The 141180-nt window shown below is 49.4% G+C and overlaps 4 protein-coding genes and 2 long non-coding RNA genes across 19 annotated transcripts in view; 1 reads left to right on the forward strand and 5 right to left on the reverse strand.

Moving 5' to 3' along the window:
• MRPS23 (mitochondrial ribosomal protein S23) overlaps positions 1 to 4804 on the reverse strand; it is a 6664-nt gene extending 1860 nt beyond the window's left edge. Inside the window, exons 1-2 of the mRNA XM_001500440.6 lie at positions 4272 to 4804; positions 3584 to 3754 (exon numbers count right to left, since the gene is read on the reverse strand). Coding sequence (XP_001500490.3) covers positions 3584 to 3754; positions 4272 to 4315 — 215 coding nt within the window. The 5' untranslated portion in view covers positions 4316 to 4804. The remainder of the gene's footprint in view (positions 1 to 3583; positions 3755 to 4271) is intronic.
• On the forward strand, positions 4522 to 13198 carry LOC102148690 (uncharacterized). Of its 4 annotated transcripts, XR_011423022.1 has the most exons (6): positions 4523 to 4650; positions 5652 to 5773; positions 6612 to 6709; positions 8080 to 8138; positions 12172 to 12317; positions 12797 to 13198. It is a non-coding gene; the product is annotated as an uncharacterized lncRNA (long non-coding RNA). The 4 variants fall into 4 exon arrangements; XR_011423023.1 differs by lacking the exons at positions 12172 to 12317; positions 12797 to 13198 and having other exon boundaries at positions 8080 to 9918; XR_011423021.1 differs by lacking the exons at positions 8080 to 8138; positions 12172 to 12317; positions 12797 to 13198 and having other exon boundaries at positions 4522 to 4650; positions 6612 to 7503.
• Positions 13199 to 14471: 1273 nt separating this feature from the next.
• On the reverse strand, positions 14472 to 88872 carry CUEDC1 (CUE domain containing 1). 2 transcript variants are annotated; one of them, XM_070226378.1, is made up of 11 exons: positions 88735 to 88872; positions 32926 to 33567; positions 28674 to 28801; positions 23468 to 23594; positions 22588 to 22780; positions 21636 to 21719; positions 19737 to 19808; positions 18808 to 18901; positions 18007 to 18065; positions 17093 to 17163; positions 14472 to 14859 (listed from the first exon to the last, which is right to left on the reverse strand). In XM_070226378.1, the coding sequence occupies exons 2-10, from the start codon at positions 33250 to 33252 to the stop codon at positions 17096 to 17098; spliced, it is 1152 nt and encodes a 383-aa protein (XP_070082479.1). In that variant the 5' UTR covers positions 33253 to 33567; positions 88735 to 88872; the 3' UTR covers positions 14472 to 14859; positions 17093 to 17095. The 2 variants fall into 2 exon arrangements, with proteins under 2 accessions (XP_070082479.1, XP_023508628.1); XM_023652860.2 differs by lacking the exon at positions 88735 to 88872 and having other exon boundaries at positions 22576 to 22780; positions 32926 to 33401.
• A 13108-nt stretch (positions 88873 to 101980) lies between these two features.
• VEZF1 (vascular endothelial zinc finger 1) lies at positions 101981 to 117614 on the reverse strand. Of its 6 annotated transcripts, XM_070226380.1 has the most exons (8): positions 117264 to 117421; positions 115212 to 115336; positions 114446 to 114666; positions 111857 to 112551; positions 111020 to 111083; positions 109755 to 109938; positions 108349 to 108498; positions 101981 to 105341 (listed from the first exon to the last, which is right to left on the reverse strand). In XM_070226380.1, the coding sequence occupies exons 3-8, from the start codon at positions 114449 to 114451 to the stop codon at positions 104914 to 104916; spliced, it is 1527 nt and encodes a 508-aa protein (XP_070082481.1). In that variant the 5' UTR covers positions 114452 to 114666; positions 115212 to 115336; positions 117264 to 117421; the 3' UTR covers positions 101981 to 104913. The 6 variants fall into 6 exon arrangements, with proteins under 6 accessions (XP_070082481.1, XP_070082480.1, XP_070082482.1 ...); XM_070226379.1 differs by having other exon boundaries at positions 114446 to 115336; positions 117264 to 117416; XM_070226381.1 differs by lacking the exons at positions 115212 to 115336; positions 117264 to 117421 and adding an exon at positions 117096 to 117165.
• A 611-nt stretch (positions 117615 to 118225) lies between these two features.
• LOC102148818 (uncharacterized) lies at positions 118226 to 125771 on the reverse strand. Of its 2 annotated transcripts, XR_011423028.1 has the most exons (5): positions 123511 to 125771; positions 122660 to 122757; positions 122035 to 122169; positions 118835 to 118978; positions 118226 to 118446 (listed from the first exon to the last, which is right to left on the reverse strand). It is a non-coding gene; the product is annotated as an uncharacterized lncRNA (long non-coding RNA). The 2 variants fall into 2 exon arrangements; XR_011423027.1 differs by lacking the exon at positions 123511 to 125771 and having other exon boundaries at positions 122660 to 122799.
• Positions 125772 to 132805: 7034 nt separating this feature from the next.
• SRSF1 (serine and arginine rich splicing factor 1) lies at positions 132806 to 137398 on the reverse strand. 4 transcript variants are annotated; one of them, XR_011422708.1, is made up of 5 exons: positions 136703 to 137398; positions 136107 to 136291; positions 135576 to 135748; positions 134696 to 135375; positions 133259 to 133778 (listed from the first exon to the last, which is right to left on the reverse strand). XR_011422708.1 is itself a non-coding variant. In NM_001195548.1 (4 exon segments), coding segments are annotated over 4 exon segments (747 nt in total). In that variant the 5' UTR covers positions 136897 to 137102; the 3' UTR covers positions 132806 to 135180.
• Between the last annotated feature and the right edge of the window lie 3782 nt (positions 137399 to 141180).

Raw genomic sequence — 141180 nt, forward strand, 5'->3', positions numbered from 1 at the left:
AAAAAAGAGGAAAAGAAATTTCTCCTTGTGGTAAGAACTCTTAGGATTCACTCTAACAACTTTCCTACTCTATGATACAGCAGTGTTAGCTACAGTCACTGCGTTGTACCTTACGTCCCTAGCACTTATAACTGGAAGCTTATACCTTTTGACCTCTTCCTCCAATTCTCCCTGCCCATTCCCTGTCTCTCGTAACCACAAATCTGATCTCTTTTTCTGAGTTTGTTTTTGTTTCAGATTCCACATGTGACATTGTACAGTATTTGTCTTTTTCTGTCAGACTCATCTCACTTAGCATAATGCCCTCAAGGTCCATCCATGTTGTTGCAAATGATAGGATTTTCTCAATTTATTATGGTTGAATAATATTCATTATATATATGGCAGTCTTTTTCTTACTGACTTACAAGCATACTTTATAGTAAAGTATAAATAGGAAATTAGCCTTTTGTCATAAATGTTGAAAAATTTTTTCCCAGTATATCAGTCGACTTTTGATTTTGCTTATGGTACTTTTTTTGTGCAGAAAATTTTGTTTGTTTGGAATTTTTAATGCTTTTTTGGTGAGGAAGATTGGCCCTAAGCTAACATCTGTTGCCAATCTTCCCCCTTTTTTTTCTCTCTCTTCCCAAAGCCCCAGTACATAGTTGTATATCCTAGTTGTAGGTCATTCTAGCTCTTCTATGCGGGATGCCGCCACAGTATGGCCTGATGAGCAGTGCTAGGTCCGTGCCCAGGATCCAAAGCAGTGAATCCTGGGACACCAAAGCGGAACATATGAACTTAACCACTCAGCCACAGGGTACAGAAAATGTTAATAATTTCACTTTGACTTCCAGGTTTTATGTCATGCTTAGAAAGGCCTTTATCACGCAGATTATTTTTTAAATTCTCCCATGTTTTCTTCTAGAACTTTTATAATTTCACTTTTTACATTTACGTTTTGATACATCTGGAATTTATTTTGTTATAAGTTCTTAAAAATATCAAAAACACCAAAAAACAAAAGCCACAAAGATAAAGATTCAAAACCTATTTAAACATAGGGTGTTATTACTTTGGCATTAACAGTACTAGAAGAGGGAGCAGTAAAATACTCCACATTCTCCAACAACCCACCACACAGTTCCACTGCTCTCCACACGGGAGAAGCACAAATGATTTTAATGCATAGATGAACCTCAAAAGCATCCTGACCAAGGTGCCTGCCATGGAGCTGAGTGGAAAGGTGCTGAAAAAGTATTTAGCCCAAAGATCTCGTGTCCCATCCTAAAATTTCCAAGTACAGCTAGAACATACTTGTTCTCCTACCTCAAAGGCGTGTTGTGGAAAAAAAAAAAAAAGATTCCTCAGATGAAAGCTGCCTGGACCTCAGTAGAGAATATAATGACTTTATCAACTGTTTTCTTACATCCAGGACTAGCAGTAGCAATAACGCATATGTATGAACTTCAATTAGGCACAATCTCTGATCTTAACATTTAAGAGAAAAGGAGCCGTACAAATGCTAGGTACTAAAAATGAACGGCATCAATATTTGAGAGAACGGGCTTTGCCAGTGAATTCCCAGGAAAAGACTTACCACTTATTAGAGCCCAAATACGTGCACAGCGAGATTAACGGTGGCCAGAGTGCTTTCTAACTCACTGTTCCAGAAGCTGTTTCAGGGAACTAATAAAACTGATGGCTGTTCTCCAAATAGCCCGAATCCGGGCCCTCCATTCCTCCTCACCAAAGAATTTTCTCTTATGCCTCCCTCTGCTAGCATAGTGATTCATTTATTCAGTAATTAATTCATTAATTTCTTCTTTCACAAGACAAATAATGAGCAACTTGCATGCCACGCCCTGGCCTGGGCACTGAGGTTAGAAGGATGAATATGACAGCGCCTGGCCCATGGAAGCGCTCAATAAATGTCTGTTATTGAATGAGAACAGCGTGTTTGGCACACAGAGTTATTAACAACAGGCTAAGGCCATGTCAGGGGCAACATGGACAAAGCACTCAGGGTGTACAAACGGGGAGATGCTAACTCTGGGAGGCATCAGAGAAGTGTCATGAAAAGTATGTGACAGCTGAGCTGTTCCTCTTGTTTTACCATTACAAAACTAAGGATTTGGCCACAAAAAGGTTTATAGGTACTCAAATGAAAAAAATAAAGAGCTGTAAAGACATTTTTAAGAATGTTGCTGGAAAACCATGAGAAGTACCTTTTCCAAGGCTATTTAGGTTTTGGGGAAAAAGGAGAGTGAAGGAGGTAAAAGGACGAATATTTCTACTAGTTTCAACACCTGATTTGCACTTGGAAAGTGACTCAGAAAAAGACAGTTGAGTTTACTCAAAAAAATCCACTCTAAAGAAACAATCAGTGTCACAGAGAAAGATATATATTCAAAAATATTGCTAATTATTACAGTTTATATTATATAAACACCATAAATGTCCAACACTAGGAAGATGGTTAAATACAGAAAATTCACAATAGGTTAACATATTTTTAAAAATGTGTAACATGAAAAAACACAATAATGTTAAGTAGGAAAAAAGGACACAAATTATTTCTATCAAATGTTACTAGCCAAATAAATATACACAAATACACAGAGAAAAGAATGGAAGGAAACAGACCCAAATGTTACTAATAATAACAATAATAGTTACCATTTATTGAAGGCTTACTTTGTGCCAAGCACTGGAGTAGAAGCTTTTTATGTGTTATCTTATCTAACCTTGAGAACTCTATTAAGTACTATTATTGTCATATTTTACTCTGTGGAAACGGAAGCTCGCTCACAGGGTTATTTGCCCTAGGTCACTCAGCTAGAAGTAGCAGGACTTGACTTCAAAACATGATCTCTAGATGGTGGGATGAGGGGTGATTTGTGCTTTCTTTTCTATGCTTTTCCTTTTGTTTCTAAATTTTCTACAATGAACATGTATTACTTCTATACTAAAAGAGAAAATAGATGATAAAGAAAGAAAGAAAGCACCTTTCCTCAAACTCCTAGTGATGATTATTTTTAAATCCCTTGGATCCATAAGTTTCCTTCTTCCTGAAGCAGCTTCAAAGATGCTGACTGGATCCCTAGACCATGTTCCTATCCCCAGTCTTAGAGACGGCAGGCACAAGGACCAAGCACAAGCTTGGCATCACAGATGTGACTCCCAGGTCTGCCAGCCTCCTGTGTAGCCACACAGGAAGTTAGTCAGCTGACCTCCTTGAGCCTCGTGTCCTTATGAATAAAATGGAGACAAGCATACCTCCTTTGCAGGGTTAGAGTAAGGCCTAAAAAAGAGAATGTTAAGGGCTTAGCATAGTGCCTAGCACACAGCACATGCGCAGAAAGGGAAGCTACAATTGCAGCGATCAGTCAACCGCTGGGCTCCCGATTCTGCTTCTCAGACCTTCCGTTTCTCTCCCATGGGGGACGGGCACGCATTCCCTAACTTCGCTAGATATACAAGACAGTCTCCACAGGGCAAGCCCTGACTCAGGTCCTAATTTAAGTCACCAGACTGCCAGCTAAACTTTTCCTTGTGAAGTTCTGGGGCCTCCTGTCCACCGTACGGGCTTCGCACTCACGCTCTAATCCGATCCTCGTGGTAAAAGATGTCCTGGATGGGAGCTTTGGCTTTGCCATATCGCAAGCGGGGCCTTCGAAAGACCGGCTCCCTCAGCGGGGGAAAAGCGTTGTATATGTCAAACCAGAGGGGCTTCTCCTTCAACACTCCAGCCCGAATCAGGTCCCGCGTCCTTCAGGAAGGGAAAAGAACGAAGGTCTTCGGTTACCACAGCCCCTCAAACCTCTGAATCAGTCCAGCCACAGCCTGGGACATCAGAGGGCTCATCGAGTCCGCAACACAGAACGGGAGGAGCTGGGGAGCAAAGGGCCCCCCACCTACAGGTAACATCTTTCATATCCCAAACCAAACTGACAATGCTCAGGGGTCAAGTCCTTCTATCTTCTTACGCGCGCCCCCCAGCCTCACCCCATCATGGAAAATACAAGGACGGTCCAGCCAGACCCATCAGCCTCTCCCTCCCTCCCTCTTCCTGGAGACCTCCACTCGGGGAGGGGGCAGGTGCAATCTTTAACGGGAACCGTAAGAAACGAAGGAGGGACGCCATCAAACACAAGTACTCAGAGGCAGGAGAGAGCACGAGACCTGAGCCGGCGCAGCCCCCTGCCCCGGAGAATGCCCCTCCCTGCTCAGCCCCACCCCAGGAGGAGCGCACCCCGGCTCAGCCCCACCCGGCTCCGAGCACGCACCGCGAGAAAATGCTGCCCACGGTCTCCAACCGGCTGCCCGCCATGGCCGGCGCCTGGGACCCAGCAGGGCCCGTTGCGACCGGAACCGGAAGCGCCGGCGGCAGGCAAAGTGGGCGTAAGCGGCTGGCCGAGCCGAGGATCACGGCGTTGAGACTGCGGCCCTAACGGGAGAGCGGAGCCAGGCAGAAGCAAAGGATGGGCCGAACTGGCGCGCTCCTCGGCGGCTTGCCAGGTTCAGACAAGAACCCTCGATAGCCGAGCTGAAAGGGAGGGAGTGAGCCACAGCCCGGCAGAAGCAATAAATGACCGATCCAGGGGAGGGATTAATTACGGTAGTGACAACGCTTTCTGCCTTGCTGAGCCAACTCCTCTCGAGAAGGTGGGGCCGCGGAGGGAAGGTGATGGGAGGTAGGAGGCAGGCGCAGCCTACGTCCTGGGGAGCCAACCAGCCATGGAATACGTAAAGGCAGAGACTAGAGGTCACCAGCTCTAGGCCTGGGCTGCGCCTGATCTTGGTTGGAGTCACAGACTACGCAGAAGGAGACCGAGGCTGGGGGAAGGGCGGTCACCTGCCCAGCGTCACACTGGAGCCCAAGCCTCTGTCCTCCGTCTTCTGCTGTTTCGCGCTCCCCACTAAACCCTTTGGCCCGGGAGCGCCACCTGCGTCCGCTCTAATAGGGATGCTGCCGGCAGCTAGTGTTTTCTCCGCGGGAGGCGTCGCTGGCCAGCTCCTCCTTGGAGCTTGAAAAGTGAGACTTTGCGGGACCAATTGCGAGAAGGAAGCTCAAAAATCTAAGGAAACTAACCTCTCAGGGTTACCTTTTGGCCCAAAAATCATACTTGGGGTAAAGTACCCCACAGAAATTAAAGCACAATTTCATGAAGATATTTGTGCAAGGATCGTCACTGCAGCATTGTCTGTAATGGCAAATAAATAAAAAGGGAATATATGGTTCATATATTCTATGGAATCCTATGCAGCTGTTAAAATGAACGAGTTAGACCCATATGTGTAGATGAATGCCCATGACTTATAGTTAGATGAAAAAGGAAGTTGCAGAGAAACGCCTTTAGTGGGATCCAAACCTATTAAAAAAGAAAAACCTTTGTATGTGTTTGTGTTTGTATGAGGATGGAGATTGTGTGGAAGGACACACAAGGCTGTGAACATTGGTTTTCTCCCGTGAAATTGCAGGAGGGGAAGGGAGAATTTTTTCTTTACTCCTCAGTTTGACCTGTAAACCGTCTGCATTCATACTTGAACTTTTTCATCCAGTGAAATGTTTTGAATCACATACACACAAAATATCTCGCGGGAGCCCATTATCTTCGTCAGCAAGAAAGAGCATCAAATCATCTCAGTCTCTCCTTGTTTTATAGGAAGCTGTTGAGGAGGAGGAAAGGAATGTTTGATGAGCTGTCACTGCTTGTTTGTGTTATCTCACCGAATCCCCACACCTACCAACAATGTGGCTGTTATTATCCTCATTGCAGATGAGAAGGTGAGGCCACAGGGGGTTAAGTACCTTGTCTGATAGGTAACTGACAGAGCCAGGCTTCCAGCCCAGCCCAGGCCCTTTCCAGAACCCCACAATGCCTCTTTAGCTATGCCTCAAGCTGGAGACTGGTGGACTGAGGAAGTCAGGCCAAACCAGCCCCAGGGGCAGGGGACAGGGTGATTTGAGGCCCCGGGCTCAGCTGAAAGTTGGGTTTCTCTGCTGCCTCAGGGTGCTCTGGAACAGGGAAGAGAGAGCACAGCTCGTGTGGATGCTCCAGTCTCCCAGTCCTTGAAAGGTCTAGAAGACTTTGCTCTATAGAGAGCAAACACGCTCCCAGCTAAATATAGTCTTCCCAGGACTCCTAACAAGTTTCTAATTCCGTCCAAGTCAGAGCTAGCTGCCAGCCCAGACCACAGACACACTTCCCTTCTCCCACTTGAGCCTGCCCCCATAGGCCACTGCAGTTACCGCTGCTAAAGAATTAGAAGGGTTTATTCCAAGTTCAGGGAGGGGAGCCAAAGACCCAAACCCTCAATGGGGGAGGAGTTGCAGGGCAGGAATTTTCTCTCTAGATCTTCCTGGGGGAGTTCTGTCCTCTTCCAAGTCTTTAAAGTTTCCCCTCCAGCATCATATTTAATGCTTCTGTGACTGAGAGAGCAGAATGCTGGTGGGGAGAGTGGGGGGACCATGGAGATGTGGGAGCAAGATGGATTGGGAATCCTCTGAGCCTGCAACGGGAAGTGAGCACTCCAGCAAGCGTTCATTCAGAATATAGGAGGAAGGTGTTGGGCAGCTGGGGGCAGGTGGAATGGCTATTAGAGGCTTTCTGTCTTCTCCCCAGGGCCTCTCGAGGCTGCCAGGGGCTGACACACTCATGCCATGCACTGCACCAAGGAGCCGGATTGTCTCACTCAGTTGTTCAACTACCTGATGCCATAGGTAATGTCCTGACAGTCTTACAGACAAGGAAATAGAGCTTGTAAACTCTCCAGAAGGCCATGTTCCTTCCACTGCGCAGCCCCATTTTGGTCCCACTGCCTCACACTGTAGATGGGCCCACTAATCGTGTCACCCTGGGCAAGTTATGGAACTTTTCAAGCCTCTGTTTCCCCACCTGTTAAAATGTGGATGGCCCTGTCAACGATCTGTGCTGCTTGTTGCAAGAGTACAAGTGATCATTCACGTGAAGCACTAATCGCAGCCCTGGCACACAGGGAGTGCTCTTGAGTAAGAAGTCTGATGGCTGTTACATCATCACTGTGGCTGCTGTGTCCTGTAATCCATTGATTGCCACCTGGACTGCAGCATTTTGATAATATTTCATAGATCGCCTTATTGTTTTATTTTCTTGTTAAATGATCCATTGATCCTACAAATATTAAGCACCCACCTGACCCTGTGCTGAGTCCTGGAGAAGCTTGACTGTCCAGTTGGGGAGACGGAGAGGCAAATTCCTAATTGATAAGTTGTGTGCTGAATAGTTTGTTGACTGTATTAGTCTGCTGGGGCTGCCATAACAAAGTACCTCAGACCGAGGGGCTTAAACAGCAGAGATCTATTTCCTCACTACTCTGGAGGCCAGAAGTCCAAGATCAAGGTGTTGGCAGGGTGGGTTTCTTCTGAGGCTTCTCTCCTTGGCTTATAGACGGCTGTCTTCTCTCTGTGTCTTCATATGGTCTTCCCTCTGTATGTGTCTTGTCCCCTTCTTATAACACCAGTCATGTTGGATTCCAGCTCAACGTAATGACCTTGTTTTAACTTTAATACCGCTTTAAAGATGCTATCTCCAGACACAGTCACATCCTGAGATACTAGGGGTTAGGACTTCAGCATAGGAATTTTGGAGGGACACCATTCAGCCCATAATATTGATTGATAAGTACTTGTGCTGAATAGCTTCCATTTGCCCATCCAGATCCACACCCACTCTGTGCCCTTCCTCACCCGGCTCTGTGCCCCAGGAGGCTAACTTCTATGGACTGTATCCCCCAGCCTCTTGCCCTCTGCTTCCACCTGGGTTCCAGTTGGTTCCATCAATGGGAGGCAGTGGCCGGGGACTGGAAGGAGGGAGGAGAGTGAAGTCAGTCTCCATTCCCCTGGCTCCCTCCATGTACAATCCAGGAACATAAAGTCACAGCTCCTGCAGAGCGGCCTCTTCACACGGAGCTCCCTCACCAGGTTCCAGTCACTGTTCCCTCCTTGCCCCTTCAGGTCTAGACACGGCAAATGGTGTCCCTCTGTTGCTAGCCACAGGGTCTAAGCCTTCCCTTGTGGCTTCCCTTCACTCTTCCCCACATCTTTGTAAACAGGGCTGGGGAGTTTGTCAGCCAGAAAGAGGAAGAGCATCCCCAAGAGCGGAACAGTTTTGGTAAGTGAAAATCCCAGCATATTGATGAAATCATTAATACTGCTACTCACCTTTGGCAGAGAGCCAGGATCAGGAAGCAATAAGCTGTTGCTTTAAAAGAGGAGGAAAACAATAGTATATATTCACCACACAGTACAGGGACCAGGAGGATGAAGGGCAAGGAGGCAGGAGTGCCATCTCCCACCTGCAGCCTGCTCCCTTCTCCTGGCCCAGCGCCCTCCTTTGAGGCCCACACCTCCGCTTCCTTTCTAGAGTCAGGTGGAGAGGCACTTCAGCCCCCAGCACACACTCAGCAGACTGGGTGAGTGTGCCCAGGACCTGCTCCCTCCCTCCCTAAGCTTATCTCCCTCACATGGGTGTTGTAACTCTGTTTACTTGCCTGGGTCTGTCTCACTGGGCCTCTCTGAGGACAGAAACCAGGACTCATCTCTGCCTCCTCACACCCAGCCTGCTGCCTGGCCCAGATCTGGCTCTTAGAGTTTTCTAGTGAACAGTATGGACGAATAAAGTCAAGTTAGGACAAATGAGGATGCAGCAATCTCAGCCCTTCTTCCTGGAGGCCTTCCCAGATACACCAATAGTGAGAAAGCTCTGGTTGAATAGAGGTAACCCTCCACCCCACCATGCACCTCGTCATTTCCAGTTCTGGCTGTCCTCTGTACCTCGCTGACGGTTAGATCCCATTTACAAGCCTCGGGCCCTCAGCTTTGTCATTTGTAAAACAGGCATAATCATAGCAGCCACCATGTTGCCTTCTTGGGAGGAGTCAGTGGGTTAATACTTGCAGAGTGCTTAAAACCGTACGTGGTGTATAGTAACCACTCAATAAATAGAGTGACGATGATAATTTCTGACCATTCCCCAGTTAAAAACAATAAATCACAATTTAGTAAATCACACCTACAGTTAAATCACAGCTAACAATTCACAAGGCACTTTCACACATGGCTGCCCATTCATTTCTTCAGCAAACAGCAGCCTTGCCCCCAGGGAGAATCCAGTTCAGGCAGAGGAGAGACAGACACTTTATGCCTGCACCTGCCCTGGGTATCAGCATCGCTGTGGCTCCCACTGTCGCCAAGGAAGCCGGAGCCAGCGGGGCCTGGAGCAACACTCTGGCCTTTGTTATTAGAATTCAGGGCCAGTTGGAATCACTCTGCTGAGTTTTCCCAGCAGAGGATGGGGCCGTCAAGGCAGACGTTTCAGGGCTGGAGTGGGCCCGTCTCTCCTTGTGGAAGGCAGAGTGCTGCAATCTTTAATGTGGAACCTCCTGGGGCTCTCAAAGAAAATGCAGATTCTGACTCAGTAGGTCTGGGGTGAGAATGAAACTCTGCATTTCTAACAAGCTTCTGGGTTGACGCCAATGCTGCTAGTCTGTCGATAGGGTAGCCAACTTGCCCAGAACTTTCCCAGTTTTAGCATTGAAAATTCCTCATCCGAAGAAACCACTCGGTCCTGGAAAACCAGGACGGTTGGTCACCATCTCCACAGACCACACTCTGCGTCGCGAGGTCCTAACAGGACAGGCCAGTGCTGAGTTTGTACTGAGCTTCACAACCCCTCACTTCAGAGGCCCTGGAATAATCCTCTTGACCTGATACAGAATTGTGACTCTTGACTCTCTAGAAATGACAACAGGGTAAATGCTGGTTTTGTGGGGCCTGAAGCTTATATAATCTTAGTGGTTCTTTTAAGAAAATAAGTAAAAAAAAATCTTTGTTTTGCAAATTTTAGAAAACATATGACGATGGGAACAAAGTAAATTTGGCTTTAGGTCAAACGGGTGCTCGCCTCTTCCTTCTGGGAAAATGGTGGTGGCCTCTCAGTGGCCAGCGGCTGCCACTTCTGAGATGACCACCAGGTGGCAGTAGATTTACACAGCCCCCTTCAACACCAGCTCCCCGCCCCCATGTCCAGAAATTTCCAAATCTTCCTCCAGCTGGCCCAGCCAGCTAATCCAAGAAATTAACCTATGCTGTGATAATGGGCAAAAAGAGTTCATGTGTTTCTCTCTCAATAGCATATTTGCCATTTAATGGAAATACTAAGAGATTATTTTTAAAACCAGATAAAGAATGCTAACAGGTGAATTCCAGGCCCACTGTTGGGTCATGCATCACTACGGAGAGGGTTTTCTAAGCAGGTGCACCTTTCTGTGCTCCACAAATTGCATGTATGCAGGGGTTCTAGGTCTTATCACCTGCCCCCCCCCCACCCCAATATATAGCTTAGAGTTTGGGCACCAGCTCTGGCATTCTGCTGCCTGGGCTCAAATCCAGGTACTCCCACTTACTGAGGGTCCTGTTGAGTAAGGACCTTAACAGCTCTGTGCCTCAGTTTCCTGATCTGTGAAATGACAGTAATAATACTGATTTCATGTAATAGTTGTGGAAATTAGGTAAAATAACGTCTGTAAAGCACCCCAGAAAAGTGACTGGCACACTGTAAGCGGTCATCAGCAGCTATCATCGTCATCACCCCACACTTTGCCTGTCTTCTGCCTTCTGCCCTCCAAGTTCTCCTGCTGTCACTCCTCCTGCCTCCAGTCCCTACCAGGTGCTTCAGGAGAGCAGAGAGAGGGTCGAGACCCCAGCATGGTAATAACAGGCCAGTTCTTCTGGGCACAGAGTGCTCCAGACACAAGATCTCCTCTCAAGTAGGGGCTGAGCCCTGGGGACACCAAAGCATACAAAGGGAGAGGGGCATTGGCTGGACCAGACTCCAGATAGTGCGGCTCAGCATTTTTGCAGGAGATGAATCTGTGAGTATCACCTTGTGGCTACCAGGAGCCCAGCATTTGCAGATGAGCACGGTGTGTGAGGGTGGATGGCTAGGGCGGTCATCTGGCCCAGCCTGACTCCCTCCGGCGTCCTATATACACTATTCAACCGGGAGGGACTCAACATGGAGCAGGGGCTTCATCTTCTGCACTCCTGTTGGGCCCAATCAGCTTTCTCTGCCTTTTCTCCCCACCTCCCACTCTCTGGTTATGGTCACTTTCAGTCTCAGCTACCCTGAGAAGCAAAATGGTGAATGGTTCTCATACTTTGCTGTATGTTAGAATCACCTGAGGAGTTTCACCATCTGATTCCCAGGCTGAATCCTGGGAATAACGGTGGCCTTGTCCTAGGTGACCCAGAGCCCAGAAACAATTAAACCGGAACCTCTGGGAAAGGGCCCCAAGCATAAGAGATGGTTCCAGTGGAAAGCAAGTTTGAGAAGCAGTGTTCTAGACTACCGTTTCTCAAGCCTTACTGTGCATGCTAATCGCCTGAGGAGTTTGTTAAAATGCACGTTCCAGCTCAGTAGGCCTGGGGTAGAGCCTGAAATTCTGTGTTTCTAACAAGCTCCTGTATGATACAGACACTCCTGGTTCACAGACCAAACTGAGTAGCAGAGTTGTAGAAACGTGAGTGTGTTATTAGAATCATCTGGAGGGCTTGGTAAAATACACCCCAGGCTCAGATTGAGGAGATGTGGAGTGGGGCCCGATAGCATGCATCTCTAACAAGCTCATGGGCGGTGCCAATGCTGCTGGTCCACAGAGCACACTTTAAGCTGCAGGGATGTAGAGGGTGGAACACAGGTTTTGGAGGCAGGCAGTCCTGGGCCCTGTTTTCTGGCTTCACACTTTGCTAACTCTGTGATCTTGCATAAGCTACTTAATCTTTCTGAATTGTCATTTCATCATCTGTAAAGTGGCCATTATTGGGCAAGATTAATTGGGCTAATGTGAAACACCTGACAGACTGCTCGGTGTGCTGGTCCTCACACTTGATTGCAAATTTGAATTACCTGAGGAGCTTTCAAAGAAACAACCTACGGTTGTTGATTTAATTGGTCTGGGGTACTGAGCATCAGGATTTTTTTTTAAGCTACTCAGGTAATTCTGTCTGGTCAGTGCTGGGTACTGGGCTGGCACCATGACTCCCAAGCTTCAGTGTACAGCAGAATCACAGACTCCTGGGCTGCACTCCCACAGTTTCTGGCTCAGTCGGTCCGGAGAGCGGCTGAGAATGGGCATTTCTAACAGGGTCCCAGGCGCACGTGCTGTGTTCCAGGGATCACACGAGTACACAGACATCATCGAAGGCTGCACAGAGCCAGGATTAGAGGACAGTCTTGGTTTGCCTTTCTCAGGTCCAAACAGTACATCTGGAGTATTAGCAGCTGTCTCAGGTATGCCAATTTACAAGCTCCCCTCCCTCTAACTTGGGGTGGGGCCAGACCCTGATGGCCAAGGGGTGAGGAGCGGCCCTCTTTGTAGAGAAGGCAGGAGGAAACTGTGCTGTTTGTCCAGAAGGAGAGAGTGGAGCCACTGAGCTCAACCATGGCATCAGGGGGAAGAGCAGTGGCCTTGTGCTGGGTGACCCGGAGCCCAGAAACAAGACGTGAGGGTGGAAGCCACAAGGAGGCCTTTAGGCTCAACAGAAGGAAGAGCGTTTTAACTTTGAGAAATGCCCTGCCTGGAAACGGCACCAGCTTCCTCTTTCAGCACCGAGTTCCCTGGCTGGGAGGTGGCCCAGCTGAGCGGAGGAATAGGGGAAAGCTAGAGACATTTGAACTGGAAGATCTCCGCGGGCCCTTTGAAGTCTGAGATTGCACATCCGTGCAGCCTTCAGCGCAGCCGTTACTCCAGAAGTGGTCTGTTTATTTAGGGAGGTGACCGGCTGGAGCTTTCGCAACAGACTGGCTTTCCCCTCGGTGTTTCCTTTGCCTATCAGCAAGCGGTTTACGTTCCCAGGGCAAACAGGAAGGCGACAGCGCCGAGCAAAGCCAGCAGGTTGGCGAGGTTGCCGTAGGGGCAGCAGGTGTCACCTCGTGAGTGCACCGCGGGGAGGGCTGAGCCCTTGGGGCCTTACAGACGCTGCGGGTTAACGGGGCGGGCGAGGCAGGTGGCCCTCGGGGGCGAGGCGGGGCTCCTGGGGCCAAACCCTACCCAGGCAGGGGAGAGAAGAGGGATATCCAGCCCACGCCGCCGGCCACATGAGAGCACCAAGAGAACACCAAGTCTTTATTACAGGAATTCCTATGAAACAGCTCCAAGAAAAAACCCACACATAGGAAGAAAAAAAAAAAAAACTAACAAAGCAACACACACAGACATGGGGCTGGGGCTTCCCCGCCATGCGCCCGGGCCTGGCGCGGGGAGGGGTCAGGGCCACAGCCCAGAGGCCCCTCGGGGTCAGACCCCTCTGGAGCTCGGGCTGGAGGCCGAGGGCCGTCGGGGGCCACAGCCCGGCCGCGGGGAGCAGCGGAGGGCGGCGGCCTCTCCTCTGCGGGGCTGGCCCAGCCCGCGGCCGCCTCTCCCGAGCCGGGGAAGCTCGGCCGCCCCCGTCGGCCCGGGGCCCTCCTCCGGCCCCCGGAGCGGCGGGCGGGCCGGCGCGATCGCGGTCTGGCCTCCGCCGCTGGCCCTGGGCGGCCGCCGCGCCTTCATTATCTCGGGGTGACTTGCGGCCGCCGGGGCCCCGCCAAGGCTTGGCTCCCGCTCCAACCCCGGGCGGTCGGGCTGGGCTGGTTCCACACTCCGGGGGCCCGAAGCCTCGTGCCTGCCTAGGCTTCCCGGTTTTCCGGAGAGAGAGGTCAGCGTGTTCCCGTCGCGTCGGCGGCCGGAGAGACGGGGACAGCCTCCCTCCCGCTGGCAGTGGTTGGTGTCGGTAAGCTCTGTAGAACCGAGAGTTTTCCTCCTCGGATCTTTCACCTTGTCGCGCTCTCTCGGCAAGGGGCACCCAGCAAGCCCTTCTGCCCCAGGCCTCCCACCCAGGCTGGCAGCCTCTTCACCTTGCTTCTCAGTCCTGCACCTTCCCCAGGGTCACTTCAGAACCCGCTGCTGCCCACCCTTAGTGGCAGAAGAACTTCTAGTCCAGCCAGGGGGGGGTCAGAGCTCCTGTGAGCCCTCACTGTTGTGTGACTTCAAGGTCCCATCCAGAACTGGCTTTTGTCTTCTGCCAAAGACTCCCCCTGCCTAGCCAAAGTCCTCCAGCTCCGGGGTGGCCACCCTCCCCATCCCTGCTGGGGGCCCTAGCCAGCCCCTAACGGAGGCAGCCAGAGGGGCCCAGGCAGGGCAGTCAGCAGATACCTCTCTTCGGGGGCCCATCACTCCTCAGAGGGAGCCCAAGTGACTGCCCAGGGCTCCCCCACCAAGAGCTCTGTGCAGGGGTTGTGCTGAGGGTTAGCGGCCCCAGGAAAGGCTGAGATGCAGGAGGCCGTGGGAATAAAGGGCCCAAGGTGCCCAGAGGGTGCTGGGGTCAGGGGTGGGGACCAGGCGGTGTCCGTGGCTCAGCAGGAGAGATGGGCAAGGGCAGGGGCTCTACCTTCAGGCAAAAGAGCCTCTGGTAGGGTCATCCTGCCCTTTCGGGCACTCCAATTTTTGCCTGTTTTCTGGGACTTTTTTTTTTTTTTTTTTAAGAAGGAGGGTTGGAGGTTGGATCCTGCATTTCCACTCATTGCCCATAGAACAGCCTGGCTACAAAAGGGGCTGTCGATGGCTGCCGCCCCCCAGGTCCTTCATCCAGTCACAGCACACAGCTCCGAAGTTCCAAGTCCCATGGAAAGTGGCAGTGGCAGTGGCTGGGCTGGACTGTGGCCGGAGAATCCCTGGGCCTCGGCACTCAAGCACCATCGGTCCAGCTGCAGCTGGCTCTTCAGCTGGGGGCTGGTTTTGCTCTCCGGCTGCCTCTGCCGGGTCAGATCTTCTCCGGCAAGGAGGAACTGCTGGCATCTGGTAGGGAAAAAGGATGGAAGAAGTCTTTTTCAGTGGAGCCCAGGGGTGTTTCCTCATCACTGGTTCCTGGCAAGAGGGGTTTAGGCAGAAGCTACCAAAGAAAGGAGCCCTCTCTTTCCTCCAAGGACTCTGTGTCAGCCTTGGCACTCTGCCTGGGGTCACCTCCCCCCAGTCCAAGCTCCTAGAAACAGCAGGGACTCTGGCAGCTAGAGATGGAGTGGGGAAGCTGGAATTCCAGGTGGCAGAAGCTGTCTGGGAAGGGCTGAGAGGTGGGGCACTGGCTGGTCCGTTCTGGTACAGTGGCAGCTCAGCTGCGCTAGACCAAGGGCATCTGTAGGGGCAGAAAAGTAAACTGAGTTCAGAACTTGGTGGGCCCTACACCAGGCTGAGGAGTTCATATGCCTTTACTCAGAAGCCCCATTCTGAGAGCAAGGAAGAAATGGAAGTAAAGCATAGGGTGACGGGGTGAGCAGAGGAGGGACGGTGAGGAGCCCAGCCACTGTCAGCCAGCTGATGAGTCTCCCAGGGCAGTGATGGAAGGAATAAGGAAGAGAACTGAAACGGGGAAGTCAGGACGACTGTCTGGCTTTCAGTGAGTTGACATCCAGGGCTCAAAAGACAATCATGGGTGCAGCTGGGGATACAGAGCAGACTTGGAGGACTGACTGAGATGGCAGTTCACATTCTGGAGCCAACTGCACAGAAGTATTGCTGATGCTGTAAAAGAGGGTGGTGGCACCGCTAACGAGAGAGGGCAGTGAGAAGACTTTGGACAGGGTCAAGGGCAGAGCTGCGGGGAGAGCCCGGATTGAGGGAGTGGAGGAGCATCCAGAAAGCACACAGGAATAAACAGCAGAGAGCAAGGAGGCGCAGGATTCCTGGGGCCACAGGAGCCAAAGGAGGGCAGTCTCCAGATGATGGGTATGGTGTGCAGAAGAGAGCACCAGAGGATGCAGAGCAGCAAAAGGCCCTGGCGCTGGTGGGTGCCTTTCTTGAGTCAATCTGGGAGTGAGGGAAGGACTGCCAGCCTGCAATGGGTGAAGGAGGATGCTACCTTTTTGCAAGTTGGATGTTGAAGGAAAATATCGAGGACTCTTGGTTTTTAAGAGGGGGAGGAGGAGGATGTAGATTTGAGGAAAGAGCTGGAAAGGGAAACGCTGGAAGACTCAGGAGTGAAATAAATGATGAGCCAAGTCCTGATATGGGGTGGCTTTGGGCTGGATACATTTTCCCCAGGGACCAGTGGGAAGGAGATGGCAGCAACCCTGAGGGGGAGGGGGAGCCTGTCTCCTGGCTGGCTTTATGTGAGCATTCCAGAGAAGTGAGAAGCGTGGGTGTAGCTCCTCGGGTGAAAAAAGCCTGAGAGAACAGAAGGGATCTGGAAGTGTCTGGTGGAAGATGTGGCAAGGAGTCAACAGAGGTGACGTGATGGCCAGCGCCCAGGCTGAGGAGAGAGGGCACTTGTATCCTCCCTGGCTGTGTCCTCAGTGCCCTGGTTTATCTCACCTCCATTACAAGTATCCTGAGGGTAGCAAATATTTCTCCATAGTCTGAAAGAGGGCTGTACCTGCCACACTGTCAGCTCAAGAAAGCACTGTAGATGCTGACCACTGGGATCAGGACAGCGGCTGGGGGAAGGGCCAGCTGGAAGCTTCCTGATGGGGGGAGGGGCTGGAGAAGGGACAAGTGTGACTGAGTCCTGGAGGAGGTGTTGACATTGCCTGTTTCTCCCCCGGGGATGCACAGGAAGAGGAGGAAAGCAGCCTGGGGGCCCAGGGCTGCAGCCAGAACCAGAGCTGCCTTGAGAGGGGCGATTGCCACCCGACCCAAGCAGGCAATGGGAGAGTTCTGTGTGTGCACACCCGGGTGAAGCCATCTCAGCTTGTCTTAAATTGTCTCCTTAGTGTGCTGTGTGTGTCCTGGACTGTCTTCTCAACTGGGCTGTAAACTATTCAAGGTCAAAGCTGATTTTTTTTTTTTTCCTGTTCCCAGCATCTGGCATAGGCAGGTGTGATTATCTTCTGTCAAATGAATAAATAATCAAGTCAAAGAAACGCAAAGCCTAGTTTGCATGCAGAGAAGCCCGCATCCCCTGCCACAACTATGAAGGAAGAAACCCAGGGCCTGCGCTAACCAGTTGCCTGAGCCCAATGCTGCTAGACCCCGGGAAGCCCCCTGGCGTGTGGGGCCCGGCAGGCCCGGCCCGAGGCCGCTGTGGCTCAGGCCTTACCTCTTACTGTCTTTCCCTTACGGCTTCCTCCACCTTGGGCGCCTCCTGTTGCCTTCCCCGGAAGTCTTCATCTGAAAGGCAGAGAGAAGCTGCCTCATCATCCACCCTGCAGAGCCTCGCGCCAGCATGTCCCCCAAGCTGGGCAAGAAAGCTGACCCAACTCTCTCCATGCCCTCTCTTTGCTGGTGCACATGCTGATCCCAGGGGGTGATACGTGGGTCTGGTGAGAGGCAGCAGGGCACTGTGGGGGTTAGGACAGCTGGGTGCTGGCCTGGCTCCATGACTGAGCTCTGAGATTTTCAACAAGTTCTTCCCTTGGTTTCCTCGTCTATAAAATGGGATGGGGAAGTTGGACTATCCAGATGACCTCCAAGGCCCTTCCAGCCCTTGCTTCTGGATGCCTCCTGACCACCAAAGGGCCCCTCTGCTCTGAGGCATGAGGCTCAGGGTCTGGCTGTGGGCTTGGTAGGGTCCAAGGCAGCCTCTTCTGGCCTGTGTAGCCTTTGGGAGGGGCCGGATGATCGCTGACAGACCTCTGGGCCCAGAGACTGAACCTGCCTAGTGCTTGGCTCTCAAGGTGAGGCCCCTCCATGTGGATAGGGCTGTCTGTCCCCTCACATTCCAGAGAATATTCCCCAGAAACAGCACGTGGTACTTTGCGCTCCAGATAGAGATCTAGTGGAGGTGTGGCTGGGGCCCCCTGTCAGGGGCAGAAGGAAGGGAGAGGCAATATGGACCAAGTGGGAGGACCCATTTCTTTAGGTCACCTGCCCAGCAACCCTTGACATGTCCCCCAGATTAAGTGCTCCCTCCCCAACAAGTTGGGTCCACTTATGCAATATCCAGGCCCTCCTCATGGACAGCCACCCATCACAGGCAACTTAGAGCTCAAGCTTCCCACTCCCCCGCCTCACCACACGTGTGGCCCTCCACGTCGTCCAGGAGATTGGCTGTTGACACTGCAGCCCCCAGCCTGCCCGGCCATTCAGGAAAACTTTCCAGGGATGGGTGGGCACTGCCATAGTCTTCCCACTCCCTGCCCCTAGCCCTCCACCACCCACTCCAAGCTCAGGAGGCTTCTGCCATACCAGCCTTATCCCCCAGCCTCCCAATGCCTCCCCCAGCCTCCTTTTCTTGGGCTCAACTGAGCAGCCAGGTCCTGACTCTCTCACTCCACTCCCATCCTGGGGACAGAGAAGCGACTTTCTCCCTGTTCTTTGGCTGTTCAGCTTCTGATATCCTGGGGCCCTGTTTGACGAGCATGGATGGGAGTCTGAGTAAAAATGTGGAAAACCTTATTTTACTTAAGGAACTGAAAGTCAGGGCAAAAATGCTTGAGATGAGGAGGTGGAAAGATCTGTCGATGAGCTACACTAGAGAAATGAGGGAAAGGTTTGCTGATTCTGATCGGAGAGCAAGTTTTCTCCCAAGATGCAGTTTACTCCAGACAAAAAGTTGAAAAGTTGTAGGACAACTTCTGAGCCTACAGAAGGAAGACAGCAGACGCTGGCCCACTCCCCAGGCCTGGTCGTGGAGGGCGAGATTGGCACTGAGAGAGGGGGCAGCAGATTCGCAGCAGGGCTCACGGAGGAGAGGAGAGGGCCTCAGAGCCTGGTCCGACTCCTGGGGGAGGGTGCAGCCTCAGGGAGCCCAGCCCACTGCCTCGGTGCCCTTAGCGTCCCCCACCCCTCCCAGTGCCAGGCTGGAAAGGATACGACTGATGCTTCGACAAGTGTTTCCTCTTTGACTTCCTCATCTTGGTCTTCTCCGAGAAGGCCCTGGCCAGTTCAAACAGCTTCCTCCGGGTGGCTGGGGGCAGACAGACCTGTGAGCCAGCAGCCTGGGCACTAGGTAGCTGCCCCCCAAGGCTGGGGCAGGCCCCCCAGGGTGGGGGCAGGTGGGCAGGCTGGCTTGGGAACCCAGGGAGCAGGTGACGTGACAGGAATTGGGGACACGGGCCAGGCTCGTGCCCCGGGGCAAGGAGGCTGCCATCCTGGGTCGGCCTGCAGGGGCAGCAGAGGCCATGGAGAGCCAGACCAGGGACCGTGGCTGGCAGCCAGAGATCCGGGTATTCCTATCCAGCTACAACAGACAACGACACATCTTGGCTTTCTTTCCTGCCGCCTTCCCGCTCCCCTTGCCACCTCCTGAGTTGGTTCTGGGATTTCCAAAACTAATCCAAGATTTTCCCTGAAATGGAGCCTGAAAGGATGGCAGGTTCATTCACACATGGTTGTGTGTCAGGCGGGGGGCTAGGGGGCGGGAGTTGGTTTGGGATGGCCCGTTGGGACTTTGTGGGACCGCCCGCAGAAAGTGGGCTTAGTGAAGGCCTCCCCGCTGGATCAGGCCCAGCCAAGCCCCTTCAAGCCATAGAGAACACTAAAAGGGGGGTTGGGGGTGGAGGGCAGCACATTATTCTTCTGCAGACAGCTGGCTCGAGAGGATTTAAAACTTAATTTGTATCCAGACTCAGCTGCAGAGGGAAGTGAGGCAGGAAGGCTGAGGGAGCCAGCCTGCGATTAAAATGTCACTTCGGTTCACCAAGAGTCAGCTGCATTAAAAATTCTGGGTGGCTCCCTCCCTCCCATGAGGCCCCAGGGCCTGTCTTAGAAGAGTTGGGGAGGGGGACATCAGCTTGACTCACATTTTCCCATGTGTTTCAACTTGTCCCTGAATAAGGCATCTTCAGACACAGCGGGGTTGGCGTCGCCGGTTCCTGGAAGGGGGAGACACCTCTGAGGGCCAGGAAGCGAGGAAGGGTGGCGGCCCAAGGCCTCAGGAAGTGGGTCAGGGCTGTCCCCGCAGGACAGGGGTTCAGCCGTACCCTTCCATCTGAGGGAGGAAGCAAAGAGCAGGCTTCTTCCCTGACCAGGAGGGAGCTCAAAGCAAGGATGATGCTCGGAGTTCGAGGAGCATTTCTTTTCCCACCCGAGCCTCGCTTTCCCCCTCTGTAGAAAGAGGGACAGTCCTGTGGTCAGCTGTGTGTGCAGAGAAGCCACTCACATGGGCTCCAGGCTCTGCTTCTCTGACCAACTCCCTGTTCCATGAAGTCGCATTGGTAGCTTGAAATCAGCCGTGATGGGAGTATTTACACCACGGAAGTCACCAGACACGGAGCACTGGGGCTTCCCCTGCACCCCGACCCACTGTTAAACATTCACCAGCACGAGGCTGCCTGGTCTGCATCCCTACATGGTGGGAGAGTTAATGAGGGGGATGGAAGGAAGGTGTGGGGCACAGAGCAGGCCCTCGCCTGCCCCTGGCGATTCCTGTCCCCTTCCTTCCAGGGCCAGCCCCCTCCATTACTGCCCCGAGGCAGAGCTTCTGCCTTGTTAGACAATGAGTGAGAATGAGAATGGGGCTGGTCCCCAAGTCCGAACCCAGTCAGTCACCCAGTGTCCCCGCTCACTCAGCACCCATTCGGGTCTCTCTCTGCTCTTCTAAAGCCCCTGCTCTCCACCCAGCAACTCAGCTAATCCCGAGTCACCTTGCCTGCTAAGTCCCCTGTGAGTCATTCTGATCCATCTCAGCAGCCCTGGTGTCTACAGTTAATTCAGGATCAAGGACAAGAGGCTGTCCTTAAAATCCCCAGATGCACTTCTGGTGGGGCCTAGGCTCCCAGCCCGCTGCTTATGAATCAGTTCCACGGGATTTTCTCTCCTCGAGCCAGGATCAGCTGAGCTCCTCATCCTTCTGTTCCCCCACCCTCACTCCACCGTGCCATGTAAGGTCTGTTTGGGGCTGATTCGTTCTCTGAGGCAGGCAGCCTGTGTGTGTGTGAAGGGCACTGACTGACTAGGGGCCACTATGCACACGTATAGGCAGAGACCAGATGGCGAGTGTGAAACCCGGGCCTTTCTGGACCTCTCGGCCCCACGTTCCCAACTCCAGCTCAACCCTCATCTATGCATCTCAACAGCCTGCTGTCGACCCCTGACCCTGTTTTGATGCAATTCTTGCTTCTCACCATCTTGTACATGAAGCTCAAAATTCTCTTCCTCCAACACTAGGGCAGGGCCTTGCCCACGGCAGATATTCCCCAGATACTGAGCGAATGAATGAGGGAACCCTCCCCAGAGGCATCCTGCCCTTCTCCTCGCCATGTGCTTGCTATCGTCAACGAGTGTGTCCTCAGCTTTGCTGGTCCACTCTACCTATTTCTTGGATGTAGCTCCTGCATTCCCCACAAGACCCTCAGCTCCCCAGGGCAGAGACCAAGCTGTCTAAGTCTCCCAGTCCCTCCCACCCCATGGGACATTATACGGTGTGATGTGTGTCCCCTTCTTGCCCATGCTCCAGTCACCTCTAAGGAGTCAGCCAGCCTCCTGCCAATCCCAGCGGTGGGCTCGAGCGCCAGCTGAGTAGGTAAGAACCCAGGGCTGCTAAGAGGAGGGACCTCTCACTCCGGGGAGAGTGTGGTAGGGGCAGAACCTCCCCTCAAGCTTATTTCCTCCTTTTACCCCCAAACTCCAAATACACAGAGCACAGCCGGGTGTGGGCCCCTACACCCTCCAGGCTTCTCCCCCAGGAAGGGCACAGTTACCTGGGGCAGGAGATGGAAAGCCAAAGTCGTTGCCCACAGCTGTGCTGCTGGATTTGGATTTCTGGGACTCGTATTTCAATCGATCTGGAAAAGGACCACATTCCGGGCAGGGAAATTAGTTCCTGGGCTGAGACACAGGACAGTGTTGGAGGGCAAATCCCCACAGTCGCACACGAGCACACAGAAAATATGTGCACACACAAGCGATGTCATAGAAACTACTGCCCTGACGAGCACCTGGGATGTCAGAATGTCAGAGTTAGAAGGACCCTCAGGGGCCCTATAGCCCAGCCCCTCCTTTAAATGGAAAGGCCCCGAGCCCTGCAGCACCTTTGCTGCAGAGCTAGGGCCAGCCTTCTCCCTGCACACCTTGCTCCCTCGCCCCCCGCTGTCAGTCACACATACGCACACACACACACACACACAAATATACACACACTGTGACCCTCACAAGACAGACCCCCCCACAGCTCTCTCACTGTACCCCACCCCAAACACACTCCCATCCTGAAGGGGAAAGGCAGCCAGGCTGGAGAGCAGGGTTCCAGGCCCAAAGACAACCCAAACCCCCCAAAAACTCAAGAGTCCCAGCTCCAATGTCTGCTTAAACCCCTGGACACAGTCACTCTGTTCCTGGAGCTCCAGACACGTCATGCCAAGGCCAGTACCTGGCACAGAGCAGATGTGCAGGGGGAAGGAGAGAGCCTAAGGGGACATACCCCTGCTTCTCTGAGTCCCAGGGGAAGCAGAAGGGGTGGCTGGTGACTCGGGGCCCCGTTGGCGGCATTCTGGGGTTCCCACAAGGATAACTTGGGGAGAACTGTGTCTCAACAGGACAAAGGCCACCCTTAGTCTCCAGTTCAGTGCCCCTTCTGAGCCCCAAGGCTAAAGCCAACACCAACTGCCTTCTTCAGCCAGAAGAGTGGCCGCGGCGCCCCACCCGGTGCGCCACCTCTCTCCAGGGCGAGGAGGAAGTCGCGGTTGCGCTGCAGCTCCTTCATGAACTCCTCGTTCTGCAGGAAGAGCGCGACCCTCTCGTCCTCCAGGTACTGCTTCCAGCGGCTCTCCTGGTCCCGGGGCCCAGGTCCGGCTGCAGGGGGTAGGCCTCCCTCTCCGCTCACGGGCTTGGAGCCCCCGAGGTTACCCTGAGGAGGGGAGCAAGCATGCTGAATGGCTACCCACAAACATCCATGCACACCTGGGTGTACACACGTCCCTTCCCAGGATCCTCTAGCCTCACCCTGCGGCCTGCACCTCCTAGCGGGAGCTAGTCGTCAGCCAAAATCCAACTGCACAGGCCAGAGCTCTCTCTGCTGGGGAAGCAGCAAGGACTTAAAAGTTGTTTTTCCTGCCCCTTGGACCACCCCATCCCTTCATCTACAACCTGGACAGTCCTGAAAAGTGACCTGCAAATAGCTCAACAGCCAACACATGGATTCCCAAACTCAAAACTCTGCCTGTACTCAGGTTGAGACCCCCGCTCCTGCCAAGGCCCCTTGGGACATACCAGCATCTGGGGAGAAGCCCTCTGGCCCTTTCCCAGGGCAGGGAAGGAAGGTGCTGCCACCCTGTGCTGTTGGTTGCCCCCATGCCCACCTCCCTCCAGCCAGGGGCGATGGTGCAGCCAGAGAGTCTTCAGGGCTGTCACCTCCCAACAGGAGACCTCTAGACCCAGACAGAATGGGCCTTTTGGTTCAGTATTCTTTCCCTGCAAACCCGGGGCAACAGAAATAGCTCAGCCTGGGCTTAACCATCAGGAAGTGAAACTGGCTAGCACAAACCATGTGGGCAAGCAGAGACGCTGACAGGCAGGTGGGAGGCAGCCCCCTTACCTGTATGCTATCCAGCTGCTGGGGCAGGATGCGGAGAAAGTCATCGGGGAGGTTGCCCAGCAGTGGTGGGTTCCAGTTTCGATAGCGCCTCTGGCTCAAAGGGGGTCCAGAGCCCAGGACATCGATGCTGGGGGGTGAGAGGAGACAACGAGGAGGGAAGTCAGGCCCACACACAGGTGTCCCTGCCCATCGCACCAGGATCCTGCTCAGAATGGGGCTCGGCTCTGAAGCTTCCCATGGCCTCCCCTGCCTCCAGGACAAAGGCCCGGTGCTCCAGCTCATCTTCTCAATCAGGCCTGGCTGACCCCAGCCCCTGGCCCCTGGCCTGGGTTCCTGCTGCACCCGAGTTCCACCCATCTCCAACCGCTCAGTGCCCTCAAGGTCCCGAGGCCTAGAGCCCTCTCTGCCCATGGTGCTCATGGCACTCACATTGGGCACTGTGGCCTGAGAAGTCGATGTTTATGAGAGTCCTCTAAAGACAGCAGGGGTCATAGCCTTTCGTCCTTATATCCTAGCACCCGGCACAGTGAGCTCATGGCTGATGAATAACAGGTAATATGAATAGACCCATAAGCCACCAACAGGACAGCCTGCCCAAATGTTGGTTTGCTGGGGTGGGGGAACAGGGGGACGCCAGGATCCCTAGAGAGAGTAGAGCGGATCCAGGCTCCAGTTCTGGCTCAGCCACCAGCCAGGAGGGTGGTCCTGGGCAAGACCCTGCTCTGGGCTGGGGCTCAGTTTCCTCATCTAGAAACTGCTGCCTCTCTGCCGACGCAGGTGGGAGCCCCTCAGGAGGCTGTGCGGAACGGCGTTCTGAAAAGGCACACTGCCGCGTGGGAGTGCGAGGGGTCTGTGTCCAGGGGGCACTCAGGAGCCACTCTTCAGAGGTAAGGTGCCCCGGAGGGGTCTGGGCCCGGGCAGCGGCCGCCGGCGAGGTGGGAGGAGAGGCGGAGAGGCGGTGGCACACGCCCTGCCTGACCCCCAGGCTGCAGGCCTGCCTTCCCGGGCCTGAGGGCAGCCTGGGGCCCGGCCAGGAGCTCCCCACAGCTCCTGGGCAGCCTGCAGCGTGGCAACCGCAGGACACGTGTTCTGCTGAATCAGGGAAATGACACACACAGAAGGCAGCCGAGGGCCGGGGGCGGTGGGGGCCACTCTCGCTCTCGGCCTGGCTTTGATTTGGCCTCCAGCTCCAGGAATCCCGCCCGCCCCCTCACTGGAGGGGAGCTTTTCCGGGCTGCCGCTGACTATGGAAATAACTTCCTTTCCTTTTCTATTTTGGGCGGGTGGCCTGGCGGGGGCGAGGGGGAGGGACGGGGGCGGCAGCAGACGGGCTAACAAGCTGCTAAGAGCACGGTGGGAGCGCAGCGCACGCAGACTGGAGCCAAGGGAAACCCGGCGCGCCCCGCCCACCCTCTCGCGGTACCGATGAGGGAATGGTCCCCAGAAGAGCTTGCATCACAACCCGGGACTCTGATTCCTGGGCAAATTTCTCTCTACATCACTCTGCCGCCTTCCGTGACTCTTGGAAGCTGCGTTTTTCTCCAAGGGCCTGAGGGCAGGCGAGGGGATGCCCAGCTCTCAGGGACTTGCAGACCAGCACGGAGAATTCTCTCAGGGTCACCACCCTTCCTCGGGCTTCAGGGTCTTCGTCTGGGACACGGGTGCCCACTCCAACTCAGCCACACCCAGAGCCACCCAGCAGAGCTTCACGGGGAGAGCCCCGGTATTGCATTTGGACGCCTCCAGCCATTTGTTACTGAGAACCCAAGTGGGGAGTGGGACAAGGATCGGAAGGCCCCGTCCTCAGCCAAGTTCCCCTTGCTGCTGGGCCCGTGGTCCTGGAGGAAGGACAACCCCAGCCCCCTCCCGGCCCCTTGCCTTGGCACCAGGCGGAGATGAGGTCAGCCCGCAGCTGCGAGAGCCAGGGGGGCCCCCCCGGAGCCCAGGCGGCCCAGGCAACTCCATTGTGGTCGGAAAGGAATGTCAGAAATGAGCTGAGAGGCAAATAAAAAACTTCCAAGGCTGTAATTTCAGCGGAAAAACAGCAGGTGGCCCGTGCGGAGGGGCACCTCTGAGTTTCAGAGCCGGTCTTCCATTCAGCAGATGGAGGGAAGGACAGGCTGGGGGAGGGGAAGGAGAGAGAAGGCTGGGGAGGCTCTGCGGCCCAGAGCCTCTGCCCCTGGACCCCAAAACTAGAACTTCACACCCCATCAGAGCCCCAGGTTTACCACGGGACATCAGACCCCAGAAGGATTTCAGAGACAAACCTTCCAGGCAGGACTTTTGGTAAAGACTGGACAGTGAGGTGCAAATGGGGTCAGGCCCTGTCTCGGGGTCCACAGATCATCCAGGCAAACCCTGGGCCCAGGGACCCTGGCTTTCCAGGCACACTCCCCTGGGATCACCCTGCCTCTCTGTGTCCCCGTGGGGCACGCTCCCAAACTCGGCCCATCTGCAGTCTCACAGGCACCCCAGTGACTGGAGGTGGCAGAAGGGTACCAGGCCATTCCTCCCTGAACCCCCTACTCAAATCTGATCTCCCCCAGTAGCCAGAGGAGATTCCAAAACACTAACCTGGTCACATCACTCTCTAGTTTAACCTGCTGGCTGCAGGATAAGGTCAAACTCCTTGGAGGACCCACGAGGCCCCCCATGATCTACTGGCCTCTTCAGCCTCACCAGCCATTCCATACTTCCTGGAGCACCCCAGGTGGTCCCCTCTTTCCTGCCTCCAGGCCTTTGCACATGCTGTCTCCTTTGCCTGGAACGCCCTCCTTCTTCACCAGGTCACAGCTTGGACCTCACTTCCTCTAGGCTGCCTTGCCTGTGTCTATGCCTCCCCCAGACTCTGATCTCCTTGGAGGCTCCTTGGTATTCAACCCAATGAATACAAGGTCCCTGTGTTCATCTCCACATCACACATATTGCAGGTGACTCAATAAATGCTGGAAATGAACGTCCTGGATGGAGAGACTGAGTGAGGCCCTGGAAGTGGCTTGGGGTGGATCTGGGCCAAGCAGGGCCATCCTGGGGTAAAGAGGCATGTGCTCAGAGGCTGGCCCTGCCTCTTGTGAACACTGGTCTCTGAGGGGAGCCTCACCACTGGTCTCAATGTTCAATGTTAGAGCTGACCTCCGAGGCCAGCCAAGCAGCCCTGGGGTAGAAGGAGCAGTAAACCATTGATGGCAGGTCTGGGCCATACCTGGACTGCACTAAGTGCTCCACACACAACATCTCATTCAATCCTCCCAACAGTGCTGAGGCAGGGATTAGTATTCCCATTTCACAGATGAGGCAAATGAAGCTCAGAGAGGTTTAGCAGTGAGCCAACGGCCACACAGCAAAGGTACCTAAAGAATCAGAAGTTAGGCAGCTGAAGGAAGGGGATGGGGAGAGTACTCTGCTTCTGTCTGACTCACAACTCAAGTTTTCTTCCTACATCCACCCCCAGCCCAGCAAAGCCTTCATTTCTGAGTCAGGCCCCTGAACCTCAGGCAAGGGCAATAACTTGTCCAAAGTCACAGGCTGTGAACGAGGCCTCCTGAGCCTAGGTCTAGTGCTGAGGTCACCTTGCCCCCAACTGGAGCTCCCATCACTGGGTGCACTCCCCCTGCCCAAGGCCCCACCCCAGCCACAGCAGCTGAACACCCAGCCAGAGGGGAGTAAGGATGTGGCCAGCGTAGCCAGGCCAGGTTTACACTGGGATTCTGTCTCTTACAGCCTCAGTTTTCCCTCCTGAAAAATAGGCAGAACTATTCTGCCTAACAGAAACTGAGGTTTTTGTAAAAATATCTTAGGATATTAAAAACATAAGTCAAAGGAAAACCATTTGGCCCTGGGCTCTGTGACCCATTCCGGCCGCAAGTCCTGCCAAGGCCTCATCCAGACCCACCCACTCACTCCCTGCCTCCCACTATTACCATGACAGCCTCCTGGTGCCACCTGTGATAAAGGAAGGACCCCCCCCCCAGCTCTGCTCCTGTCCCTGCCTTGAAACACTGCCCCTCCCCCGCTCCCCCCATAACTTTGGGGCCTCCTTTAGCTCCCGGAGCTGCAAGCACAGAGACTTGTCTCCTTAGGCATGTGAAGGACACAGCAGTGAAGAGCACTGGCTTTGGAGTCAGAATGATCTCGGTTAAATCCCAGCTCTGAGGTCTTGGGGAAGTTACGAGACCTCTCGGAGGCTAGGATTCCTCCACTGGAAAGTGGGGATGACCACAGTGCCTCCCTCGCAAGTTGTTAGGTGATTGGAATGTGCTGGTGTAGATCCAGGACCTCGAACATTTCTGGCATTCGAAGGCGCTTTGTAAATCGTAGCTGTTCTTCTGACCTACGCCTGGATGACAACAGCATCCTCCACTGCCCCTGTCTGGGGCTCCCAAGATCCCCAGAAGGAAGGAGCCACTGGAACAAGCCCCCTGACCCATCATTACCACCCCCGGCCAGAGTCATTCGAAGGAACAGTGGCTCGAGGACAAAGAGGCACCCGGGCTCCTGCAGCCCCACCACAAACAGGGGGCACAGGAAGCCAGCACCTCAGAGACCCATGGGAACTGGCTGGCAACCAGCTTCACTTTAAACTTCCAAATTACAGAGTCCCTGACCTGGAAGAAGTCTCTGGGGACCTAGCAGTCTATTTGCCTGCCTCTAGCTGTCCAACTATCCCAGAAGAAGAGACTTGCTCCCATTGCTTAAAAATCCTCCCGGCATCTCTAGACCAGGGATGGCAAATAGATACCATTCCATCAATTACTGATGACTGTTGGGAGTGCTGTGTTGAGGAGGATTCTGAGGTTCCGTCTCGAGTCAGCAGGAAAGAGTACAGTGATCAATCAGTACTGTTTGCGTGGGCTCGAGAGGGGAAGTGTCAGTACACGTTCCATGAGTTTGTCATTCCCACTCTGCATGTCCCTTAACTCTAAGCTCCCGGAAAGCAGAGGCCGAGCCTTATTGTATTGAACTCAGTGTCCTGTAAGGTGTTCAGCACCTAGAGTGGGAATTTAGTGAACCTTTATTCTTGCGATCCTTACATTTTGAAAGTTCTCCTTGTTATCTAGCTAAAATGTCTCTTGCTGCAATAGAAGTCTTTTTTTGGTGTAATAATATACTGAGGGGTCCAGGCAAGTTTCCCACTGTGTTTGTATTCAACCCCAACCCCGATCCCCTTCTCCACCGCCCTGCGCTCTGAAAGGAGGTGGACTCTCACCGGGGAGGCGGGGTGGGGGGGGCCAGAGGGTAAGGCCTGTCGAACATGTGCATGTGGTAGGCCGGTGGGGAGTACACAGGGGGCGGCTCTTCATCGGAGCTATCAGGTTCCAAAGTCCTTTCCAGGATCTAGATCAGAGGCAATAAAGAAAGAAATATTAACAATCCTTCCTTGAATGTCAGTAACATTCAGATGAAATCAAGCATGGCCGAGGAGGTGCAGCGCGGGAACTCTGCGTTGCTGGGGAGCGTGTAAACTGATACAACCACCACTTTGCGCAACGCTTTCGGCTTTATAAACTAAAGCCAAACGCACGGCTACCTCTGCCACTACGATTCCAACACACGCAACAGACATGAAAGCGCACGTCCCCAGAAGAATGTTCGGAGCAGCATTACCCATCCAAAGGAGGTTCCGAAACAGGCCAGACAAAGCACAGTGATAGAAGCAGAGCCATGTGACCTCTGTGGGGTGGGGAAGGCTGCAGGGGGCACAAGGGTCTCCAGGCTCTGTAGATGCTGCTTCTTGACCTAGGTGCTGCTGAAACTTCACTGAGCTGCACACTTATGATGCGTGGACTCTTCTGGACATGGGTTATTTTTGCTAAATAACTTTAACGTCGTTCATACCCTCTCTCAAAGCACGTCCGTGTCGATTATCTCACCTTAACCTCAAATGACTTAGCAGGGAGGATGTGGATCGTCCGCCCCATTTCACAGATGAAGAACCTGAGGCCTAGGCTGACTAAGTGGCATGGCAAAAGCCATACACTGTTTTCAGAACTGAGTCTTCTACTTGGACATGGTCTTGCATCAAGGGTCCCTCCCTGCGGCACGATGCCTGCACACCCAGACGGGATCCTCAGGGCGGACAGTGGCCAGGGGAGAGGCCAGGGGCGTGCCCAGGATGCCTGCTCTCCCTCCTACACTCCTTTCTTCATCCAGATGCTAGAAAGAGGGGCAGGAAGAGGCCAAGGCTGGGCAAAGGCTTGGGTTCCTGCTACACAGACTGACCTGGACCCTTCCCCAGAGGACCACAGAGGAGTCTGGGGCAGAAGGCGGCCATTGACCAGGAGATCCCAGGTCACACGCACTTCAACCAGCCTACAGCTTAGCCTCCTGCTCCCCTCTCCTCTCCTCCCCAGCTCTGTTTCCATCTCCTCCAAGACCAAAGAACATGGGAAGGGCTCAGAGGCGGTCAGTCAGCCCCAAAATCCCCAAGCCCCATGATGCTTTAACCCCAAATGAGTTTGCAGAAGTCACTGCTAACCCACTCCTGCTTCTGCCTCTGCAAGCCTGGGCTGCACTGGCACATGCCTGGCCTGAGCCCAGCCATGCCCAGGCACCTGGGGATGCACAGGGACACCTGCAAGGGACACTCGCAGGAGTGAGCATGCGCATGAGTGCACACACATATACACACACACACATACTGCCACATTCTGTGTACACACAGCCAGCCTGACCTAAGGAGGCCTCCCGCCCTGGAATGCACTAACGTTCTTTCCTTTGAGGCGGAAAGTATTTAAACAGATGCTTTGCAGAAAAAGAAGAGTGTAGCTGCTTTGCTGGCCACTGCTCTGTTTACCCCAAATTTCCACAAGAAAAAAAAAACATCGCGATAAGCTCCACTCCTGTTCTTTGGCGAGCCCGGGACAGCACCGGGGGACAGCGGTCCAGGCTGAGCCTCTGCTCCCTCAGCGGCTGGCCTGGCCTGTCCCCACTGAGGCTGGTCTGAGTGAGTTGGAGGGGAGAGCTCGGTAGGAATTGTTTCCAGAAGGAAGCTTCTCAGCATTCCCTGCGTCTGTGGCCTGTAGCAGTGGGCCCCCCAGACTCAGGGAGATCATTCTCCGAGGCGGCACCAGAAAGCCCCCTCCCCTCTCAGCTCCTCAGCGTGGCCTCCTGGGGCTGCACGAACCAGACGTTCATCAGAGGCTCCTGGAGCAGAACAGGGAAACGCCAAGGGGCCAGGCGGCGGGCCAGGCACGCTTGGGAAAGGCTGATCCCACTTCTCTGGGCAGAGTACCCTCAGCCATGCTCTGGCCTCCTCCAGCCTCTCTCCCCCCAATTCCACCAGCCACAATGAGGTGGTTCTTCTGGCTCTAAAGGTGCTGAAGTTGTCAGCTCTGCAGCCTCCTGACTTAACTCAGTGTGGGTGATGGATGCCTGCCAGGTGCTCTCGGGGCCAGGGTCTGGGCCATTTATCTGACAGGAGATATTTCTCCGTGGCAAGGATACCCCTTAGGCCAGCCCACCATCCATCAGCCCCCAGAGAGGGGGCTTTTTCCAGTCAGCAGTTATTGTCATTCCAGCTGCTGCTCATAAATTTTCCAAAGCACTTTCCGCTGGCTCAGGAACTGCCTGCCGATGGGCCCAGGCGGAGCTCTAAAGGTGGGGGGCTGGGGAACAGCCGAGGAGGGGTGCTGAGAAGGGGCTCAATCTGGAGAGCAAAATTCTTAGGGAAACAGAAGCACACACAGTGCGGGCCCATCTAGCGGATGGTGCAGCCTTGTGGAGATTCACAGGCTGTGGGTGCCGGGGACAAAGGAGGAAATATCTTACCTGCCAGACTGTCAGAACAAATGAGACTGTAGAAAGGGTCAGAGTTCACAGAGAACTTTCCTTCCAGCTCACATTTAAAGTATGTATCTGCAAACACACACACACACACACACTCTCACACTCACACCTTCTTTTCACATAGAGGATCTGGTTTTTCCAAAACTCCCTCCACTGGCTAATCCAGGCAGATCACAGGAGTGGTCTTCCAGGAAAAGGGACTAAAAGCTGTGCAAAGACAGCAGCAACACTTATTCATTTAACAAACACTCCCTGAGTGCCTGCTACGTGCCAGTAGTGTCCTGGGTGCTGCAAGTGAAATAGGGATGAGCCAGATGTCACGGCCCACAGAGCTGCTCCTCTACCTGGAGAGAGAAATCTCAGGCAGCACCCACTAAGAGAGGAGGATCAAGTGGGCTCTGACCTGCAGGATGACTCTGATTGATGGAGAGCGGCTGCCTGCAGGGCTGTGTTGAGAAGGACTCTGAGGCCACATTGGGTCTAGGTTTTCTCACTGTAAATAAGGGTAATAATGATGCCACCTCACAAAGTTCGTGAGGATTAGAAAGAGACGATACACCTAAAGCTTGTAGGAGGGTGCCTGGCGCAGGATGCGACTCAGTGAAGAGCAGAGTTAAACCCCTTCTGCTGGCTCCTTCCATCTTCATGTCCCAGACGCCCCTGCAGGCAGGAACCCTCGCACTGAAAGATTCTGTGTCCCTTCTGTGCCCAGCACCGCAGGTCCCGTGGAGACTAGGGGTCCAAACGTGTGCTGAACTCTGAGATGGGGCCAGGGAGGACTGGCCACGGCCAGCAGGTGGGCCTGGATGCAGTGGGGTGGTGACTTCTCCCCCAGCCACCTCCCCAGAGAGAGGAGAGAACCTCTTGGGTGGCGCTCACTACCGCCTCCATCACCCCATGATCAGAGGACTTTAGCTAGCTAGTCTGATCCATCGCTCTCCTCCGTGGCTCCTCATGCCCTGGGGATACAGCCCCACTGTTTCCGAGCAGCCTTGTCAACCTCCCGGTACCTGCTGACTCTAGGAATCTAACAGAGGCTCCTGCTGCCAGTTCCCTAACTACTCATGCTCTATTTCACCTCTGAGCCTTTTCACAAGCTGTTCCCTATGCCTGCACACCCTTCCCCTCATTCTTCACTCTTCCTTTGGGTCTCAGCTTAGGCATCTTTTCCTCTCTGCTGCTTCCATTTCTCCCATCATAGCACTCACCACTCAGGACTGGGATTGCCTGACTCTTGCCTCTAGTCCCCACTGGACCGTGAGCTCTGTGAGGGCAGAGACTGTGTTTCTGTCTTGGCCAAAGTGGATACCCAGAGGTTTGAGAGGAGCCTTTCTTGAAAAATACAGACTAGAGGGCTCCAGCCTGGAACTGGGATTCAGTGTTGGGGTGGGGCCCAGGTGTCTACATTTTTAACAAGCTCCTTGATTCAGATGACCCCTGACCTAGAGTCTAGTACTGTGCCTGGCACACCACTGAGTTGGTGCTCAGTGTTTGTTGAATGACTGCATGATTTCTGCCCATAAAATAAGTCCACTGACTGACTTGGGTACAGTTTCTCTGGGAGAAATAAGGCTGCTTGCTAGTTAGAACCCAGACAGGGGTATAACCTAAGGCCGCTAAGAGGTCCTAACAGTTGTTGGAGCTCCTGGTGAATTCCCGGGCCGCGCCCCTACCTCCGCGGGGATGCTGTCCTCCGAGTCGGAGCTGTCCTCGTAGACGCTGCCGCCCCCGGCCTCCAGGTTCATCTGCAGCAGCTGGTCGATGGTGGCGTCCACCGCGCCGCTGTTGGCGCGCAGCACGCACTCGATGATGTCGTAATCCATATTGGGGAACATGGTCTTGAAGTCGTCCATGGCCTGGTTGAACTCGAGGCGGCGCACCTGGCGCGCGGGCCGGCTGTTGTTGAGCTCCTGCGCGGCGGCCGCGGCGCTGCCCTCGGCCCCGCGCGCCCCGCCGCCCCCGCCGCCGCCGCTGCTGCTCCGGCGGAACAGGCTGGTCATCCTGCCGAGCCGCTGCGGGAGAATGTTTCCAGGCGGCCCGAGCCCCTTCCCCCGGGGCCGCTCCCTGCGCCGTCGCCCTCGCTCGGCGGGGCGGGTCGGGAAGCTCACTCCCGCGTCTCCCCCGGGGCGGCCAGGCGGGAACCGCACGCGCGAGGTCCCTGGGTCAGGAGACTAGGGCGCGGGGCCACTGGCGGCCCTCGGCGAGTGGTCTTCGCGGGGCGGCGGCATCCGGGCCTGGGCCGGGTGGGGCTTCACGGCTGGTCATCCACACCCCCGGGGCATCCTGGGGCCGGCTCCACGGACGGACGGTCCCACCTGAAACCAGGGGAAACAGAGTCAGGGGCACAATGCAATCAACTTGAGCTCAGGGGGATTAGGGCGACCCCTGCCCCGGGGGAACTGCTGCTTTCTGCTCTCTCTCCAGCTGCAGCCAGAGTTCTCTCCTAACACAGGAGAGCTACCAGCCAGCAAGGGCTTACTCTGGGCCAGGCACCATCTAAGTGTTCTGTGTGGGCTAACACCTGACACGGCCATGAAGCAGGTGCTAGTATCCCCATTATGCAGATGGGAAAACTGAGGCTTAGACGCTGAGGAAGTGGAGGAGTTGGGATTTGAACCCAGGACTGTGGCCCGCAAGCCACTGGTCTCAACCAATACACACACTGCCAAGGACCCCTGAGGACCTGGTTGGGGCAGAAGGGGCTCTCTATAGGCCATGTACTGCCCCTCTGGTCTCCAGCCACATCCAGCCCCTGCTTTCCTCATCTCCCCACATCACAGTCCCAACATCATGGTGCCACCATCATGGCGTCCCATGTGTGCAGAGCTCCAGGAAATCAGCGGCAGGGAACCTGCAGCCCACACAGAACAGGACATGGAAGTGACCACCAAGGTCGCACTGCTGTTAGTGCATCAACTGAGAGTTGAATGTGTCCAAAAACAGCAAGTTCTGACTTTCTCATGCTTATTCCAAGATTACAGTAATTTTGCTAATTGTAGAAAAGTAGCAGCTTTATTTTAAGGGACTGTTCCATCAAAGGACGTTCTTAAGTTTGATGAAACGGGTGCAAACCTGTTTTCCCTTTTCTGGGACTTGGGGTCTTAATCTTAACAGCCGATAGAGCAAAGTTGGTGTGAGCAAATCAACGGGATGGTCTTCCTTGCCGTGATCTCAGCAGTCAAATAACAGATGACGTAAGGAAGACCAGACCAGCAGGGTGCGGAAGGTGCGGTGGACGTGCCAGCTCTCACCCCGGGGCCAGAGAACCCATCGTTACCACTGATTCCCTCTGTCCCTTTAGGTCAGCCCCCTCAGAGGTAAAATGGGACCTCATTTTACTGTCCCCCAGTGCCCCAGAGCCACCATGCTGAGTTCTTATCTCCTTCAAACCTCCATCTCCTTAGGGGGACGTGGAAAGTGTCCAGGGCTCCTGTTCTGGGCCTTGCTGGGTGGCTGTCTGCCTCGTCCGAGGGAGGCAGGCCCTCTTCAAGAACAGGACACGAGAAGCACGTGGGCCCCAGGCGGCCTCCGGACACTGATGTTACAGGACAATAATCTCCTCCCACCCCCAGAGAAAATCTGCTAACACTCTGGTGTAGGGAGATCTAGATGCTTTTTCTGTGCATATACTGCCATATGTCGGAATTTATTTTACTGAAATGTGATCAAACCATAAATTCTACTATGCAATTTGTTTCTTCCACTTAATAATTTATTGTAGCCATCTTCCCGTGTCAGAACATATAGATCTACTTCATCGTTGTTAATGCCTGAGTAGTATTCTTTGACTGGGTGAAGTATGATTTACTGTCTAACCTCCTCCACCCCATCTCTTCCCAGATGAGGAAGTCACAGCCCAGAGAGGCCAAAGCCATTTCCCAAGGAGACAGAGAGGGGTGACCTCAAATGATCAGTCCAAGAATTTTGTTATGAGAATCAACACGGGAAGGTGGCCAAGTATGACACAGCCTCCCTCAGCTGGCTTTAGACACCCAGCTCCCCACCTCCACGCCTCCCACCGCTCCCGACACGCTGGAAGGTTGAGGATGCTGCTCGACTCTGTCCCAACCCCTCCGAGGCGCGGTTCCACCCCGGCAGCTGCTTTTATGCTGTGTTCAGGAGACCTGCCCTGAGGCCTCTAACGAGGACCTCAGGGCCAGAAGTCCCCAGAAGCCAGTGCCCCGGGCTGCCATCTGCTGTCCTGGTGTCGTCAGACACAGGGGTCAGCGCCTTGTGCTAAGGCCTCTGGAGTCAAGACGCCTTCTCCCTGCCCCTCAAGTAATTTAGTAAGAGAGATTGAGGGACCCAGCTCTCACTTTGCCAAGGGCAGTCCCTTGGAGAAGGAAGCCAGGACCCCATCCACCCTTGGCAGAGGAAGAAGGAAGATGATGAGGCCATCATTTCCCCCATTAACAGCCCTCTTTAGGGGTCCCTCGGGCTCTGAGCCTCTCTGACTGTTGGGAAGCCCCAGAGAGGCATTCTCTCACTCCTGCCATTTATAGTAAATGCCCTGTTTCAGACTCAGGCTGCAATTCCTGCTCCGCCAGGCCCAGCTGGGGGACCTCATACAAGTCTCCTCTCCCCACTGTGCCCAATGCCCTCACCTATCGTATGGGGCTTCAATGAGAATTAAACAAGATAATCGTCAGCACCGTGCCTGGAACATGGTTAGCAGCTCGACTGTTGTTGCCCCTACCCCAGAAGGCTGGCCAAGAGCCAGGAGCAGTTGGTATACTAGCCAGGCTGCTACCCGGAGTGGATGGGGCGGGGGCTCCAGGAGATGCTCCCCCAGCATCTGGATGTCAACTCCTGGAATTCCTTCAGCCCTCTGCTGACCTGGGCAGCTGGATCAGACATCGCAGCTCAAGCAGCCTCTTCCTACCCCAGGTGCAAAGCCTTGAGAACTAGCATTTTGTGTGTGTGCTGCGACATATAAACAGCTGACAACTTGAAGGCGGCCGCACACCCTGTTCCACATTACAGATGAAGAAATGAGACCCAAGACCAGGAGGGAGTTGCCCAAGGTCACAGAGCCAGGGGTGGCAAAGTCTAGACTTTTCCATCAAAGGGCAGTTCTGTGGGTGAGGAGAAACAGTGATGAGAAACGCAGACAAACAGGACTCAATGTACAGAAATACCATTTTCACTTGATCTGCAAGGACTCACAGACTCCCGAAAGCCAGGCTGCCTATAATTAGCACCAGGTGGGGCTGTGGGGGCCCCCACTTCTCACAGGACCGTCCCTCTCCCCCTCGCTGAACTCAGGTGCAGAGTCTGCGGCCAGGGCTGAGGTGTGACTAGTGTGGCTGGGAGCAGAGAGAAAGACTGTCCTTGGGGTCAGAGTCATCCGCACCACCCTGCCTTTTGCAACCAGCACAGCTCAAATGAAAAGCAATTTAAAACACATGAAAGAATTAAGGCAGGCAACTTAGGTTTATGAACTTGTGCCAGGCGCTTTCACATTTAATCTTTATTACAACTCTGGAGATAGATGTTATTGTCTCCATTTTATAGCTGTGGAAACCAGTTCAGAGAAGTTAGGTAACTTCTGCAAAGTCACACAGCCAATATGTAGAGAGGCCAGAATTAGGAAACCCACTTCCTAAGAGCCAAAAATGCCAAGTCAGGCTTACAGGGCTAGGAGCCAAGGAGCCTCAGAAATGCAGCCACGTGTGCCCCAGGCTCAGGAGACTGGGCACAGCATAGCTGACTCGCCAGCAGAGGAAATGTGACCCAGACAGCACTGGGGGAGGGAGGGGAGGAAGGGTGTCTGTTGGCTCTGCCCTAGAGCCCTCTCTGTGACCTTGAGGAAACCACTCCACCTCTCTGAACCCCAGCTGCTGGGCGCGGGCAGGGAAACAGAGGGAAATAACCCCTGACAGTCTTCTGAAAAAGGAGGCGAATTAAACCCGCTGAGCCCATTAGGCGTCTTGGAGGCCGACTCAAAGGTTCTCCTGAACTCACAGCTGTGAGCAAGCTGGGGATTGGGAAGCAGAACCCCACACCTGTCCTCCCCCAGGTCCCAGGGAGCCAGACCTTCCACCTCCCCAGAAAGGAATCCAGGCCTGGCAGGGCGGCAAATGGCCAACCTTCACTCCAGGCTGAGCAGACAGCCAAGGCCTGAGTCACTCCCGGCCTGGCCCAGGAGGTAGGCATGCTGCGTCGTTCTCCTGACCTTGCTCAAGGTCATCCCCGCCAGTCTCCTGCAGGGCCAGGTGGGCCCCACATGGGGGATGTGAGAGCCCAGGAGCCAGAGGCCCAAGTTCCCATTCTGACTGGGCCAAGTGAGGCTGTGTGACTTGGAGAAGTTCCCTCACTTCTCTGAACCTCAGCTTCCTCGTTTGTCCAAACAGGGATAATACGGACCTGGAAGGGGTGTTGTGCTAGAACTTATTCAGGCACCTGGAGCATAGTAAGCACCCAATGAGACCGGTTGGCGTGGCCTCGGGCACAGGCCTTGGCTCTTTTCTTGGGCTGCACTCACGCCCAGAGAGATCTTATCCAGTCCCATGGCTTTAAATACCGTCTATACACTGGATACTGGCTCCCAAGTTTCTCTTGCCCTGAGGTCTCCTGGGAACACGCCCTTCACCTCCACACATCCGACCTGCTGCCTCCACTGGGACAGCCAAAGGCAGCTCCTCCATTGTAACAGGTCATCCAACTTCACGGTTCCATCCAGCCGCGACCTGCTCCTTCTCACCTTCTCCACCTCTGTTAATGGCGACTCCAAGTGGCTCTGGCCAAAGCCAGGAGTCGTCCTGAGTGCCTGCGTTCTCTTACACCCCACATCCCAACGCAGCAACTCCAGTCTTCTCCATCTTCAAAATGATTCCAGAATCTGGCCACTCCTCGCCACCTCCACTGCTGCCACCCTTGCCTGTCTCCCTGCCTCCCTCATTGTCTCCCCCATGAGACTACTCATCACAGGGATCACGTCGTTCCTCTGCTCCAAACCCCCCATCGCATTCTATGTCCTCAAAACACAACCCAGAGCTTTACTGTGGCCCACTAGGCTCCACATGGTCCTGCCCGTGCCACCTCTCTGACTTTGCCGTCAAACCATGCACACACACAGACCCTCACTCTCTGCCCGCCTCACTCTCTCCAGCCATCCTGGTTCCTCGCTAGTCCACCCACAAGCCACACACGCTCCCATCCAGGGGCTTCTGAAGCTATTCTTTCCACTGTCTGCCATGTTCTTGTCCCAAATATCCTCAGGGCTCCTTCCGTCCCCTCCTTCTGGTCCCTACTCAAGCATCAACATATCAGAGAGGCAATACCACGCACCCCATCTGCCAGCGTTCCCTGACCCTTTACCCTGCTTTGTTTTCCTCATCAAACAGACCACCTGAGAGATTATATACTTCATTGTCATTGACCGTCTTCCGCACTAGAATGTAAGCTCCATGCGGACAAGGTCTTTGCTTTAGTCACTGTAGTGCCCCAGGGTCTAAAGCAGTGCCCGGCACTGTCTGTGGACATTTGTAACATGGGTAAGCAAAGAGAGAAGGAACACAGTAACTGCGGGCTGTCTTCCCCTCCCTTCCTCCTCGGGTTCACAGCAAGTGGAGGGGTGGAGGGGGCCGTTTAGTTTCTCCTCTGTGTTCTCAGTCCTCACAGCAAGCTGTCATTATACAGGGCCATGCATTACTATCCCGCTTCACAGACGAAGCGACCAAGGCCAAGGCGGTCAGTGATGTGGTTAGGGTCCCATGAATCTTCTGCTGCCTGGCCTCAGGGCCCCCTCCCTGGCACACAAGGTTGATGGCAGGCTGGTTCCCTTTCTAAGCCAGCGTCAGCTCCAGAGGGCAGGAGGTCGACCCCCTCTGAGATCTGACTTGACCTTCCACTGCCCCCAGGAGGACAAAGACCCAACTCTGAAAGGTGGGGTTAGAACAGGAGGCCTCAGGAGAAAGTGTGGGGCCAGGAGGCTAGAGGTCCCAACTGCCAGCACTTTCCTGCCCCCTCCCCAGGGTCACTCTTCTGAAAGACAGTGAGACTGCCCCAGGCCAGCTCTGTCCCGGCACACCCCTGGCTCCCTCCTCTGAAAATTCCAGAGGGACCAGCGACGGACTGGTCTCGTGATCCATCTGTGACTGCTGTGATCCCGGCCTGCAGAGGGACTTGCTGTCCCTTCTTGCCTAAGATCTGGGCCCAGCCCAGTGGCATCACCATGCCAGGCCACTAGGTGGTGTCCCAGGGCTCAAGCCATGGCTGCTCCCAGAAGAAGAGCAACCAGCAGCTTCTCTCCCAGAACCCAAGAATGTACCCCACCTCCACTCTCAGACTGACTAAAAGGGAGAGGAACCACCTAACCGCCCCAGAGGTCTGAGAATCCAAGGCTTGCAGAGTTTCAAAATAATTGACTCCCAAGGTGGGAAATACAAGGCACACTTGCCAGCACTTTCTATTCCGTGTCCTTGGCAGACATCACTAATCCATCCAGGTATTATTGTCCTATGAACCCACACAACCTCAGAACCCTTTTCAACAGGGTGCTCTGGGCAAGCCACCACCAAGTGATTAGCACTGGCAGGCAAGACGCCACCTGCTCACTAGCCCTCTCACTTCCTGGAGGAGGAGGCTTGGCCGGGCTCTGTCTCATCAGGAGCCCAGGCTGCAAAAGCCAGCGGCGCCAGAGGAGGTCAGATGACCCCTGGGATGCTTGTGTAACCATGGTTAAGTCCAGGGGAAACCTCCAGTGGGTAATGGCAGTGTTGATGGAGAAGCTGCTGGGCCCCGGCAGCTGCATCCTTGTCCGATATTCGCCTCAGACGCAATGGGGGCAGGCGGGGCGCAGGGAAGTCTGCCCAAGCTTCTTGGCTTCTGCGCTGGAGGGACCCCAAAAGGGGGAGAAGAGAAGGGGGACAAGAGACAGAAAGAGGTTCTCAGGGTCTGTGTGAGTGTGTACGAGTGTGCAAGTGCATGTGTACGTGTGTGAGCACCCAGTGGGAGGAGGCGGGGGAGCCCTGACAGAGGCGCCTTGTCCTCCTGCCCCTGCACAGGCTTGTTTCCTTCCCAAGCTATTAATGTCGCTGCAGCTTCAAAAGCCGGGTGACCTTTAAATGCCGAGCCTCCTGCTCCTGCCGAAGGCACGGAAACGGCTTAATGGAAACTCCAAGGGCCGCAGCTGCTGGGGCCGCAACAAAGCCAGCCTCATTCCCAGGATGCCCAGGGCGTCGGGGCAGCCACACCTGTGACCACCCCGCGTTGGCCAGCAAGGGCAACAGCCACTGGGGAAAGGAGGCCAGGCTGGATCTGAGAGGAGGAGGAGGAGAGAGGGAGAGGCAGACTCCACTCTGCCATGCCCTGCTGTGTGATCTTGGGCTGGCCACTCACCTCTCTGGGCCATCCCCCATCATTTAGTCCAATGTAAGGCATTTCCCCTCCCCTCCAAAAATCTTCAGGAGAAAAAAAGAGAAAGAAGATATTTTCTTGCCTAATTTTTCTCTCTCTTGCCTCAAATTCTATGATCAGGTCTGTCACCAAGGAGGGTTGTAGGGCAGGACCAGGGTAAGAGATTCCAAAGGAACTTAATAAGGTCCTTCCCCTGTGGAAGGATTGGCCCCGAGCCTCAGTCCTAAGGAAATTGTCGTTCATCTCTGCTCCTGAGGCCCAAAGACCAGGCTTGGTGGCCGTAAAGGGTGCCACCAAGAAGCCAACTCTGCCTTCCAGTTGAAAAGATCCAGGATGAAGCTCCTCAGGCATGAGCAACATGTCACTTGTTTGGCTCATGTTGGTAGGATAATGGAAATACAGTATTAGGGATAATAATAACACTCACTGCCTGCTTCTTTACGTGCCAACCACTGTTCCAAGTGCCTTATGCCTGTTAACTCTTCCATCCTCTCTACAGCCCTAGGAGGTGCCTATTACCACTGCTAGTTCCACTTTACAGATAGAAAAATGAGGCACAGAAGAACTGAGTAACTTGTTCAAGGTCACACAGCTAAGAGGCCAAGCTAAAATGTGAGCCCAGGAGGTCCGATTCCAGAGTCAGCACTCACTCACACATCAGGATGGACCACTGCTCGGTATGCCCTGGAGCTGAGCACAGATCTGGCCACACAGCAAGAACTCAGTAACTGTCAGTTGAATTGAGCTCTAAAGGGGCAGAGTTGCCCATGGAGAGGCTGGGGTGCCTGGTGCTCCTGTAAAGGGAGTGAGGGCGGAGTCTGCAGGCAAAGCCTCTTTCAGAAGGACAAACAGAACCAGAGCCGTGGTAGTGTCCTTATAAAACCCTTTTCCCCACCCACCAAGGTTGTCAGGCTGCCTGAGCACCAACTGTTTTCCATCTCTACCTGAGCTGGTTGGGAATATTTCCACAACAGTCCCTCTCTCCATCAACAAACGCTACCAGCTCAGTCAAGACAGTCAACCCAGGCACCTGGGAGGAGACCAAACCTCGCTGGACTGAGCAATTGCTGCTTGTCCTGCCCCACCCAAGGGCTGCAGCCCTGGGAGGCCCCTCTCAGCTGGCAGGAACCTGTGTGTACCTGGGACCAAGTGCAATGGCCCAGATTGGGAGAAGGCGACCACTGGCAGCTCAGGTGCAGGGCCAGTGAAGCTGGGCTGGCTCCAGGCATGAGCTCATGCCGACTCAGGTCCAGCTCCTTAGGAAAGAAGGGCCAGCTGCCTTTCCCTGGGCCTCTCCTTCAGGCAGTGAGGCCGAAGGCCCCTCCACAGGTGGGGCCTGCATGGTCTGGACAACAACAGGAGACGTCTTTGGGCCCTGGCACAGGCGGTCAGTTGAGGCTGCCACACACTTTGTATCTGAGCATGCCCTGGGAGTCCAGGCCAAGGAACCGAGATTAGGGAGAGGTGCTCAGGGTGAGCAGAGGAGGGTCCTGGGAACAGAAGTCCCAACCCCTGCTCCCTTTCCCCACACTAACACAAACTTTGCCCCCACCCACTGATCCATGAGTTCCACTTCTGTGGAATTCATATAATATATATAATGAAACACCATATAACAGTAAACAAAGATGAAGCATCTCTATGCCTCTATATTGCTACGGGGAACAATGCAAGGCACAAAACAGTGAGCAGTCACTACACTGTAGAGCGTGATGGTATGAGAGCGTCTGTATGTCTGCAGGGGGAGGGGGGAGTGCTCTGTAGGGTTCACAAGAGACCCATAATGTAGGTTTCCTCTGGAGAGAATTGGGTCGTAAGAGACAGATCAGGGAAATTTTTCCCTGTAAATCCTTGTATACCTTTTAAATTTTTACTCATGTTTATTAATTTAAAAATAAAATAAGCAAATAACCTACAAAGGATATCAAAGTGACAGCATAGGCAGTGATTTTTTATGGTGTTTTTGCATACATATATTATCTACAAAGGACATGAATGAGATTTTAATGACAATGATAGCAAATATCTCTGAGCACTCACTATGTGCCAGGACTTTCTAAGTACTTGGCATGCTTATCTCATCAAAGCCCCACAGGAAAGCAATTATTCCACCCAGTTTACAGATAAGGAAACTAAGGCTCAGAGAGTTTAAATAACTTACGTAGGTAGGTAGGGTCTCACAGTAGTCACAGAGCCCGAATTTGAATCCAAACAAATTCTAGCTCTGAAGTCCATGCATTTCTTAACCTCCACTTATATTGTCTCTTTATTTAAAAAAAACAGGGGCCAGCCCCATGGCCGAGTGGTTAAGTTCGCACACTCCGCTTCGGCGGCCCAGGGTTTCGCCGGTTCGAATCCTGGGTGTGGACATGGCACCGCTCATCAGGCCACACTGAGGCAGTGTCCCACATGCCACAAGTAGAGGCACTCACAACTAGAATATACAACTATGTACTGGGGAGCTTTGGTGAGAAGAAGAAAAAAACGCAGATTGGAAAGATATTAGCTCAGGTGCCAATCTTTAGAAAACAAACAAACAAACAAAAACTGAATGATGATAGAAAAAGAAATCTTAAGAAAAAAGCAAACCACAGAGCCTCTGGGGCTTTAAAACCTTTACCATCCTTAGAATCCCGACTCAGTTCTTCCTGCTGCCACTGTTTCGACAGATCTTCTCCAGTCTTGCCTCAGTGGGAACCCAGGCACTGCTCCTCCCACGGGGCTTCCTGGAGCCCTCCTGGTCAGGGTCCTGCCAACCTCCTGGTGGAGTTGCAGAGGAGAATGAAGGCCCAGTGGGCAAGGTCATGATCCATGCCACAGCTGTTTCGGAGGTCAGACCACGGGGTGGGGGCCGCACAGGGGCACAGCAGGGTCAGGGCTGGCCAGGAAGCTCCTTCTGGAAGATATATGGCAAGTTGGATTTTACCGGTCCTGAGTCTGGGGCACCAGGCCGTAGGGCAGAGCGGTTAAGACTGGGGCTTTAGCTCCGGGCCGGCCTCAGCTCACATCCCGATCCTGCTGCCTCCTGGGTGAGCGGACTTCTCTGAGCCAGTTTCATCATCTGTAGAACGGGATACCTACTCCTCCTTGGATGAATTCCTGAGGGGGATTCATGTGATGGGCACGCACAGGCCCCACACGCAGATGCTCTCAGTGGGAGGCAGCTGTTAGCAAGACTGTCATGGGCCATTTAGGCCTGAAGGCCACATAGTTCTCAGGGGTTGAGTCTAGAGCCTGACCCAGGAGGGGCCTGGGGTTATGATCTTGTATTCAGCCCTGGAGGGGGAGAGTGTGCAGCACAAAGGCCTCCTCTCAGGACCTCAGGCTGGGGGGGCTCTGGGACCCCTGAGTGGAGTGCAGAGCTGGGCCACAGCCCTTTCCTGCCCATACCCTGCCCCTAGCTAAGCTTCCCGGGGAGAAGAAGTGACTGGACTGCCCTGGGTTGCCCGGGCCTCCCACTCCTGCTTGGGGGGGTGGTGGTGGCAGGCAGGGGGAGGCAGTAGGAGGTGGCTGGACAGCTGGACAGGGGCCTGCCCTATTGGGAGGGACTTGAGAGACCCCAGGCGGCAGGAGCACAGCAGAGTGGCAGTCTCAGAAGTGCCGCCTCAGGCAGCTGAGGAATGCAGGCCCGGCTGGGGAGTACGGCTTGGGGAGGGGGTGGTTGGCCCGTGGCTGAGCTTCAAAAGAGCAGGCGGCAGCTGCAGCTGGGAGGGCCATGCCCCGCCCGCCTCGCCTCGGGCAACGGGACACATCAGAAATTCCACCCCTGGAGAAGGGCCCAGCCCAGACAGCAGACAGGATTGTTTAGAGCCACTTACCAGGCCAGCTACTCCCCTCAACCACAGGCTGCTCACTCCTCCTCGCCTCCCCTTGCCCCTTCTCAGTCTGTGTAGCAGCAAAGCTCCCCTTCCACAGCCTGGGGCTCCCAGAGGCCAGCTGCCAGGCGTCCTCTCCCCACCTGAGGCCCTCCCTCATCCACACTGCTTCACCGCCACGTACCCACACACCCTCTGGAGACGCCACGGCTGGGAAGGCAGGAAGAAACCTCATGTTCTCACTTCCAGATGGTGCGTGTTGCCAAAGGTCACAGAGCTCAGTGGTCGCAGAGCTGGGATTTCAACCCAGAGCTGTGACTCCTGGGCCAGGACTCTCTTCCTGAGCAGGCATACACACCAGTACGTGCCAACACACAGCTCATGTGCCTGCGTGTGCCACATGCACCAGCTCACTCAAACCCGTTCACTCACACAGCGCCACATGCTCCTCTCAGGCCCTCACAGCCATAGGACACAGACACCTTCTTCAGATTTTTCCTGAACCCTCCCATCCAGGCCAGGCACTCAGTCTACTCCTCTCTTCACCCAACTCTGAAGCCGTGTTTTTAAAATTACAGCCACACTCTCCTACACACACACTAATGTGCACCCATAGCACCCTCACCCTTTCCACAGCTCAGCTGCAAGCCACTCCCTCACTCGGCCGACGGCAGGGCCAGATGAGGCCCGGATCCCTCTCTCTCTACCCTTCTGTGCCCAGAATGGTTTCTACAGTGTCTGGTGCAGCGAGGATGAGGTTGGGCCAACCTGACTTGCAGCAAAACTGGCCAGAACGGGAAAGTGGCACATGCTGGCCAAGATACCGGCTTGCTGGTTGCCAGCAGGACCAGCTCCTGGAAGGGAGTTCAGGCAGGGGCCTCAGGCCAGCTGGGGCTGGTAGCCCTGACCCTCCAATCTGACAGTCAGAAGAATGGGGCAGAAGCTCCTAGGGTCCCATAACTAGCCTCTTAGCCTCCAGGGACCACAGTTTCCACCTCCAGAAAATGGAGAGAAACAGTCCCTATTCAGTCTGACCTTTCCCATCCCTGGAACCTGCCAGGGATGCAAGGACATGGGCGGGATGGGTCAGGGCCCGAAAAAGGCACTCCCATACGCAGTACAAACCACGAGGACACCTCTGCAGAAGGAGGTGGCTGCATCTCAGGCCCAGGTCCGGAAGGACCTGTACCTTTTCTTTAACTACAGAACCGGAACTCCTCTCCTCAAATGAAATCCACAGCAGAAGTCCATTCTATAAAGACATTAAGCAGAAGCCTGCCCCCCACCCTGTGCCCCTGCCCCTTGTTCCCCTAGCAATTATGCACAGCCAGAGAGCCTGCCATTTACTGAGGGCTGGCAAGGTGTGTCTCGTGCATCGTGTCAGTTCATCCTCACGATAATCTAGTACTGCAGATTATTTCCTTCTACCATTATCAGAGCCATTTTACAGATAGGGACCCTGAGTCACGTGTGACCCACAGGTTGTCCAGGGTTATGCCACATCCAAATTGCATGGCCTTACACAGCAGAGACCAGTGTGCCTGTCAAGACTCCTGACATGCCAGAGTCACTCTGGAATGTGGTTTAAACCTGGGGTTAACCCCTTGTGCTCTCATCTCCGGAGCTCTTTGCACCCCTGCCTGTTTCCCCCACTGCCCACGACCAGCTCACGTGGCTCTAGGAAGTGCCCCATGTGCTTTTCCATCAGTCTAAGAAGGAAATGCTCTGTGTGTTATAGCAGTGTATCTCCGAGGGTGCTGGACACACCTTCATCAGAACCCCCAGCAGTGTCGCTAATAACACATATTCTCCACTCCACTTTTAAGTCAGAATCTCTAAGCGTGTGCCCTGGGAATCTGCATGTTAGCAAGCTCCCCAGGTCATTCTGATGCCCAATAAAGTGTGAGGACCACTACCAGGCAGGAGGATGCAGTTTGCAGCCCTGGATTCTGCTTTTAGCTCCATCAGCCAAGTGACTTTAGGCAAGTCATTTTGCCTCCTGGACCTTCAGTTCCCAGCTGAAAAATGGGCAGGAAGGACTAGATGCTCTTTAAGACCCTTTCACCCCTGACATCCTCTGTGGCTGCCCTGAGTCCCCAGATGGTCCACAAGTGCATGAACCTGGTCCCGGTAGCAGCCAATGTACACTGTAGGCACACATTCAAAAGAGTTCCTGTCTGGGTGACTTAGGGAGATCTGCAAAAATACCTTATCTCTGGCTCCAGGCCCTAAACAAATGGCTCTCGGATTATTCATGCCACCTCCCCACTCCCCCAAACGTCTATCTTCTTCATTCCAACTTGAGCCAACCAGAACTCTGTAAACACTGGGTCTGCACACCTGGGCTTAGTTAACAGTCATTAAACAAAAGCATTGCCAAATCACCCCACAAGCCCAAACCCGCATCCACTCTGTCTCTCCCGGGAGGCAGCCAGCCTGGAGGTGTGGACCCTCCACTCCCTCTTGTCACAGAAGGGGCATGATGGGTGGGTCAAATAGAGGGTGCCGCCAGAATGGTCCTGGTCTACAAATGGGTAGCAAGGTTATCCAGACTTAATGCGTGTGAGGCAATGGCACAGGGAGCACCCAGCAGTTGCTGGAAACTTCCAAAAGCAGCTAGACATTCCTCAGTGCTTTGGCTCTTTGCTGATCACCATTAAAACACCATGTATTCAGCTAGTGCTCAAGCATTGCTTGCTGGCGCAATCATATGACTGACTCGCCCTTCAAGGTCTAGGAATCCTTAACAGAGGAGCTGTGGGGGTTATCAGACCACAGCTCGCAGGTGAATTCTGATTCCTGCTACCTTTGGTGTATGGTGAACCTGTGTGTATGTGAAATAGCCAAAGAGGAAGGACGAACAGGAAGGGCAAGAAGGAAAACCCAGCTTCCACAGTGGGAATATCCGTGAATTGTAGCCAGGGTCTGCTGAGCCCAGTCATTTAAAAATCCCGAAATAGATCATTCTCTCACTCTGAGCATGCTGACTGCCCCAAACAGTCATGCTCTACACGTGCATGCACTTAACAGTTTCCAGCGCTGGGGGACGGGGTGCACGCGCCCTTTCCATTTAGCCAGGCTCTAGACCAGGCAGGGACCCTACAGCTACCACCCTGCAGGGGACTCGCCCTGGCACTATGCTGGGCACGTTCCCTCCATGGAATCTTCGCAACAATCCTCCGAGGTAGGAAGTGCTATTTTGCAGAGGAGGAAACTGAGGCACAGAGGAATTAAATAACTTGCCCGAGGTCCCACAGCCAGGAAGTGGCTGAGTCAGGATTCTGCCCCAAAGCCCACACTCTCAACCACTTACTGCACTGTCACCCCACTTATAATGCTGAGCCTTTGACCTCTGCATGGGGCAAAGAGGGAAACTGAGGCTCCAGGAGGGTTGGGAAGATGGGATCAGCCTAGCAATGGTCCCACCTCCAGGCATCCTGGAGCAGGAGAGAAGTGGCTGCACAGAGGAGGTTGGGGAGCAGGGGTTGGAAAACAAGCGGGTGCACCCCAGCTCAGAGCTGAGCAGGCTAGTCCTGCCACATGCCTCCTCTGCCACAGCAGTCCCAGGCCCAGAGGGGACTGTGCCAGGCTCCCGCTCCCACCCCCAGCAGGGCCTCCCTGTCCCCGTCTGGGGTCTCTTCAGTTGTGTTTCCATCCTAACCACATCAGGCAGCAGCCAGAGTGAGTCAGGACAGGCAGGAGGAAGTGGCCACACTTGAAAATCATTAACATGCAGGGCTGAACTTGGGGCTTTTGTTCTTGAGCAAGGACTGTAGCATTTCACTTTCAGGAAGGAGCTGGGAGGGTGGGGCAGGCTCAGAATTGCACAACCAAAGCACAGGCTCAGACACACACAGGTCCCACGTGGAAGTCTACTTAGACGGGCCCCCTGCAGAAAAGCTCAAGCCGACCCACCAGTCCTCACACACGGCAGGTCCACACAGAGGGAGGGTTCAGGCCAACCCATCCCCACTGCTTTTTAAATCAGAGAGCGCTTCCAACAGCAGGTGAGTGGGGCTTTGTGGTCAATTGACTTTCAAGTCAGGGAAGCCAAGCAAAGGAAGGAAGCAGAAAGGCGGCAGAGGGAGGGTGGGAACTCAGGCCTCTGACCACCACCATGCTGGGAGCCCGAGGTCCCAGAGAAGGACAACTGCCCCACATCTGCCTGGGAGGGGCGGCCTCAGCCCTGGGAAGACTGCCTTCCTGCACCCTCTTCTTCCCAAAGACAGCATCCCTCCTCTAACCATGCAGGTGTCACGTGCCCCCCGACCCCGTGTCTCCCAGATGCAAGGAAACTACAGCACACAGCCTCACAGGCTCCCCACCACGTCCTGAAACACCGCGTCTAGGGCAGCCTTCAGGGCTGCGGCTCCCCCTGAAAGCGGCACATCTCAGCCACCAGCGGTGGTGGGAAAGGCTGTGAAGTGAATTAGTCACTTCTGGGGGAGGGAGAATGACGGTTGGGGAGGTGAGAGGGAGGGAAGGAAAGAAGTCAGTGGACAAGGAAAAATCTGTTTCAGAAAACGTAATACAAACAACAAGAATAAAACAGGCTTTGAGCAAGCCCCATGAGCCCTTGGAACCAGGACTGTCCCTCGATCCCAGAGAAAGGGCCCCTGCTCCCCGCCCCTCCTTGCAGGGCTCGGTCAGAGGCTAAAGTTTTACCCTGCTCCCCTCCTGCGCCTCATTAGAGCTTCAGCTCCAGGCCTTTGAGGAAATTGGTAGAAATGAGACCCTTGTCTTCTGTCAATTACAAAGTAAATGCTCTCTGGGGGATCGCCCTCCTTTGGGGGATCCCCTCACACTCTCAGACAACCCCCCGGTCCCCACCCTCCTTGGCTCCGTTGGGGACGGCAACACGAGGTAGAGAGGCCCACTGAAGGAAGCTGGCTTCTCAGGGAGTGTTGTGGGGCGTCTGGCAGAGGCAGGCCACCCACCAGGTCCAACTCACCCCCTGGAGGCCGCTCTGTTTGTGAAGGGCTTTGGGGACAGGAAGCAATAAACAGAGTCAAGCGGCCAAGAGGCAGGGGCTGATTATGCAGTTTATGGGTTTTCCAGGCCTCTGTGTACTCTCCCACCAGCTGCCTGGGGCTCTGCAGAAAAGGGTGCTGGCGAAAGCCAGCCTGCTCCTTGGCTTGAAAGGTGGCCTTTTGCCAAGCCTAAGCTGGGTCTTTCCAAGTGGGTGAGGGGATTGATGGCCTCACAAGCACCTCCTCATAGCCCCAAAAAGAAACCCGGCCCCAAACTACTAGATCCCAGAGACATACACATATACACACTCTAGCCCGCTGCTCACCTCTCTGCCCAGCTCTGAGTTCCTTATTTCCGAGGAGGCTGGCTCGTGGAATTCCCAGAGGGGTGGGCATTCCTGGCCTGGGCTGCCCACTAGCTAAGGCCAAGTGGGTGGCCCTCCCCCACAAACAAGCTCCCAGCTCAGCTTAGTCCAGTTGCCCTGGAGGTGCAGAGTAACTAGAGAATAGCAGAGACTGGTGTGGAAGCTGGTTCTGGGCTGCGTGGCCTCCCCACTGCCAAGCTCAGCTCCCATTCCCCAAACAGGCTGCAGTCCGGTGAAATGGCACCCCACGTGCGCAAAGCTGTAAGTACAGAGCGGTTTGTGAGAGCGAGAAAGGGGAAAGCACCTGCTTGGCTCTCAATACAGAGTAACCAATAAATAACACAAGGTACATCCACAAAACGGAGGAAACACATGCAGCTGAGACCATCAGTGCCAACACGGAGTGACATGAAACACCATGTTGCGGTACCACGTGTACCCTCCACTATTTTTCTTGACGTGTCCAAGTGTATACCCGGATACGTGCATATGCGCAGGAAGATGTCTGAGTGGATACGCACCAAATACTAAGCAGCAGTTGTCTAAAAGGTAGGGTGGCATGAGGAGGATCTTTTGCTGTTACTTAATGCTCCTCTGCATCCTTTGAAATTTTTCAGCGAACATGAATTGTTTCTGTAGTTTGAAATTAAGAATTTAAAAAAATAATAAGGTGCATTTCTGGTGGGAATGTAAAATGGTACACCTGCTGTGAAAACTGTTTGGTGGTTCCTTAAAGAGTTAAACACAGAATTACCACAGATCCAGTGATTCCATTCTGAGGTATATATCCCAAAAGAACTGACAGCAGAGATTCAAACGGATGTTTGTGCACCAATGTTCACAGGAACATTATTCACAATAGTCCAAAGGTAGAAACAACCCAAGTGTCCATAATAGATGAATGGATAGACAAAATGTGGTATAGACATATGGACTAACGGAATATTATACAGCCATAAAAAGGAGTGAAATTCTGATATACACTATGACGTGGATGAACCTTGAAAACATGCGAAAAGCCAGACACTAAGGGACAAATATTGTATGATTCCACTCTTAGGAGGAACCTAGAATAGGCAAATTCCTAGAGACAGAAATTAGAATACAAGCTACAAGGAGCTGTGGGGACAGGGGATTGGAGAGTTAGTGTTCAATGAACACAGAGTTTCTGTGAGGGCTGATGAACAAGTTCTGGAAATGGATAGTGGTGATGGTTGTACCACATTGTAAATATACTTAATGCCACTGAGGTGCCAATTAAAAATGGTGAAAATGGTAAATTTTACGTGATGTATATTTTACCGCAATAAAAATAAATGAAGACACACGTGAGGCAGGGTGGGGCACTGGGCTGTAGAAGGCACTGTGAGGCCTCGGGCAGAAGGGGGCACTTCTTGGGCTGTTCAGACACAAGGCAACCAGCGCACAGGAAATCCTGCCTGCACAGAAGGGCTCTGTCCCCATGTGCACGGAGTGGGCCAGGCGACAATGCCACCCCTGTTGATGAGGACTGTTCATGCGGCCGGCAGAGCCACACACGCCACGGGGCTGGCGGGAGACAGCGGTGCAGGGCTTCTTTCTGGACGTTTGGAGTAGCTGGATTAGGATACGTTAGGAAACAGCTATTAGAAAAGGCTAGTGTGCTGGAAAACGAGGCACACATCTGAGAGCCTCGGATAGAAGGGGAGGGGAGAGGAGGGATGGCTTGTCTGTAGTGCAGGGGGAGAGGAAGAGAAGGGCAGGAGTAGGAGAGAGAGAGAGGATAAGCAGAGGTCTGTTCTCGAGGGTGCTCTGGCAGGCAGAAATCACTCACTCATTCATTCAACGAACATCACAGAGCGCTCCCACGCACTAGGCAGTGGGAAAGCGGGGGCGGGGGGAGGGATGAGAGGACCAACTCATCCGGCAAATACTTCAGCGCACCTTCAGTCCCATCATCCGCCTTGTTCAAAAATATATACATATGTAAATCAAGAAACCAAAAGCTGCCCCCAGCCTCCGCCTTCTCGCAAAGGGTGAAAATCCCTCTTACTTGAGGCCGAGCTGTTCAACCCAGAAGAGGAAATAAGGTTAAAACTGCTGGCGTGGGCTGACCACCCTGGGGACAGGGCCTTATTCACACAAGATGCCTGTCTCCAGTCACCAGGCATCGACCGATACCAGGTTCTTTCTTCCCAAAGGGGAGATGCACGGAGGAGCATGGGCGTGCCAGGGGGGGACACCAGGTTCTGGGGCCCGAGACTGCTGTGCTCACACTTCTCGGTGCACCCTTCCTCAGGCCTTACCCCGCTTATCTCCAATTGTGCAAGGACAACGAGAAGCCACCCGTGGGGCCCCATTTGTGGTCAGTGGCAGCTCTGCCTCATTTGAGATAAGAATATATCAACAGCGGACTTTGTTATAAAAGGACATCGTGTCCAGGGCCTTCCTGAAATGTGTAATGTGTGTGCTTGTGCACACAGGGAGCAGGGGGCAGGCATTCTGAAACATCTCAACTTGGCCACATGTGGCCTTCAAAGACCTACTCCTTCTAGAACTGTACTGTCCACGAAGGTAGCCACTACTCACATGCGGCGATATAAATTGAAATTTTAACTAACTAAGCTTAAATTAGATTCCACCTTCAGTTCCCCGGTCACACTACCACATATCAAGTGTTCGACAGCCACTTCGGCTTGTGGCCATCGTATGGAACAGTACATATTCCTGAACATTTCCAATGGCAGAAGTTCTATCCGACAGTGCCATTCCAGAACGGAAAGGGCAGCCCTCCTCACCAGTAGGAAGCCAAGGTTCACGTAACTGAGGGCTTTCTTACATTATCTGGGGAAGACCAAGGACTGTGGACAACCGAGCCCCAACAGAAGGGCCCTTCCACATGCTTCTGGGAAGGGTGGGTAAGTGCAAAGACCCCCTTCTCCTGGGCAGGCAGAGCACTGGCCTGCAGTGAGCACTAGGCCCCTTCTGGTGGCCCCAGCCGCATTCAAGATCAAAGCTTTGGCCTGGTTCCCGTGAAACTTGATACCCCAGGCGAGAGAAGCAAGAGGCCATGGGGAGCCCAGTTCTGGGTTCAGCACTCGCAGGGCCCTGGGCTCAGAGGACCCGATTCAGAAAAGGCCCTGCAACATGCTCGCCAGGAGGAAGGGGATGCTCAGCATCGGCAGGGCTCCCCCACTGTCCCCTCTCCTGGGTGTGCCCCATGGTGGCCCGGGCGCTGCCTCCTTGGGCTTCTCCAGAGCAATGGGAAGGAGTCAGAGAAACAAGGCAACTGGGGCTGTGGTTCGTGTGTGAGGGTTGGGGATCCAGGGGGTAAGTGCTTACTAAAGAAAAAAACATCGTTTCAAGGAATCCGATGGGTCAGGCTAAGGAAATGAACTGAAAGGGGTTCTGAGAAGGCAGAGATGCCTGGGTGTTGGGCCTGAATCTTTGAACTAACCAGAGAGAGAAAGCAGTCAAGCACCTCCTCGCCTGCAACACACACTGCACATGATGGTCCGAAATGGCTGAGACACTTTCACTCCGAACTTAACCAATCTCCTTAAGAATTTCCCCATTTGAGTCAAAGGGTATCACTGTTCTCCCCGCAACTTGCCTCAGCTTCGCCCTGAAGGTAAACCAAAATGAGCTGTAAACCTGCAGTTTTTCCGGCAAGTGCAGCTGGGGGCTGGGGGCTGGGAGCTGGGAGGTGAGTAGACAACCCACCAAGCGTGGGAACAAGGGGAACGAAGACCCCGAGGGGGACCTGGGAACCTGGGCTCGGGTCCCGGCTCTGCCACATGGATCCTCGAGCAAGCTCCTTTTTCCTCTTAAGGTTTTTCTTAAATAAAATAAAACAGATACAGAAAACTGCACAGCACAAATGAGTGTTTAATGAATTATCATATGGCAAACATCTTGTAACCACTCATGTCAAGAACCGAAACTCTGCCGCCACTCCAAGACCCTCGACGTGCCACAAGCCGACTTTCGCAGTCGTCACTTCCTTGCATTTCTTTATCACTCCAGTGTACATCCCTGGACACTCTAGTCTTGCCCGTTGTTTTAAGTCTATTTTAACCTACAGGTTCCCCTTCATCCATTTTCTTCCTTATAATTTATGAGCTGAAGAACCTAGGCTGTTTGACTGTCGACTTCCCTACTGTCTGAAGTTCCTGGAGCCAGTTTCCTCTTCTCTCTGAACCTCAGTTACTTCTTCCTGACCGGCATCATCCTGCCCAACTTATGGGGCTCCCGTGACAATAAAAGGAGACGGCCTGGAAGCACATCAGGAAATGCTTATGATATTTGTTAAGCAAAGAATGCAGGATGCGAACAGATACGTATGGTATGCTTTCAACTACATAAAGAAAAAATGCATAGGAAAAAGGACCAGAAGAAAACATGCCAACGTATTAACAGTCGTCCTGCACAGTGGAATTCTGCATTCCCCCTCCCTTTTTTCTTCTCTTATATTTTCCCACAATTAGCATATAACAATGTGATGGGGACAAGTGGTTTTTAAACATTTTAAAGAAAAGAGTGCTCTTAAAGTGTGACATGAGATCAAATGTGTCACCAGGCTTGTCCACTCTCCCTTCACAGGACCACTTGGCTGTGCTCTCTGTTTCCACAGCCACCACCAATCCAGCTGAGATCCTCAGCATCCCAAGCCTGCTTCCCTGGGTGCCTCCTAGCTGCTCTTCCCGTCTCCCTCCTGTCTTCTCTCTGTGCCACCAACAGATGAACTCATCCAAAACATACCCGGTCACTTCCCAGCTCCTCAGCTTCTCGTGTAAAGATCAGACTCCTTCCTTTTTCTGTACCAGCGGTGACTACACTCAAGGAGCATCAGGGTCACCCGCAGGGCTTGTTAAACACAGGCTGCTGGGCTCCACCCCCAAAGCTCCTGGTGCCCTAGGTCTAGGGTGGGGCCCAAGAATTTGCATATCTGACAAGCTCTCAGGTGATGCTGCCACCCCCAGTTCAGGGACCAGATTTTAGAACGATGATTTGTACCTCTCCTCTGTCCTTCTCAACAAGCCCTATCGAGCTTTCAGGACCTAGCTCAAGTTCCCCTTTTTCAGGAGGCAGTCTCTGGAAACTTCGCCAATACTGATCTCTCTCCACTCTTCCAGACCACCACTAGTGATGCCACGTAAAGTGGTCTGGTGGTCTGGAAGAGGGGAGAGGGCACTTAGTGGCCATGATGATGGGCAATGTGGCACTTTATCGTTTGCTGTCTCTCTCTAGCCTATGGGCTCTTAAGGGCAGAATCTGGCAGGGACACTTCTTCAGGGACCCCACATTACCCAGGAGGTGTTCTACATGTCCCAGTGAACGGAATCTGTTTCATCACAGGCACCCCAGTGACATTCACACACAGACTTCTAATTATTCACTCATTCATTCACTGTCAGTCAAAAACACTTAGTGAGGACCTACTATATGTCAGGATACATAGGACAAAAATCTCTTTTCTTGGGGCTGGCCCCAAGGCATAGTGGCTGAGTTCCGTGCACTCCACTTCGGTAGCCCAGGTTCACGGGTTCAGATCCAAGGTGCAGACCTATACCACTCATCAGCCATGTGGCAACCCACATATAAAGTGGAGGGAGATGGGCACAGATGTTAGATCAGGGCTAATCTTCCTCAAGAAAAAAGAGGAGGATTGCCAATAGATGTTAGCTCAGAGCTAATCTTCCTCAGCAAAAAAAAAATCTCCTTTCTTCACGGAGACCAAGAATTGCAATAGCATGAGTTATAACAGAAGCCTGCAGAAAGGCTCCATGAGGAATCCTTCTAACTGCAGCCAAACGGCCCCCCGCCCCTGCAGCCCTGGAGACCGCTACGCACACACAACCTTGGCCTGAGATGCAGGTGTTGGTGCCCGCCAGCAAACACACACAGTTGTGGTCACACCCTCGTGTAGCCATGGTGAAGGTTTGGCCACCAGTCGAAGGCTTCGTTGTTCCCCAGCTAAGCCACCCTGGACTCGGGGACAGGATTTATGGGCAGATATTGTTAGGAGAACAGATGTCCAGGCAAGCGGGCAGAGCAACTGGGAACAATGGCCGTGATTGTGCAGGCCTGGAACCCACTGGGGGGAGGCAAGAAGACACTGCCTCCTGGTTAAAAGGCGGTAAGCGTCTGAGGAGCAGACCCCTGCCCCATTTCTTCAAACGGCTGGGGCTCTGGACACTTGAGCCCTCTGCCCCCCAAGCCATTTTGAGCAGGCTGAAGACACCATGGATTCTGTAAGGCAGATGTTGGCTTCTCGTGACCTTGGACCACTTTGACCGCTTTGTGCCCCAGTTTCACTAATATCTTTTTAAAAAGTAGTAAAGCCAAAAGATGAGTTGATGGAGATCCCTTTTGGAAGAATAAAAGGAGAGATTCAAAAACAAATGAGAATAATGCCACTCTGTAAAAGTAAAAAAGAGAAACTGGAAGGAGACAGGGCAGGGAAGATCCATCCGCGGCTCAGGGGGGAACCCTAACTGTACACAGGCATCCTGAGCAGCGATTCTCAGCCGGAGGGTGCGGCAGAATCCCTGCGGAGCTTTTGAAAGACAGAGGCCCAGGGCCCCCTGTGAGTCAGAATCTCCTGGGGTGCACGCCATCCCCATCCCCCAAACCCTAGCAAGTCAAAGAGGTTTGGGATACTCTGCGCTACTCCCAGTTAGGAGACGCCACCCCAGGGGTGGAGGGCAAATCATCCTGTAGGAGGAAAAGAGGGAAAAGCAGTGGCCTCAGGGGCTATAAAGCAACAGAGGAGCCCAGAGACCAGCCAGAGAGGAGAAGGAAGGTCAACACTGAGGAGCCCTTCGTTTCTGCCCCCCGCCCGAGAGATCTGGTGCTGGAGAGGAGCTATCATCCTCCTAGTGCAGGTCCACCAGTCCTCCAGGGCCCTGCTGCGTCAGCTACAGCATGGCCAAGTCCTCGGCAGCTCCTTCCTCCGGCCACCGCTGACCACACCCCATCCCAGCACATTTCCCTGGTCCTGCACCCTCACCCCTCAGCCCCAGCAGCCTCACCCTGGTCAACGGTAACTCTTTATTTTAGGATTCTGACTGCAGACCTCCTCCTCCAGGAAGTCTTCCAGACACCCTCCTTGGCTCACCCCCACATGGCCTCGACCTGTTAGATTCCCTCTCTTCCTGCACCATCGAGGGGGCAGCATTAGTCACGTGATGTCACAATTACCAATGTGCCAGGTTGGTGGCCCCAATAGACAGTGCCCACCTGGAGGGCAGGCAGAGATTTTTTTTGGCCTCATTCAGTTCTCTGTCCCCAAAACCTAGCTCAGTGCCCAGCAGAGAGCAGGCAAGCGACATGTATCTTTATGCTGATCAAGAGAAAAGGGAAGGGAGGAAATTTTAAATCAAACAGCTCCACTAGGCAAATTTTTCAAAGCTCTAGGGAAATTACAGCAAATATTTTTCTTAGCACTTCCTACGTGCCACAGAGAAGGCTGAGACACAGGGAGGTAAGGTGTCCACAGTGGCAGAGGCGGGCGAGAACCCGGGCAGTGCAGCTCCAGAGTCCTTGCTCTCAACCACTCTGCTATGGTATTTGTGGTTCCAAGGGAGATAGAGTTTTAAAAATCTGGAAGAAAATAGCTACCTCTGCAGTCCTTGCTCCCTGTGGTTTAGGGGTCCCAGTGACTCCATATCTCACAGTTTGGACAAAGCACAGATCCAGGGTGCTGTCCAGAGGAGCAGAAGCAAGTTGTGTCTGCGGAAGGCCTCTCGCGATGAGGTACCAGGGACACTGCCGCATCCACTGGGAGAGCCTGGGAGTCAGCAGTCCCAACTGGGAGCTCCTGCAGGCCATTTTGCAAACAAGGACAGGAACAACACCATCCAAGGCCTTGGCTGTCCCACTAGCCCAGGGGAATCTACTCAGGAGAGGCTGTGACGAAAAGCAGGGGCCCAGAGTGGTGTAAAAGTAGACAGGAAAGAAAATGCATTTGGAGTCACCTGGAGTAATTGAAAGCGAACCATATGCCAGGCACCTGGCTAGGTGCGTCCCCACAGTCTTTATTTAATTTTGTCAGCAACCCAATGAGGCAGCTACTATTCTCCTTGTCTTAACAACAGGAAACTAGGGCACTGTTCTGCTGGAAGGAGAGAAAGCGAGGAGGCAACCCTCAAAAATCCGGTGTGTTTGGCCAAGGCTGAGTAGAGATTTAAGGGTCTTTGAGTAAAGCATTAAGGATACCTGCTCTTTGTTCTCTATCTTTCTTAAAGACAGAACAAAATAAAATGAGATTTAGGTTAGATTCCAGGAGAAACCTGGGGACTGTAAAGACGTATTACTTCCCGGGACAGATCCCGGAAGTAGCGGCTCCATTAGGTGCCCATTCTGCAGGCAGAAGACTGAACAAGCTGACCTTGATCACCATGGGAGCCTCACCCATCACACTCAGAGGTCTCGCAGGCAGCTTAGCTCCAGCTCCAGTCTTGAGCGGGGCTTTTGGACAATGCAAATCTGAGGTTAAACACATCCTTTGCTAAATTTAAAAAGCAGATGGGTAGAGAATTCAGATATTAAAATGCAGCGTGGCATTGGCTGGCTTCATCCATGAGGTGGATGTGACTGGGCAGGGTTAGCACAGTGCAGGACCGTATCGCTCAGCCTGCTGTTTCTCCTGCTGGGTAATGTAGTTCGTCCAACCAGCAGTGACCGAGATGACTACGGAAAGTGTGGGCGGCAAATGGCTCTGGCAGAAAACTGCTGCTTGGCCTCAGGAAGCCCATCCTGCGTAACCATCCTCGCCCACTCACTGCTGAACTGCTGGGAGGACCGTGAGGACGCAGAGCCGATCGGCTGTGGTCCCGGCTGCTCCGGCCAACGCTTGTACTTCGGCCTGGAACAGAGGGCTCCCCTAACAGGCCGTGGTCAGCCCGGGATGCAGGACACCCTGGGCAGGAGGATGAGCCATCTGGGGGCTGGATCATAAGCAAGATGCTCAGTCTAAAGAGAGGTTCCCGATTCTGAAGTTTCATTTCAAACCAGGCAATTCACTGGTTTGAATCACTGACTTTACTATTCACCATAGAACAATCCTATGACAATAACTTTGCAGAGTTTACCCAGATGTGGGGTTTCCTTAAGGTAAAAGGGGTCACATTACGAAAGAGGTTCAAAACCTCTCCACCCTCTAAGGAGAAACCAAGGCCCGGAGAGGTTCAAGGCCTTGCCCTCAAGGTCCTGCCAAAGAATCAGAGCTGGTGCCAGCTCTCACACTCAGCCTCCCACCCAGGTGGCAGCAGCTGCCTCTGAGAATACAGTGGGCCAAGGGGTGCTGAGAGTGTCTATAGACCACTGTACACTCCGCTCCATCCAACGGCCTCATGAGGAACAAGGTGCGAGCACACAGGGCAGGCCAGGCCAGGAGCCATGCCCCGGGGTCCTCAGCTGGAGGACTGATTATAGCTCCCTCACCCCTGGTGCTTCAGGCCACCACAAGGCCTCCAGCACTGCCCCCACCTCCCCCTTTGATCCCAAAGAGGGGAGCGGGGTGGAGAGCAAAGAGAAATCCCCAGTCGGCCCGGCCTCGTCATCGATTCGCCCAAAGCAAAGGCAGCACAAAGGCTGCACCTGTTTCCATGGAGACGTGATTGGCGAAGCAAAGGAACAAAACAGAGAGAGAAACACAAACCCGTCACCACCTTCCGGGCCAGCGTGATCGATGGCGGGCCAGAGCCCCGACAGGAAGACATCGGAAGGATTAAAGGCAATCAGAAGATCTAGAAGCCAAACCGGGAGCCCTTTCAGTTGGTGGAGAGGGAGGCAGCAGCCTCCCCCGCCCCCAGGCCTACGAATTAGCCTGGGCCCCACTCTTGAGACAGATCCTGAACAAAAAAACCCCAAACAGAAATCCAAAGTGAGCGATTATTCACTTGACAAAAGGATTCTTTGCTTGACAAAGGGATTCCTTGAAACTGCAAAAGCCCACGGTGGACTGGAGGGCCCTGTTTTGTCTCATTATTTATTTCTCTGCGGCTGAAGAGGAGGAAGACAAGGGAGTAACTTCCAGTTGAAAGTTTGTAAAAAAAGATGACAAAATTCCCAAGGGATTGGAGGGGTGGGGACAAGACTCTGTTTATAAAACATCTGCTGGGAGAGGCCCACAAGAAATTGAGACAGAGCAGCTTTAAAACGGAAAGGCGAGTGAGCTGAGCGCCTGTGGCCGGCCGGCCGTTCACCAGGGAGGGCACAGGAACCTCCATGGCAGTGGAGGAGGCTGGGCAGCAACAGGTTTCCAATAGGTCCCCAGCGGGGTGGACTCCTAAAGCAGGGCACTCTCAAAGACCTTAGGCTGAGGGGAAATGTGTGGAGCAGTAAGAGGGCAGCCCACTCCGCGCCCCCCCCCCCCCACCTCCCGCAGCAACAAGAAGTCAAGAGTCTTGAAATGCTCCGGGGTGAAGGCCAGAGGAAGATGCCAACAGTCAACAGTTGGGGATCAGCAGCTGGTGGGGCTCAAGAGCAGCCTTAAGAGCCTCCTGGCTTGCTCTCGCCTTTCATCAGGTGACACGTATTAAGTGCCTCTCTGCGCATGTTGCCATCCTGGGAAGGGGACAACGCCACGCACCAGCATAGCCCTGCCCTTGGAGAGTCCCAACCAGGCCTTTGCTCCATGCAGTCTTTTCCTGACTGTAATTCCTACGGAACGAGAAACCAGCACGACAACAACAATAATAGTTACTGAGCACGCTGTGTGGCTCCAGCACTAAACAGCGATTGTCTCATTTATCCTCTCATCCACCCCATGAGGGAGACGCTATTCTTAGCCCCATCTACCCATGTGGAGACAGGCACAGAGAGAGAGGTAACTTGCCCAAGGTCACACAGCTATTAAGTGGCAAAGCCCGGATTCAGACACAGGCCTGTCCGACTTCAAAGCCTGTGAACACCAGGCTAAATGCTACCACATCAGCCCATTTCACAGAAGGAGATGCCGAGGATGAGAGACTGCAAGTGACCTGCACTGAGGCAGGGCATGGACTCTGAAGACCAGCTCTCCTGACCCCCCTAAGGCCTCTTTGCCTTGTGAAGCCTCCCCGGGAAGGCTTTCTCAGTGGGGTACATGGACTGTTCTGTGGCCATGAAGTCATTCTCCTGTTCTGGGCCTCAGTTTACCCCTCTGAGACAAGGAGGCATCATTGTAGTGTGAGCCCCCCGCCACCGCCTCACTGAGAGAGAGGAACTGGGAGGAAACATGGGACAAGGTCCAGGGTTGTCATCAAGGAACCTGTAGGAAAAAAAGGCTCCGTCCCAGCTCTGCAAAGATTCCCAAAGATCCACAGCCCTGGAGAGAGCAGCGTAAGGTAACAGAGCAAACCCTGGGCAGCCTCTCCAGGAAGCAGCTGGTCCAATGGTCTTCCCACCAGCGTACATTCGGGAAACCCGGGGACTTCCTGGGGGTGTTCAGACATGGTTGGCTTTCGGGGAATCAATTTCCAACCCTCCACTTCCTCTCGTAGCCTCCCGTAAACTGGTGTGCTGGGAACCGTAGGGGTCCACCAGTTCTCTTTCACAAGGGCCCTCCTAAACATTTCAAAGGCAAGCCACCCTCCCAGCCATCCCAACTATACTCATGCTCTGCCCTGGGGTGAAAAAGCCACCAAACAAAGGGACAATGGAGAATAGAGCACTCCTGGGGGAGCCGCCCCTGCCCCCCTCCCCCCAGGATGGACACTGAGATGGGGCTGGCCTTTCTTTACCAAGGCCTTATCTATCTTACCGCCCATCCGTTTGTTTTAGGCTTAGAATTAGGAAGCAAGGAAGCTGACACAGGGACACCTGTTTAACACATTTATTGGAATCAAAAAATCGAGTCAGACATTTTCTGCCACGAAGCGTGACTCGCCCACCGGTCTAACGGCGAGGTCCAGCTCCGCCAGTTAGGAATTACAGCAGGCATTCTCCATAACTGCCTGGGCTGAGTTTGCCATCCTAAGGCTTTGACAAAAATATATTTGAAGCAAGTATATGACTTACAATAAGCCTGGAAATACACTCTACTTCAAGTTAAGATAAGAAATTTATATGTGAATTTTAAAATGTGTAAGGGGATACAGTTTTTTGGCAGCCTTTTCACAGGTATGGGAGGAAAAACAGAATGAAGCCTATCGCGTCACTTCCTTGGAGCCATGCTTCAGAGGCTCTAGCTTCCAGGCCACCGGCAGCCCCACTGGGCCACGCCAGTAGTAAGCTCTCGAGAGAAGGCAGCCACAGTGTCTACAACAAGCACTAGACCTGGAGCCTGGGTGGAGGTTTGTTTCTGCTACGTTGTAGCTGTGTGGATCTGGTTACATCACCCAAACCGTTGGAGCCTCAGCTTCCCCAACAGCAAATGAGAATAATACCATATAAGGCATATTAAAAATGCTGATGGAGGCCAGCCTGGTGGCGTAGTGGCTAAGTTTGAGTGCTATGCTTCAGGGGTCCAGGGTTCACAGGTTTGGATCCCGGGTGTGGACCTAGCACCACTTGTCAAGCCACGCCGTGGTGGCATCCCACATAAAACAGAGGAAGACTGGCACAGATGTTAGCTCAGGGCCAATCTTCCTCACAAAGAAAAAAAAATCCTGATGATGATGATAATACTAAATGAATAATGGAGAAGTGCATCCGCATAAACAGCCCCAAATAGCAGCCAACCAACAAGCATTTTCTGTTTGGCTTGGACAACTTTATGGTATTTGCCTCTAGACGACATTAATAAGTGATATTTATTGAGTGCTCACTATGTGCAGCACTGGACTGAGTGCTTCACAGGCCCCAGCTGATTGTGTTTTCACTGCAATCCTATGGGCAAGGTGTCATTCTTAGCCCCGATTCACAGGCGTGAAAAGCTTACACAGTTGCCCAGCTCCATCAGCCAGCAATGAAAGGCGGAGGGGGTCTGTCTGATTCCAGAGCCTGTGCTCCAAACCCAAGTATGGCCTGCAACCAGCAGCATCTGCACCAACCGGGGCCTGAACAGAAATGCAGGATCCCAGCACCCACTCTTAACCCACTGAATCTGAACCTGCATTTTAGCAAAACCTACGGGTGATTCACACGCACATCCAACTCGGAGAATCACTGCTCTAAACCACCCGTCCCGCTGACTCACCATCCTGGCTTTCTCTGCGGAAGGTAATATTAGAATGTTTGCTTTCTCCACGCACACACACACAGCTGGCAATTAAAGCAAGCAAGATGGTGAGGGATTATAATAATCCGTCAGCAACACATGCGAAATGCATTTTTTTAAAGGGCTAGGAGGATTTGCATCCAACTGTCATCAGTAGTTATGTGATGAGGAGCGGTACGGGATGGGGAGACATGGTGGTCAAAGGGGAGCTTTCTATTTGTATTATTTGAAATTTTTACTAACAATAATGCACTTATGTATTGGTTATATAATTAGAAAGGAAAGCATGTTTTAAAACATAAGTTCAGATCACTGGAATTTTTTCTTCTTCTTCTTCTTCTTCTTCTTCTTCTCCCCAGAGCCCCTGAGTACATAGTTGTATATTCTGGATGTAGGTCCTTCTGGTTGTGGCATGTGAGATGCCGCCTCAGTGTGGCCTGATGAGCAGTGCCAGGTCCGCACCCAGGATCCGAACTAGCGAAACCCTGGGCCTCTGAGGCAGAGCACACAAACTCAACCACTCGGCCACGGGGCCGGCCCCTGGTGGAAACTGATTGCACTTTATGAGCTACACCTACCCAAGGCTATTGGCAGACCCCAGCTCCAGGCCCTGGAAAGCCAGGGGAGGGAGCCAACGGAAAGCGTTGGTGGAACAATAGAGTGCTATGCTTGGAGTTAGAAGACCTGGATTCAAGTCCAGGCTTGGCCCCTAATTTGCTGTCGGACCCCAAGGCTCTCACTCAGCATCTGTAGGCCTGTTTCTTCCGCTATAAAATGAGGATCACCCCCCCACACACCCTTCCAGCCCCACAGTGTTGATCCCACAGGATCAACCCTGCACTGAGATGCATGAACGGCCCCTGTGAACAGCAAGGTGCCGTACAATGCAAGGGCTGAGTGTTTTCTTGGAAAGAAAAGCGATGAAAAAGAGCTGTGAAATGTTCACCCTCACTCATTCCCTTCTCTGCACAGATACTCCATGACTTTATAAGGAAGACATACAGAGTAACCTGGACGGAGGTTCCACGGGAGCCGCAGGCTGAAATGCAAATCCTTATTCGAACTTAAAAGTTCAATTTGGACGTAGTTCAAAACACAAAGAGAAAGGGCTGTTTCTCAGTGTCTGGCCCATTTTCTTTGCTCTGCTCGCCTGGTTTCTCTGCGGGCCCACAGCTCCAGGGAGGTTCTGTTGCAGGTTCCGTGCACTTCCTGTTGGGGCGCAGCGCCCGTGCTCTGCTCTGCTGCCCACGACCGCCTAGGGCAGTCGTCCCCAGCCAGTCATCCCCAGCGCCGCCTCCCACCTGCTCCTGAAGCAAAAGACTCGGGGTCGCGGTGTGGCTCCTTCTGGCCAGCGTCTCCGCCTCCCAGCTTTTACCAGAGAACTCAGATTGGCAGGGCTGGAAGGAGCAGCAAGAGGCACCCCTCGCTCATCAGGCGGGCGGGGGGGCTGGGCATAGAGGGATACAGTGACCTCTCAGACCCACACAGGGAGCTTAAAATAAACAGAGCCGGGCCAGGTCTCTGTGACCTTTGGAGACACCTTCCCTCCTTAAGATCTCTCTCGCATTCGTTGGCAACTTGCCTGTCACCGACCTCGCCCCTCTGTCCCTTCATTCTAGGAGACACCCAAAGCTGAGGACTAAAAGCGGCTGTGCTTTTCCTCAAATGAAACGATCCTAAAACCACACAGTCTGAAAGTATCGTTGAAATTGAGCCAGAAAAGAATCCCCTGCCAGATTTTCCAAGGAGAACCAGGCCCGTCTAAACCATTATGAGCTCCGGTTACAGGAAAGTAATGGCAAGAGAAACCTCTGGGCAGACAGTTCCAGCCCCACTGCTTACGTGGCCCTGGGTGCCTTGCTTCACCTCTCTGAGCCTCAGTTTTCTCACATCTGAGAAAAATCACTCAGTGACAGTGAGGGGACTGCCGCCTTTCCGTCTGGAACAAAGACTCTAGATAAGGGTTACATCCTTCACGCAGAGTAGGAGCTTAATAAACAGCAACTATTACCATCATGATCATCTTCGTTTGGGACCATCCCTCCCAACAGGGGTCCAGGTCAGTTCTCCCCTCCAGCAGCACATTAGAATCACCTAGGAAAGTTTTGGTTTTTTTGTAACACCAATGCCTGGATCTTATCCTCAGTGATTCTGATTCATTGGTCTGGGGTGGGACCCAGGGAATCAGGACTTTTTTTAATAGTTCTACATGTGATTCTGAGTGCCCCCTGCGGTGGAGAAACCATCTAAATCAGTGCTCCTCAACCGTTAACGTGCACACGAATCTCCGGGGAATCGTGCTCAAACGCAAGTTCTGACTCAGTAGGTTTGGTGTGAGGCCCGAGAGTCTGCATTTCCAACTAGCTCCCAGGTGATGCCAGTGCTACTGGTCCATGGCCTCAGGAGGAATGGCACCCACAACTCAAGGTCTTGGGGAGATGGCAGGAAAGTTTATAAGATTCTTCTCTGGACAGTCTCACAGGCCAGCTCTGTCTGACTAGACTAGAGTTCACTGCCTCCTGGAAGCAAATAATCAACCATATGACCCCAAACTGGGACACGGGGACCCAGAATCAAAGCCTGTCCCTAGATGACTCTCTCTTTGGCCCCCTGTTGGCTTTTTGGGTCCAAGCAAGAGCCTGCAGACAAGCGTGGCCACAAGGACGTGCTAGCAAATCAACCGTGACGCCACACGCTGCGTTCACGTGGAGTTGCCTTCTCAAGGCTGTCCAGGGGAAAAGCCAGAAGGAAAAGGCCCTAGTTACTTTCACTCGGATGAGCGGGGTGGAGGAGAACATGGCCTGACTTGGCAGGATGTCCCAGCCAGAAGGAGCTGAAAACAATAGCAGCTCTGGTCAGCCAGACTCCTCTGATCAGCCAAGCAGAAAGCCTCCTGCCTGGAGCTGGCTCGGCAGGTACACAGTTGAATGGACTCCGAGGAAACGTGAGCAGGAAGGGGGCTGGGTGGGCAAGTCCCTTCTGGCTTGGAGGTTGGTACGTTTTGTGACCCTGAACAACATCAATGAAACAACACTGATTGGGTGCCTATTACGCACCAGGGAGTTTTACAGAAATATTCTCATTTGCTCCTACATCAACTTTGCAAGTCGGGCATCGTTGTGTTCATTGTGTAGATGAGGAAACTGAGGCTAGGTGGATAAGTGACAGCAGAACTTACAAAGGACAGAGCCAGGATTGGAACCCAAGCCTGGCCAATCTTCCCTATTACTTTACATTGCTGCTCAAAACTCTTAAATCTCTTGATACCCCCTTTACCCTTTCACCGGAGCAGGGAAGAAGGGGACAGGGTATAAATCAACAGAACTGAAAGCAACTTCGGGTCTCCAAGAACAAAGAAAATGCCTATCATCAGTGTAATTCTTATTAATCATTATCATCGTAAGAAGTGTAATGAAGAGACACTGGGAGGAAAGGATGGTGTCCATCCTGACGTTTAGGTGGCTAAGCAAGGCACCGGCCCCAGGCAGTTTCCAGCAGCCCAGGCCACTGCAGTCCCAGCCCCTCTGAGAAAGGGTGAACAGCACCTGATGACTCCAGGGTGAATACCGGGGATCCTTGGGGGAAGGCCCCGGCTGTGGCATAGAACAACAGTCCAAAAACCCAACAGCTCAAGGAAGGAGACCGAGCTGGGTCACAGGAGCATGTTCCTGGCAGTTGGGCCACTGTGCCAGGCTCGAGGCTGGAAAAGACACTCAACTGATGCACTGATGGGCCCTGAGAGCCAACATGACCCTGTGTCCCATCGCCTCCCCCCTGCATAAGCCACAGAAGCTTCCTGAAGCAGCCAGAGGCCACTCGAATGAGTGCCCTACTTTAAGGACTATGGAGTTGAAGGCTGATGAGATCATCCTAAGAGCCTCTGTCCCATCAAGGCCCTGGACCTATCCCATGGCCAGGCCCCCCTACCAGTGCCTTGGCAAGAAGGGGCCTTGGTAGAGGCCCCAACTCTGGATTAATACTACACCAACAGAACCCAAACAAATGGCTCCCGAGAGTCATGCTCCCTACAATTTGGAGGCTTAGAATAAAGATGTGTTGGGGAGGAGGGTGGCTGACAATAGGGGAATGCACAAGCCAGCCCTGGCATGGCCACTGGATGAAATATTATACAGCCATTTAAAATAATGTTTTAAAACCACACCAATTCATTGAACATGCTCACTGTGCAGCAAAAAGCTAGATATAAAAGTGTGTAACCAGTAAGATCACAGTAAAAAAAAAAAAAGTAAGACTTCTTTTTTTAAATTCAGGCACGTAAAAAAAAGAGCAGAGGGAAATACAACCAAATGTTACCAGTGGCAGTATTTAAATTACCAGAATGATCATTTTTTGTTGGAAATTAAGCACTTTCCGCTTTTTCTTTAATGAGCATGTAAACTACTCGGGGCAAGGGGAAGACATTCTGACCAAAACTGGTGTCAGAGAAGTCAAGATGAAGACCTGCTGGGATGGCATAAACCCACCCCCATCCAGGCAGCCACAACAATGAGATGGAACAGGCCCAGCTGTAATCCAGAGGCCCACGGGGCTATTGTGGTCACACCTGGACAAGCAAGCCAGGGGGGTGCCCTTCCCAAGGGGCTGAAATTCTCCAGGGAAGATAACAAAAAGCCCATCAGCCGTTAAAGTGCTCTAAAGGATTTTGGTGAAAGACGCCAAAGTGAAACAGTGCAGTCAGGTGCTCTGCCCCCGGCAAAGAGACAGAAGACAGCTGCCACTGCGGGGCCAATGTCCCTCGGAGGCCCGCAGCAGACGAGGATTTCTGCCCACAACCACGCAGCACAGGGATATAAAAGAGACAAGCTTCACCATATGGGGCTCAGGAGCCTCCTGGGAATGCTGGTGGGAGGGAGAGTGGCAGGTCCCTAAGCCATGTGCAAATGTGAAGAAGGAAGGGGGTTTAGAGAGAAAAAACTGCACCAGCTGTCTCCAAAAGAACACTAATTACAGGCGCTGTGCTGCCTGAGCAAGGCCTGGTACCACAAGCAAAGATGCTCCCAGGGGCCCAGCAGTCACCCAGCCGCCTGTGCTCGGCTGCCTGTGGCTGGCCCAGAGGGCATCTGACGGGGGCTGGGGGCCTGCCGCCTCCCTGAGATGGGCAGGGAAGCCCAGGCCCAGAAAGCAGCTTCCACAGGTCCTGCTTACTAAGAAGTCCACATGACAAGGTCAGGAGGCCTGTGCCGGGTGCCAGGGCTGGGAGACACAGGAACGTGGAGAGGACTAGAGAATTTCCTTCTCTGGAGATTTTAAAGACCTAAGCATCTGGAATAGCTCAATCCTGGAATGGAAAAAAGTGACGTCCTCATCCCTTGAAGCTGGGGACGCGGCAGAGTCAAGCAGAGAGATTAGAAACCCAAGTTCCCAGGGGTCCCTCACTCAGGGGTCAGAGCAAGGAGCTCAAGTTCACCATCACCCACGGTGCCCCTCCTGGATGTGGTCCTGCCACTAGCATTTTTGCTGAGACACCGGGAGGACTGAAAAGGCCCAAACTCATGAAGTCGGGAAGGCAGGGAGGGCCTGGGAGTCACACCAGGGTCTTGTCCATGGTCTGTTGCTTCCTAGCTGCGGGGCTGGGGGCAGGCCCCGTCGCTCTCTTGCAACAGGTGTATTATCCATCCTAGTTACTGCATAAAAATGTTTGCAGACCCATGAGAAATGTATGGGATGGTACTTCTAAAAACTATCAAGTTCTAAACAAACGGAAGGTGTGACTGTGGTTAGTGGGGTGCCATTATAAGGTGGGGGCATTTTGCTTCCCTTTCATGATAACATGCAAATTAGCAGCAAAAACAAAGGAGCAGGTTAATTTTCTTTTCAAACTATTCACCTATACAGTCTAAAACAGGATTGGATGGGCTGCTTCAGGAACATGTGAAATGGGGCTCGGAGGCTGGGGGCCACATCTGACCTCCTGAACAGGAGGAGAAAGGAATGGCTCGGAGAGAGGAAGGGGAAAGAGGGAAAGGAGTAAATGGAACCAGGGGAGAAGTAAGGAGGTTAGAACAGAGATTCCACCCTCCTGGGAAGGAGCCCCGCATCCCTGGGAAAAGGGCCGAGATGAAAGGGAGGCGCAGCTGGGGGAAACAGGCCGTGAGAACAGACCGGCAATTGTCCGCCAGGACAGGCGGGCGCTGCACCCGAGCAGCCAGCCGGCACTGCGCTTTGTGCCTTAATGTAATTAAGGCCCCGGTGGGGGCAATGTTTGGAATCCTTTAACTCCTCGCCATTCTCACAGAGCAGCTGAGCCAGAGCGTGGGGCTGGGACTGGGGGCGGCACCGGGTTTCTGGGCAGCTCTGCTAAAAGGGGGCAGCAAGGGGCTGGAGGTCTGGGCAGCAGGAGGTGAAACCCTCATTCTAGGCCTGAGAGGCACTTCCTCCTCCTCGGCACTGTCCCCAGGAGTGCCCTGAAGCCCTGCCACTGCCCTGACCCCAGTTAACACTCCCACTAATTGCTGGGGCTGCCGGAGAGCCTGAGAGCCCAGGCGAGCAAAAGAGCCAGAGTTAATTAAGGAGAGAAAAAAAGTCTGCTTCTCTTCATTTCCCTCCTCCTCAGCCTGCTGGGTTGGGCGTCTCGTTTCAGGGAAGCTCCGGAGGCGGGAGGCAGGGAGCTCCACGCCGAGAGCCAAAACCAACAACGGCACATGGAAATTATTGAACAGGAGCAGCTGGGTGTAGAGGGCTTCTAGGAGCTCTGCTCAAAGTTCTCCAAACCTCCAGAATCCCAGAGGTATGTGAAGGGGTCCACTCCCCACCCATCCAAAGAGAAGCCTCGTGTTCTCAGTCCAAATGCTGGGTGCTCTCCAACAAGGGCGGCGCAAGTTCTTGCTACCAAGGTGGGATTCCTCCAGAGGGCAATGGGACACTCCGTAGGCTAAAGCAACACAACGCAACGTAAGCATCTGACAAACATTCCCTCATCTAATCTCACAGCTACCCTATGAGGCAGGCGCTATTCTTGTCCTGCTTTATAGATGGGGAAACTAAGGCTTAGAGGAGATAAATAACCAAGGTCAACAAGCCAGCAAGTAGCAGAGGAACAATTCAGATCCCAGCACATTGACTCCAAAGCATTTAACCTCTATTCCACGCTGAAGGTCACTCAGATATTCTAGAAACAAGCCTGGTGGTGCTTACAACCCAGTAAGAAGTTCTTAGCCAAGGGTCCTTGAAGTTTCAATGAGGTCCACGGACCCCCGTCCCCAAAATCAAATGCACAATTTAATGTGTTTGTGTGTGCATGCTGTTCTCAGGGTGAAGGGGGTGTCAAAGTTCTCTTTAGATTATCAAAGGGGTCTGGGACCCGAAAAGAGGCTAAGAGCCATGGGCCAATGAGGTAACACTCCAATGCCTTGCTAAACTGACGCTAGAACACAGATCTTCTGACTTGAGTTCTCTACTTTTTCACTTCACATCTTTGCTCTGCACAAATGACCAAGAGGGCAGTCTGAATTTCTCCAGAAAGAGAGGATGCACTGGCAGTCTAGAATTCAGCAACTTGGCCCTGAGTGTGTATCCAGGAGATATTCTGCAGGGGGGGGGGGGGGGCGGGTTAACAGCTAGGCCCTGCGGATGGAAGGGATTTTCTACACAGTGTTTCTTACTTCTCTCCATCACTTAAAAACAAGTTCCAGCAGTGTCCCAACTCTGATCCTGGCTTTTGCTTGAATCCATATAGAGGAAAATTCATTACCAGCAAGCCCAAACTATCAGAAATTAGCAGGGAAAAAGAATTCCTGTTCCAAACTAATTTGCTACAGTTTTAAAGACCACTGTCTTTCTAAAAACAACAGTATTCCTCAACTGGGGCCATTGTCCTCATTTTCAGATGCTCCAAGACAGCAAACAGTAACAATGGTGCTGCTGCTTACATTTGACAGCCAATATTATCAAGCGCATATTCTGTGCACTGGGCTCCATGCTTTCCCCATGCTTACTTCATTTCATCCTCATCCCAATCCTATGAGGCAGGAGCATTATTACCTCTGACTTACAATGACAAAATTAAGCCTCGGAGAGGTTAAATAGCTGCCCATGAACACACAGCAAGTAAGTGACAGAGTCAGGATTCAAACCCAGGTCTATTTGACCCTAAAGATAGGGCCCTGGACCAGGACCAGTAACAGCAAGTCCGCAGACCACTCACAAACTGTTGGTTATGGGTTCTTGGCAAAATAAGGAGAGGAGAAGAAACTAAGTAAGGATTTGGAAATGTTTCTAGCAATTTGACCTTGCCACATCATCTGAGGCGTGACAGCGAACTTGCCTCTTTGAAGAAGGAATGCATACAGACCAGTTGAGACACCATCAGACTTGTGCAGGCTGGTCATGCTCATTGGGACCATAGATACGTCCCCAAATGAATGAAGGAACAACCTGTCCTTCACCTCAGAGTTTGGGAAGTGCCCTGCAAAGACCTGCTCAAAGGAGGCCCTCAGTCACCCCTCAGCACCCTGTCTTCTAGCACGGCGCTTCTCAGACTTCAGCAAGCACACACACCACGCGGGGATCCTGTTAAAAGGTGGACTGACTCGAGCAGTCCCAGGTGGGGCCCAAGACTCTCCATTTCCAACCAGGTGACATGGGTGCTGCTGGTCTGGGGACTGGACTTCGAGGAGCAAAGCTCTAATTGCACAACGACACCGGGGCAGATGAGGCTGGTGCCGGAAACTCCACCTGACAAAGGCAACCAGAGCCCAGCAAAGGGCCGGAGAGCAGGCTCCCCTGTGGGTGTGGACCAGCTGCGAGGAGGGCAGAAGGTCTTGTGCGGGATGAGGCTCGCCTCACAGGCAGCCCTGGCCACACACTCTTCCCCCACTCCAGACTGAGCCTGGCACACCCAGGGGCCCTTTCTTGCTGAGCTGCAGAGACAGAAGTCCTTTCTGTCCCAAAGGCTTGACAGAAGGCAGAGAGAAGCAGCTCAGAAGCATTTGCGAATGCTCAGAGGAATACTACCTGTAGCCATACCCGAGGAGAGGAGGTGTTCTGAGAAAACTGTGCTTCCCGCCTCGGCTCTGCTTGTGCCAGGCTGCGGCTGGCTCTCACACAGCAATGCCCTGGGAGGATTACCACACACGCACACTCGGACAGCACTTTTTACTTCTTAAAAAAGGATACTCGCATCTATTGTGAGAGCTAAGAAATCTAATTAAGAGCTAGAAGCCTCAGAAGAAGGGGCGTAATGTGGGTCACCTCAGGAGTGCAGAAGTTGCTCCTCAGTGGCCACTCCTGCAGCCGGAAAGGGGCATGAGCAGCACAACTCTAAAGGGAAGCGGTCCCCACTTCCTTCAGGTCAGCCTCAGGTTACCTGTCCTACTCATGGCAATTCTTGACCGTAGAGGCCTTCCTCCTCATTACAATCTCAGTCTCTCCTAATTCAACTTATGGCACAAGCACTGAAGGACTATGGACTTATTAAAAGCAACCCACAGTAAAAGGCCCAGATCTCCCATTCATTCAGAGCCGCACTCATTCATTCAAAAACATTTATGGAGCAACTGCCACGTGCCAGGCACCATCATGGACCTGTCAGATGAGGGCCCTTTCCATACCTTTCTTGGAGAAGCAGGAATAAATGACAGAAGGGGCCATGAAGCCGTGAACTAAGGCAAAGGGCACTGCCTGTTCCTGGAGCTGGAGAAAGCGAGCTCCTGAACACTAGCTTTCACATACGCGTGGACTTACGGAAAGTCAGCCCGAGCTGGGACTGGGCATTCGAAGCTGATGGTACCCAACAGGGGCTCCTTCACTTGACTCACACAGAGCGAGGAAAGGCCTGAGGGTTACGGACACACACAGAAACAGTCAGAGGGGCTTGATGTCCGAACCAAAAGTGTCTGGACAAGAAGCAAACCCAACTCCAGGCAGCATCAGGCTGTGAAACCTCTAGATCTCAGATGACTCTCATGAAACCATGAGCCCCTTTCTCCTTTGCAAAAACCAAACCACATTCTCCTATCTCCAAACCGCGCCATGTGCTATTTCCCTACAAGATGGTCTCACCCTGCCCCTCTCCACCCAACCACCGGTCCTTCCCTCTCTCAGAATTCTGCTTAACACAAATCTCCAGGTCTGGTCCAGGCACAAGAGCAGGGTCTCTCAGCCTTGGGTACTACTGACATTTGGGACCAGATAATCGTCTGTTTTGGGGGGCTCTCCTATATATTGGAACATGTTGAGCCTTCTACCCAGAAATGTCACTAGCACCCTCCCCTCAATTATGATAACCAAAAATGTCTCCAGACACTTTTGTCTCCTGCCAATGTCTCCTGGTGGACAAAATCATCCCCATTTGTGAACACTGCACTAGAGGGATGGCCTGCAACCCTAGCTGCACGTAAGAAACACCTGGAGAGCTTATAAAACTCACCCATGCCTGGGCCCCCACCCCACACACATTCTGATTCTGGTCTAAGATTCTACAAGTAAACAAGAGTGTCTGTCACTTCACAAGCCCTTAATGTTCTTTTAATGTGTTGGTTGGTTCATCCATTAGATTGAATCTCTATAGAAACATGAACTGTATCTTCTTTTGTCCTCCCTCCACAAAGCTCTAGACACTGCTCCATGCAGTCCCTCCTATCTTATGCTAATCAGAAAGCTTTGGAAAGTTACTGAGCCCCCTCCATCCCCACTTCGGATGACGAAGCCACGTCAAATGGCACCATCTCCCCCCAATTCAACAGCATATGACAAGAAGAATTTACAACCTTGCAAACTTCAAAAGGAGGAGGAGACGGAAGAGATGGGAGTCTGTGAGAATCCAGCCACCTGATTTTGGTCCCAGTGTCCAGCCTCTGAATGAGCCCCGGTTCATGCATTCTCGAGTGTGAGGAAACTTTGCTGAGTGGCCAGGACGCCCACCCATGCATACTTAAGTTTATGGCTCCCCATCCCTCTTGACCAGAATGGAAGGCATGAGGCTGGGGGTCAATAACAGTAGTAAAAACTCCAATCTACCAGATTGGACGCTGTTTTCCTCAGGCTGACAGTGACTTGAAAATAAACACACCCAAGCCCAGAATCAGCTCCTTCCTGAGTGCGAAAGGCTGGGATCTTTTCCCACACCTCCCTCAAGAATCCCCATGAGGACTGGCGAGCTGACCGAGAGAGGCCCGGCCAATGTTAACAGTTAATAGAGGTAGTCGGGTCTGTGTCCTGCCTCCCCACCTCCCCACACCTGAGGCTGCCCCTGCTGGTCACCCCTTCAGACAAAGCCAAAGAGGAATGCAGAGTCCAAGGAGAAGATCTGATTATTAACCCCCATCTTCCCTAAGTGGAAATGCACTCATCACTCACTCATTCAGTAACAAACATATGGAGTACCTTATAAGCGATCGAGGTGCTTAGAGAGCAGACAAACCATCCTTCTCGATTTTTATACTTGGCTTAAAGACAAAACGATGGGAGGGAATCCCAGGACCAAGCTCCCCCAAAGAGAGCAGAGGCTACTGCAGCTCCCAAGATCAGCATTCTCACTAAAACTCACTGGTTAACACCTAAGAAACCAAATTGCCAATGCGGTTGCATTACATTTAAGGAATGATTTTGTGTTTTCTCGGAGATTATACTCATTTGATATTTACTGCCAAAAGGATGAGTAAGTCTTAAAGATTGCTTCAGGTGGCCCTGGCTAACTAGCTCAGTTCCGTCTGGGTGCTCCCTTCTGTGGCACATATACTGAAATGGGTGCAGGGCCCTGAGGCTTCCATTCTGAGGTGGCCTAGGGGGATGGTGATTTTTTTTCCAAGCTTCCTTCCCTCCCCTCAATCTCAAACACACCCTGTTGCCTGGAGACTGAACACATTCCTGATGCTCAGGCTTCTTTTCATTCTCCAGAAGCAGGAGCTTTGGAAACTGGGGCCTGCAGGAAACATGCCCGGGGCGGGTGAGAAGGGGGGAACCCGGAGTGACATTTCCTCACACACAGGCCCGTCCGTCCCGGCTCCCCTCCCCTTCCTCCCAGGTTTGAAAGGCCCCAGCAGGCTGGAACTGAAGGGCTCCCACAGGGAACAAGGCCCCCTTTGACAGCCTGTGTTTACTGGCCGGGCAGGGGTTGCCATGGCCACGGGCCACGGCGGGCCAGAGCCGGCCTCAGCGCGGACACCCGCCCCGACCGCCTTCCAGGGGACCCGTCGGGCCCCCAGCACCCTCTCCCGAGCCCCGCGGGGCTGGAAGCGCTGATTCTCCTCGTGTCTTCGGCGGAAAACCGCATTCTGAATGGGAGGAAGGAGGACTAAGGCTCCCCCAGCAGGCCCAGCGGCCACCTCCCTGGGGCTCCCCAGACAAAGGCCGGGCCACTGGGCCCGCCCGCGGCCCAGGGATGCGGCTCCGCGTCCACACCACCCCGCCCGCCGCCCGCTCCTGGGGGCGACTTCCTTCTGTCGCTCATGGCCGCCGCGTCCCGAGCGGGCAGCGTCGGGGGCGAGCCCCGGGCGCGGGGAGGCTGGAGGGCCGACCCTGGGCCTCGGCCTGAACTGCGGTCGCAGCGCGCGGCCCAAGGACAACGACGGGGCCCTGCGCTCGCCGGCGGCCCGGGCGCCTCAGCCCTCGCCGGCCCCGCCCTCCTCCCTTGTCCCCTCCCCCGGAGAAGCCAGGGGGAGCGGGGCACCCAAATAACTCAGCCCGCAAATCGCTCTGTGGTCACAGGTGTCTTCGCTTCTTTGTTAACTCTCCGCGATCTGCAGGCTCACTCCGGGGGGCACCTTAGTCCCACTCCGCCTGCACCAAGACCCAGCGCCTCCCCAGCCCCGAGCCCAGGACTGCAGGAAGGAGCCGCTAAGCTCCAGAACTTCGGCGGGGCCGGCCCGAATTTGGCGAACGCCGGGGCGCAGCTGCAGCGGCTGGGAAGCGGGCGGCGGGCTCTCCAGGACCGGGGCACCAGCTGTACGCCCGAGCGCATCCTTCCCAAGGACCGAGCGTCAGCCCGCAGACCCGCCTCTGTCCCACAGGCTGCCCGGCGCCCTGCGGCTTCCCACCCCCCACCCACCCCTGCGCAGCCCTCGGGTTCCCTGTGACTCAAACGGCTGGGCACACAGCATCACCACACCGCCCAGTCCCTGGAATTGGCCAGCTTGGCTTCTATTAAGAGTATTAGCTGATATTTTATTGAGCACTCATTTCATGTAATCCTCGCAACAATCAACTGAGGGAGGTACTACGAAAATCCTCATTTCACAAGTGAGGAAACCGAGCCTCAGGGAGGTTAGGAAACTTCCCCAGGTCTTATAGCTGGCAAGTGAAGAACAAGCACTTAGATCCAGCTAACTGCAGACGCCGCGCCGTTAACCCTCACCTTACACAGAAATATGCATATGCTGCACATGCTGAATCTTCAAAGAGCAGAACTAAGCTCAGAGAGGTGCAGTGACTTGCTCATAGTCACACAGCCAGCTGGGCCAGTTTCAGCCAAGGACCAAAGTGCCATAATCTAGGCTAACATCCTTTCTCCATCACACAGCTTCAGCTACAGAAGCATCCATATATACGCAGGTGAGAGCATACTCAAGGTACTTTCTGTTTTACAGTGTTATGGTCTAATAACCTATAAATCCAGCCTGGCAATGCCCCCTGCTAGTACCATCCACTGCCTCGAGTCCCTGCGCCATGACCTTCCAACGAACAGCTCCCCCTCCTGCACCAAGACTTTCAAATTCTCTCTCACACCATTATAATCTCTCCCGCCCGTCTTCAGGGCAGTGCAATCTCCAAGATTCCTAAGGAGAAATCCCGCCACCATGCCAGCTCGCATTTATGCAGCACATAGTTCTTGGAGCTTTCTTACAGACATTATCATAGACATTATCCAATCAACTCGATGACCCTTGAACCAGGCAAGCAGCAGCACCTTTCTGAGTACTCCTTCCATCCCCATTCGCAGACAAGGCCCCCAAGCCATGATGATACTATAGGACCATGTCTTCTCAGCTACAGCTGATTGGACCAGTGGGAGACGGCTGACACAAATGGGCCAATCAGATTCCTTCCCCAGGAATTTGAATCAAGGTTCTGAGATAAATTCAGTCTGATGACTACTGGGACCCAGACAAGTGTAGTTGGGAGATGAGGGGCCATGACATCTGGCACATGTCCACAGAAGCAGTGGTAGCCTGCAGTTCTAGACACTTGGGAGTTCTAGACAAAGACATATTTCCTGCTCTTGAGTCTTCCATTTCCGCCTGACTTCAAACAGCTCGTGCTGGTTTCTGTTATTTGCAATCAGTAGAGTTGAACTAAGAGTTGGGCTAGATTAAGATTTTATTTTTCTTTTTTCTCCCAAAGCCCCCCAGGACATAGTTGTGTATTTTTAGTTGTGGGTCCTTCGAGTTGTAGCATGTGGGATGCCACCTCAGCATGGCTTGACAAGTGGTGCCATGTCCGCGCCCAGGATCTGAACCAGCAAAACCCTGGGCCGCCAAAGCAGAGCGCATGAACTTAACCACTCAGCCATGGGGCCGGCCCCCCTATTCTCTTTCTTTTACAGATGAGGAAAGAGGCTCACTGAGGTGAAGTGACTAAAGGAATGTCACATGACCAACATGTAATAAAGGGGAGGTTAAACTCCCTGTTATGTGACTGTCCTTCAATGCCATCTCATGCCTCCTTCCCTGGATCAAAGGACGTGGCTGGTGTTCCCCTCCTGTCAGTGTAAAAAATGGTAACTGAGGATAAGTAACTAGGCCAGAGGCTAGTCACTCCAATAGACTAAAGCCAGGAAAAAGAAATACAAAATCCTCTCCTTTGAAACCATGAAGACAGCCCTTGTCCCCTCTACATTTCCCAGTATCCCTTGCAGTTAGGTTGGAGCCATGTGACTAGTTCTGGCCAATGAAATGTGAATGGAAGTAACAGGTGTCAGTTTCTTGCCAAGACAGTTAAAAGCCAGGGGCTGGCTCCATCTCTCTCTTCCCCTCCTGTGGTAACCCTGAAGGCCCCATATTCCAGATGGTGTGGCTACAGATCCGGCGTGGTGGGGCGGGGGGGAGGAGGAGACTGCCTAACCCACATCAGACTTTCCATGAGCACAAATTAAATCTTCATTGTGTCCAGCCCCTGGGATGTCAGGGTTTGATTATTTTTGCAGCATAGTCCTGCCTCTTCTGACTGAAGCACATAAATTATTCAGCCTGGGCCCATCAGCACATTTCTCTGATGTGCAGGATCCTGCACTCGTTTGTTTAACAAATATTTGTAGAGCACCAATGCCAGATGCTGTAACGGATACAGCCAAGAGCACAGTGGTAAAAAAAAGACCCAATCCTGCCCCTCAAGAAGCTCCCGATCTGGTGCCCCACAGGCCCTACTTCGGGACCACAAGGAACGGTGCTACAGGAGTGAAAGCAGGACCTCCCACCCAGCCACTGGCTAAACTGAGCCGGAGAAGAGGTAAGCTGCCAGGAGGCAAAGACAGCTTGTCCCAACAACTCTGGGAGTATGGCAGCCAAGAGTGAGTTCACACCAGATTTTCACACCCTGGGCTCTCCCAGCTCCCTTGCCGCCAGCCTCGTGGCCAGACACAAGTGCTTCCCTTGCCCTGGGCACAGAACAGAGGAGAGAAGGCATCAAGGAGGAGTCATCCAGAGAGCAGGTGGCTAATAAAAAACAGCAGCAGCAAAAGACGCAGCTCATCTGCCCTCCCGCTCTGCAGCAGAAGTATCTCCTCTGGGGATCACCCCCCTGCTTAATTTATTTTAGCCCCAAAAGTCCCCAGTGACTGAGCTTTCCTCCCCTGACCCCTCATAGTTGAGGACCAACCAGAGAAATCATCACTCTGCCAGGAATTGGGCACAGTTGAGAAAAGCACACAGTCTGGGAAATGTGTGCCAGGAAGCCAGAGAGAGTCTGAAACACGACCACCCCATTAACATTCCTGAATCGGGCTTCCGGGGGCTGAGCCCCGGGGAGCTTTCCTGCAACCCCTCCCTCCAGGGCAGACTTCACATTCTTCTGGGGACCCCAGCCTCAGCTCAGAGTCCAGATTAAGGTCCACAGCAAGGTCATAAAGAGTGGCACAAAAAAGGATGTGCTCCCCAGCCTCCCGGCAAACTCAGAGAAGGGCAGGGCGGCTCGTGGGGTGAGCGGCTGGCTGGGCAGGGAGTACTCACACCTGGAAGGAGTCCTCAAAGAGAACAAGAGCTCCCCAAAGGTGTCCCAGGGTCAGGCATAAGCACAGAGAGGGCCCCTGCCTGCTTCACGGAAAGGGGTATGACTAGCCATTCACATCCCTGAGGGTCAAAAGCTATTTGTGAATTGTCTAGTTTTATGTAAGGAATTTTTATGTTAATGTTTTCAAAATTATCACTGCTGTGTGTGAATTTCACCAGTGGTTTATCATTATAAAATGACACACTCTATTCATTTCCCCTTAAGGCCTATTCATTCCCCAGAGCCGCACAGGGATGGAGAGGGCTGAGGGTGGCAGTGACAGGAAGCTGGGATCCCGACCCAAAGTCCCTAGAGGGACCTCACCCTTGGCTCAAACCACCAAGGGCCCACACTGTCAGCCTCTGCCCTGGGAGACGGACACAGAAGGCTTCTGGTTGCAGTCAAATGCCATCTCACTCACTCGTTCTCTTCTTTCTTTTTTCTTTCCCAGGATGAAAGCTAATAGGATGATTCATTCTCTTATTAAGTTGCCTCATAAGAAAAAAGGAAGTCACCCAAGTTCGCAATCCTCTCTCTGAGGAACGCAAGCCACTCCATGGCTCATCCTCATACGCACTTCACAGAAACGAAACAACAAAGAAGAAAGTCGACTAAAAAGCCCATCCCTCACCTCTCCTTTCATGTCTCAAGAGTTCACTATCCTTGGCAGTTTTCTAAGTTTCTAAAGCTGTCACAGCTGAGGGCTGAGTCGGGATTTAAAGATGGGCTTCCAAATAAAATGTGATAGGAGAGGGAGGAGACACGTGGCTCTTAAGTCCACAGACCCTGCAGTCCCTCAAGGCAGATAGTAAAAATCCGCCCAGAAAATGTCCTCTGTCCCTGCCGGCTCTCTTCAGCTCTGGCCCAAACTTAGAAACAGCTGTTTCCCTTTAACTCCAAAAAAAGCTCTCATATGCTCCGTCTCCTCATTCTTTCCAACACTGTGATCTGTACACTTAATCTACCACCAGGCTCAGCTTATCCCTCCCACAGCTCGTCAAATAAGAAGAGGAACAGTCAAAGAATAAGAAGCCCAATGCTGCAAAGTTATAAAGCCCTTTTGTAAACACATCTACAGACCCAGCAGCCTGGCTTTCTGAGTTCGGATCCCAGCTCCTCAACTAACTAGCTGTGTGACCCTGGGCAAGTCGACTTAACTCTCTGTGCCTCAGTCTCCTCATGTGTAAAGTGGTGATAATACTATACTCATATAGGGCTGAGTACATAAATTTTCGTAAAATGCTTAGAAAGGTGCCTGGCGTGCAATAGCATGTAATAAATGTTAGCTCTTACTAGACCATCAAAACAATCCTGTGCAGTAGGGACTATGATTACCAGCTCTATGTAACAGATGTGTTCAATAGGCATTTGTTGCTGTGGGTATAATAATACATTAGCCTCAAGAAAAGTACAAATTAAGAAGTTAAGTGATCCTCTCAGAATGACACAGTCCATTCGTAGCAGAGCCGAGACTGGCTCTCTGGTTTTTGGACTCCAAATCAAACACTCACAGATTTCACACTTTAACACACTCCCTCCCTCAGGCATGGAAATTTGAGAAGTCCCGTGGATCGGCATCAAAAACAGATTAAAGTCTGTAACCCCCAGAGAGCCGGCAGTATCTCAAGGGAATGTCGCAGGATTTGCCAAACAAAATTAATTTCCATTTGTTTTCATATTCTAAGGAAACATATCAAAGCCTTACAGGAGAGGGTGCCACCCGATCAAAGGTGTCAAAAGACCCCTCTGGGCTGAGGATCACACCTGCCTCAACAAGGTTTCAGACTAAATGGGCTCCCTTGGGAGGCTCCTAGGCTGTCTGCAATTTGCAAAAAGGGTCAGTGCGAATCATTTGAGAGCACATTTGTGCAGGCATGGCCTAAGACATGTGGACTTCTGCCAAGCCCATAGTTTTTTAAAACAAGTACTGTCTTCACCCTTGATAAATAGCAGCCAGGCTACAGAAATATTTCCATTACACCCAAAAGCTTGCTTGCCACCACAACTCATTGAAATGGATGTTTCCAATTTGAGAAGAACGCCTCAACAAAAACATCAAAAAACACCCCAACCTCTCCAGCAGAGGTAACCAATCTGGCATTTAAGAAACCTCTAAACACTAGTAAATAATATTTGTGGAAACAAATTATCTGGTAAAGATACACCCTCATGCCCAAAGTCTCATTATATCGAATAAACGGATTAAGCCCATTTCTTCCAGCTCTATTACGAACATTCATTAGAAGATTTCTACAGAAACACTTCCATAAACGCTCTCCACATATTTCAAGACTGTGATGAAATCACCTACGGCCATGCTCGAGACAGCTAAGAATAAAAAGAGTTTAGCCTGATAGCCCTGGCTCCACCACTAACTAGCCACATGATTTCATGAAATAATAATAATAACAGCAGCGGCGGCAGCAGCAGCTGACATTTACTGAGAATTTACAATATGCCAAGCATCATGCTAAGGGCTTAATAAGTATTTGATCCTCGCTAGCAACCATTAGGGAATATTCCTCCCATTGTATGGCATCAGGAAACTAAGACTCAGAGAGACTGAGTGACTTGCCCCAGGAACACAGCAGCGGCTAGCGGAGGCTGGATTCACACACAGGTGGTCTGACTCTGACTCAGTATTCTTAACCACATACCATAGGTCTTTTCAAGGTGCTTAACGACCCAGGACCACAAATTCCTCCAGGAGCAGTCTGGATGATCTTCCAAATCCTTTCCGGCTTTAAAATTCAGTGATCCGCTCTCTTAGAAATAAAATGAATTTACCACTTTGAGAAATAAAATGCAGTGATGGTCCAAGCCCTGTGAAGACGGAATAAAACATTTGTGCGTGCCTCCCCCAGGCGCAGACAGGGGAGGAACACTGCCGATTTTCTAGGATAATAATGCCCTGTGAAACAACCAGCCTGGCCTCAAACCGTCTCAGGAAAAATGACAGCTTGAGGTTCTTAGAGGATGCACCAACTTGCAAAGGTCTGCAAGATCTCAACTATCACCCCTCAAAGCTTCATTTGACTTTTTTTTTTTTTAAGGAAAGTCAAATGGAAGAAAATGCAGCACAGCGGGGGCTGGTTTTACGGATGTCAGGACAAGACGCATGTAAGCCTTGTGGCATACTTAACACCTTGCTTTCCTCTCGGGCCTGCACCTGCTCATGGGAAACCCACCTCATCCAGGTAATCCGTGTGTTACAGCCTCCCTAAGACCCCCTAGCCTGTAGCTCAGTAGTCCTGTAATTGCACAGGTTTTGGTCCTGGGCACACCTGCTGATATCTTCGCACACTCCCTCTCTCATCAGCACCCCTGTCTCCAGATACACGGACACTCAATGGCTGCCTTCCCCGACTCCATCTCTGATTCATCTCCTTCCCCTCCCTGCTCAGCACAGGAGTTCCCTGCCCACCCACCTTGCCACTAGCCGACACAGCCAATGGCGAAACTCTCTCCCAGCTCAGCCCTCCTCTCGCTCTCCCTAGCTCGCCCTCTCAGCTCCTGGTACAGCCTGAAACCGAAACTAATCTCAGACCTGAACAAAGTGAAATCATTTCCTACGCCTGATCACCCTATGTGACCACAGAGAATCTCCTCAACAGAGCGCCAACCCAGCTTGCTGGTCCCCCAAAAAAACAGCTCTATAGGTGCCCTCCTAGAACCTAATGCTTTCTTAATGAATAGGGGATGACGGGGTTACAGGAGGAAGCAAGAGTTCTTGCCATAGTGTTTTCTGCTGCTGCTTCTCTTTAATTTGTACAAGTCAATTTAAATTCACCCCGGAAAGTATACAACCCAGTATTTTAAACTCGTTGTCTAGCACCAGTTCATATTTGGCTCATGCTTAATCAGAGTCTCCTCTGGGACCAAGCCTTGTTCTCTTTGGAGATCCCTGTGGCCATCTTGCTGAATGCAGTTTAGATTGCTATGCTTCATGCTTTTCCTAAATTTGAAAAAATGCAGCCTTGACTTTTGTGCTAGGAACAACAAAAAAAAGAAAACAAACCAAAAAAGCAAAAGTCATTACAAATGAACATAACATCACCTCTTGATGATCCTTCTGAAAACTATAAATTTTGAGAAAGATCCTAAACTGTGTTTTGTTAATTACTCATGCCCCCAGCACACTTCCGGACACCTTTCTCTGTTGCTGGGGGTATTATGGAATGATTCTACTGTCGGCTTAAGCAAAACAGAACCGGCAGGGTAAACGCACCAGCCCAGCAAGTATATGGTAAGAGTATTAACTTTTGGATTGTCTGCTATGTACTCTTCACTCAACAACGTTTACTGAAGACCCTGTATGAGCACCAGAAGCTCCTCTAGGTGCTGGGCCAGCAGGGTGAATAAGATGACCCTCTAGCTCCAACTGGGAAACTTATTCTCAGAAAAATCTCCTGAGGAGCTGGTGCTTTCTCCAATTCCAACAGCCAGACAAATGGTCAACTACTTGCAGGCTCCCTGCAGCCCTCTTTACCAGGCCTGGACTCCATCCTGTAGGGCTGCGGGGCCCTCCCAGCGAGCATTCCATCTGAGCAGGAGCAGCGCAGGGCAAGACCCCAGCTGTGGGGCAGATGTGGTTTGTGTCCTGGCTCACTAATTAATGGATGAGCCACTCACCATTACTGGACATGCTTCAGTCACTTCAATGGTAAAAGGACGGGTAAGGCCAGATTTGAGCAACCTTCTGGCTCAAAAATTCCAGCTCCTTTTCCCCTCCTATCACTGAGCTGACACAGACCTCTAGGGGCCTCTACTGCATCTTCCTGTCTCCAGATGAAAGCTCTTAAATCACAAAGACAAATGAAACTTGTTCCCATTTCTAAAGACCTTTGGGAGGCCGTTCCCCTCTGACCCTCTGAGTCACTTGTTCTCACATCCTATCTGGAACGTGGTCCCCATATCTTACTTGAGTCCTTGCTCTGCAGTTCACATTCCTTTGGCCCTGGTTCTGCTTCTAAGTATGAAGAGACAAGCGTGAATCACTGTGTTCTGGGCAGTACTCCTTATGAGATTTTTATTTCTTCTTCAGCATGTTCACTGCAGGCATTACAGGAGGTGACTATTAAAAACCACAAAGGCATCAAGGAAGCCAACCACACTTCCCAGTTCCTGCCTCACCCTGGCAAGGGTACAGCAGGATCCAGAAAATCTGACCCTCGGTCCTACGTACTGTTCACAGAGTAGGAGAGCAATGTCCTCCTTGGCCAGAGCAAAAGCCCCGGAGACAGCAGCCACCTTTACCCTCACTCAGCTCAAGTGCCTCCCCTTCCAGGAAGTCTTCCCCGCCCCAACTCCTCTTCTAGATGGCAAAGCGCCCCTCTCTTCAGCACTTTGTCTCATCGCAGTACTTGCAACTGGGGCTCTAGGCTAACATGTTTGTCTCCTCTACTAGACGATAGGCATCTCGCAGGCAGGGGCCATGTCTTAGTGACCTCTGTACTTGGGGTCAGGCTCCTGGAGAGAATCTGGCACTTGGCCAGTGGTTCTCAGCAGACTGTGCTGGGCTGAACCCTCCAGGCATGTTCCAGTGATGCTTGAACACTGCATTGTCAGGCCTTCAAGCAGAGCACAAAAGCCCTCCAACCCCCCACCCCCACCCCATCATCCCCACCTGACTCCAGCGCGGAGCTCAGCAGGGGTCTCTCTAAGAATTTCTCTAAGGATGTAAGCTCTGTAGCCAGGCCTTTTGGGTTCAAATCCTGGGTCTGCCACTTTGTAGCCACATGATCTTGGGCAAGTTATTTAACCTCTCTACGTCTCTCTTTCTTCACTGAACAATACATATAACATCTCATAGGGTCTTGTGAGGATTAAATGAGCCCATCCGTGAGAAGCACTTGGAATAAAGTCTGACCCACTAAAGTAAGTGCTCAGCGGGTGTTGGAATGACTATTTTCCAAAGCTATTCCTTCACAGAACCCCCACCCACCCCCTGCAGCTTCCACTCTGGGCTACATATTGGTCCTGCCCCCTCACGAGATTCCCCTCCTCCTCCAGGACAAATGCTAGCGCTAACATAAAAAGCCATACGACCCTCCTCACGAGTTACCACCCTCCCCCTCAAATTCTCCCAAGAGCAGAAGACTTGGTTCCATAGCCCGGCTACAAATGCTGAGTCGTTCTGCGCCCAACCACACTTCTCTATAGTCACCCTTGACAGTCCAGGCTCCCTGGCTCCCCACTGTGCAGTCTCCTCAGCTCATCATTTAAGAGCCTTCCCCTACCCCATGCCACCCCTCCAAAAGCCAGCCTCAGGCTCTACAGTTTTCACCAAAGATTTTCCTTAACAATAAGGAGCCTCAGCCCATTAGCATCCCTGCGCAGAAATAATAATAATAACAACAGCTTCTACTCCAAAGCATGCCTACTCTTCGTCTGGCATACATGTTAGATCTCCTTTAACTCTTTCCAAAGCTGAGAAACTGAGGCACTTACAAAGTCCTCGAGTAAAATGGAGAGCTGGGATTCTAACGGGATATGTAACTTCAGATCCTACACTCAAACCACTAAGCTCTGACGGAAAAGGGCATGAAGTGGCCGGACAGTCTCCTGGGGGTGGAGGTTAGAGAGAGTTGGGACTTTTTTACCCCACCAATCATTCCTCAAAGATACTTGGTGCCACCGTAACCAGGTGAAACGGTCACTTTTTCTGAAAAGGGAGTTTCTGTTTACAGCCATTGTTACCATTTTTATCATTTAGGACCTGTTTCAAAGATGAGAGTGGTAGCTGCATTATTAGGAGTCCATTGTATTGCTCTGACACATCAGAGGAGGCCGGAAGCAGAGGGAATCAGAGAAGCACTGAGTGAGCCAACACAACCAGCATCCTAAACTCAACAACCTGTGGCATGTGGGCAGCAGCAGACAAGTCCTGGCCACCGAGGAAGGTGAATCTTTAGTCACTGCCATAGGACCCTTACATCCAACCCAGACAACTTCCAAGTCACAAGTCAGGGACCACCTGCCAACAGCATTCCCAAGGCCCTTTATGGCTCTTACTTCCCATAAGTGTAAGAGCAACACAACAGAGGCATCGCCTCTTCCAGGCTACCTTGTATAGTCAGAGGTGGTCCCTGTCTGCCTCCCAGCTTCCTGCCCCCGAGTACTAGAATACTCCTGCCTATGTTGCTTATGGCCAGGATGGGGAAATCCATCAAGGCAGAGCAAATGTAGGAAGCTTTTAGGGAAGAAACAAATGTGAGTGCTACGATATGCCAAACATGGCGCCTGCTAGTTAGACAAAGAAAAACCCCATGAGCTACAGTTGTCTGCAGGCACTTGAGCCTAAGAAGGGCTTCTCAACACCAAGGCAGGGAATTCACAGACGCGAGACCCTACTACAGGCTCTTCCAGATCCCCGGCGAGTGTAGATGCCACAGTCACCTGAGCAGCAGCCCAGGGCCCAGTGAAGTCTGGCTAAGAAAGAAAAAGCAGGCCAGGCGCCCTCGGGGATGCCCTGGGGATGGTGACAGCCATTCCCTCTGGCCCCCACTTGCCTTTTAAGTCCAGAAGGACCTGAGGAACCTACAATACCTAGATCCTGACCTTGGACAACTCTGCCCCCACACCTCCTCAAGAGGAAGAGTGTCCCCCTTACACTCTCCACTGAAGCACCTTCTCCCACCTCACCCCATTTCCCCAAGAATGAGCTGGGGCTCCTAAAGCACCTGGCTCCTACAGCCAATTGAAACACCAGAACATCCATCCCTCACCCTAATCCCTGTATTTACCTAATTCTCTGGGCCAGCGCCCAGAGCCTTCCCACCACACGCACAGCAAAATCAGCCCCGGAGAAGGGCCACCCCATCTGCCCCCATCCTCTGGCTATCCGTAAGGAGCTGGGATCTGGTCCAGGGTTTCCAGATCTCCATGGCCACAAGCCCACATTTGCAGTGGAAGGTCATGAGAAAAGACCTCTCTTGAGAGGTCTGCTCTTCGCACCCTGGGGGTTATTCACGGACTGCTCACAAAGGAGGGAACTGTTCTGAACGGCCTAGGCTGGACTACAGACTCTAGATCAGGGGTCTTATTAGGCGTCCCAGTTGCAACGGGTAGAGTAACCCTCTGATACTGCATAGGAAATGTGTCCCTGCAGGCAGGCATGTTTCTGAGGAGGAAGGAGTTAGAGCTTTCATCAGATTCTCAAATGGGCCCATCCAACCTCTGGCCCCAAATTCCCCCCTAGTCATAATAATATCATCCCCAGGCCATCCTAGTGGTCCAAGGTCTCGCTCCTATTCAGGGATGTGCCCTGGCCTGAGGCACCTCTCCTGTTCCCCTGTCTCCTGCTTCCTCCAGCTGCAGAAAGTGGACAGAGGGGTTTCAAACCCAGCCTCCAACTTCCTGGAGCCCTGAGCCATCTTTGGGATGATGCCACCCTCCATTCAAATTGAAGTCCCAATGGCATCGACCCCCAACAAGAGAGAGGGCCCAATTTCACACTTGATCCCACAGGAGCCGAACCTCATGATGAGATGACTTCCCCCATGAGAGTTCCTGGCGTCCCTCACCTCCTTCAGGCACACCTGGCTAACTCCACCCAGGCTGTAAAGATGAGCATGCCTGGCCAAGAAAAGAGATAAGAGGCCCAGAGCATCTCCTGGAGTCCCTTCTCCTGGGCCAGGTGGCTCACCCCGCCGCAGGATAAACAACAGGAAGGTGATGCTCCTGCCTCAGGGTCAGGTGGGGAGTGAGATGGTCTTCTCCTAGCCTGTATCACCTCTAGGATATCTTATTTCTAAACTCGCGGTCACTCCCCTCACCTTCCATTCTCACCAAAAAAAAAAAAAAAGTAAAATCTAAAACCTCCCTCCCCCTAAAACAAATTCCTCTCCAGGAATTTAATTTCAGTATAAATTCTTGGAGCTAAAACTTCTTTTAAGGGGAAAAGACATGGGCAAGCCAGCGCTAGGTGTAAGGCAACAATGCAAGGAGAAAACCAAGAGGAGAGAATGAATTAACGGCAACACCAACCCCCTAGAGCTTAGAGCCCGGGGCACCTAGCGCCGGAGGGGCGGGGGAGCAGGGGCGGGGACAGTGCGTGCTGAACTTTCCTAGCCGAGCCGGCGGGAGATGCAGCTCCCAGGGGACCGGGTGGGACCAGGAAAGGCTGAGCTGACCTGTGACATCGGCGGCGGCAGGAAGCGAACCTCCCCTCCTCCTAAAAGGAGCTCTGCCCCCTGCGCCCCCCGCCAGCCGTCGCCAACCAGTCAACGCCCCCAGGCCCAGGCACAGCGGGGAGGGGCGCCCGCACAAAAGGGGGAGCGGCGGGAGAAGGGGCTCAGGGCGGCGCCGGCACCGGCACCGGCGCAGGGAGGCCTCGCTTCCCTTCCCCGCGCCCACCCCTCTGATCCCACGCCCGGCTCCCAGCCCCGGCTGCCCGCACGCCCCGCGCGCCCACGGCCCGGGATGAGGTGGGGGCTCGGGCAGGAAGCGCGGGCCGGACCTGCCGCACGCGGCCGGGGCGGCGCGGGCTCCGGGAAGGCGCGGCGGTAGCACCGGGAATCAAACTCGCGCCGACCCGGCCCTCCCGGCGGCGCCTCGGCGATCGGGGCCGGGGAAGGTGGGGCCGCCGGGCCGGGGCCGGGGCCGGGATCGCGCGCGGGGCGGCCCGCGGGGTCTGCGGCCGGGGCCCGGGCGGGCGCCGGCGGGGGCGAAGGGAGGGTCTTACCGAGCAGCCGCCACGCGCGTCCGCTCCCCGCGGGCCGGTGGGGCCGGCGGGCGGGGGAGGGGCCGCGATCCCGCGGCGGCGGCGGCGGCGGGCCCGGCGCGGCGGCGCGGCTGGGGCGCGGGAGGCGGAGAATGCGAGGCGAGGCCAGTTTCCTAGCGGCGGGCGGCGAGAAATGCAGCTGTCCCTGCGCGGCTGCCGGCGGGGCCGCAAGTGGGGCGGCGGGGAGGAGCGGGGCTGCGGGCGGGGCGGGGGCCAGGCCGCGGCGCCCCCAGACCCTCTCCGACGCCTGACTCCATGCAAGAGAGGCCGGCAGCAGGAATGGGGTCCGAAAGCAACACAGTTTCGGGGGCCGGGGGACGCCGGGTGAAGATTAGGAAAATCCCGGTCGTGTCCCCCCAACCCCCCGCCACCCCCCGCGCCACCCAGGACCGGCCGCGGTGACTCCTGGTGAGCGAGGAGCCTGGGTCTCCCGGGCAGAGCGGGGTGCGGGGCGTCCTGCTCCCCCTGGCTCGAGGAGCGGCGCTGGGAAGGCGCACCCCCAAGAGAGAGGGGCGGGGAGACCCGAGACCCGGGCTCGGAGGGGAGCCTGACAGCAGGGCTGCACCGAGAGAATGCAGTGTGTGGACGCACATCTGGGGCCTGGGACAGCTGAAGGGTGGGGGAGGGGCGGCCTTCTGGGAGTTAAGGCTCGGGAAAGGAAACAAATAAAATGCTGAGGTCAGAGGAGATGGTGGGGAGGGGGTCAGGAAATCAAAGATATTCCTCATTCATACCATCAGATACCACTTGCCATCTCCCCTCCTGCTTCCCCAACATCCCTGGCCACTTCAGGGGTTTATGAGCCCTGAGAAGATTTTCCACAGAAGATTGTTTAATAAATGGGAAATCAACCTTGGCTGTTCTTTCTCCACGTAGTTTGGTTTCTGACTCCAATTTGGGGATGGGTAGGGTGGGGCACATGGTGACCACCAAGCACCTGCTTTGAAGAGGAGCTGCCTTCGTTGTTGAGGAGGGTGAAGGCCAGAATGCAGTTCCAGCTCTGCCCCTAGACAGCTTGTGAAGGGTCTGCACCCTCCTCCTGGAAGAGCCTGCCTTGGAGACCCACTTGCCCGTCGGGGCTCAGACTCCTGGGAATAGCCCCCTCTCCCCTCCTCCTCTGAGGGCCTGCAGTCCCCTAGCTCTGCTGAGACACATCAACATGCTCAGCCACAGAGACATCTGATGGTAAAAACCACAAACCAAAGTGCCCCAGACACCAGTGTGTTTCCATCATTTGCATGTCAAGGGTAGGTTTCTTCAGCAGGTTGGGAACCTGGGAGGGGGAGAAACCTCAGAACCGCACACTCTTGAGGAGGCCCAACATTGGGTTCGCATGTGGAGCTGAGCTCCAGGACTGGGTTCCCCTACGCATCCCAGGATCTGCTCTCTCCTGCTGCCTCTCCTCAGGCTCCTTTGCCTGGTGGTACACTCAGTTTCAGAGGGCTCTTGAAACCCCAGGACGTGGTCGACACACCCAGGTTAAAGATCTTAATCTGGATGGCCTGGCCCTTCCTGCATGTTGACTCCTGGCTCCTCTGCTGAAGCTGTCACAGAGCTCAGGATTCAGCCTCCTCGCTGGATCCTGCTGCCACGTTTGTTACGCTACACATGCATGGCGCGGTTCATCGGCCACTTTTCTGCTTACTCGCAAGATCCTTCCGCAGTTCCTCCCTATCACTTTGGGGTTTCAGAGCCCAGAAAATGCATCTGCAAACTTGGGGGTTTCCCTGTTTGCACTCGCCTCTGAGTGCTCACAAAATCTTTTAATATGTTACTCACATAGTCATGAAATGAAACCAGTCGCGGTAATGGACGCTCTTCCCTGAAGAACTCTTCTTGGGCCTGGCTAACGGATGCTTCCTTTCAGGGCTGTCTTGCTGGAAGCTTTTCCTCAGACCCCTTCCCTGCCTCACACAACCACTGGGTAACCTCCTGCACTCCCACCACTGCCTCTGAGCTGACTGTTCCCCGTGCTCCAGGCTCCCAGGCCAGACCCCTGTCCTGCGGGTCAGACCCCACACCCAGCTGCCCACAGAGGCTGTCCACCTGCCGGTCCCTCAGAGGCCTCATCCTCAAGGAGGCCACAAGCAAACTCAGAGCCTTTCCCTCCCCAAGCTGCCTTCTCCCTCTCTGGCTTCCCAGCAGGAAACCTCATTCCTCAGTGTCCCACTCTCCACATTCAGTTGGTTATCAGGTCCTGTTCATTCCTCCTTCATGCCCCTTCACCCTTTACTCCTCCAGCTTCTACCTGGTTCAGGCCCTTATTGTCTCTCCTCCTGTCAGAGGATGAGATGTCCTTTTTGCTCTCAAGCCCAACCCTCCTGTCTGCTTCAGGAGACACTCAGTTCCTTCTTTCTCCCCCTGTCTCTGCTTCATACCTATAAACACCACAGGATGCCCTCTTCTAAGAAACCCTTACCCCAACTTTGCCCTGCCCTCAGGCCATTGCCCTGGCTTTCCACAAATCCTACAATTTGCTGGATGTTCTCGCAGAGGGAATCCAGCGGAGCGGGTACCACCATCGACTGGTCCACTTGCACGCTACATGACTCTGGGCCAGTCACTCACTCTGTGCCTTAGATTCCTCATCTGTATTTGGGGCTCACAACTGTGCCTACCTCAAAAGGTTGTGGTGAGAATTAAATGCACATGTGTGAAGTATCCAGCATAGTGCCTGGCACATTACCTGTTCGATAAGTGCTAGTGTTGTTACCGATGATAATGCTGTCAGGTGCAGTGTGTTGATGAACGACTCCTGCACCCGCTCCCTCTCTTGAGCTCCTGACTGGATTGTGTAGCTGCCATTGGACAGACTGTCCCACAGCCACCTCACCTTCAGCATGGCAAGTCTGGAACCTGTCATCTCCACATCCTCCTCTGCCGGAATTCTCTGTCCTGGAGAAGGGCACCTCCCATTCACCCGAGCTACTGACTTCACATGCTGCCTTCCTCCTCTCCCACGTTCAGACCCCTAAGCAAACTCAGGGCTTTTACTTCCTGAATTTCTCTGGACTCAGCTGCCTCTCCATTCACACTGCTCAGGCTACCAGGCCCCCTGCCTTTCAGTCCATCCTCCTCGATGCCGGCATTACTTCCTAAAGCGTAGACTGGTGATGTTTCTGTCCTGCTGAAAAGTCATGGATGACTCCCCATTGCTTGGAGAATGACATTTCAACGCCTTAGAGTGGCACTTCCTAGCCTGCACTTAACCCACAATCCAGCCCCTCCCCTCTCCTGTGCTCACCCCACCACCCTCCCCCAGGCTAGAACAGCTAAGACCACTTGCTGTTCCCATGGAGTACACGGGAAGGTGAGGAAAGCCTCTTGCCAAGTCTCTGGTGATATTCAGCACAGAGAAATGGGAGAGCGTCTGCCACGTCTCACTTCTCCACGACGATGAGGTTCATGGAGTGCTGTGGGGCTCAGGCTTGGAAAGAGTAGGTTCCAGCTGGACCACAGGGAAAACAGGACATTTCCCTTCTGGGATTTCCCCAGCCCAGGACAAATGCCAGGGCGCGTATGGTGGACGAGAGCATATGGCTGCGGCTTTGGAATTGACCACATTGTCCCAGCCACCAGGAGACCTTCGCATCCTCCTACAACCACCAGGGGCAGCTTAACGAGGCCCAAGGTGGGAAAGAAAGTGATGCTAAAATCCAGATAATTTGGGTAGTCCTATCCCTTTCTCCATCTTCATCTCATCATCTGGTGTTAACATCCAGGTAAGCTTATCGCTTTCGCCATCTCTACCATTTGACCAAGAAACTCAGAGGAAACTTTTAAAGAATTAGCAATATCACTTGGGAGTTTTGAAAGAACAAGCGTGTGAAATGTGGAAGCAGTGGCCCCCCCCAAATGAGTAAATGCCCCCCTTCTGGGATAATAACCAGATGGATGCCTATGGGATTGCCAGTGTGACTCCCATCTGAGAGAAGGGTTCCCAGGGACCCTCATCTCTTTCCCAGAGTGCCAGCACCAATGCCATGCCCATGGCACTTTCTTTGAACCCTCCTTCCCTTGCAGTCCCTGTGTCTATCCTGCCAGCCTATATATAGTGTGTGGTATTGTTGTTGGTCTCTGCACGAGCTCCCAGAAGGTAGAAGGTGTCTCCTGTCTCAGTGCCCGCACCTCCCAGCGTGAGGCTGGCAGGTCCCACGAGTGAGTAAATATTTGCCAGAGGACTGGCTTCTGACAGGCAGGTGAGCCGTGCCCAGTTTGCTCTTACAAAAACCATGTGTTTTCCCTTCATGGGCAACATGAGGCTCCAAGGGTCCCGCCTCTCGGACGAGGCTGCCACCTTGACCTCTACAAGGTGGTGGGGTGGACAGTAGGCGTAGACAAATGGAATTCCATATAGCCATTAAAACTGTTTTTCAGGAATATTTAATACCTATAAGAATATTCATGATATGTTATGGGAAAGGGAGGCCACAAAACAGTATATGCAACGTGAGCCCATTTATTTATTTTTATTTAGTTAGTTACAAACGTAGAAGAAAATTTACCAACATGTTAACAATTGTTGGATGAGGGTTTTATAGATAACTTTTACTGTGTTATTAATATTTTTCCAGATTTTCCAAATTTCCTACATCAAACATTCTACATTCCTTTATAATCATATATATGTGCCTAGATTAGGCCTTCAAGATCGTTATGATTGGAAGGAGGAGTTAACATAACTAACTGTTGTCCATAGTCACGTTTAGCTGAGGCTATTTCAATCCAGTTCCATGACTGGTTTTGTTCACCTCCCATGTACCCATACTGAGACCCAAAGATGAACAATCTGTAGCCCCTCCTGGCCCCCCACGTCTAAAGGGAAGGCGAGATGTGGAGCAGCTAGCAAATAGTACAAGCAGAGCGTGACACTTACTAAAATCAAGGTGTAGGCAGAGGGCTCTGGGGCTGCACAGGGGGGAAGTGCTTAATTCTCGTGGGGGAGAGGTCAGAGAGAGCACCTTGAAGAGCTGGCTTTTGAGCTGGGCCTTGAGAGATAGAAACGATTTTCGCTGGGGACAGGGGTCTTCCCATCTTGGGGCACAGCATAAGCAAAGGCACTAGGCTGGGAATGTTGAGACGTATTTGACGTGGGGGAATATCCACTGTGGCCGGAGTGCAGGGTGGATGGCAGCAGCAGGGTGGGCGGTGGGTACATAGCAAAATGAGGCTGGAAAGGCAAGGAGGGTGTGACAATGAATAGCCTGGAACACCAAACTAAGGAATCTGCAGAGAAGGGGTGTTTTACAGGCTCGGGCCTGAATTTGAAAATGCAGTATTAACCTTTGCTCTGATTTTCCTGACAACACCAAGAATTGAGGCAGCGAGGTCCCCCGGTCCTGCACCGGACCAGCTCCTGGGGAAAGCCAGCCTCGAGTTAAGCATTTGCTCCAAAAAATTCAGAGGCTAGAGGTTCAGTCCCAGTTTGGAGCAGCAGATTCCTTCTTCCTCCTATACTCTGTCTAAACTCCTTAGGGACGGTGTGGTGGCTCAGCGCCCAGACCTTTGTGCCAGTCAGCCCAGGGCACACAGGAATCCCTGCTGTACCCACTTATGAGCTGGCTGGCCTTGGGCAAACTACTTAACCTCTCTGAGTCTCGGTTTCCTCATCTCTAAAATGATAAGAATAGTACCTTCCTCCTCATTAGACAGAAATAATCATAGTAGATGATAAAGTTTCTTGAGCATTTACAACATGTCTGGCCCTGTTTTAAGCACTTTTGCACATTTTATCTTATTTAATCCCCAGAAAAACCCTAAGAGGCAGGCATTATTGCCACTTCTATTTTACGGATATGGGAACTGAGACACAGGAAGTTGCCCAAGGTCCAACAATGAGTGGTAGAACCAAGACACAAACCCAGCCTGTGGCTCCAGAGCTCACAGCCTTCACTATGCCCCTGGAGATAACAATATTGACAGTAACAAAAATGATAAAAGCAGACACCACATGAAGCTTACTATGTGCCAGTTAACATTTACATTGTTAACTCACTCACTCCCCAGTGGCCCTGTGGTAGGTACTACCATCAGGCCCTGTTTACAGATGAGGAAACCGAGGCACAGAGAGCTTAAGGAACTTGCCCAAGCCTCTTCGCAGAGCCAGGATAAGAACTCAGGTGGTCTGGCTGCTGAGCCTGCTCCTCATCACTCTGATACACTCCATGAATGGTGCCTGCTTTACTCCTTGTCGTGGTTATGATTCCAAGCAGGCCTGCCTGAGATCAATGTAGGCCAGATGTTCAGATCTGGTTCTTCCCAGTGATGCAGATCCACGGAGGAGGTTGGGGGTGGGGCAGGATGAATATTCCTGAGTGGGACTTGGGGAGCAGGGCCACAGGTAGAGGGGCCTCTGGGTGGTGTCCTGGGGAGGGCTCCTTCCTACTTGGAGGGTAGACGGTAGATGGCCAGGGAAGGAAGGAGAGGAAGCTGGCACGACCTCGTCAGCCCCTGAGTGGGGCTCTGGGCACTAGTGGAAGTGGCAAAAATCTCTTATTCTTTGGTGGGAGAGCCTCCCTGGGGTGGGGCACAGCCAGCTCCCAGGTGGTGGGTGGAGGACCCTGGAGAGCCGAGTGATGTCTTTGGGGGAGAGTTCACTGAACCGTATCTCTTTAAAAGGGAGAACAGAAAGCTCTCCCTGAGGCGAGGCTGAGCCTCTCTGGGCAAGAGGACCCTGCGGCTATGGCAGGACTGGGTTCCCAAGTCCAGACTCTCAGCTCTAGGTCTCCCACTTGAGCCTCTGAGCCTGCTTCCTTTGAGGAAGGGGTTGGGGAGGGGTATAGTCCAGGGCTCAGTTCAGCTCTATTCCCTAGGCAGGGAAGTGTCACCTGATGGTGGCAGTCAGAGGAGTCAGAGGAGAGGCACAGCTGGTACCATAGCACAGAGGGGCACAGCAAACACTGCAGGGCTGGTTTACCGGAACGCTGAACTGAGAGTTAAAGGAGCAGGAGGATATAGTCACTCATTTATCAGGAATTCATGGATTATTGGTTTCCTTCAATAGCTTATAATTTATTATTATCATTATTTGCTTTTCTTTTTTTTCTTTTTTAAATTTTTTGTGAGGAAGATAGGCACTGAGCTAACATCTATTGCCATTGCCAATCTTTTTCCTTTTTTTTCTTCCTCCCCCAAAGCCCAGTGCATAGATGTATATCTTAGTTGTCAATCCGAGTTCTTCTAGACACCGCCTCAGCATGACTTAATGCGCAGTGTGTATGTCTGCACCCAGGATCCGAACGGGTGAATTCCGGGCCACCAAAGCAGAGTGCACAAACTTAACCACTACACCACTGGTTGGTCCCTATCATTATTTGTTTTGATGCTTAGATTGTTCTGGATTTGGCCATTTGCTAGCTTTTGCGTTCTTTCAATATGTTCCCATTCTTATATGATACATTCCCGTCCTTACCTTCTTGTGCAAAGAGATGTTTACACCATCATGGTAAACACTGAATCAGACCATCAAGGGATGCTCAATCTAGGGGGAAATTTTGATTAAGAGTAGGATATTTGAATGGTCCTCAAAGTGTTTCCCCGCAGACTGCTTATTAGTTGCAAGCGGGGTGGGGGGGGAGAAATCCTACGGTGGAGAAACTGTGCGACACTTGGATTGGATGATCTAAATTAACATCATCTATGAGGGAGAGAGCGACATTGTGTGACTCCAGATATGACATCCTGAAGACACATGGCCTCGGCAGTATTCCAGCTGAGGATGCATAATCTCAATTTAATCATGGGGAAACATCAGACCATCACAAAATGAGAAATGTCCTATTAAAAAAAAAGGCAAGGGTCTGTAATTAAAATAAAATAAAAAGCCAGCTACGCAAGTGTTCCAGATTTAAGGAGACTAGAAAGACATGACAACTAAATGCAGTACCTGACCCTAGACTAGACTTTGTACTGGAGGGGAGAAATAATTAGATCAACTGACAAAATAGGAATATAGATGATAGATTAGTAAAAGTGTCATATAAATGTAAATGTATAAAGTTAATAACTGGGCTGAGATGTAAGAGTGACTCTCTATTTTTAGGAAATAGAAGTATTTAGGGGTAAGGGCCGTGATGCATGAAACCCTGAAATGGTTCAGAAAAAAATGAGAGGGAGAGAGAGAGAGTGCCCACACATGATGAAGCAAGGGATAAAATGTTAATAACAGGTGCGTCTGGTTAAAGGGTGTACAGATGATTCTTAGACTATTTTCATTTTTGCAACTTTTTGCAAGTTTGAAATTATTTTCAAATAAAACGTTTTTCAAAAATTCCAGGCTCATTTTGTGTTTTCCCTGCCCAAGCCCTGCAATCAGCCTTTTGCTCTACAGGATCCTATTGAGCAGGATTATTTAACCACAAACAAACGATGTAGGTAAATGAGAAAGAAAAGTATTCCTAGCATACGGAACAGCATGCCTGAAGGCAAGGAAATGTGAAATGTGAGTGTAGATGGTAGAAAGGACTGGTGCTGGCAAAAGTGGGTCTTCTGAAAAGCTAACCCAAAAAAGGGCATCCCAGGATAAACCGTGACCTCGCCCGGAGATGCATAACGCGTCCTCCCACAGCTTCCCACAAGCCTCTCTCCATTCACTCGCACCTGGGATTTGGACATATGATACAATAAACTGACAGATTCGGCCGTCCTTCAGAGGGCCAACGCTGTATTCGGGGACATGTAATCTATGGAAATCATAGAACTGAATTTTATGTATTTACATAGAATGCGCACAACTGTTGTGCAGAGTGTAGAAAGTGTAGCAGCAGCGATGTAAACTTCAGCCGGAGAACAGCAAAGCTCTCTGTGAATGAGCAGCCTTACCCAGCCAATCAGAACGCAGGAGATATCAACCAATCCCGGCTCGGCAATGCTCCCGGCGGGGCGGGCCGACACGCCCGGGGTTGTTTGTTTGCTTGGGCTCCCCACCAGCCCCGCTCTAACTCGAGTCTACGGTGGGGGAAATCGCGGAGGGGAGGCCGGTGAAGCAGAAGAGGCCAAAAGGTGGAGGGCGTCGGGTGCTAAGCCTGGCAGCTTGGGCACCACAGCAAGTTGACTGATCCAGCCCTGGCAAAACCCACATTTGTAGCGCGCTCTGAGGGGCTCCTCTCCCAGAGCGCGTGAGTCCAGGCAGCCTTAGCGAGAGCGGGTGGAGCTGATGAGGGCTGACTCGGAGCGAGCAGGTCTGAGAAGGATGTCAGGCTTCCCTCCTCCATCCTGCTTGGGTAGGTGGTGGTGCTTCCTTTCCTCTTGGGAAGGAAGGGTGCCAGGCCTGTGCCAGGCTTGCAGCATGTTTTAAGAACTAACTCTCCAATTGTCAGGATGGTGAGATTGGAGAGGGGGGCTGTCCAGGCGTCTTCTCTAGCTATAGTGCCCGTGGCGGAATAAAGTGGTATGAAGCAGGATGCTTCCCTTTCCCGGATAGGCACATATCACGGCACCTTTTCCAGGTCTCCCAGTCTGGTGATTCTTCTCTGGCTCTAACCTGAACCCTCCTTGGCACATCTCTGGCCAGCCTTCAATTAGCTGCTTTTCAGGAGATGTGCTGTCCATCTAAGTTTCTCATTCCTGGGATAAGGCTTTGGTTCCCATGCTGGATACCAGTTCTCAAAATCTGAGTGGGGAAGCCATGCAGGAAGGCATTTGACTCCTTTGCCGGTGTTTCAGAGAATGCAGTTGGTGCCTCTGAGCGAATTGATGTTGCCGTTACTGAGACAGGAAATAGGAGGACTGGGTGGAGGTGGGGTACATTGAATTTTGAGGCTCCTTTCTCTATACCAGGCTCTGTGCTAAGCACTTTACAGACATTAGATTCTCAAATACTTTACTAGGTTGGAACCATTATCATCCTTATTTTACAGCTGAAGAAACTGAGGCCAGAGAGGTTACATATCTTGCCCAAGGTCACACAGCTCCAAGGGGCACAGCCTGGATTTACACCCAGGCCTGTCATATTCCAAGCCTCTGTTTTTGACTGCAACCCTGTATCATAGCACCTCCTGGCCGTCCCTTATGCCAGCTGTCGCCCTGCTCTGGATCCTCTGGGGGCCTCACTTACCTGCTGTTGCTGTTTCGGGCCATGGTGCTTGGTTCCTCATTGTGTTTCAGGCTTCCTGGACATTGGGATTTATTGATACAAGGGAAAGTCAGCAAAAACCATAGACTGCCATGGCCCCACTAATTTGGGACCAAAAATTTAGGGGATGTGGCAAAACATGTGGAACCCATAGTTGAACTTATGAACTAGCCTCCTTCTGGGGGGCGCTGGTCTACCTCCACTTTATTTGGATATCTCCCAGCTCCTCCTGTTATACCAAGGAGGAAGGAACCAATGGCCTAAAGTTACAGGGAAGGTCTCAAAGGGAGCAACATTTAACGTGGACTTTGCAGGATATCTGTGGGCTCAGAATGGAGAAAAGTGTTGAAAAGTTGCTTGTGGGGAGGACATTCTAACCCTAGGGAACAGCGTATACAAAGGCTCTGTCTCCTTTCTCTCTCTCCAGCGCCACCCTTGCCCCATTCTTCACCCTCAGAGATCCTTGACAGCCACACAACTTCTGATGCTGACAAAGTGGTACAACTTCCCCCCCCCTGTGTTGGACAGGCCACCCTGGAATCGGGGCCTCCTCTCTTGGGATGAAGCTCTGGGACTCCAGGAAGGTGGAGGCCCACCTCTTCAACTGGAAGTGGCTCATGGGTCCCCACTGCAGGGGCGATTTTGTACCAACCCCCTGAATCTTGCCTGTTTCTTCAGCTACTGATTTTGTCCTTTTTCTGGCTAAGAAGAGCACGTCTTCTTTTCTGCCCATTGACTAAAGCTGAAATTGTCACAGCTGGCTTGGACTAGCAGCCTGTCTCAGAGCCTTCTGAGTAATCATGTCCAGCCCAGGGCAGATGCAGGGAGAGCAGAGGGGGTCAGGGTAGGGGTTACACCACAGGAAGCACAAGGACATTTTTTTCCAAAATCTTTCTCTCCCCTCTCTGGGCCTCTTCCTAACCTCTAAGTCTCCCCTTTCCCTCCTCCCTCTCTCCCCATAAGCAAGGCTGATTTCTCTCTGGCTCTTTTCCCACCATTAACAAAGCTAGGAATTTCTTGGCTCATGAGCAAGGGCCTTGGGGATCCAGCCTCTTTCAAGCCAGATCTCTGAGTGGATTTAGGCTGACTCTGTAGGGACTGTGGCTTTGGTGGCCCCCAATTGCCTTTAAGATCAACAAAGGCTTAGCTTCCCATCTTAGTCTCTGAGGCTGACTCCCCTCTCCGTGAGCAGCCTCTAGAATTGGCACATCTGCTCCCAGCTGGACCTGAGCACTGAGTGCCAGACAGAGCTGCTGGACCAGTCACTGGAAGGGCATGTCCCTTCCACTCCCCTTGGTCTCCTCGTCCTCTCCAGCTACTGTGCCAAAGGAATAGCTCACTGGCAGAACAGAACGTTGTCCTCAAATGTCCATCTTTAGACGAGTAGTTCTTGCTCCAGGCTCTTTATAGATGTGTTTAGGAAAAAGTGACATTCAGGTAACAGGGCTGATGCAGCCAAATGCAGCAGATCTCACTTTGAGAAAACTCCATAAACATTGTGAATTTACAAAAACACCCAGAGAATTCTTCCTGCATAGTTGGCAGTTACACACATCAGAAAGGATTCACTCCAATAAGAATAGTGATTTTAAGTTATTTTATGCACTCTTCAAAGAGATATTTAAGAGTTGTTAGGGAGGTGGGATGTCAAGAAGATAATCAGGGATGAAGAAAATTTCTGAAATTATGATGGAAGTCAGTGGCGATACAGAATTTGAAGTGTGAAAATCCATTCCCTTACCATGACAGGGCAGTTTTTGTAAGGTGAAGTATACTTGACCCTCATGGTCCAGGGCCAAGATCTGGGTCAAGTGCCTGCCTTGGGAAGGGGAAAGCTAACTAGCCAACCCCCAATTGTTGGTCCAAGCAGAGGGCTAGATCATACAAAGATCCAAAGCAAAGCCCTTGACCCTCCCTCCATTTCTTTCTTGGCAACTAAATGGGCCTTAGATTGCCCAAAGGTGGGCAGCCAAGACAAGGTGGATTCTCGATCAATGCACAGACCCAATCAGTGTTCAACCCTAAACCATTACTCATTGACCTGCTGCCCCCCGACTTTTACAACACAGGGGGAGGTTATCCAGTAATCTGCCAAGGTCAGATCAGCTGTAGAGATTTATAGGCCCAAACGGGGACAAACGGAATTCTTATCAAGCCAAGACTCTTTGAGGAGGAAATGGAAAAGGTGCTGGACTGAGGGCCAGATTTATTAGGCAGGGAGGGGAAAGTGATTATCATCCTATGAACACATTGGACTTTCAGTCCAATGATCTTTGCGGATACTACAGAGAAAACCTCCAGTATCCCCTATACATCCGGAACCCAAGTCTTTCCAGGGTAGACCAAACTGCAGGGCTGCTTGAGAAGAGCAGAGACACCTGATCAGCCAGGACTGGAAAGATTAACCAGGAACTCAGTGAAATAACACTTTCAGTTCCCAGACAAAAGCAACACAAGGAACACTTTTCCTCCAGCTGGTTTCACTGAGTCAATAAGGAGACTAAAGCAATTATCAGAGGAAGTTTGGAAAGCCTCTATTCTATATAAAACAGATGTAGGTATCCAAAACTTTTTCATTAAATTGTCAGATTCATCTTTATTTGCTGTCTAGTGATACTGTCACTTGGGTACTTGTCATCTCTCTCTTAACAGCATCTGTGAAGGCAGCAGCCATGTCTTAATTGCCTCTATATGCCCTACAGTGCCTAACAGTGCCTGGCACATTATTGATACTCAGTAGACATCCGATGAATCTAACTGAACGCAAATGGCTGGAGCACCCAGCCTAAAACCCTTTTCAAATAAAGAAACTGGGTCCTAGAGCATAAGAGGAAATGTTCTAAACCCATCTTCTCTGTTGGGTAGGTCAGGAGCCTATGGCCACTGCCCCAAGGCCTGGCTTCCTGGGCTTTACTCAAGCTGGTTGGCAGGAGTACTTCCCCTCCTACAGTCAGTCTGGTCCATTTGAACCCTCCCCTCTCTGTGGTATCTCAACCCCAACCAGCCTGACATTAGTTCCTCCCTCTCTCTCCAGCCCAATCCTGAGATGTGTACACCTAGAGAAGCAGTGCTTCAAAAATTTCTCTATCATCATAGTGAATTGGTGAAGCTTCTGAGGTATTAAGCAATCCATCATAACATTTGTGACCGGTTAACTTTAATTTGTTAAAATAAATCTGCAGTATTTTGCATGTTAGTAATACAGTGCTGGTATTGACAGGAAAAATCATCATCTGCTTACATAGAAACCTTCATTTAGGAGCACACCTTAGGAGGGAAATGGATACACAGTAAAAGGCAAATGCAGGCCAAGCAGCGAGCCCTAGAGCATAACAGGCTGGATGTCAGATTTGAGGATTATCTAATACAACTGTTTAGCTGCCAATCTGATAAAAAGGAAGCTCTCAACCAGGTTACAACCAGAAGGGAAAAACAAACTGCTTTTTCGTAGAGCGGTGGCCGTCGTGCCTTCAGCACTTGGTTGAATCAGTTCATCAGCATCAAGACTCAATTCCAGTTCCAAGACAGGAGAATTTCACCACGCAACCTATTCAGCCCCCCTCTCAGTGGCCCGCTGCCACCCCCATCCTGCCAACTCTCTCCCTCCCAAAGAAGACACGACGTGGCTTTATTATTGCAGACAAGCTTCTTAAGTGAATAAAGAATGCATACAAAATAGCATTTTAACTGAAGTCATACAATGAAGTCTCACTCCTGTTTATTATACAATGAATTGATAAAACAATCATTTCTAGTATATATCTTTTTTCTTTAAGAACTAATACTTTCAGGGTTCTGATGACCACACTCTAGCCTGGGGGTAGGGTCCACACCTGCCCCCACTGAGGACTGCTCTTTAGGCCACTGTGGAGGAAGCCTGGGCTGTCTGAATCATGGGGAATCACAATTGCCAGCCCAGCCAGAGAGAGATGACAAGTCCCAGCAGGCAGAGCCAGAACCGGGTCCTGGGGCTGCATGCCAGGAAATGTGGGCTTCCTCCAAATGTGGCCACTACCTGCCCAGTCCAGGCCTCAGCAGGGCCATGCATGGGCCTTCCCTACATGAGTCCTTCCAGTAGTCCACACATAATGCTCTACATATTAAAAAACAAACCATCTTTGTACTGTGGATAGGAACAGTTGTAACAAAGTCATAGCTACATATTTTTCTCTACATTTTGTTTATTGAGACAAACTAATTAAAAGGCACAAACATAGGGCATGTTTACATGGACATTATAACAAACATATACATTAAAAGTGTAGGAATGTGTTGCCTTCCTGCTAAACAGAAAGTTCCTAAGCTTTTATATATACAAAAGTTGTACAATTTAATGTCCTAAAGTACAAAAGATCATTTATAAAATTATTTTACACTAAGTACTATTTATTTTATTTTTTACTATGTAGTTCAACCCCCTAGAACTGTTTTGTATAATGACACACAGATACCTGTCCCTGATGTAGGAAGTCTGCCTCAGATGCAAGGTATTTTGATGCTTGAACTGACACAGTGGGGTATAAATGGAAGTCATCCAGTTTGATAGTCAGTCCTGCAAACATTCTGCAAGATTAACACAACTAATTTCCATCTCTCTTAACTGCAAGATTAAAATAGGAAAAAAACCAAAAACATATTGCAACTTAAAAAAAAAATCACAGAGTCTTGGTTTTAGTAACTTTTTAAAAAAACACAATGCTTTAAAAACATTAATGTGTGGCATGATGGTGTAAAGAGTATCTGTTTCCCTAGCTTTTGGTTTCTACTTTATGTACATCCTGCTAAGAAATAAAAAGCACATGTCTTAACGTGCACTGTTGGGTTTCTACAGGGAGTGCAGACAGCTGTCTCCCTGAAAACACCACAAAGCTGATACAAGTGTTTTCTCAAAGAAAAGAAAAAAAGTGATGTCCATATTTACAAAGTTGAACAAATCTGCACAATACTTGATTAAGAAACGGAAGGAGAAATTAAAAAAAAGAGACACTCTGCTTGTTCTGAAGGGGCACACTACCTAGTTAGTGGTTAGAATAAAAACTGTATACAATTTAATATAAGACATAAACTCTAGTGAGCGACTAACACATCTTTCCCTGTTGTAACATCAACAGGCTCTGATTGGGAGAGAGAGGGGCATATCACATCCCAGTGCCTCCAGCGTCTTCCAATTTAAAGCAACATATTTTAACTGTTCCAAAGTACTCCTTGGCTCCTGAATAGGAGTCCCATTGGCCTCCGTTTGTTAGGAGTCTGCCTGTCCGCAAGCTTGACTTCTCCTCTGTCAGTTGCGGCCTTTCCTTACCAAAACACAATTTGTATATTTTGGTTGGGATTTTTTTTTTTTAATTTTTTTAAAAAAGTCAACTACAATGCTATATTCCATCAGGATTAATATGCTGAGCAATATTTACATCTCCAAATATCAGGTCACAATCCCTATTATATGTTGAAGTTAGAATGATAAATTATCATATGCTTTGCATATCAGAGCTGGTATCACCTTTCCCATAGGGAATGCTGCCTGAAATTAACATATTCCCAAAGGTAAAATGCATATTCTCTGAAATGCATTTTATTATGACAATGCATGTATTTACTCATAAAAACAATAAACACAGACAATTCTACACTAGCTCTCAATTCGTGGATTTAGAACTTCAGGTTAAAATCAGCCATCCACCTGGTATAGGGAGAAGAGTTCTGCTAGTGTTTAGAATAAAATAATTTCTTGGGATTAGAGACAGTAATGCTGTTTTTTTACTTTGAAATGGGTTTTGCTTTTTTATGACTGGTTCAATTCTGGCATTTCATCTTGCCAGCTACTATCCTGTTTAAGCAATGCTGTCAGCTGAAAGGAATTTCTGATTAAACTAAAGTGGTCCAGTGATAAGTTACACACACCCTACTGTGAACAATCCCAGCCAAATCGGAGAAAAATGCTACTACACTATTATTAACTAATGTAATAAAATCTCCCAATTTCATGGTTTACTTTTTGCTTTAATAAACTAAAAGTAAGTTGCTGGTAAATATTTACTTTAACCCATATTTTGATTTTATAATACTGTTTACCAAGGCGGTGATGTAGGCAAAGCTTGGGGTAAGAAAGGCATGCTCTCTACAGGCCTCATTGCTATATTGAGAGGGGCAGCTAACGTCATAGGTGTGGGCAGGTTCATTGGAGACGTGATCGTGACAGGGTGTGCTATATTCACTGGAGCAGTGACGGGGGTGGGGAGGTTGACTGGGGTAGTGAGTGTTAAAGGGGAGGTCATGGATAATGGACTGGTTATAGTTACAGGGTGCCCTATGTTCATTGGGCTGGTTATGTTAACCGCACTTGAAACATTTACTGGACTTCTCATGCTCATTGCAGCTGCCACTGTGACTGGGTTTGACATAGTCCCAGACGACACAGAGGACGTTATATTGAATGGAGTAGTGAGAGTCACAGGTGTCGTAGCAGCCGTGGAGGTTTGGCACAGGTTAGCAGCTTCTAAAATAAGAAGATAAAAGGGCCTTTAGAATCTCAAAACAGTGAACAAAATTCAGTTTCTGAATCAACTTCTTTTAATTAAAAAGGACAAACATTAATAAATTAAATTACAGTTTTCATCAAGTGGTCAACAGGAAGGGAGGAACCTTCTGAGCACAAGACCAGGGGCCAGGATCCCAGTAGGTGAATTTGATGCTATCCCTCCCACAAAGACTTAGGCATCTTCTTTAGCCTTGGAGCTTCTGGTTTCAACTTTAGATTTACTTACCTACCTCACAGTGATGCTGAGAAGATCAGTTAATTTCTGCAAGGCACTCTGAGGGGCAGAGATATCAAGTAGGGCTAAGTATTCTCACTACCACTTCATGCAGTTCCTCTGAGTTCTAAAGACTTTCGTGGAGGAGCCAACCACTGGCAGGCCAGGCGAAAAGAGCTTGTTTACAAAGAGCTGGGCCGATGGTTACACAATAACAAATAATCAGAAAAACCTTCTCATAACTGTAACTAGCAGAAGAGGTGTATATCCTCAATGCTATGTGCTCCACAGCCTTCTCAGACATGAAGCCACATTCTGTTAAGGTTTTAAAAATCCATAAGTAGGGACTGATACACTATTTTAACATCACCTGTTTATTTCAGTCTTAGGAAAATCATTTTAGTTAAATACTCCGGTTGTTCCTGGTTATGTTTCTTTACCATATTAAAAAAGAAAAAGCTATCCCTCAGTAGGTTCATGTTCTCCTCCCCACTCTTATTTCTTCTCTTTCTGATGTTGACATAATCACTGACTTTATGCCTAGTGTCATTCAACTGCACATCTTACACATAGCACCATCCACACCACAGACGACTATGCAGGCAAGGAGAGCCTTCAGTGAGTTAGGGGATCCTGGTCCTTATTATCCAGCAAAGCCTGGGAAACTCTTAAAGAAAATTTCCCTCAGAGGTGACACCCCCACCCCGCCCCTCAACAAAACTCAGTACCACCTGCTGATGTGTCAGAAAACATCAGTAAGAAGAAAGATGGGTGGGCTGGCCATGACTTGACTGTCAAAGTGGAGAAATGCACTTGAGACTAAAGATGGAGGTCTGCATGCATTCCCACACATGGGTCAAATCACCTCAGGTAGACCCTGGAGGCAATAAGCAGCTCTTCCTTGATCAATATGCTGTAACTTTGGCATACTCCATAATCCACATCAGGGGTTCCCAAATCTGGCTGATGATCAAAATCATTTATGTAGGGAGCTTTTTAAAAAATGGCTTTCCAGCAAATTCAATACTGAGACTTAGATGGAACTGGGAGATGTGTATGTTTAAAAAGCTCCTGAGATGATGATCTGATTGTCATCCAGGTTTGGGAACTTATATTACCTTATATAGGTCTGATATTTAAAAGGGACATTGTTGATTCAAGTTTAGGTTTTCAGGTCAGGAGTCTCCTCTTCCCCAAAATGTGACATTTACTAACATGAACACAGAAGTTTCTAACATCAGTGGTCGTTTCCAGAGAGATTCATGCTACAAATGGGAATACAATAGCATTTTGTTTCATGGAGGTCAGAAGAGCTAAACAACTGAATCTTATTGTGCAAGCAAACTGAATATAATACCAAATAGAAAAGTGCAGAAAGAGAGAAAAAACCCACTCACTTTTGAGGTGATGGTAGCATTGCTAAGGATATTCTTCTCCCATTTTCAATAAAGGAGTTTTTACTCTCACATGCACCACCTCCCTACCTCTCCTCCCACATCTTCTTTTGAATCTAAAGTGTCCTTTTTCCCATAACTTCCACACTTTTACTCTCACTCCTTCTCTACATACTATGCTTTCAACCCACTATGCAATTATCATAGCATATACACATATATACATTTTTCTTCTTCCCCCTCCGATTCTCCACCCCTTCTCCTACCACAAAGCATTTTATCAAAATAATGACAAATCTTCATTTGGAAGATAGGAACAAGCAGCACCTGAGGAATGCTGGAAAGCCTATCTGGACTGCTGCATTCTTTTCCTCCAATGCCAGTAGATGTATGTAAAGGGATGCTATTCCTTTTATCTTTATCCAAGTACAGGATGTTTAGAAGGGTCTGAGGAAGGGAACAGCCACACTATATGAAAGCAAGGGATGGAAGAAACTATACAGCAAAGGAATTACTGAGGAGCCAACACGCAGAGGATTCCTTATGAATTTAAAATAAAACAGTAAGACATGGCAGGGGTGGTGGAGGAAAGAAGGAATTTAGGAATCTGTCCTGTGGCTGGTGATACACTGACAGAATGATTTATTTGAAATGGCTGCAAAATAGTACAGAAGCCAAAGCTACAGTTAGTAAGTTAAAAAGGGGTGTTGAAAACTGATACTCCAACTGATTCTTTATAAGATACATATGAGAGAAAAGCAAACCATTCTCAATTTTAGTAACAATTACAGTAAAGTCCCTAACAACTGTTAAGCTAATGCCAGCCCCAGGGACAGAGAGAACGAGATTAAGGGTGAGACTAAGAGAAAAGACATCAGCATTATAGAGTCTGACACACATAATAAATAATACAATGCAGAAAGAACACTAAACAGCAAACAGCACAGTTGTAAGAAAATAAACTTATGTACACAGAAGGATATTTCATCTACCTCTAAAAGTGGGAATATTTTAGAAAGAAAAATAAGAAGCACATAATGCATGGAGGTTGACATAAAAATGGAACTCTGAGCAGACATAGCAGAGGACAAAATTTGGCTCCAAATTTGTAACAAAAAGTCAATCAAAAGAAAGAACATGACAAGAAGTACTAGGAATTTTTATTTCCTAGTAAAACAATTTATCTGGAAGCCTGGAAGCTTTGTTGCCAATAACTTAACTTTACCAGATACTTCTCAGCATATAGTATATCCATGTTTCCATAAAGCTAGATTCCCTAATCTGTGGCTTCTTTACTTCGATCACTTGGCATACTACACTTGGCATACATCTCTGCCATTTGAGCACTTCATCTTACCTTTCTTTCTTGCTTTGACAGCTTCTTCCCACAGTCTCAGTGTCTCTACCTGCTTCCCTGGCCAGCTCGTCACATGTTGTTGTTGCTGCTGCTGCTGCTGCTGCTGCTGCTGCTGTTGCTTCTGGTTGCTGGTCTCTTCACTCATGCATGCTATTCCAAAGAAAACCAGAAACACTGTATTTACCTTGAAAAACTGCGGCCATTTTTTCAAAATCTTTAGATACTCTGACTCCACATGCCTCTATGATCTTTATCATCTGACTTGATAGTTTTTACTATAGTGCATCCTTTTTGCTGCTTGTGTCTATATTGGTCAAAATAGGTAAATTAATAAAAGAGTGTAGAAAAAGTATAAATTGGGAAAACCAAGATAAAAGAAAAAAGTTCTTTGCTATATCAAAAAGCAGGTGTCTTTTAGAATGGAACTTAGGTATTATTAGCATGGACTAATTAATGCTCATCAAAATATCTAACATACTTGGTTACTTGACCACAACGATGTACTCTAAAAGTGAATTCTTGTAAAGTTGACAAAATATGACATGCTAGATAATAAACCCCACGTACTTACAAAGAAGCAAAAATGGATGAGATTAAAACACATTAAGCGTTCTTTCCCATTCACTTTTGGCCACCTATTTTGAGAATTTGATGTTTTTGCTGCATAAAGTACACACATAACAGAATACAGAATTAGGAAAACACTTTCTTCTGGTGGTTAGGGCGATCTTAAAGAAAAAGCCTGGCTAAACGCAAGTATTGAATTTTATCCAAAGTCCCTGGAACATTCCATCTTCAACTCTAAATTTAAGGTAAACAAAGCATTTAAATCTTCAAATGGATATGATATCCCATTTCCCTACAGATTTGGATTTGAAAAGCCAACTTATTAACACTGCTTTCATCTTTAAGATCATTAAGGACATGTTATTAATACAATCAGGAGACACTGATGCTTGAGAATCTTCCTAACATTAAATAAAAACAATTAAAATTGCCTGGGATAAGATGTAACTTCCTAGCACGGCTTCTGCTGCCACAAGTCTAACACACCAGAGCTTTTTATTCAAACCCCATAGAAGAAGGGACACACTGAAAAACAGCTATGGGGAAATTCTGCTCTTCTAACACGGGTGTTATGGGTAGACAAGCACAGGATTGAAAGCAAAATTAATGGAGAGCTTATCAGTGCTGTTTCTATACATGCATGTGAAGGATACTTCTAACACTAATGCACACTCTCCATTGATGTGTGTTTGCAAACTTCAGTATTAGGGGGAAACATGTAAGATAACACTAAATATAGTCCTGAGAGCATAGTGAAAATATCTTCGATATATTATAAAAAAATCTAGATTTTCATCAATCTGAAATGCAAAAGAAATACAATTTGAAGGGTCACCTACTTTTACTGATGCCTTGTTTACATGTATTACAGTTGATACTTTGGCTCTGCCCATGTGTCTTTAAGTGGCTGGTGATGTATGCTGCGCTCAGGAGCTTCCCACAGATGTTACATGATACCTTGCCTTCGTGGCGCACCATGTGTGTCCGCAGTCTGTCTTTGGTGGCAAAGGCAGCAGTGCACGTCTGCATGAGGGAGGAAAACTTTTTTTAAATATAGACTATCCTGTTCTACCCATTTTAAAGTACGTTATATTCTAGGCCTTACCCTACCCATGTCAGCAAGCAGACTGAGCTGAATTTTAATTGCATGTGTTACCTAGAATCATAATCATCATAAAACACTTGGTGAATTTTAGACCCTTACATTTTGGGGGAAGAAAGAAATATCAACACAGAGTAGTGTCAAGATGTGAGCTTTATAGTCAGTTAAACCTAGATTGAAATCCAGCTCCCCGAGTCACTAAACAGTGTAACATCGAGCAAGCTAGTTAACCTATCTGAATTTGTTTCTTCATCTGGAAAAGGAGAATAATACCTACCTCACAAAATTACTGGTGGACTAAGGGCATGGCCCGAGGCCTCACACATAGCAGACACTCACTCAATGACACTAGCTTCCTTCCTCCAATTGGATTTTTCTTAGAACTCATATCATTTACTTAATAAAATCAGTCAATAACAAATTTAACTGAAAGGAGCACAAAAAGACTTCCAGCAACAAACCAGAATTATTGATGCTTAAAACATTCATTTGATTTAGCAAGATTCTTTGTCACATCTTACGTCGAATAAAATCATTAACATGAACAGATTTTCAAACAACTAGAAAATGCTCCAATTTGGCAATAGCAGACAAAAATCCACTAAGTGATAACATTTGGGAGAAAATTCATATTTTCTTCTATTACAGTTAAAACAACCTCAATCATCAACCTAGAAACTAATTTAAAGCACTTTATTCACTTCAAATACACAATGACCTTTGCAAGACTATAAATTTTATTTCTTGTAACAATAAATACTGTTGCTCAAGGAAAGGGAAATGTAGCTTAACAAAAACAACACATTTACATTTTTAAATGATCTTGCCTCACAGAAACAGAAGCTGTCATTTATATTTTATAAAACTAGAATTCAAATGGACCGCATTTACTCAAGTCAGTGATTTTAAGACTATTCAAGAACAGTGAGATTTGATTGGCTCAGACCTTCTGGATAATGTGCATTAAGTGCTACACTAAGGATAAGTCATTTTAACTCTTACTTGGCATTTGAAGGGTCTTTCTGTTGAATGGACATGTTTTACGTGACAGCTTAAGTGGTCAGGCCTGTGAAAGAGAGAGTTTCAACAGAGTATGTAATGGAACACACATAGAGAAATGCTACTTACTGTGATGTTTACATGCTTGGCAGATTTGGGTGGGGGGCATTTTAAAGAAAGCTACCAGAATCAGCAATTCCCCGCCACCCCCCACGCCGTGCAAGCCTTCTTACCTCTCTTACCATAAACAAAAGTCTTAGTCCTTTACCTGTTAATTTTCTCTCCTAATCAACATCAAATCATATGAGATCTTGATTCTTTACAATCACAAAATACCCAAAGTTTTAGTTCTAACACTTGCCAGAAACAGCTACTACAATATTAACTTTAAAAGCCTTTAAAAATGAAAATTAGTGAAATGTTAGTCACCAGAAGAAAATGGAAAAACGTTCTTCTAAAAGTTTTAAGAGTATTCAAGGTCATCTCAACTTCTAGGAAATACGTTTCTTTGATTTGAGCAAACAGTGAACCTCATGTCTAGTCACCTAACTGGACTGGAAACTGGTGGTTTTGCAATGATAAGAAGTATTGATGTGCCAAATGAAGACCCGAGTCCACCCAGGCACTTCTTAAATGAAATAAGAAGTTAATCACTAAGTCACCACTTGTCAACCACACCAAACTGAAATTAGACCTGGAGGTGTAATACTTTATTGCCAATCTCCTCTAATAACACAGGCCTGCCCACAACTATTCTCACATAAACCTTCTAGATCATACAGAGACAAAACTGAAGTTCACTGATACCATAGTGAAAAAAAGCAAAGCAAAATGCAGTACCTCGAGAAGCCTTTCCCACAAACACTGCAAGTATACGGTTTGGTGATGCCTCCTTCATGAGACCTCACATGGTAAGTCATCCGGTCCTTCCTCTTGAAGCGCTGATTACAAATAGGACACTCAAAGGGCTTTTCGTCGGAATGGGAGAGCTTGTGCCGATTGAGGTGGTACACATCTCGGAAGGCCTTCCCACACATCTCACAAGCATGATTCTTCTTGACAGGCTTACTGGGTTTCTTGACAGACTGGGTCACGGGCATAGCTGTGGTGCTGGCACTGCTACTGGGGTTGGTGCCAGAGGAGGATGTAGTGACTGTTGACAAGATGCCTGCAATGGTTGAGACCAACGAAGTTCGGCTGCTGTCCCCAGCGATGGTGGAGATAAGGGGAACCACCGTGGTGGGGGTTTTCTTTGGCCGGGACACCAACTTGATCCCTGTGTGGCAGGACTCGTGGCGCCTCAGGTGATAGCTGTCCCTGAAAGCTTTACTGCAGTAAGTGCACACAAACGAAGTTTTGGGTTTTTCTTTTTTAATCCCAATGGCATCCTTTAATGTTTCTGGTGCAGCCTGAGGTTTCTGAGTTATTGGTATTGGAAGCAATGGTTTCTGATCAGGGGGCTCCACAGCAGAGCTCAGGAGGGGCAGCAAGCTGTTGGTGGGTGCCTGCTGTTGGTGATGGGAGGCTTCATGGGCCTAAAACCAAACATTTATACTTCAGAAACTCAGCCTCTCACAATGACCTTCAAAATTCAACATGCTCCAGACAATAGAGACCAGAAGAAACAATCAAAGAGCCTGTAAGCTACTCTCTGCAGCAGAGATCCAGCAAACACCTAGTTACTCTCAGAGCTCCCAATACAAAGCGTTTGTGCAGACACAAAACTTTTGCAACTAAGTTGCTGACAGTGATCTTGCTTTCAAACAGCTGACTAAACTACACACCACCCTGGTTCATAAGGGACATATCAGCTAATGAAATCAGTTTGCGTTAGTCTGCCAGCACAGAAACCAAGTTTAAATAACTTGTCAAAAGAATTACACTCCTGACAAGTATTTAACAGTACCTTACTGCAGCAACACACAAACCACACACTCATACACATACACATATATGCATGTAATCATCTATTTGTCTATCTTATCTAGGAAAAGAAAGGCACTATGTCTCTCCCTTTCCATCACAAAACTCTTAGTGACTGTTGCTAAGTGACAAAAGGAATCTAGTTCTCTGCATACATATGCTATTTGTTAAGTTTACTTTTAAAATTTTCACTTAACTCTACTAAAAGATTTGGTTGGAATGAAAGCTGCTATTAATCAACCTGGACAGCATCTGTGAAGGTAGCCCACAGCAAAACACCTGTCAGTTGTTTCTCAGTTTGTTTAATCTTATACTAGAAGTCTGCATCCTTCAGCAATACTAGTTGCTCGAACCCTAAACTCTCAAAGACAGACCAATAAGAAAAAACAAACTATAAATAATTAAAATTCCTTTCATTTTCATCTTCTTCCAGCAGTTGTAGGTTTTCATTAAAGCATTAGACATTTGCTGTTATAACGTGCTTCTCCACTCCAAAACCAGGGGCTGGACACTGTCTGGAAATTTTCTTTAGCTGCACTGAAACCAAACTTTCATCGTGGATCAGGTTCTCGGTATTTATGAGTAGTTACTCTTGGTTTTGATTCTTTCAAAATACTCCATACCTCCAACCAATAAACATTTAGGAAACGATGGGAAAAATTCCTGAAATAGTTCTTCCTAATATGTTGTACTTTACCAACATTATTTCTGAAACTCTTGACAGCGAGCCCAAGCCCCTATGCTTGAGTTCTGTAATCCTAAAAGGATACACGCACTCGGAGGTAAAAGTTCCAAACATTTTAAATACACAACGTCCTAAGAGGGGCCCATCCCATCATCTTAGACACTCTAGACACTTATTTACCCTTCTCACTCTATAATCAAGTCTTATAGTTAACTTGATTAAGGAGACAAAACCAAGGAGACAGACACACACAGTCACACAGAGCTCCTCCTCTGATGGATGAGAACATCTACCACGCATTGCTGCATGTTTACTTGATGGCAGCACAACAGCTAAGCCTGGAACCAGAACCAGTCTCCCCCAAATCATTAGCAAGCGTGGTATTCAGAGTTACTAGTTTCAACGTAATCATGTTGACTGAATCTTCCTTTGAATCCTGGAAGTACTCACAGAAATTGTATGATTACTTCTGAGTATCTTTCTGGACTTAGTGAACATACTGAATTACAGTCCACTTTTTAATTTAATTTATGGAGCTCCTGTAAATGTCAGTGTCTACATAGGTGGCATTCGCAGAAACTTTATAGAATTTAGACTCTAATCTTACCCCCTTTCCAACCTGGTTGTAGGATACCCAAGTTTCCATACAGTATACAAACGGTTAATAGCTGAAGATAGCTCAAGATATACAATTTCAAAGGCTAACAGATCAGATAATAGGGAATGCAAATCTTCTGGACAAAGTTCAGACTTCTAGTGTTTAGAGGCATTTTTTCAATTCCAAACAAACATTAGTTCGATGGAGTACTAAAAGCACTTACTGCCATTTTACCAATTCAGATGTCTGTGGCAACATAAAGTATTTTTACAGCATTGCTGAAGCTCACTCTCACAGGAGGGTCACACCAGGTCCCTGCTTCTTGGGTGAAAGGCTGTAGAATGCCTCGACCACTACGGGAATCACTCTCTGAGGATTCCTAGGATCCCCACACTTCTACATGAAGCCTTCTAAGAGGGGAACTGGCTTTCCCCAACTTGTTCTCTAGGGGAGAGACAGAGTAAAATAACAACCATGGCCTGCCTTTGGTTAAGTGTTTAAAAAAATATATATAACTTCTGGGTAAACTTTTATTTGACTAGCATCATCAAATCAAAGTTTTAATTTTATCTCCCGTCTGATTCAACTAACCCTGCCCAAGCTTTCCTTTTGCTGGAGCTGGCAAAAAATGAAACAAAAATGTTATTTCATCACCCACGGTGGTAGAATATGGCACCATGAAATCTTCCAGCGCCACAGGGTAAAAGATTTTGTACTGAAACAAATTAGCATCAGTGAGTCATATCTTGAATGTCCTGTTAGAAGAATCATCCATCAAACATTTTAACAGGTATGGCTTTCACTTTCCACCAGCTTATCTGGAAAGCAAGCAGGTATTAAACTGTTTTAAAATGTAAATTCAATAGGATGCTCCAGGAAACAAACAAGAGAGTTTAACTCTCCATTTCCCCAGTAAAAATTACTTAAAACTAGAACTGAGTAAGTCTATTCATACCTTTCCATAGAAAAGACTGAAACATTCTCTTTACCCATTCAACTGTTCTCGGCTCTAAATTATAAGTTTTCCAACAATTTTCACTGCACACATTGCCAAGCCCAGGATCAAATATTAGCTTTCACACTTCTCCATCAGGTGGAAAAAAGATTTTAATAGCTGAAAAAAATTAAATAATATAAAATCTAATTAAAAAGTTGATCAATAAATGCTTGGCATTTGATTTATCCAGGAAAAGAATAATAAATAGTATTCCAAAAGATTTTTCAACTATCTTTCCAAAAATTAGTTGTGGGTTTTCCTTTTGCATAAAGAATTCTCGTTTTTTTCAACGTCCGTTAAGTTTATAGATAGCAAATTTAACATGGTAAGTTTAAATCATTCATCATGTAAAAATCACTTCAGTGTTCCATTAATCCCATATTTTAAAAGGACCATTTGAAAGATTTTCCCAGAGAAGGCATTTGCCACCTTTACACCAACCTGGATGCCGGCTAGTTATATATCACTTCTTTTTCAATGCATTTTTAAGGTGACATCACATTATCAAGCTCAACAAAGCACGATAAAACAATATCAGATCAGAATGAGAAAAGGGGGAAGTTCCTGAGCTCTACAGTTCTGAGTATGTTCAATTTTAAGAAGCCTGAATATATTTCAACAACTACGTAGAAATCAAACTACTCACATTTGAAAGAATATAGTCTTAAAACAATAAACCAGCTCTACACAATAGGTAACGTGTGAGTTATCCAATCCCCTATATTAACTCCCGTGGGATGGGTCCAGTGGCTGGGAGGATTTTTTGAAAATTCTGCATCCCGTTCTGGTTAGTTCCAACAGATCTCAAGCACCCAAGCTATGCGTTTGGGATTTCACGAAGTTATTCCAAGAAGGAAAATAACTCGGAGAGGCGGGAAGAAGGCACTGAAAGCGACGAGATTCCTAACCTCCTCCGGTTCAGAAGTTTCCCCGTGAGCTCATCACTACCGCCCGCTAAGTGCTTCGTTTGCAAATAGAAACGAAGCAGGAAAAAAATAAGTTCCAGCCTAGGTCTCCAAATAGGGGGTCCCCCACCTAAAGTGGGCGGGCAAGAGGACTGCCAATGTATCGACTGCAGTCACTTTCAGGTTTCTTGCAAAAAGTGAAGACCAACACCCCAACGAATGACTCATCTGGGGGCTTTGTAAGCGGACTTTGTTTGCTCTCTCCACTTTCCGTCTCCCCCACTTGGCTGGAGGAAACGTTCGAGGTGGCACGAGAGAGAAAAGCGCTCGGGAGAAGGTCGGGCCTCCTGGAGTCCCGGCCCCCGCCGCTCCCCCCGCCCCGGCCCGGCCCGGCTGGGGGATTCCCCGGGCTGAATGGGACGGCGGGAGAGCTGGACAGAGGGACAGGGTGTCAGCTGCCAAGGCTCGGCAGAGGCTTGGGAAAGACAAAATGCAAATCCAGTGAAAAAGTTTGGGGAGAGGATACACACAACACCCCCCAACTGGGTAAACACGAGAGGGGACGGCGGGAAGGGGGAGTGGCGGGGAACCCAGGGATACCCGCTATTCGCGGGGGGGGGGGGTCAGAAAGTCAACACACACGCACAAAAACAGGAGAGGGAGGTGAAAAGGAGGGAGAGCGAGCGAAAGACGGATGAAGTGGGGGGGACTCAGAGGGGAACCCGGGGACCCCCTCACCCCACGGTGCGGGCCCGAGCCCGGCACGCCGTGGCCGAGCGGCCCGCGCTATCCAGCGGCCCGGCGCCCTCCTTTCTCTGGGCCGCGGGTGGTGACAGCGACCGGCCTCCTCCCTTCCCCTTCAGGGCGGGAGGGAAGGGTGTGTGCGTGTGCGTGTGCGAGCTAGGGGGGGCCCGGGGTTCACCCCGAGGCCTGCTTTCTCCCCCGCACCCCGTGAGGCCGCCTCCTTTCACCTCAGCAGCCCCGCTCCGCCGGGGCGGGCGGGCGGAAAAACAAAGGGGGATTAAGGCCGGGCCGGAGAGCGGAGCCGGGAGGGAGGGGAGGAGGAGCGCCGCCCGCCCGCCAGCCCGGGGCCCGGCCCCCCTGTCCCCCCCGTGCCCCCCCGGGGGGGCCCCCAGTACCTGGAACAGGAACGCGGTCCAGTTGGCCTCCATGGCTGCGGCGGCCGACCCCCCTCCTCCCCACTCCCCCCGCTCGGGGAGCCTCCTCAGCCGGAGGAGGCGACAACAAAGCGGCGGCGGCGGCGGCGGCGGCAGCGGCAGCGGCGGCTCCTCAACATGGCAGCGCCGAGCGCGGCCACTTCCGGTAACCTCCGGGACGCACCACCGCCGCGGCGAGCGCGGGCGGGGGGGGAGCCCCGACCCGGCCGCCGCCGCCCCCAGCTGCCCGGACCCCTTGTGTGCGTCCCCGCTGCCGGCTCGCCGCCTCGGAGCTCAGCCAGCGCCTGCCGGCGGTGGGGTCAGGGCCCCCGCGGGGGGGCTGGGGTGGGGCCGGGGGCGGGGATGGGGCGCGGCGTCCCCCCCCGCGGGGGTGTGTGGTGCTGCGGTCCGTGGCTCAGGCAGCTGGAGCAGGGGGAGCTCAGGAGAGAAGATGGAGGACGCCAGGGTCTGGCGCTGGCTCGCTGGGCACGGCCGGGCTGTCTCCCGTGATTCAGACACCGTGCCCAGCAGCGTCGCGTCCCTATCAGACCGTCAACGGAAGGCACAGGCCACGGCGGTCACCTGGCTCTTCAGTCCCTTATGCGCAGCACAGCTCCGACCTCCAAATTGGGGGAAGCCCCTTCTACTTGGAGTGTCTGTCCCTTCTGGTACTTCATCCCAGCTAAACCTTCCGCACTCTCGCTGTGATATGCATCTAGCTCTGAGTTAGCCTTCCAACTCAAGCAGGGAATCCCACTGGGGTGCAGCCTCAGATCCTCCCAGTGCTGAGGGAAACACTTCCCACGCGCAGAGATGTCATTGCTGGGTTATTCTTGGGTGAAGGGCTGAGCTTCCCCATCCTCCCCTTAACTCCAGATATGACGTGCAATTCTACCCGAACACCCCCTCTCCCGCCAAAAAAATTAAAACAAGTGCTTTCAAAATTATAGACAAGAAATTATTTTAGTCCTTCAGTATACAGTGTGCTTCCTCACCCCACCACCCCAAAACAAAAATCGAACTTCTGGTTGGACAGCATCAGATGTCACTGAGGTGACCCCAGCCTCTGCAGTTCCAAGTCTTCCGTGTAGGCGTCACTGCTACTGGAACTTTGCATGACGATGTCCTGAACGTTTTCTCTCCTTTCCTCACATAGAGGTAGCTACTGGAAATATCAGAGACAAGCTATTATTAAACAAGTGTCTCCAGTCCAAGAAGTCTCCTCGGGCAGGAAATGAGGGGGCAGGCTGTATCAGTGATATTTTTATAAACTCTGGTTTAAAAAAATTCTTCAGATGGTCACATTATTTCAAGACTTTAACATCTTTCATAACCAATTGTCTCTTATCTCATCCCCTCCATTTATTCCTCTTGAGCCACGTTCTAATCAAGGTCACCATCTCCAACTTCTCCCATACATACACAATAAAAATAATGTGGTTGCAGGATTCTATTAGTAAAAGAAACTGAAGAGGTAAAGTAATTTGACAGTCTATGTTTCCTTTCCATCCACTACCCACGTATACCCCATCTCACTCCTTTCCCTCAGTCACCAGAGTGAAGGGGCTGGAAAATGTTGGTCTGGTTCCTTTTAGAGTCAGTTCCCTGGTGGATGCCGTCTGGAGGTCTTAGGACGAATGAGAAGTTCTGCAATTTGGATCAGTGGCAGAAGCAGGTAAACACATCAGGGAAATAGCCTATGACAGGAGGGGACAGAAAATGATAAATAGTTTCTGATACATTCCTCAGCTAAACTGCTACAGTGGCCCCTATGTCTCCTATAAATGGCCATTAGTCTCTTTTGGAAAGAAAAATAAAATGGTTGTGGAAGCCTAAGTTCATATATACATACAAGATAAGGAGGGAACTAAGATGTAAACCTAAGGAATTAACTAGTAAACTCAAACCTTTTTGCTCTGACCTTGGACATTGCACATTGTTTCATTTTTATTCCATGAATACAAGTCTCTGCTTCTTTCCTGCATTAACACATTCAGTTCAAGGTCTCTGTAATTTCTCTCCTAGTTTTCCTTCTCCCTTGTACAGTCTCTCCTACTTTGCTGCCTTTCAAACTATGTGAAAATGAAGCTTCAGAATTATGAAAACTACTACTTAATGAAGACCCTTATTCTAATGACAATATTGCTAGACTCTCTTGAGCTTCTTATCCCAGGATCTAGAAACTCTTCTCCAGCAATCTTTCTCACAGGACCTCTGGAGAGGGCTTTCCCCACTAACAGGAAGTGGAGGTCAAGTGAAAACAGTCTAGTTCTTATTACTGAAGAGCTGGGATTCAGAAGTACACTTTTTTGGAGGAAAATGGCTAATTTTACCTCTATCCATGACAGGACACCAGAATTCCCAGTTGTTCCCCAAACCCTCCATTAAAAAGAAAAGTTAACAACCTTTTAAATTCAGATAAAATTTTAAACCTTAGGATGTTTTCCCTATAGAAAATAACCAAGTTTGGAACAAGCACTCAAAAACAATCAGCTCCAACAGTTTGAGGAATATAATGAAACCAGGAAGATCAAAGACTCCAACCCTAGAAGGGGCATTTCTACCCTTAGGACAGACAATGTCCTTGACCACAAACAAAATGAGCCCCTCGTCAAGCCAGCTTCCATAGACCGTGTTAGGGTACCACCAAAAGACCAGGCATGTTTAAAGACAGTAAATTCATCTTGATCATTGTAAACAACTTTCAATAAGTGAATCAATGGTGTTACCTTCAGATATGATGAATAACTGAAATGTTTGGTGTCGGCAAAAAATACAGTGTGCCTAAATCCTCATCTCAGTCTCAGTTTCCTTATCTAGAAAATGAAGACAAAAGAAATACCTATCTCACAGGGTGACTTGTGGATTAAATAAGAAATCCGTAAAATGCTAAGAACATTTCCTGGAATATAACAGGTGCTAGGTAAATATTTTTATTGGTGCTACTGAGTGGTTCTAGATTAACTTTGGGTTTGGGAACTCTTGCATATCAGCTCTGAGCCAGTTAATTATTCCTCTCACTTTCTCTCAAAGTGACAGGTTTTTCCCCAGGCCCCATCCCTCTCTTCCTCAACAAGCCCTAAGGTAAATGGCCAGAAGGCTAATGACACATGACAAAGGAAGGTGTCTATCAAGATCAGCTTTTCTAAAGACAACTTTTAGCAAACATTAGAAAGCAACAGGATATTTCCTTCCTATTTTGGAGAGAATTGTAAAATCCTGTAAGTACGTTAAGGATTAAGATTAGATTTAGAATCCTAGAACAGAAAGCATCTTTGCTGTTGTCAGTTACCTGTCCCCAAGTAACACTGCTCAACAAACTAAAAGCAAACCAAATCCAAAACTCTCAATAGAGTATCTAGTTAGAAGAAGCTTCAAACTGGCAATTAATGGATTAACTCTTCATGCAAAAAAGCTAGAACAATTAACAAATCTACTAGTAAAAACAAGGACTGCACTATGTAGAAATACCAAAAAAACAGTGGCCAGAGAGAAATGTTATCCTTCATTACCAGCTTCAGTGCAATTAAGGAGAAAAGCAGCACACTCTATCAGAACAAGGGGACCAACCCCTGCCCTCCCCCAAAAAACCCAAAACACAAAACACAAAAACAACCAAGCCTCTTTGGGAGGAAAGCAGAAGTAATCTCCCCACCTCCCTCCACTCCACCCCAAGCTCCATAACCACACTAAGGGCTTAAGCCAATTGCCTGTGGCCCATGTGGTCAGAAGTTGGGTTTGTGTTTCAATTCTACCACCTAAAGTGTCATCACTAGTTATTTCTGTTTTAACTGGTAAGGTGAGGAAGGGGAAACAACGAAGAACTTTTTTTTTTTTCTGAATACCTATTTAAGTCCCTTGACAGCTGGAACATAATCACAGAGAACAAAAGGGACGGGAAATAAATCTACCCATTTTCCTAGTAGACATTTAGTTCAACTAGTAGTTGAGGGTTCTTAAACACTCTATTGTTTCTAAGAAGGGTCACATACCCAAGATGCCAAAAGCAAGTCCAAAGCCATGGAAACACATTTATCACCTTAACTCTTCTTGAAAGAAGCTGCCAAAAATCAATGCTAACCCTATCAGTTCCATCCACAAAGCATTTGAGTAGAAACACTAACTTCCATTTTATAACTCCTGAATGGCTGACAAAGGACAGCCAACAAATAGCAAGCAAAATAGCATAGGACACAAGAAGGAAAGAAACTCAGACAGGTCAAAAATACACCACGTAAGAAATTCAATACAACTGGAAAACATACTCTCAGGCACCAACATTTCTCCTTTGGACACCTGTTCCTCCCTGACCTCACATGCCCCAAGCCCAGGGTAATGGCTGAGCTTGAAAAAAAGTTGATACTTAAGAGGTCGAGCAAACTTGGTGGGCCTGAACCAAACTACAAAGCTTAGCTCAGTTACAGCATCATTCTAATAGCCAAAACCAAATTAAATCCCTACATACAGTTATTCTGAGGTACAGAGGTAAAGCTTTTTTCAGTGGCTATGGCCTCCACCCCAAATACATTCCACTGGTTAAGAGGGATGTAATGACACTGAAAGCATTGTGCTACCCACCTGCATTGCCAGAAAAACACTATTCATTTGCAAAAAAAAAAAAAAAAATTACTACTTGTCAATGCCTGTCCAATCATTCTTGAAGAGTAGAAGCAGAGCAAAAACATAGATATATCAACTGAATACCCTTTACCCAAACTCCAATAGAAACATCTCTTCATTTTCTTCTGCATACCAGATTTGAGGATAGTCCAGAGTTCAGGAAGGATACTGTTTCTCAGAAGTCTCCAAACAGTTAGCATATTAATACACGCAGATTTTATGGCTGTCTCTTTCTCAGTTGGTACTTCTTCTTCTCCCTTGCATTAGCCTAGATTTAAAAAAGGGGAAAAAAAACCCTCATTGGATCAATCTGATCTTCAGCTGAGGATCCCTCCATTCCTGGTAGTGAAAGGAACAAAGAAAAATGAAAGAGGTGTTGAGGAGCCTGTGTAGTATGTTCCCTGGGTGAGGGAAGTGAGGAGTGGTAACCTAAGACACTGGTGTGACATCACAAGACTAGCTAGACTAAGCTTTAGGAAGGATTCTAGAAACCAATGCCAAGAGATGGCAACATAAGGCCAGGACAGCATAAAATCTGACTAAGGCTCCAGGAGAGGGAATTAGCTCCTTTAAGGATGTTTCTTGAACCCTGAAAAGTCTCTGAACTAGAAGCTGCCTAAAGTTCTACAGTCAGTCATCTGGTCCAGGCATAAAAGCAGGTGCACGGACCTGGCAGGCTGGTCATTAAAGCTCTACACAGGGACAACAGCTGTACTCAACATTTACTCGTTAAGCTGTGAATAAAACATCAAGCTTACCTGCCATCCACAACCACTACTTCACACATTTCACTCTTGGTTGCCCAAGCAGTGGCAGCAAGTTCTCTGCTAGACGTGAAGAAAGAAGACCAGAATTCCTAGAGGGCAGGATAGATTTTGACTTGATGAACAATTTACTATGGCACACAGGGAAGATGGGTCAGATTCAGAAAATCTAGATTTTTCCTTCCAAGTAACTTTAGCCTCTTTAACAAAACACACAAGGCTCTACTCAACTATTTGACAGAAGTTAATTAGCCCTCTACCCACAAGGCCTGACCCTGTCCTCTGCTAGCTTTTTCTTTTACTGACCTTACATAAGTCCCCCACCTCCTCAGCTCCCAGCTGTTTCCTCTTATTTTTCCAGCTTCCTCTTCCCCGCCACCTCTCCTTTCACTTTCTCTCCCCTTTCATTCAGCAGTGAATGCTCAGAGAGCAGATGGCAAGTAGTCAGACCAAGCCAGTGAAAACGTTTCCTGAGTAGCAGGTATAAGGTAATCCCAGAAACAGGTATTCTGGGGTTGGGATATACATTATTTCTGCCTTTTAGCAGTTTTCACTTTAGATGGGAGAAGCATAATAAACTTATTCCTCGTATATGAAAGACTATCTTCATACCAATTTATTAAAACTAGATTTATAATATGGGACAAAAAAAAGTCTCTCAGTGATGCTTCTGAGGGACAAGAGGACTTTTTTGTTAACATTGGAAGTGCTAACTTTTATTCCTACCGTAATTCATCCAGTCTTCTACATAGTACCTTTACCCAAACTCATGAAGCCTGAGGAAGCCCTCATGTATGTTCTATACACAAGTTTAGTTAGCTGAGGCAGTTACTCTGACTACTTACGCAAAGGATATGGAAGGGTCCAAGTTGGTACTATAATCTCTGATTAGCTGTCTCACCAGAGAAGAGTTGAGAAAACTGAAAAGGAAGATTGACTACTAGAGGTGGGTTTGGGGCTTATTCCAGTGATCTCCTTAAAAACCACAGGAATTTTGGGAGCAAACTCACCTAGGAAAACAGGGAGAGGAGAGGGAAAAGGGCACCACAAGTCCAACATCTCCAATCAGTAACGTTTACTTTAATTTAGTAAGTCTCTCCTGGTGGCTCTAAAAGCCCTGGTAAAAACCTGGTCCTAGAAATACTGCAAGGGTGATACCTAGAGAATCAGCTCTGCTCCAGCCTCAAATTCAGGCTGTGCCAATTCCAACCTAGAATGACACAGTCAAGATTTTGCAAGGCCGGCAAGGACACTCCAGGGACTAACTTTGCAGTTCACAATGGATTCTAATCAGCTTGAAGACAAAACAAAGACCTCCCTAATGTGAACTTTCTCCTTAGAACAGTGGCTCACGTGTAGCACTATCCCGTAACTATTATGGAGGCTTTGCTATCTCAAGAAACAAATATTTTTTGATCACCTATTAAATGCCAGGAACCGTCTCAGTCACTGGGGATACTTTTAAGGATCTCCTCCAGTGGTGAAATCAAAACTTGAAATAATTATAGACCAGTTAGACATTTGTACAAAGCACTTAAAGAGCACTGGGAAGGAAGCACATTTTTAAAGGGAATATTTGCTCTCTTTAATACTAAAAATGAGACTTCACCTCATTGGTTCTCACATAAGTGATAGCTTTGACACCAAAGATTGTCATCTAGGGTTGCTGATTATCAAAACTGTTGCCGAAGAGTCTGTATACTCAGGGCTAAGTGGAAATGCAGGCTTTTATTGTAAACTGGAAAAGTGTGAAGTCACTACACACTGGCTTTTAAAACTCATCTACCTAGAATGGTAAAGCAATTCAATCTGGTTTTGTGTTGTGGATCTATTTTACTAACACAAATTTGTCTAAGCATGTACTCAGCTACCAAAATAAATGCACATTTGTAGACATTTATGCATTCATAGGGTCTTTTCTATGCACTGTCCTTTGTGAGGCTGCTGCCTAGTTAGAGTGGCTAGCCAGGCCCTGGCCACTGTTATGATATGCTCTCCTTCTGTGGGGCCAGACTGACTAGTAGGGGTCAAAAGAGGGCAAGGGCTTCTCCGATGCTGGCTGTACACTACACACTGGAAAGCCAGGGAACTAAACATCCCACTTTCTTGCTGCTGGGCCCTGGGCCATGGCCACTATTACTAGATTAACTCTTTGAAGCAGCCCCCAGCAACCTGGCTAAGATGATGGATGAAAGATAGCACCATGGGACACCCTGGTGGCATCAGGTGGATACTACAGGTGATGTTCACTTGAGTCAAAGACTTAACCTCCCCCTAGTAACCTCCCCACTGGAAAAGGCAGGCTGGCTTAAAAAAAGCCATGTGGTAGTAAAATAAACAGAAATTTGTCACCAGAAGACATGCATTCAAATTCTGGGCCTGTCACTTTAACATCTCTGAGCCTATTTTCTCAAACTGCAAAATGAGGCTAATACCATTTGAGGATTAAAGTGAATCCAAGTAGTTAACAGTTAGCTACTATTTTCATTAATAAGGTATTTGTTCTGTCCTTGCATTTTTCCCCTCAAAATTTTCCATTAAAAAAAAGGAAGCGAGGGCATGAACCCTTGAAGTCAACACTTTGGGAATAAGCCCCATTACTTCTCGGCCTTTTGGCTTACATCAAGTGGGAATAAGCTCCATTTGACTGGAGGACCACACTACATATCAGATCAAAGCTATGGGTTACACTTGCTTAGGATTTCATGAACGTATTTATTTAATCATAAACACTTATTAAGCTGTGTGTACTAGCACATTGGGCACCTTCAAAGAAGTGTCAAAAAGTTAACACAGTCCTTGCTCTCAATGAATTTAGCTGGGGGAAGTAAAACACAGACACATGAGACAACTAGACAGCAGCTTAAAGGCAACATGCAAGTGCGTGCATTATATGTGACACTATATAAACATGCTGAAGAAAAGCAAAGCAGAAATACAATGCAATTGGTCCAAGAATGCTGAAGTCTTTAGTTGATAATGAAAGGGTGGAAGTAAGGTAGCAAAAGGAATGAGGATGCTTGTAGGACGTGGGTGTGTGTATGTGTGTTAAATGTTTGCTGAGTCTCTTGGCTTTGAAAGAACTGCTTGAGCTAGTTGATCCTCCATCAGCCTAAGACCAGGGTAAGGGTCCTGGAGTAATGTTAAAGCTTCCAAACCAATGAAATATACCATCCAGTTTCTTTACATAAGAATCTTTTCATGGATAACTACTAATAATGAACCAAAATGATTGAATCCCAATGAGAAATCTGCAGGAATTCTTGACGAGGCAGGACCACTTAATTCAGGGATGATTTAAGGTTGCTTCTCTAAGAATCAAGCTTAAGTAAGAATGATGGGAAAAGGAACTCAGGAGGAAGCAGCAAGATAGAGAAGTGCTCTACCCTTTTAGGAGACAATGTCAATTCTTGATGATCTGTACTGGAAGAAATGTGCACAGCTTCCAACAAAACTCTTTCTGACTTTACAAGACTGACTTCGGGGGCAACATTTACTTTTCCAATTATACTTGGTTTAGGTTAGCATTTAAATTAATTTATATTTCCTAGCTTCCCAACTAAGGAGGAATTACTTGACACAATGTTAGGATTAGATATTACTTTCTCCAGTAATCCATCCACAGATAACTGTTTGTGAGACAGGCTTTTACAGGAAGCCTTCTATTAAGGAGTACTAAGTTCTTTCCATTTCTTGTCAATCAATATCTGTTAAACTGTGTCAGCACTGCATTTGGCTCATTGAGAAATAAAAATATTACAAAAATTCCACTGGGCAGGAAAAACTAACACAAAACTTTCAACAGTAACAAGACGAATTGTGAAGAGACTAAACGTATCAGAGAAGAGAGCTATAATATGGGTTAGAAACTTGCTTTTTATACTTTCAGGAATAAAGTTTAACTTGAGGATGATCAGGATTTGAAGCCACACGGTGACGGCTAAGTGGGAGGAGGAGAGGAAAAAAGTCTAAAAACATAAACAAATACATAGCAGCAAAAGTAAGCATAGTATTTGCCAGATCAACCAGAGCAGGGGAAGATGTGATTGAGAATAGTGATAAATTGGAAAGGTAGACTATAACCCACTGTTGATTCACATTAGGTGAGTGACATAACATTTTCAGAAGATTCGATGTGATGGCCAGGGTGGAGACTGGAATCAGTGAAACAGGCTAAAAATCTTGAGTAATGAATTTGGGTGCACAGACGAGGATTCTGGTATGGCAAATGGAGATGGCAGGGAAATCCAAGCAGCATTTCAAAGAACTCTATCTGGCAAGTAAACAAATCTCTAGTTGAACTCAAGTCAGATACAGTGGCACCGTGGCTAAGAACAAGTTACATTAAAAGTCTTCAGACTTGACTACCACCTTGCTGCAAGTTTACTACCTAGTTTTAGAGGACAAATGAGCCATTTTTAGTTTTCTTTGTTGCAGTGTGCTTTTTGTACTGCTAACCAACATTTTACATTCCTAGTCTTAAGATGTGGATGTCACTTTTGGTTAATCTCTTAATTCAAAAAATCTTTTAAACCTCCAAAAATAATTAGAAACACTCCAGGTTACAAAATGGAAAGTGATGTTTTAATGTTACGTACAAACATTTAGCTTCTACTACACAGTAAGTATTGACCGAATAGGGATTTATTCCCAATTTAGAAATAGAAGAAATTCAGACCTATATTTACTGGTTATTTATTCAAGATATTCAGAAAGGGAAACAAATAATTCAAACTTCTAGGTTTCTCTTCCAAAGCAACTGAACTGAGTAATTATCTTTCGAGTGTCTACTCAGTGCATAGCACCGTGCTATGTACCTGGGAGGAAAAAGGAAGAGATAATGACCTGTTAGAAAAGACAGATATATAAACAACTCACTGATATCACAGCAGAATGGCATAAGTTTTAAGATACAGTAAAAATAATACTCTGTAGAAACATTGAGGAAGGACCAATAAGTGTATTCAACTAAGTTTACTTAGTGACCATCATGTGCCAGACATGGTCTTGGCTCCTTAGAAAACAAGTTCATCAACCAAGAAAGTTGAATTAGATGGATAGAGCAAGCAGGCAAGCTAGGTGACATATGCTACACTAGAGGTATATACACAGTCTGCGCCAACACACAAGGGAGTGATTCTGTCTGTATGATGGCTGTTAGAGTTTACAGAGGAATCTTTTAGGGACTATTCAAGGTAAGTTATCCTTCTCCAAAGGAAGAGATGAAGAACATTGCTCGAATAAGAAATAGTAGAACCAAATGCAAAGAAATGCTGGAGAACACCAAGTCCTGGGATATGAAGTATACCAAGGGGACAGCTAGAGATGAGACTAGAAAGGTGGGCTGGGGGTCAGGTTACCAAGGGCCGATATATTCACCTAAGGAGTGTATCCTCCTCGCAATGAGGTTTCAAACAATTTTAGCAGGAAGTGACATAATAAATTTTTCATTTTAGAAAGATCACTCTAGCAGCATTGGCTGGTGAAGAGTTGGACTTGGGGGTGAGGATACTAATGGATTTCTAACCATCAGTGGTGTTCATTGACCACATAAGTAGATGTTGTAACTTAAATTTCTAGGCATGCCACTTTAAGGGTAGAAGAGATTCACCCCAGGACTTAAGCTCCTATTTAATAGGCTGTCCTCTGTTTGACTGATGTGGCAGTCCATTCCTAAGTATTAAACCTTAATAATTGCCCCAACCTGAAAGCTCATCCCAAATTTACACATAAAGACTCCCCTACTAAGACCCAGAACCTCAGAGTACAATTCTGCCATGCCTTCTGGTACTTCAACAATCTCCAAGTTTCGTCTTTTTTTTTTTTTTTTTTTTACAAAGGGAATTCTCGATTCTCATTTGTGCCACTTTGGATTAGAATGCCTCTGCACAAGTTAAATTAAGGAGGCAACAGAGCTAACAATTTTAGGACTAAAGACAGACGTTATCAATCTAGTGTACTTTCAGTAATCTCAATCCAATTTGCTGCAAGGCTGCTAGTCACCAACCACATTCTGTGTAGCCTCACTTGCTGCATAAAATATCTAGCAAGCAGGGTAATCGCTATGTAAATTTGATTCTTTGTTCTCTACTAGAAACACCTTTATTTGTCCTCTTTCAGTCTTAGTCTTCAAAGCAGACAAGTTTTTAACATTGTTTTAAAGCAACTGCACCCACACCGATTTTCTTGACTAAATCGGATCAAGTGGGCCTAATAGACTTTTAATAAAGTATTCTAAGTGACAATTTAAAAAGAAGGCAAGTTTGTGTCCTTTACATTTTTACAATGTAAAGTTGGGGGAAGGGGGGTGATGGGAATGACAAATGCTTAGGTGTTAATTCCCAATAATTTTCATCTTAAAATGGCATTAAGTAAACATGTCAAGAGAACTGCGCAGTGACTTTTTGCTCACAAGATACTCTGTGTACTTAAGGCCTAGAGAACCCCAAAATATAAATAGCCAACCTGATGATAAGCAGGGTTTTAATACACACTATCATTAAATGTCTCTTAGTAATGCCCAGAAGACTGATACCACTCCAGAAACTGTTTCAGACCATGAAAAAAACTATAAAAGTCTCTGAAATGGACATTTTTCTAGTATAGGACCAATTTTATGCCTAGAATTTTTTTGCAGCACATCTCCTCTTGTACGCAATTCTTACAATTCTGGCCTTACTATTCCATACCTGGAGACGTACAAAATACGCAGAAAAACAAGCAGATTCACGTCTTCTGCATTCTCTCTTAAGTCCCAAAACCTAGGTATATTTTCCTGATTTACAGAAGTTCAGTACTCACGAAGTAAGCTCTGTCCAAAATCTAAATGGATCCAGAAGCTGAAAAGCGAAAGACTTTGCCAAAACAGATAAGGGAGAGGTAAAGCTAAAGGAAGAAAACATACCAAAAGACTAACTTTGGAGCTGATATAGAGGATTAAGAGTTGTCCAGCTTGCTGTAGATTCTTTACAGCAGGGATAATTTCTTGATTTTATATCATAGCTCCCCCTAGTGGCTAAGTGACTTTCCCTAGCATTTATTTACTCAAATGTGGTGGAACATTGTAAAGCAAAACCTCCCCCAAAAAACCTAATCAGACATGCGGCATCCCCACAAATTAACGTTTTGTTCAAAATATATTTGGTAAGTATAACTACAGCATCCTAGAGACGCTCTCAATTTCCACTATCTTCACATTGATAGTTCTAGCAATAGTAGATAGATAAAAGCTCTAATTAGTATGATGACAGGAGTTAGACACGTTTTAACTGTGGATTAAGACACAACACCCAGGATGTGTTGAACTAATGGTGTGTTTCGTGTACCTATCTAAAAGGCAACCTCCTTATGCAAAAGCATGCATGACTTCTCTTCCCCAAGACCCAGCCAGGTAACGATTAAAATGATTATGAGGTTATTTCTGCCTAAATTACCTTCTATATGACAAAGCCTAATTTATTCTATTTTCTGTATACTATAGAAGCACCAAGTGAACTTTGTAACAGAAAAAATACCCTTGATCCCTAAAAAATCACAACCATCTTCAAGGTTGTCAGGCAGTTTTCAGGAGTTAGTAAGAAGCAGCCCCAAAGCGCTCAACCACAGAAATAAGAGCTGGTTTAAGTATACTAAAACTTCTTGGGCCTATATTTAAAGCAAAAGTTTTTGCCAGGATTACCATACACTCAACAGTCACAATAGATAAATCGTTCAGGCGATTTCTTATAATTTCTTTACTTCATGCAAATCCCAGCTTTTCCTATATGATCAGATTGGTCAGTGTTTCTGTAAACAAAGTACTGAGAAAAATTATCCCCAAAGAATAGAGTGTTCCACCATATACAGTAGGATGGCAGAATATTTCCTTCACTAGAGTATGTTTTGTGAGTCCACCACAGCAAGAGACTATTAAAAAATGTGGGTCCTAGCTTTCTCTTCTTTTGGCTGCTTCAGACTAGAAAGATGGGTAACTTACATCTCAATTAACAAAGGATCCACAGCAACAGGTCTGTTTTCACTCATACCCCCAAAAACGAGAAAGCTTTTGCCCTGTACATTCTACTACAGCTCTACAATCCCTTATACCAACCCTTGGGGGCAGATGGATTTGAAATTCAGAGCTTTTGCACTTTATATATAAAGATATGAATGGCACATAGACCCTGTATCACTTAACTCCCTCAGCAAAGCTGTGGCTACTGCGTAAGTAAACACATCAACATTTCCGCAGGAAGACAGTTTAGTCACAGTGCAAAATAAAGACATCAGTTCTGGTCAGGTTTTACATTCCATTAGTTCTACAACAAAAAAAAGTCTGTTTTTGGAGTTTTTTGGATAAGAGATTATAAACTTGTTTTCTGCCTTTGCACTCTTCGCATCGTAATAGAAATAGATTAAACCAAAGGATGGTCATGTTACAACAGAACTTCAGTCTAATTAAGAGTTTCTCTCCTTTTAATACTATTTATGGTAAATACATACATAGAACTTATTTCATTTGTAATTTCATTACAACTTCATATACAAAGGCACATATAAGAAATTCATCTTCACAGAAACTTTTTTAAAAAAAGACAAAAAACACAAGCCCTAATGAGCAAGATTTACTTTCCAGAGACAACACTGAGAAGGCTGAAATTCTACAATCATATTGAACTGAAGCATGAGTTAATAAACGAACACTTGAAATTTATTCAAGTATGAAACTTAGGAAAAAGACATTTTAAATGAAGGCAATCTTCATATTCCACAGAATTGAAGAAAAAAATTAAACTTACGTTATAAAAATAAAATTCAGATCCCAAACAATTAGGAATCAGAAAATGGGTTTCTTACCTTTTCTTTCCAGAATGATGTGGACTGAACAGCAAGGTGGGTTATTCACTCTGATGTTATGGAAAATAATTGCTTCTTAGAGAGACTTAAGTTTTTCCTTGATTAAAAAATAATTATAAGCTCCCTACAATATTCTAAGGTAACATAGGGAGAAGAGGAAAAATTCAAACCAGCTTTTTTAGTTCCAAGAGTGTGACTTTCTTCTAATAGCTGCCAATACAGATAGAGGTTTAAAGTCCATTTCCTAAGTCTGTATCTCCTCTCACAGCTTTTAGCTGTCTCATCTGAACTGCAAAACCTGTGCCCTTCTACCTTTCACAAATACAAATTAAACACTCACTAATCTTCACATAGCCTATATACCAGTCAAGGAGTATTTTGTATTTCACTTCAATTTCGGTGGGAACTACTAAAACTTTTGGTAGAGTACATCTTTCAACTTAGCTTAAATGCACTCAACCTTGAGTGAAGGAAATTTCCATCTTGGTCCTGTTACCAAAATAGTCAATGAATACAAATGAGCCCAGGCTTGCTGTCTACCTCACATCAACCTTCCACAAATTAAGTTACTTAAAAGTAGTGATGAACATTCTATACACGAAACAGAACTGGTTTTACTCTATTTTTCCGCTTGACTATATTTTCAATTCTTGCAAAAAACAAAAACAAAAACAAAAAAAAACACTAGTCACTTCCTTAATGAATCTATACCAAGTGCTTTACTTAAATACTTAAGGTGGAATCCTAGTTTTGAAATCGATATCCCTTCTTTTCCTCCTGACATTCCACAAGGTTCATTTAAATGTATTGGGTAGGTGACCTTATGCAAACCTCTCTTGAAGTCTGTTTCCTTCACTGCCGATTATTTCTAGTTTTTCCTAAGTTTGAAATTATGTCACCTGAACAGCTGTCTTAAATTCAGCTTCCAACTATGATCAGCACCCAAGGGAAATGTTAAGATTTAGTTGTTTGTTTTGGGTGCAGAAAGAGTGGTTTGATGGTTTTGACCAACCATGAGGAAATCAGAAGAAAAATCCCCAACTCAAGCAAGTTGAAAATTTAGCACCAAGGGGCTATAAAGTAAAAAGATACAAGAGCGAGTAAACTAGGTATCGTCACTGCTTTGTTGTTTTGGATACAGAAAAACCTTATAGCTGAGAAGGGTTTACAACGCAAAATTCTCAAGAATGCCCAGCTTTTTATTAGCAATAATGCATTCAAATAAGCAATTAATCTTCTAGTGTACTATCCATTTCAAAAAGCAAAAGTAATTTGTCTTGAGTACTAATCTGCGCTGAATATAACATTTAATACTTACCAATTTTTGAGATACAAGTTTCATTGAGAATCTCAAAGGCTATCTCTCCAAGTTAACATCAATCTAACAGTCACCACCTGATTTTGCACAAAAACTTACGCTGGGTGGCTGATCACCAAAAATTAAGCAGCATCTATAAATTTTTTATCACTTTTTATCCAAGTATGGGAAGTTTATCGTTCAGAGACTAAATCATCCCCTCATTTACCATATTACATAAACAATTGCCTTATTCTCACCCTTTCTTATCTTCCCCTGAAGACTTACAACAATTAACAGTAAGAGGTGGCTAATATCATTTATTACAGATTACCTTTCAAGAACCTTTAATTTACTAACACATAAACACAAGAGTCAGAATCTTACCAATTTAAAGTATTAAGTGATAGACTAGTCACCCATTAAAATCTTACATGAAGAGGAAAAAGGACAACCATGCATAGTTTTTTAAAAAATGTTTATTTTTTTTCAAAGAAAAACGGCAATAGCCAATTGGAAACCTACTTATTCTTCAACTCCAATTTTGTTTTCTTTAAATTTAGAAGTGACTTACTGATTTACTATTTTAAACAAACCCCCCCTTTCCCCTTTAAATGTTTACCATCTACTCGTGCTGAATCCTTCCAAGGAGATTGCTCCAGCGTTTATCTCCAGGTCCTCGCTTTGCTCCTTTTACCAAAAAATGCAAAACACAACTCCATCGTGCATCTTAAGGGCTCCAATCGTCAAAAATAGGAAAAAAAAAAAATCTTTGGAATAGCCAATTAAGTTGAATAAAAAAAAAAAAATCCACACGAATGCGGTTTGGTTGGGGCAGGAATCCACTCCTATGTTCCTGGTAATCTGATCCCGCTCCATGAATCCTTGTAATTCATCCTCCCTATCCTATCCACATTATGATTTGAATCCAATGATCCAGCTCCAAGGATTGGGATCCAGTGAGCCCTCTCCAATCCAAACCTTTATAACCAGCAAAACCAAAAAAGAGGAGGCAAAATGTTAGATACTGTAATCAAAAAAGGTTTCTGGGGAATGATGAGTTATGTCTGTCATCAGTTTAACAGATGTACATCAATAACTATCAAATTCCCCAAAACAAGTTTCTGAATGGTGTTCAGATAAATTTTAGAAACTTAATCATCATAGAGACTAATTGGAAGAAGCATTTTATATTTACAGTTCAACTGATAATGCCAACACTTGTTACTGTACAGCGTATTACAGGTTTTGTGGTTGCAAAAAGTTATGTAGTTGAAAAGTTTACTGGTATTGCTACCCACCTAAGTCTAAACTAAATCTAATGTTCCCACCTGCAATTTGTAAATTAAAGTGTTTTAAACATACCAGTCAATTATGAATATTAGTTTAAAGGGAAAGGTGAGACTTAAAAGTATTCCCAACTAGATTATCTACACCAATACGTTGGAATTCTATATTTTGCTTTCATTTTGTCTTAAAAAAATGAAATAGCAACGCTATATCAGTCACACAGAGGACATGCAGACTTAGCAGTATTGATATTATACTCTATCTGGTTGGAATTAAAGACACCCTGTACCCACATGTACACCAACAGCAGGTCACACATTAACAGTTGTAACTAAGCACTGTGACAAATTAGCCAGTTCTTCCCACATTAGTCCCTATTAAAACAAAAAAGGGGGGAAGGGAGCAAAATAAATTGTTACAAAATGGGCAATGTAATTCTGCCACAATTGCCAAGGTTTAAAGAACAAAGCAATTGTAGCTAAAGATAACTGCATAAGATGTTTGCAAGTGTTTTAAGGTAGATGTATATAATCATTTTTAACCCCTGCCTTGTAGTATAAGGTCAATACTGCCAATTTCATCTGTGACAATAGCACTTGGAGTCATACCATTGCCTCCATTATTGATCTGATCCTCCTCAATCCTCCTTTTGACAATCCTAAAATGATTGAAATGTGCTCCACAATCCTTAATCCAAAGCATTCTTAATCCATCTCTTCAGATATGTCTACAGAAAGACACATGAAAAGCAAGATAAACATAAGAACTTCCCCAGGTAAGATAACCACAAACACCCCCAACATCCCAGTTCACACAAACCAGAGCAGAATAGACATTTACACAATATCACAGTCTGAAGAGCATGGAGAGTTAACTAAATTAAACAATCCTGTCTATGACATCACTTAAAATACAATTTATCAGACATGAGGGGAATGTAGATGTTAGGAGCAAGGGGATATTACACAAGAATGCAATTCAACACTTTAGCCCATTCTGAACAAAACAGTTTGAATTAAAAAATGAAAAGATTGTACTGAGTAAAGGAAAACTGTATACAACATGGGTTCTACAAAAAGTGTCACCAATCATCTTATGTACGAGAGCGAGATCTGCTATGACGGGGAGAATAGCGTGGTGATCCTCTGCTTCTCCTTGGGGAGTAACTGCGACTCCTGCTGTTGCTTCTGCTACGGCTTCTGCTACGACTACGGCTTCGAGATCGAGATCTTCCATAACTTGGACTTCTGGGCCCATCAACTTTAACCCGGATGTAGGCAGTTTCTCCCTATTGAATAGACAGAACTTTCGATTGAAAGATCTAAGCTTTCACCTGTCTTCAGGCATGCTGAATGAATACAATGTAACTACAGCCAGAAATGTGGCACTTTTACTCGGACACCCTTGCCTGAATCTTACCTTCAAATTCCACTGTTAAGACCACTGTATCCAATTCTGGCCAAACAAAAGAATAAGTGTATAACCTACCTCATGAGATCTAAACTTAGTGTTATCCAGTTTTCGAACTGCATAGGTCATATCTTCTTTCCGTACAAACTCCACGACACCAGTGCCATCTCGGTAAACATCAGCATAACATACATCACCTGCTTCACGCATGTGATCCTTCAAGTCCTGCCAGCTTCCACTTGGAGGCAGTCCTAAAAAAGTGTTTTTCAACACCAATTACCCTATGTTTCACATTAAAGTTTACATTAGAACAAAGACTACTTTAAAATTTATGATTATACTTAAGATCCTAGATAAAGAGCTGTTAAGATTCTGGAATCCAGAGTCCAAAGTTATTTACAAAGTAAGAATCTTCATATTCTGGGTACCACAACCTAATTTGGTCCATCTCCATTACTTAGAGTAATCTTTGTTTACTAAATTCCCCTAAGAAACTAAAGTAACTTAAGACCCAGCATAAAAACTTGCATTTGTCAAATTGGGCATGCAAGTAAAATTTTAAAGTGGCTCTTGTCCCTTCTCATCAACCCACACGAACAAGAAACTCACCAGAGACAACCACTCTGTTTTCAGAACGCCTGGATGGCGGGCCATAGCGGCCTCGGGGAGCCCCGCCACCTCCACCCCCGCCGCCGCCTCGGCCGGTACCACGGCCGCTTCGAGGAAACTCCACCCGCAAACGGTATCCATCGTAATCATAGCCGTCGCGACCGTACACCGCGTCTTCCGCGTCTCTGCGTGATCACAGAAAGCAAAAGGGATGAGAACAAGGGCCGGGAGGGGCAGCCAGATCGGCCGGGAAGCAGAGGCCCCGCACATGCGCACCCAGTGGGGAAGAGCCCACATGCGCCGCATAATAGGAATGGCCCCTCCCCCACCCAGAAGCACGCCAGGCGCCCGACCACGACACCAGCCCTCCGCGCCTCAGTTTCCCGCTCCGAGCCTGCCAGTCGGCTCTGGGGACGTCCACGGGCCCAGCCACCAGAGAAGCCACACCGATTCGGCTCCTTACTCGACTCCTGCATGGGCGACATTGTCTTGCCCCCACCTAAGAGCCCACCTCCCCATCTCTGTTTAAGGCCTTGGAGCCTTCCCCAACTCCTCCAACCTATCTCCTCAAGGCCACAAGCCCCAGGCCGCCTCACCGCGGGTCTTCGAACTCAACGAAGGCAAAGGGCGGTCCTCCGCGGCGATTCTTGAGATCGATGTCGCGAATAGCACCGTATTTGTAGAACACGTCCTCAATGTCCTTGGTTCGGATGTCTGGAGGTAAGTTACCCACGTAGATGCGACAATCGTTGTTCCCTGCCGGGCCACGAATCACACCACCTCCCGACATGGCGGCGACGAAAAGCGCGGACTCGAGAACAGGCCTTCCCACCAAGCCTAGCGCACCGCAGAGCGAGCCCGCAGCGACACCACGTCTCCCGCGTCCCCTCCAAAATGGCGCCTTTATCAGCTCGGCGCACGGATATGGGGGGAGGGAGGAAGAGAAGCGGGAGGAAGCGGCTATTCGATCTCAGTACGCACGCGCAAGAGCGTAACGGGTGCTGCGAAAACTACGTTCGCGCACGCGCGACGTCACCCTCCGCGCGAAGGGGAAAAAAGTTCCCCGCGTTCCCGATTTGGGGAGTCGTTAGCCAATGGAGTGACCCGCCGTTTGGTAAAAATTAAATAGAGGCCTCGTTAAAGGGGTTACTAATCCCTGTAGAGTCTTAAAGGAGAGCCAGTTTCCCCAGGAATGAGCCTCTTTTAAAGCAACTCGGCGCCTTGAAAGGAGTTGGTGAAACCTAGCCTAGAGCTTTGTCCCACCATGCTCTGCGGTGTTAACGGCCTTTGGCGGGAAACACTCCCGGGGGCGGGGTCAAAGGGGGAGGGACCGGCCGGTTGCTCCGGAAACGGGGGCATCCTCGTAGAGTGCCCTTAGTCCGGGAGCTGTGTTCCTGGTGATTCAGCCGACAGCCAAGGCGTGCCTCTGTCTTCCCTCCTCTTCTGCGGAAGGCCGTGGACTGCTTAGACACGTCTCTAATTTAGGGGAACCCCGCTTAGATTCCTTAGTAAATATTCTGCGCTCGTACGGTTCCACCTTCGATTCAGAACTTAACTCTGTATAGCTCAATTCAACACTCACTGTACTAGTGGCAGTGGTTCGTGCCCTGATCGACTAGTCACTGGTGGTACCTGCCAAGTAGGACCCAGGCCTCTGCTTCTCTCCTTAATCGCCTGTCACTAGGCGTAGCGCAGAGGAGAGGTCCAGTGAAGGTTTGCAGAGTGGATGGTGTGTGTTATGTCTCCAACCCCTTTCAAAGAACGAGATGAAAGTGCGCGCGCGTGTGTGTTTGCAGAATCCTGAAGTTTGTTCCTTTTTTAAAACTCATTACCGAGGCTCTCAGGTAATATAAATGATCAAAACGAATGTGTGAGAACTGTGACCATTAGAGACCGCAGTCGCTGCTCAGGACTGATCCCGCTTGCATGCTGGCCCAGGGAGATAAGAACTTTTTACATTTTTTCCAGAGACATCTGAAATGTGAATTTTTATGTGAAATGCTGGGATTTTTAAATATTAGAAATGAATTCAATTTTTTTTTAAAAAACCCTGCAATCATAAGTATGCTAAAACAAATCTGCACTCTGAGTTTAAAGGTGATTTTCTTCGTGTTATATGTTTATTACAACAATCCCTCTCCCCAAGGCTGTGAAGCAGTTTACAGAGATACCATAAAACGTTATAACTGGATGAAGAAATCAGGAGGAATGGGAAAATGAGGGGGGAGGATTAAGATGAAGTCATGGGTAAGGTTAGAACAGAAAACGCCTGCAGTATTAGCCTGGTGAGTTCCTAGAGACAAACTGCAAGTTTGACTCTGGTCATCCCAGAAGTCGCAGTAAAGAGGGGAACATAAGTATATTGAAAATCCAAAGTGCCTTTGAAATTAAAAAAAAAAGATTGTTTAGGTGAAGGGCATGTTTTCTTAGTTCTAAAAGTTAATTGAATGTATTTTACAAATGTCTTTCAGTGATCGCAAAATACAAATTCAGTTTGGTCCTCAGCAGCTCCATAGAGGATCTTTAGTAGTCCTTGAACTCTCTGTAATAGTTTCCAAAATTATGTTTATATGTGCATGTGCTTTTTTCTGCAAAGAGTATTTGAAATTTTAATCAGATTCTTAAAGGAGTCTATAGATCCCAAAAAGGAAAAGAATCTCTGAAAATTTTAGAGGGAAGGACAGATTGTTTTTCCTTTCGACCATCCTTCAGTAATATTTTTTGAAACTGAGCTTTCAATAAAAAAGGGAAGAACCTGATAATTTTAAAAATGAGAAGCTGACCCAAAAGGATGCTATTTCAACAAATTGATTTAGTTTCTAGCACTGTCCTATTTGGTTAGTTGCAGAAGAGATGGGAGTTGTTAAAAAACTGCAGGCACATAATGTATTGATTCTTTCATTCAATAGTTATTTACTGAACACATCTTCTTTCTGTTCTAACTTTTTACCCATCAACTTAGAATTATTCAGGCTTGTCTTCTGTTGATTAATGTTAAGTCAATGATAAGTGATTTAAACATAGGTTCTTTTAATTTCTAGGCATTTTCATTCCAGAAAAATAAGAAAACCATGAATTTACCTTGATTTATTCTTGTCTGTTCAATTTAATGCAATCATTTCTGATTTTGTTCAGTTCAGAAATTCAAAGTAGAATTTAATATAGAGTAAATAGGGCATTCTTGTTTTCCTATTGGACTCTTTTATTGTATTTGAATGTAACCAAATTATAGGTTCTGGGATTCATGATGAGGTCAGGATATAACAGGAAAGGTCTGGATGGCTATTTATCAAGGTCTCCCAGGATGACAGTTAAGAGTGTGATCTTAATATTATTAGTCTCCCAGAGTTGATTAACATATTTTAGTTCACAATAGTAAAAAACAGGAAAGCAAATAAACCAAGCCGTTTGTTCATTTGTTGGGGGCTAAGGCAGATTCATTTTTGATAACCAGGATGCTCAAATTGTATGTGCCAAGATAACTAACTGTTTTGGCAGGTCTGGCAAGCAAATTAGGCAGTTGCTTAGTAAGTGAGGGATCAAAACAAAATGAGGTGAATCATTTTGGGAGATATTTCATTCAGGTTATGGTGGAACCTGATAAATGATCCCTGGCCCACAGCAGAGTATACCTCTTCAAAGACAGGAGAATTCATACCTCCTGGGTTTTGTGCCTCTGTTCCCTGGACCGTGCTTGGTAAAGTTTGGTAATTCTCTTTCTGTAGGCTAATCTTCAGGCATACTTTCTCTAAACAGTGTACTAGACAATTGATTAGATTTCTGCTGACCCCATTACAACCATTTCCAATTTTGCCTCCCGAGATTACATCCTCATTTTAATTAGGGGTTTAGAGTGTTCCTAAACTCCTCAGCTACACATTCAATTCACAGGCAGTTTTATGGATTGCTCCCACAACTAGCTAATTTATTGAGTATGGATTTTACCAGTTTAATTTTCAGAAGCTGCCTTATTTTCAACTCTATTGCTAGTTATGAAAAGTTACTTCCTCAAAAAGAAACTTTAAATGCTTTCGATTCAAGCCAGTAAGTATATACCAGTGTCAGCTCTAAAAATACTTTACCCTACAAATGATAACTTGGGAGGAAAAAAAGAAAAGGAAAATTCAGAGTTAATCACTGTGAGGCTTGAAATCACAAGACCCAGTTTTTCAGTGATTTGCCGAACATTTAAAACTCTGTACCTGTGGTGATAGTTACACAGCTCTATAAATATACTAAAAATCATTGAATTGTACACTTAAAGCGAGTAAATTGTGTAGGACATAAATTATAGCTCAAAACTGTTTTTAAAAATGACTGGGGAAAAATATCTCCACAATCAACCAAATCACTCTCTAGTACCATTTCTCTAAGGGCATTATTGGGAGTGGGGACTGTTCTAGAGTAATTCGCACTGAAATATGGCTTCCCTAACCTGGAAATTCTGTTTTCAGTATTCATGTGTCCATCCCTGCTGTCTTCCCGGGGCATAACTGTTATTTTTACTAGGTAAAGAGACACAAAGATTAGGAATACTCGATTCCACTGTGTACAGGAGTTACCTCCAGGAACAGTTCACTTGCGTAATTCTCTGTTCCCTTGCTCCACGTGTTTTCGTGGAAGTGGTATAAAAGGAGGCAATAGTATATATCTTTTAATTTCATTTATATTTGTCTCATCTTCGCTAGTAAACTATGTTGAGGACAGATTTCTGCTGTAACTCCTTTTATTACCGGTAAATCCTCTGTTAAGACGAATATTATTGACTGTTTACTGACTACTCTTTGAAAAAAGAGACATTAGATGAGCAGAATGTTGTTTCTATGGAAACTTCGTCATGTTGCTGTCAGTGGATAGACACAATGGGTACAAGGATTGTTCTTCATTTCACTGAATAATAAAAGATGGCCACTTTTCAAGCCCAAACATGTCATCTAATAATATAATCTTAGTAATCTTATTTTAGGACTGGCCTCATTCATTCTTGGATTCTTCGTGTTTTGTTTTTGGCTAATTCTTCCCATCTTTATTGTCCCATGATTGATAACAATAGGATATGATTTTGCCAAAAAAC

Source organism: Equus caballus, chromosome 11 (assembly GCF_041296265.1).
Source record: "Equus caballus isolate H_3958 breed thoroughbred chromosome 11, TB-T2T, whole genome shotgun sequence".
Taxonomy (NCBI): domain Eukaryota; kingdom Metazoa; phylum Chordata; class Mammalia; order Perissodactyla; family Equidae; genus Equus; species Equus caballus.

Excerpts from the sequence above, each read along its gene's own strand:
- CUEDC1 (XM_023652860.2), bottom strand. The coding sequence starts at position 33,252 with ATGACCAGCCTGTTCCGCCGGAGCAGCAGCGGCGGCGGCGGGGGCGGC. Across the intron at positions 22,781-23,467 it reads AGCAGCTGGATAGCATACAG|GGTAACCTCGGGGGCTCCAA; the intron begins GTAAGGGGGCTG and ends TCCCCTCCTCAG. Across the intron at positions 18,066-18,807 it reads CACTTGTCGAAGCATCAGTC|GCTGGGGGCTGCAGTGTCAA; the intron begins GTATCCTTTCCA and ends ATGGCCGGGCAG.
- VEZF1 (XM_023652863.2), bottom strand. The coding sequence starts at position 117,296 with ATGGAGGCCAACTGGACCGCGTTCCTGTTCCAG. Across the intron at positions 112,552-117,263 it reads GGACCGCGTTCCTGTTCCAG|GCCCATGAAGCCTCCCATCA; the intron begins GTACTGGGGGCC and ends GTTTGGTTTTAG. Across the intron at positions 108,499-109,754 it reads TAAACAAGGCATCAGTAAAA|CATGCATGAGTGAAGAGACC; the intron begins GTAGGTGACCCT and ends TCTTTGGAATAG.
- SRSF1 (XM_070225686.1), bottom strand. The coding sequence starts at position 136,896 with ATGTCGGGAGGTGGTGTGATTCGTGGCCCGGCAGGGAACAACGATTGT. Across the intron at positions 136,292-136,702 it reads GTTGAGTTCGAAGACCCGCG|AGACGCGGAAGACGCGGTGT; the intron begins GTGAGGCGGCCT and ends GTGATCACGCAG. Across the intron at positions 134,815-135,575 it reads CTAAGTTTAGATCTCATGAG|ACATATCTGAAGAGATGGAT; the intron begins GTAGGTTATACA and ends GTCTTTCTGTAG.